This window comes from Rissa tridactyla, chromosome 6 (assembly GCF_028500815.1).
Source record: "Rissa tridactyla isolate bRisTri1 chromosome 6, bRisTri1.patW.cur.20221130, whole genome shotgun sequence".
Taxonomy (NCBI): Eukaryota; Metazoa; Chordata; class Aves; order Charadriiformes; family Laridae; genus Rissa; species Rissa tridactyla.
In genome coordinates this window covers 54,110,771-54,254,949 of record NC_071471.1, presented here as the reverse complement: position 1 = coordinate 54,254,949, position 144,179 = coordinate 54,110,771, and the positions used below count along the sequence as shown (strand labels likewise).

General features: G+C 39.4%; 2 protein-coding genes across 7 annotated transcripts; one reads left to right on the top strand and one right to left on the bottom strand.

The window, feature by feature from the left end:
- Positions 1–46,590: 46,590 nt before the first annotated feature.
- KIF20B (kinesin family member 20B) lies at positions 46,591–88,773 on the bottom strand. 3 transcript variants are annotated; one of them, XM_054207464.1, is made up of 34 exons: positions 88,658–88,746; positions 87,681–87,750; positions 86,143–86,299; positions 85,526–85,612; positions 85,296–85,412; positions 84,983–85,121; positions 82,868–83,052; positions 81,672–81,720; positions 80,806–81,000; positions 79,219–79,330; positions 78,683–78,754; positions 78,052–78,198; positions 76,080–76,242; positions 74,802–75,053; positions 73,898–74,037; positions 73,132–73,282; positions 71,914–72,181; positions 71,265–71,326; positions 70,954–71,073; positions 69,187–69,352; positions 64,202–65,414; positions 62,703–62,841; positions 61,583–61,705; positions 61,027–61,087; positions 60,283–60,408; positions 59,879–60,015; positions 58,726–58,881; positions 57,549–57,725; positions 56,827–56,982; positions 53,147–53,350; positions 50,878–50,955; positions 49,994–50,141; positions 48,058–48,200; positions 46,591–46,769 (listed from the first exon to the last, which is right to left on the bottom strand). In XM_054207464.1, exons 3-34 carry the CDS (start codon positions 86,296–86,298, stop codon positions 46,692–46,694), a joined length of 5,520 nt encoding a protein of 1,839 aa, XP_054063439.1. In that variant the 5' UTR covers position 86,299; positions 87,681–87,750; positions 88,658–88,746; the 3' UTR covers positions 46,591–46,691. The 3 variants fall into 3 exon arrangements, with proteins under 3 accessions (XP_054063439.1, XP_054063441.1, XP_054063438.1); XM_054207466.1 differs by lacking the exon at positions 87,681–87,750 and having other exon boundaries at positions 88,658–88,773; XM_054207463.1 differs by lacking the exons at positions 87,681–87,750; positions 88,658–88,746 and adding an exon at positions 88,285–88,342.
- A 116-nt stretch (positions 88,774–88,889) lies between these two features.
- Positions 88,890–137,067, top strand: PANK1 (pantothenate kinase 1). Of its 4 annotated transcripts, XM_054206776.1 has the most exons (10): positions 89,003–89,123; positions 93,649–93,826; positions 97,695–97,790; positions 102,810–102,922; positions 117,471–117,823; positions 126,771–127,024; positions 129,313–129,489; positions 129,892–130,015; positions 134,754–134,879; positions 135,517–137,067. In XM_054206776.1, exons 3-10 carry the CDS (start codon positions 97,786–97,788, stop codon positions 135,574–135,576), a joined length of 1,212 nt encoding a protein of 403 aa, XP_054062751.1. In that variant the 5' UTR covers positions 89,003–89,123; positions 93,649–93,826; positions 97,695–97,785; the 3' UTR covers positions 135,577–137,067. The 4 variants fall into 4 exon arrangements, with proteins under 4 accessions (XP_054062749.1, XP_054062751.1, XP_054062750.1 ...); XM_054206774.1 differs by lacking the exons at positions 93,649–93,826; positions 97,695–97,790 and having other exon boundaries at positions 88,890–89,123; XM_054206775.1 differs by lacking the exons at positions 89,003–89,123; positions 93,649–93,826; positions 97,695–97,790; positions 102,810–102,922 and adding an exon at positions 108,501–108,868.
- The last annotated feature ends 7,112 nt before the right edge of the window (positions 137,068–144,179 follow it).

Here is a 144,179-nt window from a genome sequence, read left to right as displayed (position 1 = left end):
TGTAAGGAAAAGCTAATTAAGTAAAAGCTGAGAAAAATAACAAAAGGTTCTATTCTCAGCAATTTGAAATAACACAAGTGACACTGAACAAATTAGTCACAGAAGCAAGAGATGACCGGTTTTCGTTGCAAGAGAGCTTTTAAAAACCACTCTCAAACATCTGCTGTCATTATATGATCACTAAAGCTGGAGAAAAATCTTTCCTTCCAGAACCATTTTGCTACATGGTAGTTAAATTACAGATGTTTCTTTAATTTTTTTTACAGCATACCTGGATTCTAAAAGGAATGAAGTTGTCATTGAGCTATTTTGTGTTTGGGTTCTTTGTTTGTTTTTAGTTTCACTATTAAGATTTAAGTCTTTTTCCTTCAAAAAATTGATGAAAGTTTTCATAACCTTTGCCTGGCAGCTCTCCTCAAGGCCATGGCAAATTAAGTACAAAAAACCTTTTTAGATGACACCAGTAACGACACGTGGAACCAAGCCAGCCGAGAAGGCAAACAGAACGCTAATTGTGGAAGTGTAAATTGTGTGAACAAAATGACAGACTTGTGTTTATTAACACTTGTCTACACTTGGAATTTTATCAGAATAGTTATCCCAGAATAACTGTTTTAGTTGAAATTAAAATAACTATTTCAGAATAATTACTGAGAAGGTTCTTTTGGCATATTTCAAAATATAAGAAAAACCTCAGCTCTTTGAATCAGTTTATTATGATAGAAGATAAACAATTATTATTTTTTAATTCAATGTGTTTGCACATCTTCCAGTACAAGATTACCATTCTATTACAGCCTTTATTCATCCACTGATATAACAACTAGCGAGACTTTCTGTAAGGGCTTACTAAAACGCACAAGCCAAAAATATAAAATAATTTCAACAGTAGAAAAAAGGCTGAAGAAAGCTTAATAAGAGTTCAAAAATATTTTATTTTACAATTGAGCTACTGAAAAAACCATGTGCATCTGGCATGTCTTCTCTCCCACCAGATCAGGTGCAACTAAAATAGTCTAATAAAATGGAATTGTTCGCAATATCTACAGAAAAAAAAAATTGCTCCAGTAACAGCAGGTGTTTCCCCCAAATTGGGCACTGCAGCACTGTTGAAACAAAAAAGGAAGGAAAGTTTTGGCCATTCTTAGAATTTTCCTGTGTTTTACCACAGCAACAACAAGATCTACCACTGTGAAAGAGTTTTTGTGTCTTTATAAAACAACTGTAATAAAAAGCGTACACAATGATGCTTTGGCTTATGTTTGGGGTGGGGGTGGAGAAAGGAAATCAGTGCTACAATAGTCCTTTTCAAGAGCAATAGCTTCCAACTGGCCCCCAGCAGAAGTCTTAACACCTCAGTCCCATTTCTACTTATATTTTCCCCACCAGCTTTGAATATTCTCTGAAGATAATCTATTGAACAACAGAAGCTGTGTTAATGCAGTCACCTCTGAAAAGCAAGACTTACCAACAATTGGCAACCCCTTTGTGTTTATTCTACAGTCCAAAGGAGTGCCCACTTTATAGAGAGAAAATTAGTCTGATCGTTGTTAAAACGAGATGCCTTGAAAGACACTAAGATGAGAAATTCTGTCTTGTAATTCTGACCTAAAAATGCAGTATAGCCAGTGGTACGTACTCTGCTCAGCACAGGGTCAAAGTATTGCTGCCAATGAGGTAGGAACAATGCACCTTCTGCACCATAACCTCTGTATCCTAACAATTTATGGTACAGTCTCCAAATGGAAAACAAGAGATGGACCAAGCAAGTAGAGGTCCCACAGTGAAGTAGTCTGACCCTTGAAAAGACAGGGGAAAAGGCAAAAGTAGAAGAAAATTGGGGTTCAACTGACTAGTCTGAAAAAGCTTAACTTGTGTCACACTGATGAGTCAAATGCGAAGCGTGTTGAAATGGCCCTTGAGGAAAATCACATGCATGAGGAGAGTTTAGCTCTGTCGTAACTTGTCTGCAACTCATACGTCTGTTCCCCAGGAGATGGCTGCACGATGATCTGGGATTCCATAATTGATAGCAGAAACAATAAAAGCAGCAAGGTAAAAAGATTCAATCAACGAATCTCAGAATATCAATACATGATTAAGAGTTTCAAAATTACTTGAGCAGAATTATAAGCCTGTTCAATAGATTTGCAGAACCAGAAGAGCTACTCTCTTTTGTCTTCACTGTGGTCTTGACCTACTTTTGATATAAACATGCACATTTGAGTTCCAGTCTAATGGTAATAAGCAGGTTACTTCAGGCTTCAAAGCCAGGCTGAACTTGTCTGGGGCAGTGGTGAAGGCTAGCTGGCTGTCTTCCTTGCCTATTGTTGTGCTTCCCTTTGCAGTTCCCCCTTTACGGGGGGGGATAAAAAAGGAAAAAAAAAAAATATTAAAATGTATATTCATTGTCTAATCAACTATTCCCCCCTCTGCTTCCCTCCAAAGCAGTGAATTATAAAAGAATCAGAATCGATGCCACTGGAACAGATCAACACTGACACTCAGCAAGTGATGCCCTGAACAACTGAGGCCGCTGCCATTTAAAACAGAAAATGACATTGGCAAAGTGTATGTACACCCGTGAGCATCTCTTCTCTTATTTTGTGCGCCCATTGGCTTTGCTCACACCTGAGGCTGCCTTTGCTTTTAGCAGATTTTCTCCAGGTTGAACATACACATTACAGAGATGCAACCTTGAAGATATGTGCAGCACTGCACAGCTGGCGTAGAATAGAAACAAGCTTCCACCACAAAAAGCACAAATAACCTGCAGTTACACCAGGCCTAAGTCCAAAACTGAAAAGCAGTAACCAATTGGGAGATTTTATTTTTGTAGTTTCAATTAAAAACTTTGTACATTACTACACAAGTTTAAATAAAAAAAAAGTTGCCAGAAAAACAATAAAAAATGTTATTAAAGAACTAGAAAGCTCATCAGAAAATATTTCTCTGATAAAGCATAGCTACGTGAAGTAGTTTAAAAATTTTATAACTAAGAGAGAGACAAGGGAAAAATATTTTGGAAGAGTTCAGTGTAGTCTGTTTAAAGGGAGAGGGGATGATCAAAGTCAGCAGGGTAAACCTATACATTTTAACACATTTTTCCCCCTCTCACATCACCTTAACCACACAGTCTCTACAGTTCTTTAAGGTGCTCTTCTCCTCAAGGGAGACTACTTTTTTTGCTGCCCCTTTACTATTAGTCTTCATTTCTATTCTAACCATGGCTAGACATCAACTCCAAACGGGACTCTCTCGTGCTCGGCATCACAGACAGAACAGCAGATAACCTAAGTGCTCCCAGCGCAAGCATATGGGAGGAATCGGATGGGAGGGAAGAAAGGAAGGCAGAGTAACAAACGCAATGAAAAAGTGACACACACAAAACTAGAGTTTGCTGAGGGCCAGACGTGGCTAAGAAGGCATAATAGAGCCACGGGAAGTGGATGCAACTGAGTGGGAACAGAAGGAAAAAGAAAAAAAAAAAAGAAGAGGGAAACGCAAAGCAAAGACGAGGTGAAAGGTTCAATTCTTGGCAATTCTCCAGCTCATAAACATGTGGGCTATAAAACTACAAACCGTGAGTATAAACACCGTCTGCACACAGAAGCTAAGCCTCAGTTCCTATTAATCTCACCTTTTTCCATATCTACGGGACCCTACCTCTGCACAACTGCTGCTCAGACAATCCACTAATAAGTCATATTCACAGTATCCGGTTGCTTGATAAGTTTGGTTTCAAACATTTCTAGTTTAATCGATCTGAAAACCGTTCTAGCAATTATTGTTGCTAGAGTTTTCCCAAGTTCTTCCCTCATGCAGACTGTTTTCTTATCAGAAATGGACTGCCTGCCTCTCACCGTTACAGCTGTAGAGCTGTTCTAAGCAGGTTAGAGCATATAGTCCTAAAAACAGAGAAAGAGTTTTTTGCACCTGAATTCTGAAGCCCAGAACATTGTGTTACTGTCTGTGCGGAAGTGGGGGCACCCAATTAAATAAGTTTAAAAAATATAATTTAAAAGCCATACACGCACATGAGAGCTAGAGAATGGAAACAGTGATTATAGTCTTTTCCATGCCAATTTTAAAGCTTGAATGAGAATGGTACAAAATTCTTCCTGCAATCAACCTGCTATTCTACAGCTCCCTGTGAAGGGACTGGAATAATCCAACTAGTTTCACATCTGTGAGCAAGACCTGCTTGCCTGCATTAGCCTTTCCTCGGAAACAACGCCGTCGCCAGACTAGTCAGGAGAAAGTCATCTGAGGACATAAGACTTGTTCTGCCTACCTGGTACATTGGTTATTCTTTACGTTTGATGTTTCTTTTTTTCAATGGGATACCGTCTACACAAAGTTATGATCTACATCTGCCTTTTCAAGGGAGGGAAGTTTTGTAACTTAACTGGGGTTAAATGCTCTTCACACGCACGCACAAAACCAAGTAAGGGGCAAAGGCCAGATCATTCTCAAGCAGAAAACATTGAAGCTGGAATATAAATAAAGTAAGCAAAACAGAAAAACCTCACATAACAGACTACATTTTCAAGCAAAGAAATAATTTGAAAGATAAGATTTACAAAAGCTAACTCTAAAGTTTGCCTCTCTCGCTTTTAATAAACCAAACTCTCCCAGGATTACCTTACCAAGGTGCGCAAAATCTGCTCAAACTTTCAGAGTTTATTGTTTTGCTGTTTGGTTTGGTATTGGGTTATTTTGTTTGATTGGCTTGGGTTTTATTGCTGTTATTTTTAATACATGCATTTATGCATCCTTAAAATGCCAAAGAAATACATCCACATTGAAATCCTCTAAGACTACAACTACAAAAAGCCAATTTCTTCACAATCAAAATTGTAAGGAATAAATGGTCTTTTAAATGCCTCAGCTACACCTGACTTAATTGAAAAAGTCACTTGGTAATAGCCCTATATAACAGGGTTTTTGGTTATCAATTAAGTTTCACAGTGAGACACAGTACAAAAAAGAAAAAAAAAGGACATTTGAACCAGAAAAGGAAGAATAGTTTTCCAGTGAGTTGCATGGAATAGTGCATATCCAGACCAGACATCCAAACGCATATCCAGGCATAAGAGTGAGTGATATTTGCTGATATTATAGTCCTATCTCCTTAGACAAAATCCCAACAGAGCAGAAAAATCACTTAGAATAAATTCATCTTATTTAGGCAACACAGGTTAACTTTAATTATGAATTAATCCCCCAACATCCTTCCTTCTTCTGGTCCATTAACAGATAATCCACGATTCTTCACTTGAATAAATGAAAGCCTTATTACAAACCGGGGTGAAATATGTCAGATTTTTTCCAGTACTGTATGACTGAAGAGATGGATTCTGAAGTTAAAACAGTTCATTCTATTTTTCATTTATGAAATATTTTTTCAAGTGACTTCTAATAATTTTATATAAGTTTAATGTCAGCCATTTTACAGTTCGTCATCCTCTTCCCTTGTCATAAACCAATTACTTGGAAAGTGTTTAAAACTTGAAAAGCCTCTAAAATTATAAGTTAAACTATACAATATTATAGTTGATTACATGTGAACTGATTTTTTTTGTTTGTTTTTAAGCAGTATTACTACTGGTTATATCTATTCTAAATGCTATGGTGTTTGAGTTAAAGCTATTCCTTAAAGGCATTTTATCTTGATGGAAGCCCGATATAACCTTTTCATATTTTCGTTTTCTGAACTACAAAGAGCATAACAGACATGGGCATCCTTTCTCCTCAAACAGGGAAAGAGCAGAGGCCACATCCAGCCCCATTTAAGTCCACCTTTTCCTTGACATCAATAGGCATTATTGTAGGGGGTTTTTAATTAAAAAAAACAAAAACACCACCCAACCAAACAAAAAAAAAAAAAAACACACAAGAAACACCCAAATCAAAAGAAAAACAACAAACCCAAACCCCACACTCCATACCCCACAGCCATATTAGTCTTCACATCCAAAGGTGGAAAACGCACCACTGCATAGAACTAAGCTTTCTGGGCATCAGCGAGTCAAGCCTCAGAAAAAAGTCTGTAGGCTATAATCCTGTTTGTTTCAAATTCTTTATATAGATTTGACTCATTTTCCCAATATGTTTCCAAAGCAGATTTTTCTGCATGGTTGGAAGGGATACAATTACCGAACCATTTGTTTGGCTCAGCTGTGCAAATCTATTGTATTTCACTGGTTATTTTCAGCAACAGAAATATTCTCTGTTTGTCTTCATAACTCCAGATAGGAAGCAGAGAAGTGTTTGGCAAGGAATATTTGTCAAGACAATGACAAGCATAGCATGATCTTTTTCCATCTCCCAACTCTTGAGCATTAACACTCTCATCCGATGTCATAGTTAATGAAAGTCCTAAGTGCCTTTCCCATGCCCTTCTGAAGCAATAGCTTCATTTGCTAAAACATTCTGAGCCATCAAGTTTAACTAATCAGAGGGCGCATCCTGACATGCAGTGAGCTGACACTTTAAGATATCTGAGGTGGCAAATGTGGCATTGTATTTCAGCATCAATTGTTTTAAAAAATTCAGAGTCAAAGGCAAAACAATCAAAAAAGATTCCTGTGTCAAAACAGCTATTCAGAGCGGGATAACATCATAGGTAGTTTGAAAACCATTTCAGGAGACAATAGGTTACAGCTTTATATATACACCTACAAAGCTGCAAGCTTTTCCCTTATCAACAGCCACAGGTTCAGCTGCGAAAGAGAAGCAACTTAGAGAGAGAAGGCCTTTACCTCAGCCATCGATAGCAGCGCACACTTGCATTTACAGACTCGGCAGGGCTCAAACCAGCTGACACCTCACTTGTAGCACGTGCACTATAGACATTGTCCTCTACTGACGGCAGGGCCAGTTTCCTACACCCCATAGAATACTGATAGCATCACCTTTTATTCATGAAGGACTGAGGGAAAAGAAAGCCAACAATAAACAACAGATAGAAAGGTGTCTTTCAAGAACAAAGAGGAAAGTACAAGTACGTTGCAGGGAGCCTACAACAGCAGCCACAACCCTATCAGTAGCTTCTTCAGAAAACTTTGGTCCCTTCTTACACGGATCACAAAGGGCGAAGGCAGAAAGAGTTTTAAGGCAAGGCTTAAAGTTTCAGGGTTTGACACTCACTTTTAGTAGGTTCTTCAGGGGACTCTCCAGTTATTAGGCTATTAATTAATACAGTCAACCAAAACCAGGAGTAAAAGCAGCAAAGGATCAGAGCAGAAATAATTTTCATTTCAATGCCTCCTGAAAAGATGCATTTCCAGGCCTACTTTAGATAAAAATCTGAGAAGGTCAAATTATGAAGTTTGTCGCATTCTCCTGAGTTTTCAACTATTGTTTCCAAGGAAGCATAAACCTAAACATCCAGGTAAATAATCCCTAGCTCAGAGCCACCAGAGCGCAGCAAGAGAGCTCTGGCAATGGCAAAAATAGCTGCAGCTTGTTTTGTCCCATGTAGCACAAGACCAGCTCCACCAAGAGACAGAGGAAGGAGAACAGGAAGCAACAGGTGAAAGAAGGGAAGATTGAACCCAACAACTGAGAAGGCAGAGGAAGAGATTTAACATGTAAAGTGCTACATGAGATCTACATGATCTCATGTAGAGGTCGACATCTTTCAGATAGGCAAGAAAGCAGACAGGTGAAAATCAGAGGAGACGCAAAGAGCTGGCTGTGGTACAGATGAGAAGTGACCACAATCAGAGTATGTTTGGGAGTATTAATAAGGGATTATAGCAAGGTATCAGAGATGAAGACACGCTTTACATATTAGTTCATTTCTACATTACTTCTACTACAGCCTGGGCTAAACTCACCATGGCTCATTAACCCTTGAGAGAAGCAAGCATATGATGTTGCGTTGTGATAATGCAGACCTTTGCAACAGTAAGTCAAGTCACAGATACCATCTTTATCACACTCCGCATGAACTCAGCTATTAGACTGTACAATGACTTTTAATCATAGACCAACCCAATGAGACAGGAGTGATGTTGAGAGGAAAGGGTTAAAAAAAGCAACAGCTAGCCAATTAGGACTTTTTTTTTTTTAAATAGACAGTAGGTACAAGGTAGTTCTCTTCCAAGTAATCGCTCATAACACAAGTCATACCTCTAGTGTTTAAAAGTTAGAGGTGGAATGGCTACTTACCCCCTCTCTCAGTGCTGCTCCCAGATGGCAATCATGTGACCATTTCCACCTTGCAGCAAATTTAGTATTTGTAAAAACTCTTGAAGGCAGACAGGCAAATAAGGTGAATTGTATTAGCAAGCCCTTTATTTAAAGATGAAGTGCTGAGACATACAACAGTACTTGTTGTATATGGAAGTACCTTGATGGAACGTTTCCTTTTTCATGTTTAACTTTCCTACCCATCAAGTGATAAATATTTTTTTTTAAACTACCTCTGGAACTAAAAAAGTTAATAAAACACTTTGCCCTAATACCTGTGTCGTGTGCTAGGAAAAGTTTATCCATTTCCCTCCCTGACCCCGCTTCAGAAACATTATTCCCTCGCCCCAAGTAGCACACAGAAGTATACCGTTCCCCTTTCATTTCTTAGGGGAGTTAGATCTAGAAGTTTGACCATTACACCAGAAAGATATTTTTTTTCTTATTACTAATATACTGGCTCATACCTGTTTACATTACAGTTCTACCAGACTGAGAGCCAGCTGGCTCTGGACTTGTCTGCACCGGAAAAAATTTCCATAATAACCTCCTATTATCTCAGTGTAACTACTTATCAAGTCTTAGTACTAGTACTTTACTCATCTTTGATAGTATTTTTCTACCAAGTCATTTTGCAGTCATTTTCCAATTTGCAGTCTATTTTTCCTTGAGCTGACAGAGTCATATCAAAGAGTTAACTCTTATTGCGAGGATTTAAGATTTAAATTAATGAGATGTGTAGGAGGGAGCTGAAAAGAAAGGGAGTCTGGACCAGCAATATGACAAATGCCTTAGAAGACCTCATTGCAACTGATAAATTATAACTTATTAAAAATAAGTACCAGACAACAACTTATTTTTAATTCTGCTTCTTATATATATGTAGAAACGTGGAAGTTTCTGCATTGTGGTGTTTTTATGGCTTACTTATTGAGTCATAGAGCCCCTTTAACAAGTACTTTAGAATAAGTTAAAAGAACAAAATAAAAGAGTACTCACATACGATAACAATCATTATGCAAGTTGGCTCTTCGTGCTATTATCTCCTACACAAAAGTGAAGCAGAGGTGGTGAAAATTTCTGGTAAGGTTAAGAACGGAAAACATTGACAAAGTGGCAAATTGCTGAAATTTCTGCCCGCCAAGTGCCACATTCTGGTGCCAACAGCATCATATCACCCTCGTCTCCTCAAAGTGCTTTACCAGCATGGGATAACATTCCAGTGGGGCATTGTGGTGGACAGAATTACTCTGAGGCAAGGAAGATTTGAGGAGGAAATTTTTGTTTCATTCTTTCTCATATAAGCTGAAAACAAAGCTGAGCAAGAAACATACAAACCTACAGACCTGCTCAAAATGGACATGAAGCCACAGGCTACCAGCTGAGTCAGAACCATGTTTGCAGCGTTACGTTCTCAGCTCGTGGCTCTTGCAGAGTAAAGTGAACAACAATAATCCTTTTCTATGATAAAGGCACAAGTCCTTACAGAAGGAGAGGGAGAAGGTCCTCGGTGTTCCATCTCGCCATGGTACAAGGTGTTTTAAATAGCACAAAATTTACATAAAGTACTAATAACTCATCATTTACATAGGAGGAATGGAAAATGGCTTGTGAGAGACCTCAGGAAGGCCAAAGCTAATCTTGGGAAAGTTTATAACAAAGCACCTTCTCGCTGCAAGGAGAGCACCCATAATAAAGAACAGCTTGCAGAGCTTCCAGCGACATCTGAAAGGACCAGAGCCCTGCTTTCACCCAGCTTTCTTCGTTGACTGGAGTCAACCAAGACTTAAGACAGACCAATAAGTAACTGCTGTCTCCTCACGGGGACTAACAGTCCCATCCCTTCTCATGGCAATGAAGCAATGGATTTTAAAGGTTAGTTTCAGACTGATTAAACACAGGATTGTGAATAATGTGCAATACAGCAAAGACTGGGTATAAATTGGAGAAGACAGAATAGAAATTCCAGGCCAAGAGAAAATGGAACCATCATGGTATAAATAGATATTACTTGGCTGAGGGAGATGCACTTACTCAACAGGGCTAAAATCCAGAGTTATGATAGTAAGTCTTTAATTGGCACATGAGCCAAGCTAATATGTTATACAATTACACAGAGCACCCTCCACAGGAAAGGAAGATGGATATCACTGCAGAGTTCTCTGATACGAGATGTCTAGAGCCCAAAGCCTTGTAAAACTACACCTTGTGCCTGCTGCTGGCAGGCAAAGAAGCCTTTCCTCATACCTACAGGGGTCCCAGCCTTAAGAATATCAAGGCAAGTTACTGGGGAGAGGGACATCCAAGAAAGTGAACTTTGGACACCAATAGGTGCCATGAGGTTGTCATTTTACCTAGAGCTGTACAGTCCCAGCCCTTCAACTCCTTCACTCTTTACCATCTCATTACTTTCTCTGATGTACAGGAAATCTCAAGCAGAGGACTCTGAGGATACAGGGGCGGAGCTATTTTAGGCATGAAAGAAAAAGGAAGGATCTTATTTCCTCACTCATTTTAATAACGCCAAAATTCCACGTAGTTTGCAACTGGAAAAAGAATGGCTTCCCAAACACAACCCCCAGTTGAAGTTCTTCGATGATTAACATTAGAGAAGTCATTTCCTAAGCTACTCTTGTGCAAAACTGCCAACTGTTACAGCCATGCTCCCAGCTCCATTAGAACTTTTAAAATATTTTTTTTTTACTTTAGCAGTTTTCATGAAACACTCCAAATTATGATTTTTTCATAATTGGTTAAATTGAGATATTATATACTGAATACAGTGGTAGGTTTAATTTTATTTTATTGCATTATACTAACATAAATGAGGTACAAAAAAAATGACACAAAATTCATCAGGCACCATAACACTTCTTAGGATGAAGTGAGCACAAGGCAAAACTGAAGTTTTTGCCTGACCTGAGGACCAGGAACATGCAGAGCTAATAGAAACTCTGATCTGTCATTTTTGAGAGTTTAATTTTAGGAGAGAGATCGAAGCTTAGCGAGAAAGTTTTCAGGGGCATTACAGAGCTATCACACCTCAAAAGATAGCAGCCCTAGTCTCTTGGCAGAAAGGCACAGTGCTGCTGCAGGAGGGGAGGAATCGTGTTGGTGGATCCTCTACCATTTTGTAGCTATTGAAATCTCATAGTTCATAGAGGCATATGACTGCAATAGATGACAGACTTCCCCCCTCCGCCCCTGCCCCAGTATTAGCTGTGACATACATGGACATAACATAGGTGATGGGAAGCTCTTTAGACAGTGACAGAGCAGAGCTGAATGGTTCTAAATAGGCAATTTACTTACAGGATATAATCAGAGGAATCACACAGAAAAATTAATGCACTTCAGTCAGCAATATCCAGAGAACACGCATTATAGAAACATGTATTACCAACATTTCGAGCCCAAATATAACAGCTTCTGCTGAATGATTTACACATTCAAATTATAGAACTTGAGCACTTGATTGGTTATAAAAATATAGATACACGCACTCTATATTAGCAGGCTGTCCTACTATTTGCATTTGAGCAGTGACAATGCTATGAAGCACAGCAGCAATTATTTACGTTCACCTCAGAGAAACTCTCCCTCAGACTTGTTTGCTTGCTTACTTTCAATATGAAATTTTTGCCGAGGACAAAGTTCAGCTGAAATAACTCAAGTAAACAAAGCCTCAGGAGCAGCAGCTCCAGCAGAGCTTTTCCCCCGCGCCCCAGACCAGCAGCCCCGTGGCACCTACAGAGCAGACTGGAGCACCGAGCCCTTCCCAGGAGCACTGACTGCTCTTGCCTCGTACTCCTACAAATCTTCAACAGGCTCGTGCACGTATGCCATCTTCCGTAGTGGGGCAGAGGACCAGGAAATACTGACAAGACACAGACAGGAGAAACAAGGCTGAATCTCTATGCCCCAGTGGCTGCGCAGTGGGTGTTCTTCCTCATTCGGGAAGTTGCAGATTTGCTCCATTTCAGATCTTTGCTGCCTGGCCATGACCAACCACTCAGCTTTCCTCCAGCTCCCTGTACCTCACACAGCTGATAAACTTTATAGCTTTTTCTCCAGCTGCATTGCAAACGGTGCTGTACTTGAGATGAAAAATGAATGCTCTTATGTAGTACTGATTTGCAGACAGAAAGAGTCAAGAAAGGGGTTACTGATACAGATCCAAGCAACTTCATCCCAAGAGGAAACGCAATCACTATAATTCCCTTTCCTAAACTTAATTAGATTAATTCTGTGTTTAGTAAGAATATTTTTAAAAAGCACCTGCTTAATTCTCTCACTAACAATCCCCAGCAAAACCATATGTATATTAAAAACATACATTGGTATGTGATAACCAGAAAGTTAAAATGTTGATGTGTCTACTTCCACCTCACGCCAGCACACTTGAAGACGCCTTTCGTTAGCCCATCAGTTATATTAGCACTCCTGTCATGCAAAGTCAGATGCCTAGAGGCATCCAGGTGAAAATAAGAGAAAAGGACATAGACAGAGAAATGAGGCCAATTCTAACATTTAAAAAAAACCGAGAGACATAAATGCTAATTTTAAGAGTCAATTAGAAGTATAAATAAATAAATATGTAGCAACAGTAAGGTCAAGTATCATTTAGAATCAGAGCTGTGAATACTGCAGTTACCTAGACAACATCTGCTTCTTTTTCTATTTAGGATTTCCCCCATGTAAAGTGACATAAAAAGTAACTGAGGTTTTCAAAAGTTATTCGGGTCTCTTTAATGGAAGCCATTATAAATATATATATATACACACACATATATATATATATAAGTATTGTCTTAAGGGGAAAATGTCAGTTTTCACACACAAAAATGTGCATTTAAAAAACCCCAAAGTACCACTTCACTAATTGAGAACGACAAAAACCCCACAACTTTAACACACCTGAAGTTAATGCCTAGTCCAAACTAGTCACCAAAATCATTTCAATAGAGTGATTAACATTTGAATGATTTATGTCCTGGATAACTAAAGGCAATTCATGAATGAGTTTTATTCATCTTGGCATTTCAGATTTCTCTGAAAACAAAGAAAAGCCAAACCAAGAAATAAGGTTGCTGCATCATGAAAATCTGTTAGGAGCATCCAAGAGCATGTCAGATTGGCAGGACCCATTCAGTTTCAAAATCCATCAGGGTCTGCGCCGAAATATTCCAGAGTTAATGGAACGGTCAAACGAACGCCCGCTTGTAACTTGCATAACGGAGCACTGTAGGCAGAGAAATGGTATGCTTAAATTCAGCTTCCTTCAACAGTAATATTTACTACTGTTAAAATCTTTCAGCTTAAAAAGAAAGTGCTCAAAGGCAAATTTGTATCCGGGAAGACAGATTACTGCATTAATTGAAATTCACTAATTTACTCTTGCTGCAAAATGAAAAGAATAGTTATCAGATTGGAGCAAAGAACAAAATGACATTTCTGAGACATTAATCTTTACAAGATGTTAAATTACTTGTAAAACCTCAAGAAAAGACAGAGGAGTTAGTCAGACTATCATTTTCTCAATAAACGAGAGTGACTGATCTAATTGGATCATGTAACATACTGAGGACATAATTCTTCAGTAAGTTTGGTGAATGAGTCAGTGAGGTTCCATAAGGACAGCTGTCTTGTCATAGACAAGCAATAAAAAGAAAAAAAAATACTATTTTTCTCTGTCACCTGTTAGTTCTGCCTATTTCATTTCCAACCTGGTCTTGAGCAATATCTTGCAGTGGTGAAGAGCGTATGAACAGGACAGTGCGTGGGCTTTTGGAGCAAGGTGATAGAAAGGATTTGACTGCAGAAGTTTATAGAAAAGTCTCCCTAATTATGTGGAAAATAGAAGCAGCTATTTCCATATTGATATTAAAAATGAATAAAAACTTGGCTTATAACTATATCGGTGATCTCAGCCCATCTGGATAATCACTGTATATATCCTAAATCCAGAATAATCAAATTTCATTGCCTGGCTGTACTTCTAAATCTCAATTATTCATACCATTCAAATCAGAGACTATTAAAATCTTCACTATGAGCTAGTTTTATTTTGCCATTATGAAGAGAAAACACACCTGTCCTTTTTATCTCTTTGAAAAGATACCTTGCTTTGTGTTACTTAAGTGCAAATTATGGGTTAGAAATTGGCTCGTAATCATTTTCCGGTAGTCCTGTTCCATGATTTGTTGGTTGTTGACCAATGACTTTCCTAGATTTTCATTTTTTTTTTTTAAATATTAAGAGTTTAGGAAGCCTTTCCTCACCGCATCTGTTTATTTTCTTGAGACCTTTCATTAAGGATTTTTGCCTCATAGCGGTGTCAACTGTTAAAACCCCACTAGCCACAAGAGCAAGAGTTCCATTTGGGGAGAAAATGGTGGCTTTAACATTTGTTTTCATAGTCTGTCAGAGGGAAAAGGACACTTGAGGAGGAGCAACTTTCCCCACTTCTATGCCCAAAAGTATAAAGGCAAGGAAGTGGGAGCCAGGTGAAGGTGCCCATCTCCCTTTTCCCCCCACCCTGCTCTGCAACAACAGGTGCACCACATCAGCTGATGGCACATCAAAACTACCTCAGCAACATCTGAAGACAGACACTTAGTGCCTTTCCTAGTCTTCATTTGCTCAGCTACTCAGCTTCATCCCCAGCCTAAAGCTAAGCCATGGCTGCCTCAAAGGGTTCTGTCAAACCACCAGGCTCCATGGTTACTTCCAAAGAAAACTCAGTGCTTCAATTTGGGCAATCTTCTAACATTTCAGAGATGCAAGTTATGTCTATGCAGACCAAACTTCCAGCTCCTGAATTGCAGCTGCACCTAAAATGCTTTGTACTTGCATAGAAAATTCTTCAGCCCTTGAGAGCTAGCAGGAGGCACCCAGGACCAGCCAGGCATAGCCAAGACAGTTACAGTGCAGCATAGCCATCATATAAGACTAGATTATTGTCAAAACACAGAGGTGAGATCATGTCAGCAGCTTCTTTTACGTGTGGGAGCATGCATGAGCATGGTGGGATATTTAAGGATCACAAAAATCACAACATTGTCACAGTTGCATTTTAACCTCATACATAGCAATGATTTACTGGGTGTATTTTCTCCATACAAGGCTTTTCCTTTAAAAGCACTGCCACAGAACCCTAACCAATCTGGCGGTGCAGTTACAGCCAATGCAAAGAGAACCCCCCGCACGCGCCACCAGCTTCAGAGGGTGCAGAGAGAGAGTTGGGCCAGTCCCCGCAAGCTTCAGGATTTTCAAATGTTTGGTTCTTGTGGAAACTAATATCATAAATAAGTACAAGCTTTTACCAAAAACCTTTAATACATTTAATGACAGAGCTAGGGCAGATATAGTCAAAGAGCAAAGCATTTTGCACGCACATGTAGAGAGAAACAACCTGCAGGCAAAGGCATCCTTCTGTCAGATCCAGCTCCATTCCTCCACAGGGAGGCAGGTATTTTGGGAAACACACGCTACAGCTCTTAGCTGTATTTCTTTCATTTTGCATTACACACATCTCAGACAGGTTTTGCTTTAGCCATCTGCTGAGGGTACCATCCACAGGTGTCATGATGGAAACACAGCTGATGAAGTCCAAAGTCTGAACAGAAACACCTGATTTTGTATTGGCAGGGCTCATACTGACAGAAGCCAGATCTACAGAAAGCAGTTGTGGCTTGTTGAGTGTAGCTGGCTTACAGGCAGAGCTTTCCTACCTGCCCAAAGGTTTAATTCCAGCTCTTAGCTGTTAGTACTTCTGCAAGTTCTTATGACACAAGTGCCACAGGAATCACACCCTTCACGCAAAGCTCATGTGTTTCAACTAACAAATTGGGATTTCAGACTGCCACATTTCAAGGAAGACTGTTACTTCCCTCTCTCAGCATGCTTGCAGTAAGAGTCAAAGGAATTACAAAATTAAACAGGTTCAACTCAAATCTCAGCAGAAAACCACACTCAAAGTCACCTATGCATCCTCCAGTTCCTCAAGTCATTTACACTTCATGCAATTGTTTCAAGCACATTTCTCCCAGAGCAAAGCATTTGTGTCAAGCATGTCCTTACATTTTATTGTTCTAAAGCAAAAACATTTTGTATCTATACAAACACAAAAAGTCATTTGTCTGCTCAAACTCTCCACAAGGAGCTTCAGCTAACCTCAAGGTCACCTTTGATGTAGGCAGCCCATCGCTTGGCCTCATCTTGTCCACCTGTGTGACATCAGGCCAACCTGCCAGCCCCTACCCTCTCCTTCTAGCTTCTGCATTTGAGCCCTTAGGGAGCATGAGCACAACAATACATATATATATATATTAAAAAAAAGTAATTATTTCTTGCCACCTTCACCAGCAATATTAGATATGAAAGCAAAAACCTGTGCACTATGCCAAAAAAAATAACGGGCACCACACCTACATCAAACCCACCATCACACAAAGAGAGGGACCTCGCAGCCCCGAGAATCAATCTGGTCATGGCTGAAGCTCACAGTTTTACAGAGAGCTTTGCTATGCTAGAAACCACCTTTGATTGTTTGTGTTTCAAGACTGAAGTTCAAAACGTTTGGTAGTCACTTGAAGCTGTAGGGCTTGATTTTTGCCTATATTGTCAAGGCTTTGAGATTCCGAGTAACATAGAATTAATCCTTTAAGTCACCTAGTGTTCTGATTAGAAATACTGCAGAGTTATCCATGGAGGGATGGGAACGACTGTACAACTTGAGACTGATGCTGCAAAAACATTACATTTTTCACATTAAAATAGAAAATGCCTGAATTTTATTTGGAGCAACCACACAATTGGTTTTCATTTGCGGTTATGTGAGAAAAGGCAAAAAAGACATTCTTCTTAATATTTGGTTAAATTCCTATCCTTTTATGTCTTAACAGCCCCATAACATTTACCTACGCACTTATTTAAAAATCTGCTTGCTGAAATACAGACAAAAACAACATATTGCACTTGTGAAAGCCCAGAGATTAACACAAACTTCATGAAATTCTTAGTCAAGTATTCACTTCTACAGCACTGAACACGCAGACCGATGGGCCAGGAAAAGCACTAGGTCTTTTCATCTGTTGCAGAAATAACTGTTCTTTAAAACCGCTCACTTCAGTTCTTATGTAAGCAGAGGACTCTTTGAAGTGAAATAAAGTTTTACAAAACGTAGGCTAAATAAAGATCAGAGAACCTGAAAACTCTCTAGTATTTTTATCTCTTTCTGCACTACAGAAGATAAAGCCTACATCAGAAGCCACTTCAATAACCTCCCAGACAAGCAGCAGAAACGCTTTGCCATTGAGGAAAAATATTAACCTCTTGAGAAAAAGAAGATTTCATAGAAGATGCAAAGAAGAAAACAAGCACACAACTCTTACCTGACAAAGGGCTGAAGCTGCACTGGTTTGTTCAACGCCTTCAGCAGACAGAGCCCCAAAGTTGTGCTCAGCAACGCAGACCTCCACCAGCTCCTCAAAGTCTCCCCCCCACTCACCATAGCACAGACCAAACACCACACATCCCTTCTCTCTGACCCTCGAAGATATGGCTAGCTAACAACTTCAGCTGCAATTAATGAGCAACTTCTCAGGCATCAGATTACCCCTGCAGAGACACCTGTGAACCCTCACACCTTTCATGAATTTACCTCAGTAAATAACTCTGCTGCGAGTCCCTAAGTAGTAGCAGAGCCTAGCTCGCTCCCCATGTGCTAGAAGACCTTATATTTACCTCCAGAAATTTGTGAGGAGAGTCTGCTTTTGTCTAGAGGTGGAAGAAAGGGACTTTTTCAACTTTTATATGGTTTTCCACTTTCAAACGTGTAAACAGAAAGACTCCAAAGTCATACCTTAATCTCTAAATAAGCTGCACTTTAAGGCAGTTGAGCCGTTTGTTTTGTCAAGGCTAAATGTTTTGAACCAGCATCTTATTGAAGAAATTAAAGAAAAAGAATTTTTGAAATAAAAAACCCCAAACCCCAACTATTTCTTCACTGAAAGATCAGTTGAACAAATCACAGCTACCAACAGTTTTCCATCTCCTCATCTGGTTCCATGTGTGAAGAAAAAACTATCAGTGTCTTGGGATCGGTTTAAATGCAAACCCTCAGTCAGCTGTAACTCACACCTATAGAGGTTCAGCACTTGGTCCTAAAGAAAATGGCCCACTGAATTTCTGTTAAACATTGCTAATTCTAATGTACTTCAGACTTTGGTGTGTCACTCAGTTTTTATTCCTTAGTGCAAAAGTCAGATTTTATTTCTTCCGTTTTGATTAAAAAAAAAAACCACAAGATCCTGTAAACTCTAAGTAGTTGTTTTGAACTGAAGGTTTTTCATTGTCAGTCTTCAGCAGAAGGCTGGTACTTAAAATAAAAAAGTGCTTCATCTGTGTCTAATTGCCATTACATTACATCTTGCCCACATGAACTCCTCGGTGAGAAAGACTGACAGGTAACCGCTTGGAAAAGCAAGCTCTGAACATGGCACATCAGCAGCTCTGAGAAGGAAAAATATCGAGCCTGGGACTAAGGAAGGGAGTCTTACCTTCAGCTGTGGTAAAACCACATCTTGCTTTCCCGAATGAAATCATCTTTAAATGTTCCCACAAACTTGCTGAAGCATTTAATTCCTGATGGCAAGATTACAGTATAGATATGTATAGCAAGGTTTTGTAGTTGCTTTTCATGTCATTATTTCTAATGTAAGCCATTATTTTAGCTAACATACAGTCTAATGGGTTTGAAGCCCACTTATTGCATTAAAAAAAAAAGCTGTATAGCTATCTTATTACCAAGATAGGGTTTCTTCAATGTATTATCAATTGCAGTGATAAGATTCGTATGATTTACTGCATGGGGACTTTCATCTGTGCGGATTAGCTGGTAAGGAATGAGATCATCCTGCAGTCTTTTACTCTCTCCCCTGCCTGGCCGCCTACTTTCATGAAACCAATGAAGATGTAATAATTTTGACATGTCTGCCTATGGATTAAACAGTTAAGGTGCGGACACACACACACAGTACGGGCGTGTAAAGTCTTCTCTCTTCAGGAAACCAAGAACAAAGCCCCCACCATCTGCTGTATCAGGTTGCAGACATCATAACTTACCTACAGCTGATCTTTGCCATGACTGCATCCCAGCAGAGCTGCAGGTAACTCCTGCAGGACCAGAGCAACGCATCTTGTCGAAAGGCAGATGTGTAAATCGACTCCCCAGGCGAATGGACGCGACTGCCACAGTCACCCCACAGCCATCCGCTGAACATTGGGCTGTTGGGCTGCCCTCCAAGCCACCAGGCACACGTTTGTGAATTTTGAGCCTAAAGAAAGTCCAGGAGTGGTCCCTGACAAGGTGCTGTACGATGTACTGCCAGGGTTTTTTAGGTGTCACAAGAAACGCACAGATCTAGATACATTGAATCGCAAATATGGGATCTTTCCACACTGCAGCTTACTTTGCCTACTGAAGAAAACAAGAAGGGTTTTATTATTTCTTAGGCAGGCAGCAACATATTTTATGCTGTTTCTTCCTTCTGATGAAAATATATTTTAAATAGTTTTTATTCAAAAGTCAAACTAGGCTTTCAGTCTAAGGCAGAGAGAAAGAACTTAAAAAGAAGTATAAATTGTGATTACGTTTCACGCTCAGGAAATTTCCGCAGTTTGAGACATCTCTAGCGTTGTCTGGACTGACTTGCTGGAAGCTTTGCTTTTCTCTCTGTCAGTGTAACCGGGTGCTGCCCCGCAGCACTCCCCACTCACAACCCCACTACCTCCTGCAAGCAGATATTCAGGCACGAATCACATCGTAAGGAGCATCAGCACAGAGCCTGAAACGTTTTCTTTTGGCATCTAATTCACCCCAGAGGTGAGAGGCTGTTGAATAAACTCACAACAACTGCACACCCAATTTTTAAAAAAACTTACTTCCCCGTCAATGAAAGCAACCTGCCAGTGGCAATTAATAATTATTGATATATATAGGTAGTAAATAAGGGATAGCCTAACCATAATATGCAAAAACATGTCTTTTCCCTATCCTTGGTGGCACTTCTATAATGAAACTCCCCTCAGGACATTTTTTTCCTTCCTCTCTGTACCTTTGTACAAAAACAAGCCAAAAAAAAAACTAAACCCAAAGAAAAAACTTTGGGTTTAGTCTTGCAGTTTCTTTAGGGAGAGGTAGAAAGACATAGGATGTCTCAGTGCAGTCCTCTTGTAATTTGGCAACCTCTGCAAGCAGCACTGACCCAATTCAGCCCTTTCAAGAACAGACAGCATTTTGTGAAGCTTTACAATCCATTACATGTGTTTTAGATAAACACGTAACAAAGAAAAAATAAAAAAAAAGAAAAGTCTCGGGTGGCACCTGAGGCCAAAGAAAGAAGCACTAAATGAAAGCGGAAAATTTACTAGAACCTCGTCAAAAAGTCTCAGCTCTTTTTCTCTTTATGGAAGAGAATCATCCCCATATATTGTACTCAATTAAACTGTTTTTCAGCCAGCGTGAAAGCTCAGCCTCTTACTTAAAAAAAACCCTTTCATAGCTGCTCAGAAACTTCTCAAAGGAAGCCAGGATCAGCTGAGATAAGGAAATGTGAACATTTCCACCTGTGTTTTTCACCATTTCCCAGCATACTAAAGCCTGGTTCTCCTTTGGATTACCTAGTAAAATAGTTCTGGACTGGTCTGATTTGCCCTTGCTCAACCCAAGAGGCTGTCAGGGCACTCCACCAGTCCCTACAGCCCTGCCCAGCCTCCCCCGGGACCTGCTCCCAACCGTGACATGGGATAGGCCCTGTCCCGGCGTCCCCGGGATCCTACTCGGCTCCCGGTTTTTGCTACACCCCGGCAGAGCCAGCGGGGAGAGAAGAGCAAACCATTGCACTGTTCTGAGAAAGAAAATGCTAATAAAAGCGGAAGGGCCCATAAACTTATTACCAAGTCTTCCCTTGCGCCAGGCACAACACAAATCAAGGGGCTTTCATTCTGCAGAAGCACAGCTGGTTCTGCATCTGCAGTTTAATTTGCATCAAGTCGCTGTAGGTGTCTCACCAGAGGATGTGCCCATAGTGACCTCAAAGAGAGCAGCAAAACTGCAAGGACAGCTGGCACTGCTTTTCTAACTGTACCGTACCCATCCCCATCCCTCCTTTAGGCACCTTTTCCCACTGGTTTTAGATATTTTTAATGACATATAGGTCCTACTCTAACAACATCATGAAGTGATAGGGCATCTGCCCCCAGGTTCACAGCTGCCAGAAGAACAGCAATGATGATTTAAATGGGAAAAGACACAAACTGATAGAAAAAGGTTAGTGGGTGCTGAAATTTGTAAATCTTACTGTCAAGGAACTGGTAAGTCACCCGGTGAGTGAAAAGAACCGGGAGTATCTCTAACCCTGACAATTTCATGCCAGAAGTGGAAAGCAATGTTAAAAAGGGGCCCTTCAAAAAGCAGAATTTTGACAAAAGAGCATCACTGGATACCTGCACGTTGTCCTCTGTTGTGGACATTTCAAACCATTGAACATATGCAACCACTATGCTTGGAAGGTAACTTTTCTTGTGATTCACAGCAACGATCTACATGAAGATCTGGAGGTGGCCTGCATGACCTGCGCGCTACCCTTCCCCCCACCCGCGGCTGGCTGTCCGTCTGCTGTTCCTTCTCACCCCACCCCTCCCAGGGAGCGTTTGAACCATCCTTGCAAAGAGGAAAAAAAGTCAATAGGACAAACTGAGAAGGGGATGGTAATTAGGTCTGGGTTGTTTTCAAATGCAGAAAACTAGTGAACCCATAACCACCAGTAAAGTATTAACTAAGGTGATCTGAGATGGGAAACCTCCACTGGTGCCTCTTGATTTTGTAATGCTAGCCTTCTGTTTCCTTGGCTTTATTACAAATGCTCCCAAATCAAGATGTTTTGTTCTGTGTCAAGCAAAATATATTCTTCTATGCAGAACAGTATATGTGCTTGTTCATTCCAGAATCAATAAACTCAAAACTGATCTTAGCTGATCTTATTATATTGATCTTCAAGGCGTTTTCACCCATTTGGCCCTCACATTATCATCACATTAATAGCCATATTATTCTTGCAACCTTAGTGCAGATTCACCAAGATATACTCCGTGAGTGTCCAGCTCAGTTAAAAATCACTCTGCATGTTCATTTTCTTAACCTCAAGCAAGCACCTGACTGGGTCAAGGCCTAAATTGAAAAACAGGGTGATCTTCAGCGCTGGTTTAAGGATAACACAGTGAAGCTATACGAAAAAGGAGGGAGGAAGAGAATTATGTCTTCTTCCTTTTACTAAAAAACGTAAAGCTATTTATAATTAAGAGCCACAAAAGCTCTTGAAATACATGTATTTAAAAAGACAGTTATTCTAATTGCAGCTTTCCTTAAATAGGGAAGACTTTATATAGACAGTTTATAATATAGTCATTGACACAGAGAAAAATTGATTTACATGATAAAGAATTTATTTTAGTAGCACTTGCCAAAACTGTTTGGCTTTATTATGAAATTAAGTCCCTGTGAATGTTATACTTGGTTATACCTTGACCACAGCAGGGAACAGATGCCTGCTGTCTTTCTGGTTGCGAGAATACAAACCTCTGAAAGCATTTTTATCTACCACAGAATAGCTGGTAATTTCAGACACATCCTTAATTCAAACTCCAGTTCAGAGAATTCTTAATATAAAATGATGCCTCTCAGGAGAACCTTTCCACCCAATGTTTAATGTACTTGCTAACGCAGTTAAACTTGTGTTTTCTAGACAAAATAATATATACAAATAATAGCTGTATACCATGGCGATTTAAACCAGTTTCTGATTTGTATGAGAAAGATCCAAAAGCAGAGAGCAGAAACTTGAATGAGGCGGTGAAGACATGCATGGAAAGTGTTGCTGCTTAGAAGCTGTGAAGAGTTCAGGACAGATGGATGATGAATAATTATAGAATTGTAGGATTAAAAGAGTTAGAACTTCAATACTGCTCGTACATCTGCCTGCTAATTCAGACTATCTCTCCACATACAGGTAGCCATCTCAAATGCAGACTTGAAAGGAAGGTCAAGGCCCTTTACAAGAAGACATACAGGCTAGAAACAGCAGAGTGATAGAAATGGCTATAATTCTTCTTTATACAGTATGCTCCTGTTCCAGTAAACCAAGTAGCTTGGTTTTCTTAATCATTTATTCCCAGCTCTCATGTTTCTTGTGTTGCCTTTTCCACCTTTCATGGTTGTAGAAGACAAGTTCTTTGAGTGGCTTAAACTGATTTCAGCTCTTTGGAACTAGCCACTGATAGTCAATGCCGTGTCCAAACCTGGTCACTCCAGAGCTAACTTAAGCTATGCTTTTCTGGGTGTTGATGAGGCTCCTTTTCCAACTGCGCTGCAAATGCCACTTGCCCTTCTTACTCCCACCCAGGTATTGCTGAGTAGGATCATTTCTAAATATTATCATGTCACAGAATATCTTCTGTGGGCTTCTATTTCTTCTAGTGGACTACTTGAGATGGCACCATGTGATGCTCTGTGGTGACATTGCAGATAAAAGGAACACAGTTACAACAGCCTTTGCTTAAAGGTCTTTTGCCATTTACCTGCTTCAGGTGTGCAGGGAGCCAAGGCCAGAGGGATCCATACGGAGATCAGACTGACCAGTCCCTTCTCAGTCCCAGGTTTCTTTGAAACTGTTTAGAAGAGGCCAAAGCATTTAACTGAACCCACTAAGTTGCGTTTGGCTAAAACATCTTTTCCAGAAAGGCCTGAGGACATCAAACAGTGAGTTTACCTGTTCCTGGAGCAATATGCTGCTTAAGCCTTCTGAGTCTAAAAAGTGATGCCTAGTTTCCCATTTGAATCACCTTGATCTCTGCACTCCTTATTGCTGATGCAGGTCTTGCATTTTTCATTAAACACAACATATTGGTGTCTGATACGCAACCCCGCAAAGCTACTCAGACACGGTATATTCCAGAAGCATTCCTCCCTTCCGTAAGTGTGACCTCGCACGCCTTGCTGCTAGATGCTGAACTTCACAATTTTCTGGTGTTTAAAACACATTTCAGCTGAATGGGCTCAGCTTAGCTCTGTGATTTACCTCTCCACAAAACTTAAGAACCAGAAACTTAGTAACAGATTTCATATACCCTTCTCTGTTGTTTATAAAAAACACTGAGTTGTATCAGACCTAGTACTAGTTTTCACAGTTCCATTGGAAATACTGCAGTTCAGTGATGATATTCCACTAACAACGACTTTTGGGGATCCGCCAGTCCGTAGACCATTTCTCCTAGGCTTTGCTACTATAGTGATATTTCTTTTTATTTGGTTGGTTCGGTTTGGGTTTTGGTTTTGTTTGTGTGGGGTTTTTTTTGTTAAGTGACACAGTAAAGTCCCTGAATACTTAGAAATTACTGGGATGCCTTTGAGAAATATTACTGAATAGCATCTCTAGCTCTGTTTACAGTCCGTAACAGAAAGGCTCCTTCTCAGGATGTTCTCTCATATAAAAGTGTGTGGGTGTATTACGATGTAGCAAAATGCATGAACGAGGGGCATCTATAAAATCCCTCATTAAAACATTCAGCATCTAAGTGCTGCTACCACTTGAACTGCCGCTTCGGACTGAAATTATCCTGCGAGTCCTACAGGCACTTTAACAGAGGACTTTTTACCTGATGATGATTTTGGTTTCGTGACAAAGGAAAACTAGACAGTGCACAAGGACACAGTTGAATTTCTGTGCCTAACATACTGGCACAAAAATGAGAAGTTAACCACCCCGGCTAGTGAAAATGACCCAAGCGTGGCGAGATCAGGCTGCCCCGGGAGAGGTGAGACTTTGGCACGACGAGATATCGAGTGTGGGAACCCAGTGCTGGAGCGTCGGCTACAGGAGCGACACCACGCTGCTCCATACTGCTCCACCTGGTACAACAATGTGCTCTGGCACCCGTGTCGGAGAGGCAGATTGGGAGACTGTCTCTCAACTGTACAGGGAAACTGCCAGGCTGATCAGAAACTGAATCGAGATGCAATTTTTTCTCTACTAGGAGAATCTTGCTTTGCAATTGTATATCCAGTGATGTCAGATATAAGCTCCAGACTGGTTCTGTAAATTGCCGTGTTTCCCCCGTATTTAATAGATTATACTATTAAAAAGTATAACGCTAATTGGTTTACGTTACAGACACTCCCCCAGAAAAGTTGATAATTCTTTGGTGTTTGGGATGAAGCCAGAATGTAACAGCTTCCTGCACCCTCAGCCCCGCTCAGGGCTACAGTGGAAGAAGGCACGTCCCCTCCCGCGTGGAAACGCGTGAGCAGCACGCAGCACAACAGCCATTCCGGACATTTCCTCACTGGCAGGAGTCATCCTGCAGACTCTCTGTGCCCTTCAGAGAAAGATGCGCAGCAACGGGCTAAAATCCTCGAGGGATCAGTGCGGAAAATACAGAACAAAACCAATAGTGTGTGTTTTCTGCAAATCCAAAAGCACCCAAGGGACTGGTTGAAGAAGAGGCAACAGAACTAATTTCACACCATGAAGAAAACTCATGCACTGTTTGTGTCTTCCAACAGCCACTCTTTTTCATAAAAAAAAATCTGTCTACCGTTCCTTGCATTTGTGTTTGGTTTGAATTGTACTTTGCCTGTTTAAAATGCGCGTGTGGAAAATTTCACTTGATTTTCTGATCCCCATTTCCAGCAGCACTAAGACCCTGTCAGAGCTAGAGAAAACACTGACAGGAAAAAGTACAATTGGCAATAGGGCACCTTGGAGTCAATGAAAGGTTTTTTCCTTTCCCTGCACATGTATCACACTGACAAGATGTTCCAGACTCCTTTGTAGCCAGCTTTGGCCAAACACTCCATAGGACAGTGTCCATAGTTCTGACACTGAGGCCAGCAGAAGTCTGCATGAGGAATATCATACCAACACCCACCTTCTCTCTCCCATAGGGGACTCACTTCTGTGGCAGGTTCAAATCTAATTATTTTCCAGAAAAAAAATAGTTGTACCTGGAATTGTTGGTCCAGGATTCTCAAATTCACTAGCAAACAGTGAAATACCATAAAATGGGAATTCTAGATGTTACCAAAAAAGAAAAAAAGAGGTGCATTAAATTTGGAAAGAATTTATGATTTTCAGACAAAGTAAATTATAACACATAGTTACAGCCCCTTTCTAATTGTTTACACCTGATTTTGAGTTCAGGCTGCTTCCTCCTCCATGACATAGAGGGAAATTCTCCTGAAGATCCAATTATACCATATAGTGTAGCAGCTATAATTAAATGAGAGGAAGCCTGATCTGTGCTCTGTGACACTTGCTCGTATAAAAGATTTGTCAGTAATTGGCTTAACTGAGAACAGCTGTAAAATTATGCTAACAAATCAGACAGCAAAGATTCAGCTACCAAAATAGAATTTGGAGTTTAAAAGTCTTTTTCTTCCCCAAATGCACACAAACACACACTTTAATTGATTTACCTTTTTTTAAATGCTGAAACATCCTGAAACATAAAAAGGAGTAATTTAAAGAAAATTCCAATAAATCTTGCCCGTGAACTGCCTCATACTTTTGACAAATCAACATTTTCCAAGAATCCTTTCTTCCACTCATTAATGGAGATCTGAATCTCGTAATGGAGATTGAACTCTGTGGAGCAGAAAGCGTATCTGAGACTTGGGACTCTCCTAGATTTTTCAAAGGTAGCCTCATGTAGTTTTCCTAGGAGTTTTAGTTAAATTGAAATAAATCCAATTACTGCCAAAGGTAACAAATGATGCTATACCACACCACACTTTTTATCTATTTTTTGGCTCAAAGATAGACTTTCTCCTATGTTTTTTGTAAGCTTTCTAAAAGAAAGATATTCACCAAGGTGCACACCTCAGCACACAACAGATTGTAAGGGAGCTGGAGCCAAAAAAATGCTTTGTACATAAATTGTGTGAAGACAGAGACAAAGTAAGCCCCAAATCCTTTACTGGTCCAGGGGTTTGCATTATAATTTTATTTGTATACCACTTAATGCAAGCTTCTAAAAGGGAGATCAAACAGGGCAAGATGAAGGTGGAGCCATATGATCTCTTTTGGAGTATTTTTGCTTGCAGAGTGAAGATAAGATATTAGGAAAAATTACTTTACTGGAAGAGTGGTCAGGCACTGGAACAGCCTGCCCAGGGAGGTGGTGGAGTCACCATCCCTGGAGGTATTTAAGAAACGTGTAGACATGGCTCTTCAGGGCATGCTCTAGTGCCCAAGATTATTGGTTTGTGGTGGGGTGTTGTGTGTGGGGTTGTGGGTGTGGAGTTTAGTTGGTGGGTGCTTTTTTTTTTTGTGTGGTTTTTTTTTTTTATGTGGTTGGACTCGATGATCTCAAAGGTCCCTTCCAACCACTAAGATTCTGTGATTCTGTGATAAGTGACCAGGGTCCACATTAGGGACAGTTGTTAGATCCACGTGAGCCCTTAATTTAGCGTTGTTCCATGGGCACTAATATATTTGCCTTTTAAGTCCTCAGCTCAAGTAAACCAGCGACCATCAGTAGCTGGATAGAATGGACAGTCCTTGGCTTAACCTCGGTATAAGGCCGCAGTAAGGCCCTTCAGCTGTCCTTTCCACCGCTCCACCTACCTGTTGGTACAACCAAGGAGAAGCAAAGCCTGTAACCAGGTAGAAACAGGGGTAGACGTATCCCACCCCCAGACACTATAATAGGGCAACCACTCAGCCAAGTGTTATCAGGCAACATCAGCCTTGCTTTGTGTGCACTTTCAAAATACTTAAAGTAAAGCAAAAACTGCATTTGAAGTAAAGGATTTTCTTTGCAGAGTTTAACGCACTTTCTCCCTCCTTCTGCATGTTTGTATAGAAGGTAGCTCAGGAGACAGCTCTTGATTTATGGCCAGTATAAATCAAAGAAGGGGCCACTGATGGGCTGCACACAACCTAATTTGTCTGGGAACCCCAAAAGGGTTTGCCAAACACTAGAAGATTAGCAGTTCTCACTTACCCTAGTGACAAGAATATGCCTTCAGCACTGATAAATATTCAGAGACTACCCGCTGCTGACCGCTGCTTCTGCAGAACTGCCCGGATTAACTCCGCAGGGGGTCTGAGAGGGACACAGCCTTAAGGGATATAAAGTCTGAGATTTCAGCATGCTGCAGGGACCGAGCAAGCCACAAGTTTAAGAATTCAGGGAGACTTCTCCCCGAAACAGTCGTGAAGGGCAGTACAAACGCTGCACTCACAATAAACTGCCTGAAGAACATTCAGAGGTATCCTTCACCACAAATCTACAGTTTTCATTTGTTCATAGCTGCATTTCTCTGTATATAATGTTTCTACAGACCTATCAATATATCACTGCTTACCTGAAGAACGTAAGAACAGATGCTGGTGTCTGCCTCCACCTCAGAAACAGTGTCACAGGGTATCAGCTGTTCCAAGCCAGGAGCACATTAGCTCTCCAGAAACAGTAACTTTATTAACCATTTCAGCACTGAGCACTTTTTTAGAGTTCTTGTCCGTAATTCCAACCCGCTCCCCATAACTCCTGACACAGCAAGGGCACAACTAGTCATCCACCACCAGGAAATCAGCAGGGAAAATTTTTGTTGCCTTTTTTTGCATGAAGCTGTAACTGAAATTCTAGTATGAGTCAATTCAGCTATCTAGAGAGAGACATACAGACAGGAAAATAAAACCAGAGCTGAAAATTAAGTTTAGCCTGGCAAAAAGGGAAAGGGTATGAGCATTAGGCAGATCACATGATAACTTTCCAGGGCAAGGTTATTTCCACTGTCTTTCAATATAGTCAGCACACGCCAAGAAAAGGCTGGTAACACTGCAGAGGGGAGCGTTAGTTTTCACAGAAAACATGACTGATATGGGGTAATCCCCACATTACTCCACTCTGGCTTTTTCATCCTCTTTATATTTTATACCATTTGCTCCCTTGCCAGACTAGACAAATTTGGCTAGATGTGCCTTTGCTGTTGACTGTAATTGTCTTTGTGTTGACTGTAATTGTCTTTGTGAAGCTCCAGCCTCAATTCAGAGGCAGAGCTCAGGACTGATGGACAGAAGAATGCACCTCAGCTTTGTCCCCCTACACTCCTGGCTGCCCCTCTGTTCTCTTATATCACCTGTGGGGACCCATCACCAGCTGATCCTGCTCACTGAATCAGCAGAAACCCGCATCTCACGCAAGGGCACCCACAGCAGGCTATCAGCCCAAACGTCTGGCATCTCAGGTGTGACAAATCAGGATTTGCTTTGTAGGAGCACACTACAGCTGCCCAGAAAGATCCATAGCAGGGCTGCTATGTGTTCTGTGTCTGAAAGCAGAGACATGCAGTTTCTAATGCTGCTCCATCATTCATCTTCAGCTGAAGATGATCATTGAGGTGGAATCTTGTGGACCAAGACTTTGACATTAGTAAGACAAGTAACCGGAGCTATAATTAATAGGCTAACCTTGCCCTGTCCTAGAAGAGTCTGGTGACAGCATTTGCTGAGAACCGAATTTTTTTTCTAATGAAAAGATTTACCTCAAGTTTTATCTGCTAATATTGGAAAACTATGGCTGAAGCACATCTTGCAACTGTTCTTTTTTATTCTTTCTGCAGAGTGAAATTATACTCTGGTTTACACAAAGTAAAAATTCACCTCTTGATCAAGAGAATTTTTATGTTCACTTACAGATTTTATTTACTGTTATGTGTCCCTGGAGAGCCTGGAATCTCATAGTTAAAAACAAATGAAAATTACTTTCTTGGCTTTTTCTTAGAAGCACATAAATTTCATTCCACGTAGCAAATATTTGTCTCCAGAGAAAACACATTTAAACCTCCCCTGAGATTACAAAAGCTCCATTAAAGCAAGGAGCTATTCTGTCACATCCAAAATGACATCTGAGCCCATCCCAGTCCCCTGTGAAGTGGCCAATGCTTCTCACGCCCTCTGAGTTTGACCAGTGGCCCTGTTACACCACAGGGCAAGACATTGCCTTGGAGCAGAGAGCTCTGGCCCTACTCACCCTTTCTATCCCACAGTGTCAGGCAAGGGATTACAGTACACTGGGAAGAAAGATGCTGGCAGCACCTCCAAATCAATGACCAGCATGCCTGGTCTCCAGCAAGAGCCAGAAACAAGTTGCTGACAGCCACCACTGTTAAATATTTATGTCAGCTATGCTGACACAAACATTTAACAGCTATATTTAACTCAGCTATGCTGAGGTCCGGGCTGAAAGAGAGCACAGGGTACTGTTCCTCAGCGGAGCTGAGCTGATGGACGGGCTCAAGGCCCCATGGACCACTGCTCCTTCTCCCCACGGGCCCTGCACCCAGCCGCATCCTCCCACACCTCTCTGCTCCCGCCACAGCTGTGGTAGTTTGTCCACCCCCTTGCCCAGACGATCCCCCTTCCTCAAGCCACAGAAAGATCCATTTGCTTTGTTGCCGGGGCAGTTGTCTGTGGCTCCCCAAATAGTCTGTTGGGTGCCGGCATCGGCACTGGAAGTGGGAGCGAGAGAGGGACAGCAGGGGCACGGGACTTCTGTGTCTGACAGCAACAGGCCACTAGATCAGCTCGCCTTCATCACTGGGTCCTGTCCTCCGGCAGGGTCTAGCAGAGTGGCCGTGAAGCGTGCATTGGGTCAGCAGAGGAGTTGTGCCCATTTCTCACCCAAGGACTTGTTGTTCAGCTGTTAAAGAATGAGAGATGACACCTGGCCAGCAAAGAGGCATTCACACCTCTGAGAAAAGCAGCATTGCTTAGTCCAAGAACAGCCAAAGCATCCTAGGTAAGGAAAAAACCAAAACAAGTCACAAGTAGGAGACAAGGCCCCCCACAACACTTCAAAAGGGGAAAGGTTGATATATTCTACCAGAACAAGGTTATTTATAACAAATACAAAAAAAAACAAAAAACAAAAAACAAACAACCAAAACATACCAGGCAAAAGCCTGGCAGAATCATCACATCAGGGAAAAGTCTCCAACCGGTTCATGAAGTGATGGAGATTCAGCAACTTCTGATTTACTTATGATTAGATCAGGCCTGTCCTTTCTATTTTAGATGTTTTATTTGTATTTTACCTTATCTTTGCTTGAGTTAAGAGTAATTTCAATGTAACTGAATAACAAGAAGCCCTTCCCCAACCATGGATCTTAACTGGCCACAATAAGGCATAAAAGCTCTAAATTCTCATGCAGAACAAGGATTACAGAGAAAATGTCACTTGTTAGACTAGTACAGAGGGAAAAAGTAGACAAGCCTTCAGACATGTAAGCCCTTCTTGATGTTATAAAGACAGTTATATCCTTAGACATCATGGCTACTGCAAATCCAGTATATTGGATGGTATATGTGCTCTTTCTATATACCTCCATATGGCATAGAAAATAAAAAAAAATTCTGTACAAAGCTGTAGGTAAAAAGCGGGGCCTGAGTCTGTGTGGGCATAAGATTTTCTGATCTTTCCAGAAATATCTGTCAGCCTAAAAAATATCTGAAAGGTATTACTTCTATTTACAGAATCTTGTTCTGCCTGTGTCTTTGGTCCTTCATAGGGACAGAAAAATATCACAAGATTTAGCACAGGCTCCAGATCCCCCAGAACATACCAGGCCGTGAAGACCTGAAGCAAGTGGAGCTGGTGCACGATGGTGACCAGGAGAGACCGATCCCTCTTCCCCAAAATGGGGAAAACCAAAGGAGGGAGCACACAGAATGAGCAGAGATCAAGAAAACATGATCTTTCAAGAAAGGCTGAAAACGAAAGAACATGAGAGGCCATCTTCAAATATGTAGAAGTAGTTATAAAGGGGTTAATATCCTATGAGGACAGAACGAGGAATAATGAACGGATATTGCAGCAGGGGCATTTACAGGGCAGCGAAATCTAAGGGTAAAGAGGATGAGCTCTGGGACTAGATTTCCAGAAGGGTCTGGACTCCCACTCTGGAGGACTTTGATACTGGATGGAGCTTTGGTCTGTCATGGATGCAGCAGAGAAACCTGATTCTTGGAAAACTCATCCAGTCCAACCCTCTTCCAGTTCCTTATTCCTACAGCTTTTTCTTTTATCTTTCTTCTAGTTCTACACGCTGCCATTCTTTGGGCCGTTTTGTATCCACTCAGTAATCCTTTCCCTAACTTTTCATGGAGATAATCCACCCTGGTTTTCCCTTAGTTTTCAGTTGTTAAGTTTACTGAAACAATCAAAATACAAAAAACACATGAAAGGCAGTTGAAGTCAGCAAGATCAAAACAAATGTGAAACGTTTATACCTAGACATTTTCTGAAGTTTGTGTTGTTTAAAAGGGAAAAAATAAATTTCAGTGATATGCAATGTAGGACATTTTCTGAAGATATTTAAAGTGTTCAAGGCCAGGCTGGATGAGGCTTTGAGCAGCCTGGTCTGGTGGGAGGTGTCCCTGCCCATGGCAGGATGTTGGAACTAGATGGTCTTTAAGTTCCCTTCCAACCCGAACCATTCTGTGATATTTTCCTGCAAAGGTTGACTGCAGCTACTGTTGAGGTTAAAAATTAGCTTTATCCTATCCAGAGGTGTGCTGTTCTTTTGTGCTTGTGATGTAGCCCTCCAAGAGAGATCACAGCTGAATAGCCTGCAGACACTGCTAAGCTCTATTATAGGAAAACTACCTCGTTGACTGAGAAAGCCTGATGGGCAACAGGCAGTATCACTTCAGATTTTTAGCCTCAAGTTCCTACCTTTCCTAAGCTCATGGGTAAATTAACAGCTTTCAGGTAATATCTTTGACAGAATACACATCAGACTGGGGAGAAGCAGGAATTCAGCTTTCTGCCACGCTGGTTTTTGTTCTCACTGGCCACTCATGGAGCTCCATGAGGTTTCTCCGATCCTGTTAGTGCTGACACCATAACTGTGAGCAAGGGAATGCTGATGCTGAATTGTGGAGACAGGCCCGTAGAACTGCATTTTTATCAAAAAGTTTGTGGTATTCACTAAGGGCAGGATGCTAGAAGTGTGGCAGTTTCATTTAATTAATTTGTTTTTCATCCCCTCATTGTTTGGAGTGCTACAAAGTGCTGCAGAGACTAAGCACCTGTTGATGAAAAACCTATTAAAAACACTTGTGGTAGTACAACATTTATGTTTCTGCTAGCTTTGAGGCTATGCACTTAGTAGCAGCTGCTAACAGCTTCTGCAGTCCTCCTTTACACAAAATCAGCTTGGCAGCATTTGCCTGTCAATGAATCCCTGATAACCCCAGCAAGTAATTCAGTGCTTTAGGAGCTTTTCTTTGATCAGTGTCCACAATAAGGTAACTTTTTTATTGTTTTGGCAGACTCTAAGCCACCGTTTTCTTACTTTTCACTCAGAGGCTATACCTCCTCAAGTATTTGCTTCTCAATACAATCCCTCATGAAGCCACAGGGCTAAATTCTGCTAGCAGGCAAATTTCCATGCAAGCCAACACAGTCGCATACAATTGCATTTAAGGTCAGATTTTGGCACACTGTAGTTAACATAGAAGTCAGTCAGGACAGCTTGAGTAATGTAGCAGCTCATACAGACATTGTATCTATCACACAGGCAATTTGTTCCAATCCAATTTATAAATTAAATTACCTTCTAAACTGGGATAGGACACACTAACAAAAAGGTACGTACATTCCCAACATAATGATGTAGTCTCCTCTTTCTGCTTTTGCTCTTAGTGTGCAGATCCTTGCGTCACAAAGTTGGAAAGCAAAGCTGTGAGCTATGAAAAAACATTTCCATTATCTAAAATTTTTAAATTGGTACATTCTCATATCAGCATTCTCTGCAATTCCCGTGGGCTAGTTTGTTATCCAAGGACCCAATGCTCTGCAGTGTGTCAGGTCTGAATGTATTTTTGGGGTTTTGTTGATCACTGCATCTATCATGCGCTCTTCCAAATCATCTGCAATTAGTCTTCCTGTTACATGGGCTCATGTTTCAAGTGTCTTTAGTTAACGCAAGAAAAAGTGACAGCAAGCAAGAAAAAAATTATGTCGAAAGAAAGTAAAAGGTAGCTTTCAAATCCTCTGTCCACGGTTTTAATTTAATTCACTGCTGTCCATGTGGTAATAAATTAATTCCTTTTCAGTCATTTGAATGTTGACATTAAAAAAAAAATTCAATTTAATGACTCATTGCACCTGTGACCCAGTTTTTGATTTAAACAATAAGATTTTGTTAATTAATAGAGTTTACAAAATCTGAAAATTATATGTTAAAAAGATGTGAGAAGTGTTACTGTGCTTTTCTCTAGCAATAAGATCTCTGCCAGAGAAGTTAAAAAGAAAATCAAAATTGATATTTTGATTCCCCATGTGGGCTGGAAGAAAGAGCGAAGTGGATTAACGTTACATAAAAGGGGAACTGAGAGTCACCAGCCCTTTCCAACTGTAATAAACAGGACCCTCAAGTGCTGCAGTCGATGTTTTATTGAACTACAAAACCAAAATACTAACGAAGAGCATAAATCTTTATAAGAGAACAGAATGATCTGTGGAATGACACTGCCTCTATTTTGAAAGCGGTGGCATATTAGGGGGAAAAAAAAAAAAAAAAAAAAAGAGGGGGGAGAAGGAAGGGTAGAGAAGATACCTACCAAGAAACTTGTTTCCTCTCAAGATAGCATGACTTCAGTACTTTATAGGCACCTTCCCTTCTCCCTGTCTACAAGGGCAGAACAGCCTCAACACTGTGGGGTTAGTTTGCCTCCCTGCAGCAATTAAAAGTGCTAGTCAAAAAACATTAGCCCTGTCCGGGAGCTACGTTTGGCGAGATGACTACTCCTTAAGGCACAGGACAGAGGTAAAGAGGGGAGGCTCCATGAATGCAGTTGTTCGGACCGGGCAAGCACAGGGGTCTGGGGGCACCGCTGCAGCTCTGAGCAGGGAGTAGGTACCGCTTAGTGGCACAAGTTCATCAGTACAGCTATAACCCCTCTGGTGGTCCAAAACAAGTCCTGGGATCTTATGAACCAAACGTCCAAGCTGGCAAAAATTCAGGTACTGACCATGCTGTAGCTACTTGAGTTTATGTAAGTTGAAGTCCCATGCCCAGGAAAAAAGTATAAGCAAAAAGCTGAGATTCAAGCCAAATTCAGGACATTCTTTCTAGTAGCTTAAAAGATAAATGTCTAAATGCAAAACCCCTATACCTGGGGTTTACATACACCGAAATAATCTTCTCCAAGTCAGTGTTGTCACTGAGCGGCACACGCAGTTTGTAGTTTAGTTACTTAAGCAGCTCATAGCACCCCTCTCCCTAAAGCTTTCTCTCTCCATCTCTGCAAGTCATTTGGACTCCTCTTCCTTTTTACTGTCCTCCTCCCTGCCCCTCTGAGTTCCTGGTTTAACAGGACTCATGTTTGATTGACTTCTGCCACAAGATCCTGGGGTGCATCAAGAAGAGTGTGGCCAGCAGGTTGAGGGAGGTCATCCTCCCCCTCTACTCTGCCTTGGTGAGGCCGCACCTGGAGTACTGTGTCCAGTTGTGGGCTCCCCAGTTCAAGAGGGACAGGGAACTGCTGGAGAGGGTGCAGCAAAGGGCTACCAAGATGATTAGGGGACTGGAACACCTCTCTTGTGAAGAAAGGATTTGGGTCTCTTCAGTCTGGAAAAAAGACAGCTGAGGGGGGATCTCATCAACACTTATAAATACTTAAAGGGTGGGTGTCAGGAGGATGGGGCCAGGCTCTTTTCAGTGGTGCCCGAGGACAGGACAAGAGGTAATGGGCACAAACTTGAGCATAGGAAGTTCCACCTAAACATGAGGAGGAACTTCTTTACTTTGAGGGTGGCAGAGCACTGAACAGGCTGCCCAGAGAGGTGGTGGAGTGTCCAGCTCTGGAGACATTCAAAACCCGCCTGGACGTGTTCCTGTGCAACCTGCTCTGGCAGGGGGGTTGGACTAGATGATCTCCAGAGGTCCCTTCCAACCCTATGATTCTATGACACTGTTTTGGTCTCTTCACTGTGGAGAGATAGGTCTAGTGCTTCCTTTGCTATGTAATTTACTGAGGAAGGCAGAAGAGTAGGTCAGATCATCTTCAGCTTTAGATACTTGGGATCAGCTTTCCCACCTTTGAAGAGAGTTCTTTGTCCGTTCCCATAGAGGCAGCCTCCCACGCTGACTCCAAAGGACTGGGAGCCAGCACAGGTGATTTCTTGAAGCCTCATCCTAAACCATCGCAGCTCTCCAGTGTTAGTGGAAAAACTAACATTAGAGGGCCGCTATTTAAACCACAGGAGGCTGTAAACTCTTAACAGTTTAGGAGCATTTACCAGATCATTCAGCTGCCCCTGCTGCCAGGGAAGCGGGCAAGGGTGCACAACCAGAACTGGTTTCTGTGTCACCTGTCCTAGCTTAATTTGCCAAGGACTAATTTTTTGGCAGTCGAACGAGTGGTGTCCCTGTGGGAAAACCCTGGCATGAGAAGAAACATCCCAGTCTCTTCCGCTAATAGTTCATATGAGCTTGGTGATACTTTTGTTCATAAAAACCTGTCAGTCAGCGAAGGTGAATGCAGCACAACCCTGGTACCAGGTCTCAATCCAAGACTGATCCAGGTGAGCAATCTGCAGACAGCGCATACAGGAATGCTGTCAGACAAATTGGTCCATATATGAAACGGGCTGCTTAAAGCTGTTCCATCAGCTCTTTGGAAATCTCTATTTTATGAATTTCCTCAAATAACACCACTACTATGCATTTCCTTAAAATCTTATTGCAAGAAATGGGCCCTTATTGACAGCACTAAGATAAAGTAACATTCAATAGGAAAAGCTGTCTGAAGATACAGCTTCTGCTCCCAGTATCAGGGCGGCAGACAGGCTTCAATCTCACTTCAAATTCTTGCTGATAGAAGCACAATTACTGAACAAACTCAAGAGTTCTAGTCGAAACCATAAGTAGTCGCATGCTCCCATCAAGCCGTAAAGCAGCACAAAACATCAGGCTTGGGACTAAAACAGACACCATATCCTCGAATTCTACATAGAAGTTACTCAAGGATTATGAGGAGGAATATGAGAGTAAAAGCGTGCAAAAACAGTGTACAGCACAGCACTTAATCTCTAGGAAAGAGAAACCAAATGGAATGATGGAAATTAAAAAAATATGCGTAACATCAAGGCTGAACAGGTAACTGTAAAAGTGACATGAGAGACAAAACAAAAAGGTCAGAAGAATGAAAGGCAGTGAGACAGGTAGATATCAATACTTCTGAAAGGCATTCAAAAAGAGATATATGTAGATAGCATTTGATGCAAAATACAATCTTTAATATAACATTCTTGGCTAGGTTGGAATAGCCTATGATTAAAGAGCCCTCTTTCTTCCCCTAACTTCATTGTATTTGCTGGAGAGGTTAGGGAGCCCATAACCATACCAGTTAGTGTCCACCTTGCTTTTTATCTGTAGAGCATTGACCTATAAACAAAATATTTTCCCTAGTGGCTATAGCATTAAAGCAATGCAGTGATGAGAAAGGTCATTCTACACAGGATTTTGAGCTGTTTTTCCTAAAGTAAAAAATGAAATTTCAAAATTCTTTGGGAATGAAATATTATCAATGTGTTTCGGTCAAGCAGAAAATTTCATCTCTGTAAATCACAAATAATAAGCAAACACATCTTGCATTTGTCTCTCTCTCTCTATCTATCTTGTACTGGAACATAGATTTCTGTTTCCCAGAACACTGAAATGTTTAAGATATGAAGTACTTAGCATTTTGGCAATATCTGCACAACAGAAATTTCCGCTTTCATCAGCTACGTTTATTGCATTAGCAAACAGGAGTCACTCTTTAAATGAAATTCAACTTCAGGATTTTTCTTTGAAAAGCTGTCATGAGAGATGAGGAGACTGACTGTACTTGCTATTTCATTTTTTATTACTCATTTGCATCACGAGAGTCTGACTACGTTTATGAAGTTTAATTTACAAGGAAGAGAAAATTTTCTTTGTGTGAGATTGTCCAAGAGATTTCCTGCTGGGAACTTGGTGTTCCAGCTTTACTTAAGCAGCATCCGCAGGAGCAAGCACTTCACCAGGCCTTTTTCCATAAGCAAAAAGTTTAACAGTCAATATTAGTGTTGAGAGTATCTATCTAATCATCTTAACATTATTAACAGACTCTAGAGGAAATTAATGCCATATGGCATTTCACACTTTGACATCATACGCTTAAAAAGATGACATAAATTAACCTCAAAGCACTTTCTCCAGAATTTGTTTCAAAATATTGGAAGTCCTTTTTTAAAAAAACAAGGATTATTGACATTTATTATTTGGACAACAGGTTTTAGCTGGCTAAACTGCTCAGAAAGACATCCAGAGCATCTTGCGCGCAGACTTCCCACAAAGCAATCCCTTCCCTAATTTCAGAATTAGTCATCAAACCACAGACAGCAAACCAACCAAGACTGTTTCTTAGTGACTGTGGGGCGCTTAGTGCTCCAGAAGCTGCATACCAGGAGATTTACGCTTCATAAGGGGAAGACTTCAACAGGAGATTGGAAAGTAAAAAAGTCTGCTTTTTTCCTCACCTCCCACCACACTTAAGGAAAGACAGAAACACTTTAACGAGAGGGAAGCTGGTATGTGTCAGAGTAAAGCATTTCCTGGGATGTTCCTGTTGAGTTTTTTCCCCCCCAAGAGGAACGTGTCTTATTTAAGTACCCACACGAGCCTCACATTTAGTGATATCAGATCAGGGCTAGTGACATTACTCCCTGCCAAGAGAGGACTAAGTGACTTCTTCAAACACCTGTGAGCCTAGAGGTGTCCCTGTAAAAATGCTTTCCTCAGGAACTCAGTCATTGCCTTCACTTCAACACACAGCTACGCTCAAAGCATGAGCTAGATTGCTTCACAGCCACTTTTCAAAGACTTCCCTGCCACAGAAGCAGCCTGCTCCTTCTGTGGGGACCAAATGCACGGGCTTTTTCATCTTTTCTCCAAATGCCTCTTCCTCCTCAACATTTTAAATCCCAAATACAAAGATACAGATAAAACACATCCGAATCATCACAGGTGATAAAGCCAGAGTTTCTTGTGGGAGAAAGGGAGGATGTCAACCAGTGCAGCAGCATCTCAGCTGTGACTGAAACCTGTCTGTTCTCACAGATGATCACAAAGCTTTCTTCCAATAAGGAAACCCTTGGATCTGTCATCATAACATCCATTTCACAGGAGGAGGTTGCAACCTCACATGTGTGGAGCAAAGCCTGAGACCTCCGAACACCTCTCGCATTTAGAAGTCAAATCCCAGTTCCACTGAAGTCAGTGACACAGTTTAAATAATTAACCAAAAATGTGAAAAGTAACATCATGTTAAATGCTGAGAGGCTGGCGTAGCTGGGAGTAAGTGCAGGTAACTTCATTCCACTTACAACTTGGCAATAGGGAGCTCGGAGGCAATGCAGAAATGACAAGCCAGGGTGTTTAACCCTTCCTCAGCTGATTGCTATGTGGTACCCATGGCCTGGCTCTGGATGACAACACCGTAGCATCCCGGAGGGTTGCAGAGAGGAGCCAGCACTGACTAGTTTGCTAGGAAAACCTAGTAGTAAGCGAGCAGTACCGAAAAATAGTTGTGTAGTAATAAACGACTCTCTCGCCCTCATCACCTCGCAAAGCCTCAGCTCAGATGGAACCCACTGACGACACAGTGTCTTAGAATATTTTCAATAGCTTTGAAAGATAACCCAGTAAGTCACAGCAATTAAATGTCAGAGGTTCTCAAACTGACAAAACTGCTATGTTAAATGTTTCAATTAAAAGAAAAAAATGAAGCAACTTATTTTCCCTGCTTGTTGTGCATTATGAAAATGCACACAAATAATTGAGACTTATGAAACACAAAGTGACATTTTATAAAATGTAAATTTTGTAGCAATAAAGCACAAGATCAGTGTAGTAAATGCACTGCTGCCTTTTTTTTTTTTTTTTTTTTTTTACACAGTGGAGGCTAGTGAATTAGGCCATTCTCATGATAAAAATGCTATTTTTTTAAGAAAATGTTATTTTTTTAAGAAATAGTGCTTCTGTGATGTAATTGTGTATTACAAAGCATTGATAGAGATGAAGGCTCTTAGCTTCCTGTGTTCCAAGTTGTTCATTCTCACCCCGACGATGCCTTTGCCTCTAATGTCAGACGGTCAGTAACTCGCAGATTTCTGTAATGGAAATATTTGCTCAAGTAATTTGCAGATTGCAGTTAATCAGAATCAGCATCAATGGCCTCACCAGTCATTTCAAGATATAGTGTTTCATTTTGCAATCTAGTCCTGAGGCATTCTGCTGTCTTCTGGAAGCATTTGCCCAGGTCTCATTAATACTGGAAGGAGAAAACAGTTTTTATCTGATTGGATTCCTTTTTTTCTAGGGGGGTTGGAACTAGGTGACCTTTAAGGTCCCTTCCAACTCTAACCATCCTATGATTCTGGATCATTCTATTACCAGCTGCTTTTAAAGCAATTCACTCCTGTCAAACACTCAAGTACTCACTTGTGTCAGCTTCCTTGGAGCAATTGAAGCCGTAGAAGATTGCATGGGGACATAGTGCCAGCCAAGAACATTTCAACTGGCTCATCTGACTACGCCCAAAGTCTTAAAAGGTCACCGAGGGGAAGATTAGTATTTGGGGTTTTGCACAGAACCTGTGCAATCATTTTTACTGTTGCTTTGAGGTATTAACACATGTGAAAGCAAAGATACTATTTAAGGGCTATTGACCACAGATGACAAGGACAGGACATCTAAATCTTCCTTGATGAGTCATGCACACACAAGCATAGCTAGTTAGCTTTCTCCAAACACAGAGTCAGAATTACACACTTTATATGAGGTCTCCAAGATGAAGTATACCTGCCCATAAGTTACACTACTTTAAGGGGATCTAAAGTAGACACGCTGTTTAGTGTTCTAAGGTATGTTATCCACACATCCCCTCCCTTATCCACAGAGGTTTTTTTTTCGCCAGAATTTTCTATTCTCTCCAATCTGACATGAAGCAGTACTGATGTATCGCATTAGCAATTCATCTACAATTAAAAGGACTCCCTTTTATAAGCCAAACACACTTTAAACAGTTGGAAGTGAACTGAAAGAGGCGCAGGCTCATTTTACCCAATTTTTCTAGCTAATTAATGAATTGAAAAAGCTGGTCTTTCAGTTAAACTCTAAAAAAAAAAAAACCGTCCCCAGATAAGCGTTTCAGAACTCATCTTTCAGCAGCAATTTGAGGACACATGGAGTCTTCAATCATTTTTATGTTATAAAATAAGGCAAAACTTGCTTTTCAGAATATTCCTAATTCCCATAGATCATTCAAAAAACAAAACAATGTTTAGCACGACTATATAGTACAACTTTATCCATCAATACAAAGATCTATAAATATTAAATCCAGCAACTTTGGAAGCAAATTCTTCCTTAATGAATCTGATCTCTTACTTTCTCTTAAGCCTTGGAGGACCTCTAATTCTGTCTAATTAATTTTTCAATGGAAATATCCTTTTTATCTTGTTAGAAGTATATAAGCTCCCGTGAAATATTAGTGTGCAGCAATGCATGAACAGGTTACAGTAGACATCAGTGCATATAAACCAATACTTCACCACAGAATCCTGACCCAAGAAACAAAATCCTGTATGACAGGGCTGTATGCTGATTCCTTCTGCACATAGGTACGTCATTGTAACAGGGGAAAAAAAAAAAAGATCTGGAGGACTAAGATTTTGAGAAGAGAGTCCAGCAAGGCCCCATTCTGAACTTTTTATGAAGCTTGGCTAAACGGGATGAAAAGGAGGTTAGTTTAAGACAAAAGTAAAACATTTCTGCCCCCTGTACCTGAAGCCGAAATTCTCACAGCGGAGTTTCGAGATCTCAAGCGGTGTCTCAGCGCCACCTCCTGGGGATTTTGCTGTCATACACGAGACACGTTAACCGGCTCTGTAGAGACCTAAATAGGCACGTTTTATTAAAGTATTTTTATTTTTCTTCTCTTACAAGTTTGATCAAGTTTTAGGAACGTTCGAGTACTTGAATGATCTACAGGAAGCTACCCCGTCACTGAAAAAAATATCACCCAAAAATATTCTGCTCCCTTTTCTCACTTAAACTCCAGAATCACCTTCAACTTCATGAACAGTCTGATCAAATGGTGCTGCTCTTCCTCCTTGTTTGTTTTTTTTTTTTTTTTGGCGAAGAGAAAAGCTTAACCTATATGAAGGAGGGTCCTCATATTTTCCTTCCAGAAGCCTTCATTATGTCTGTAATTGGAGTACCATGAGGACAGCAAGAGAAAAAAAAATGTTCAAAGGAGCCGAAGTTGAACAAGAAATAGTCTTTTCAAGACGAAGCTTAACAAAAGTTAGGGCAGCTTGATATTAGTATTGCATCGGCTATTTTCTAAGAATTCTGTCTCACAGCATGACATGCTCAAAAGGAACTACTCAAATCCAATAGTGTTGCTGTTCAAGGCACTTAGCAGAATTCAGATGTTACACCAGAAATAGAACTGTCTCCTACTATGGAAGAGTTTCCTTCCTTGTATGGGAAAACAAAGCACCAAAGAAGTGAGGACAAGCCTTAAGAGTCTGTTATTAAAGTTATAAGGATCTAAGCTTATTCTCTTGGTAAAAGGAAGCTTCATTTTAAGTATCATAAGTTTTCAATGCATAGAAGAGATTGATTCTGAAATAGGTTGTCCTATTTCAGACAGTTTCAGAAACTAGCTTTACTCAAATTTGGGAAGGGGAGCAAAACAGTGGAAGTCATTGTTGCTACCCCAGGAGATTTATTTTTTTTTTTGTCAGATTTGGGTTCTCTTTACATATCAGCGCTGCTTGACCTAATTTCATATACAGAAGCTCCTATTCCCCTCTTCAGTCAATGATGCACAGCGACACATGCATCACACATCATTGTTGGCGTACAACTTTCCTACAGCCAAGAAAGTTCTGAAGAGAACAAGGAAAATTTAAGTATTATGAGATGTCTTCTCTGTGTTAAAATATAGGCCAAATTTCTATTAAATGGTGCTTATCTTAGTCCTGGCTAGATAAAGAATTGAGCTCTCCTCCATTAATGGACCGAAACTATTCTCTTTGCTCTCCAAGCAAATTGGTGAACCGTACACTAACGCAAAAATAAAATAGAGGAAGCATATTCATCCTCAGCTTTTAATTAGCTACAGTACTTACCAGGGAGAGTCAGAAGGCAAACTGTCCTGAAACACTTTTTGCTTTGTTCTCCAGAGGAGCTGCAAGAAGGACAACACCAAGCTAGCCTCAGCCTTGACCAGGAAAAAAGTATTTCCCATTACTTCCAGAGAACTGAAAGTGAACACCTTTATACGCGATAGTATCAAAACACCCCTGCTTTTTTGGATTCGTTTTTTTCCCTTTCATATCACACTCATGTTGTTCCTCCTCAGGAAGTAATTGATAATTCCTGACCTAGACACAGAGTACGACTCATTTTCTAGGCTACCAACATATAGGCTCAAACTCCAAGAGCTGTGGGAAGTACAGATATCACAATCCCTTAACCAAAGCAAAGGGAGCATGCTTTATTTCTGTATATATTAAAAGTCTAACAATGGAGTTTGATAAACAAGCTTACACCTATGAAGGAATTTAACTCAGTGCAGTTCTTGCAATTGCAAAGGCTATTCTAGGGGCAAAAGACTAGAATAAGCAAAATAGACAAAGTTTTTGTGCATGTATATGGAGCTACTCTAATTCTCAGATTATGTTGAAAACACCCATTCAAATGGCTTCTAGAAAAAAAAAAAAAAACAGGTTTTCATATAGCCTCAGATAGCTCAGCAACACTGATAAAGTTTTCATACATATAAGAACTTAGAAAAGTTGGCAATAGAGATAGAATTATGTTAGCATTCCTGAGTATCACAGTGGCTTGACTAAGTTGAGATACTGTACTTCCTAGTTAGTTGCAGAGATAAATAAATTGCAATTTACCAGAGTAATTGAAATGAACTCTGTTAAGTGTTTCATCACTTGTTATTTACCCATGAAATCAGAAAGAAGCATAACTTATTTGAAACTACGAAGTTTTATATTTGATAGAGAGAAGAACAAACACTATCAACCAGCAATTTCAGAGACATCAAATGGCTGAAGATATTTCTATTACTTTCCACACACTTGAATCAATAAAATCATACATGCGACAATCAAGTAATTCAGCATTCTTCCAATCCTGCATTTACCTTGCAAATGTTTTTTGGTTAAATAAGAGCTATAAGGCCATTTGATGATTTAATGATAAGCAATCAAACTGTCATTCAAGGCAACGCAGTGGCATACGAAATTCACTGCAGGCAAGCGCAAGGTTATACACAGTGGAAGGAACAATCCAGCTAAACAGGCACATGCTGATGGGTTCTAAAATTAACTCAAACTATTCAGAAAAAACAAGTTAAGGGTCAAGATGAACAGCTGAGAACATCTGCTAAAAATGGAAAAAACCAAAAATGTTAAGAGAAAGACAAAGAATAAATATTCTAAGTACTGTCCCATTGTTTAAGGCTTAATGTGACTTCATCTTATTTACTGCCTCCAGCTATGAGATTTCTGTAAAATGAGCAATTTCCACCTCCATGAGATAAGAATCTTCACTGCCATGCTCTTCTATAGCCCTGAAAGAGATCAATCCAGGTATCTGGACCACAGATAGCAGAAAACAGAAGATCTGGGGAAGGACAAAGGGGCTCAAAGTATAAAATCTTACTTGTGAAGAGATATGAAGCGGCGTTACATTTATTATTGTTTAGAATTATCAGATCACCACCTGTGTTTTACATTTTTGTACTAAAATAAAAAGAGGGAAGAAAGAAGATGGTAATACCAGGCATGAGCTAACGAAAAGAAAGCCTAAATTCTCATTCACACAGACAGAAACTGAAGACACAAAGTTGAAGCAATGGAAGAGCTGAATGATTTCTGGATCAGACGCACTTTGTGACTTTCAAGTTAGAAAGAACAAACATCAATCTTTCTTTGTTAAGGACAAGATATGAAAGAGCTGGGTATAGGAAATGGGTACAACTCCACTTTACAGTCATGAAACTAGAGAAGCAACTTAGTGCGAGAATCTGATCTTACAAGTCGGGATCTACAGAACTGAACTATGCATTATCCTTCTGAAGGGACATGTCATGCTCTGATAATCTACTGAAGAACAATAGAGAAAACCATATCAGAGTTTGTTGCCGCTAAACTGACTCACAGCATTGTTGTCCACATTTAAGCTATAGTCACATAAAAATTAAAGGAAAGCTACTTCTACTAAGGAAGCAACTAACGACCCATTTTGACACTGATTTGCATTTTTAAAGGTATCATATTTGTTATTAATGCTAAACTGCAACAGCCATTTAAAGTCACTTTTTTCTTTCAAGAAAAGCAATTTTAGTCTCAGTAATAATCAGTATAATCTGATAGTCCAAGCAAAAACAATGTTGTATGGTTGGCACTAATTCAAGAAAATAAAAATAAGAAAGCTGCATGAGCACTGAATTCGAGTAAATGATCACTTACTGGGATTGTCTTGCTTCGTCCAGAGCAAGAGCAGGTCATTGTCAAAGTAATCTCAGCTCTTTCTGAAAGATGACCCGTACTGTTCTTCGGACAATACAAAATCCTATGAAATGCAATCACTGACTAAGTGACCTAAGTAAATGCTACATTGATGAAACCAAAAGTGTTTTACATGCTTACTCAGTCACTGATTATAAGCTGAAGCCTTACTATCTAAAAACTAGCTGTTCTAGTTGAGCAGAACTGGATGGTTTGAATAAAATGTCAAATTTCTATCTGAGAGCGGGTCACTTCTAATAGCAGATTAGAATTATTTGTGGGTATTATAATCCCCAAAGAATATTATGTTTAGAAATTACTTTATTTAGAAGAGTAAATAGAAGACAGTTAAAACCACCCAAGTGACAAAAAAACATTTCTTCACACAGTGCCAATTCCTTAATTTTGTCCCTTCACAGAATTTTTTTTGACTCTTTTAAAAGAATTTAAGGATATACAAATTTTGATAGACACTAATTTTTTTTCCCCACTCAAAGTTATGGTAGGTGTACTGGCCACCTGAAAAAAGCAACTTAAATCATTCCACACAAGCATAGTTCTTACTGCACAATGGATAAATTATTAACACCTCTGAAGACACTACTCCTAAAAAAAAAAAGATTCAGAGACAAGCTTTCTTGAACAGTATTTCAGCTTTAATGGAGTCAGAACTGGAAACCATCAGAACAATTCTATACGTCTACATATAGACTTTGGACCATGACTAAGTATCTGTTGCCTCCTGTAATACAACAGAAATATGCCCTAAGAAATAAAAACAAGCTTTTGCAAGATTATTTAGCTAGTTTTGATCGTAGCCGTCGCTTGATGATTAGATGATCACTTTCCTTCTCTTTTTGTTCTATAAAGATCTGAAAAAGACAGTATTTCAAGAGTTATTCAGCATTTCTTCAGAGACAAGTGACAGGTACTTCTAGACCCACGTACCCAACATGTTTTTTCCCAGAAGCTGTTTTCAGAATGAAATTTGACTATTATCTTTTAGTCAGAGGTCTCCAGGGTAGAGAGACCGTTTTAGTGCAACATTATTAGCAACAAATACTGGGAACACAGAAAAACCTGGTTTTGCTGAAAAAACCAAAGTCCAAAGAAAAACATGATCTGAAAGCAGCTCTCACTTCTAATCTCTAATACTCATTTTGTGAAACAAAGTGTTCAGAAGACATATTTTTAGGTTAAATTGCTTCAGTTTTCTCTGACTTTCCAGGGATTCAGTCTTTCACTTTTCCTTTCACTTCCCAAGCTTCTCAGCTTCTTTTGGTCTCCTATGGACAGCATTTTAGTTTCTGCTGCATCTATTTATAGAATTTACAGAATACCCAGTAGGATATCTCAGTATGGACACAAACACTCACCACAGCAAAGGGAAGAAAGGGTTGAACAGAGTGAAGAGAGGTGCTGCCAACAGAGCAAGCATATGGTCAGCACTAGATAGGATAATTGTCAAAACCGTAACGTTGATTTCAGAAACAATATCTGGCCTATAAGACTTTATAGGCTGGCTTAGGGCAACACAATTTGCCCACCCAGAAGGCTAGATAACCTGTGCTTTGGAAAAGCATGGATGTATCCACATCCTAAAGTAACCCAAATATCAGCTGAGCATAAATGGAATCGGAAACTACCTTAGGCGCTTACTTGCCCTGCAAAGTTAATTGTACATGAAGACCTTTACCTTTAGTGTTTCAATCACACTGTTCCAAATCTATGGATCCCTCAATGGTCTCTATTTCTATATTCCTTTTATACTACACTTAAATGAACACCATTTCCATACTGGAAAAAACAAATTAAGACTCAACTGCTGTAGTAGAGGAAAAAAGTAATCCTCCACATACAACTAAGATATCTATGATTCCAAATGTAAAGATCTCTCTGTGATTGCTGTATCACCTATACAGTAAGACAGCAGTCAAGTACAGAGAAGACAGGTGAGAAAACAGAGAAAAATTAAGTAAAACAGCAGGAAGAAAAGAACAAAAGGAATGGTTAGGTAGAATCGAGAAATAAGTCAGTACTTTCAAACCTCTTCTGCAACTTGATCATATCTTTAGGTTTGTTCTGTCCCCCTAATAGTTTATTTTAAGCCAAGATTATAGAAATGCAGTACAGTGGACAGAACAGTAACTTATGACTTACTGAAGAAGCGGGGATATCTAGAGGGCAAGAAATATCAGTTGAATACAGTTTTCTCTTAGCTCGCTTTGGCTTGAGATCGGTTTCTTTCACACCTTCTGGTTCTGCAGACTTGGGAGAGCTTATTGTCGCAATCAGCTTCTTTGCTAGAAGAAAAAAGTTATTGTAAATCAACGTCTTACTGGTTTTGTGAGCCTCAAAATTAATGCATAAAGCAAACTGTATTAAAAACAATTTAAAGATAAACAGATGCAGCCTGAAGTTTAAATATAAAAATTCAGAAGCGGTATTTGACTGCCACAGTTTTCTGTAGCTTCAGTTGCCAAAAAAAAAATAATCAGTTAACATTCAGATTTCACTGGAAGTTTAGCACTTCAACAGGAGTTGAACAACAGGCTTAACTTCTTTGTGCTGACAGAAGCACAGTGTAGAGTCAGTTTTCTCCTTATACTTGGAAGGTTTTATCAAACTAGTACTAGCACTAGGTCTATAAAGAGATGAGCATATGCATATTATGAGATAGAGGAAAGAAGAAATCCCAAACAACTCAAATTGGTTGGATGGCTGCATCCAGAGGGTAGTGGTTAACAGCTCAATATCCAGATGGAGATAGGTAACAAGTGGTGTCCCTCATGGGTCCATACTGGGACCAGTACTGTTCAATATCTGCATCAATGACATAGACAGTGGGACCAAGTGCACCCTCAGCAAGTTTGAGGATGACACCAAGCTGACTGGTACAATTGACACACCTGAGGGAAAGAATGACATCCACAGGGACTTGGACATGTTTGGGAAGCGTGAAGAGGTTCAACAAGGCCAAGTACAGGGTCTTGCACCTGGGGTCAGGGCAACCCCTGATATCAATACAGGCTGGGGGATGAAGGGATTGAGAGTAGCCCTGCTGAGAAGGATTTGGGGGTATTGGTGGATGAAAAGCTGGAGGCCAGCCATATTCTGGGCCACATCAAAAAAAAACATGGCCAGCAGGTCAAGGGAGGTGATTCTGCCCCTTCACTCAACTCTGCCAAGACCACACCTGGAGTACTGCATCCAGCTCTGGAATCCTCAGCACAGGAAAGACCTGTTGGAGCTGATCCAGGAGGGCCACAAAAATCAAAGGGCTGGAGCACCTCTCCTGTGAGGTCAGGCTGAGAGAGTTGGGGCTGTTTAGCCTGGAGAAGAGAAGGCTCTAGGGAGACATTATTGTGTCCTTTTAGGACTTAAAGGAGGCCTACAGGAAAGATGGGGACAAACTTTTGAGCAGGGCCTGTTGCGATAAGACAAGGGGAAATGGCTTTAAGCTAAAAAAGGGAAGATATAGCACTGGAACAGGTTGCCCAGAGAGGTGGTAGATCCCCCCCATCCCTTGAAACATTGAAGGTCAGGTTGGACGGGGCTCTGAGCAACTTGATCTATTTAAAAATGTCCCTGGTCATTGCAGGGAGGTTGGACTAGATGACTTTTAAAGGTTCCTTCCAACCCAAACTATTCCATGATTTTAAGGTAAGATTTGGAGTTTGGATTCAGCTCTTGATATTTTAGAGAGCAGTAGGGCAAGTTTCTGAAATTGCCTTTAACTGTTTTATTGTAAGGAAGAACAATGTAACTTGGACATTTTGAGCTTAACAGTTGTCATTGCTTTTATGATAAACTTATATGCACATATTCCATGCTGTGTCCTTTCATTCCACCTGGTTTACTTTTCACACTTAACCTAAACTTCAAAACTGTGTTGTCCTTGCAGTCAAGGCAGCCTTTTCTACTCTGCAAGATTCAATATAGCAGGCCTCAATTCAGACTCCATTATTTTATAAATGAAGGAACAACTTAATGCAGCAGACATGTCCTTATACAACATACACATTAATAGATTACAGTAGGAAAAAGCCATTCTACAATGTGAATGTGAAATAAGCCTTAGTTATTCTGTACAAACCTTTAGAGTGAATAATAGTAGGAGAACTTTGGAAAAAATCTCCAATTTTTTGTAGTGTTCCATCTTTCTTTTTAGCTGACGTTTTACTTGAAGTAGATTCTTGCTTTCTTAAGGAGTATTCTTTTCTGAATGACTGTGTAGTAGACATCTGTACAGAAATACAGGATCATTGCATAAGTTGAAAATTGACTTAACTTCAAGTTTAATTCCATTTTATTTGGCTTTCAAGCTGACACTGAGCTTTGCTACTGACACCTCTGTTCGTTATACTAACAATACTACCACCGCAAGCAATGCAGACAATCTCATTTTATACCCAGAAGAAAAAAAAACGTCAGTTTCACAGAATACATTTAAAGGCATAAGTAATATAGGAAAAAAATAGTTTCTTTAAAAAAAGTAAATTCAAAGTTGTGGAGTATTTCATTAGACAAGCTGTTCTAGTTATAAATAAACAGGACAAGACTGATGGGGAAAATAAATCTACTACCCACCCTCTGAACTTGCCCAGATTATTACTAAGGCCTAAAATCATCTTTTTACAGTTGTCATGACTATACATGATGACATGAACCTTAGTTTTACTTTAAAGACATTGCCTATAAAATCATATATACTATGTTCAAACTAGTCTTCATAACTATTCAACATACAACATCCTTCCCTTTGAATCATTGTGTGCTGCAGCTAGTACACGTTCTCAGCAAATACAGACTTACTCTCTTTGGTTAGCTTATAGAGTTTAGTAGGAAACAATATAAGTGTTTAAGAATCCTATTCAATTACATAGATAAGATACTGCTGCATAAGAATGTTTGCTCCTTTTACAAGTCCACTTTTACAGAAAAGGCCAAATTAACTTCAAAAATAGAACAAAACCAAACCATTTTCTTGTTGCTTGTAGAAGGCGAATTACTCATAGCGGGTTTTGCATTTTTCTTGTTCTCACTTTTCACAAAATCCTAAGAAAATAAATATGACAAATTTTAACTAGGTTTCTTCTGGAAAGAACAACAATTATTTATATTCTAGAAGCAGTCACTGTTTAAATGCTATGACTAACAGTAGGGAGGCATTGGCTAATACTGGATGGGGTAACTATTCAAGTGTGAATTAAATGCCAAAAAAACTTGTAGAAGGGAACTAGAAACACTTGTAGTTAAACCATTCTGACATTTACTATTTTCTTCTCTCCATTATTTCCAGTACTTTTGGCTTTAAGATATTTTGCAAGTGAACACACAAATTTAAATTAAGTCAATAAATCTAAATGTAAATTCAGATCTATGGTGACAACTATAAAAACAGGTTCGTCGTTAGCATAGTACCATTGTTAAACCGTCATTGTGAAGTGGTGCGTGCCCAGAGTTTTCAGATAACTAATAGCCACACCAACTGATAACAGTCAAAAAAAAAAAGAGAAAGAGGATTTGGTTTTGTTTGTTTCTAAAAATACAAGGATTTTTTTGTTTTACTTTTTAAAGATTTCGATGAGTAGTACGTGGTTATTTTAGCACCACAGGTTTCCCCTCAGTCCTTAATTTTAGTGATGAAAAGTGTGTTTTCCAGTTTTAGGAAATTTAAGAAAAAAATTGTGTCTTCAGTAGACTTGTGACAGTTGAAGTTACTGAATCATTTTATAATCTATTTCTGTTTAACAGAAGTAACATGAAAATAGCATTTATGAGCAACACTCAGGTGAATAAACAAGCAAAAGCAATAAGATACTTTTAGATTTAGTTCCATGTTATTGAAAAGTTACTTAGATAAATGTTATCCCATAAGGGTAGGAACATGGACTACTACACTATGAAAGGATTTAAGTGGTTTGGTAAAAAAAGTCTTCTCTAAAAACTTGGGTAACTACATTAGATGGAAAACATTGATCTCTAAGTAAGGTTCGGTACTTTTTCAGTGCCTTCAGAAGGGTAGTTATTTTTACACCTACATTTCCAGCAGCCTGGGAGAATATGACTCTTGAAGAAAATTGGTCCAAGACACAAGTAGTTTAAATGAACTCTGGATGTTATTCCAGAATGAAGTGTTGAATGCCAGTTGAATTAACTTACACAGTTTTTAACATTACTGTTGCAATCCAGGTTTAACAAAATGAGTTTATTGAAGTACTGTTGATGTACCAAAGATATTATTTTCCTCAACTATTTTACTAAGAAATTAAAAGAAAATATCACTTGGGAATGACAGAATGAGAAATGCTAGAAAAGCATAAGATGGTTCATTCCCCAGCTGAGAGAAGATCACACTCTGAAAGACATCAGTTACCACCTGTGACAGTATCACCTGTCAGCTTCAAAAGTCCTTAGAAGTAGAGAGATTCATAAGCCCTCCGAAGTAGGATTACAAGTATGTAAGTACCACCACAAGGTGGTCCTAGGGTTTCATAGCCTTTTTAAGTGTCTTAGAGATAGCTATGTTGGTGCTAATGCAGAGAAATGCAGAGAAAAGGAACATACAGTTCAGGTAGGAGCAGTGAAGATTCTTACCAACTTGAACTGCTGTGGAGCTTTAGTCTTACATGTAAACACTACTGCACATTAAGAAGGCTGGAGCAAATAATGAGCACAACTGAAGGAATTAAATAGGAATCATGGTTTATGGAAAACAAGAAAGCTCAGGTGCTGGTACAATTACTCCCTTTACGTACAAAAAGATCAAAGAAAACACAGGCTGTAGACAAAGTCAAAGGAAGTGGTCTTGAAACTCTGAAATGCATTGAATAAACCCAGGGGCTTAACTTGTAATTGCCTATTAGAAGAGATTATAATTGATACCAATGATTGCCTAAAACAAAAGGAGCAATTCTATAGAACTGGTCCATAATCCCACAGATCAAGGCCAGAGACAGGAATAAATCGTACCAGGAGGGAGAGAGAAATGTATAGGGTAAAGAGAAACTGCGAATAAGGGACAAGGGGCTAAAGTCTGGATAAATTGAAGTCTATGACCTTATTCAGCACAGGCCAGAGATCTACCACAGGGCTGGGGGCAGGCAGGGAGATGTTTCAGTATGCCCTAGATATATCCTTAGGATCTCAGTGAGAATCAGAAGATAAGGATAGGATTTCAACAAATGATCAGAGTAATACATCACAAAACTGCACAACATATTTTATCAGTTGGTCTAGAACATACCTCATCCATCTCTTCACTCTTCCGTTTCTTTCTTGGCTTGAGCATTTTAACTGTAACTGGTAAGGTGCTGCCCTGGTGTTTCACCTCTATCTTATTGGGTTGCAGAGGTGTGAACTGGATTTCCATCTCTGGTTTTGGGAACCGACTAGTTTTTCCATTTTCTGTGGACACTTCCAGAGAGTCAAGGACAACTTCTGAATGGTCCTGCAAGCATATGGAAATTTTTAGAAAACAAGTTTTAAAATAACTATGAGTTAAAAAACTATAATGCATATTCCTCGCCAGTGGATTGCAAAGCAAGCATTCTATTTTCTAGTTGTTAGCTTTCAGGACACTTGTAATAGAAGTGAAGAAATCTACTTCAACTACAGCAGAGCTTAACTTTTGTTTTCTAAAACTTTTTTGTTAAATTTAAAAAAAAAATTAACATTTCTATCTATGATCACAGAACTTAGATTTCCTTGCTGAACTCAGCCTGGTACTTTGTTTCCAAGTCATTTTCCTCAGGAGCAGAGACAGCTAGTCACAGTATTCACAGCTAGCAGTAGTAGAATTGACACCATTTTCTTCATCTTAACTCTGCTGCTCCTTAGGAACTAGGCAGTAATAGGAGCTTTTGACAGGGAAGTATAGTCTTTCTCTAGCTTATCTTTAGGGAGATTTCTTTTCCCCTCCTACACTAGCCAAGTTACTTGTATAAGTAACAAGGTCCAACTGGCAAGCTACAAGCCAAATTCAACCTATGAGAGACTTCTACATCACTATCTGTTCTCTGGAGGAAGAGCAGGCATTCAGGCAGCACTGTTGCCTGCAAGCTGAAGACCTTGTCACAGCCAAACTGCAAGAACTGTGCAGCAAGGGTGGGATGGAAAGGTCAGTTTGCACAACTCTTCTTGCCCAGCAGCACTTACCTTCCACCATCCACCCAACCGCTGTTTTTCCTTAGCAAAACCAGCAAGAAAGTCAAAGCTGCAGCCTCCCTGGCTCCCACACCTCTATGGCAGCAGTTCAGCTGCTGGCTGGCACACAAAAATGAATTCAGCAGCTGTTTGAGTGAAACCTGGAAGACAGGCTGCTGGGGTTGTTGGTGGTGAGAAATGGCAGGTGGCTGCTACTACTGCTGGTAGTAGGGTCCCAAACAGACTAGGGGCTGTTGCTTCTCACGCTGGTTCACCCTGCAGGGTAACTTCCTCCTCTCAAAAAGGAAAATGATCAAAGCTCACGGAAAGCCAAAAGGTAGTCACCTTCTTCAACGGGCTTTGCTGGGATTCTGAGTAGGAATACCAACAAAACTGCATTCCCAAATATAGACTTGGCTAATAAAAAGTTTTCTTTATAACTGCTACTTCATGAGAGTTAGCAATCAGAAAGTTACATAGGAATGGTTAGTGTCATTAGCTAAATAAAGCTACACACAGGAATCCTGCAGTGGAAGAAAGCAAATCCAATTTCCCCTTCCATTGCTCATCCATTTAAAAGGGTTTATATTTTTTTTATTTCAGGTGACTTATCTAATCATCAGCCATTTCATAAGCATTGGTGAGAGGTAAGTTTTCAAGAGCACACAGTTGAAGTCAGATATAATTATTCACATTGTTAAGTTATACAGCTTTTATTTCCACCAAAAGTCACTAAATCAGGTGTTCTGATCATCAAGAAAGGGATTTGCAGAATAAAACTTTAGAATTATTCAGGCAACAGGACACATTTTCTTTCTTATTCTGCATTTAGCAAAATCCATACAACTGCATAAGATTTTCAAATTTAAAGTTTTATACCAACCTCACTTAATGAAGAGACACTGCTAGGACATAGAGATAATAAATAATTCTCTTTAACTTCATATCTTACTGGAATACTTTGTCCAGCTATAGTATTAGTTTTGCTTTGTTTTTCCATAAACTGTAAATATTTAGAATGAGTAAAGATTATGCTAGACTGTAAACCTCAAAATATTTTGAATTTTCTATAAAAGCTGAAGTGTAGACAGCTGATGAACACCTGGGCTGAAAGACAACACAAGATTAAGCCAGTAACATCTATTCACAATGTGATCATTAAGTGTGCCCTACTGGGTCTCACCAGCAGTCCAATATTCTGCCTTCAAGACTAGCAAGGGAGATGCTATTTAGGGATAACACGTGTGATCCTGTGGCTGCCTTGTTGTCTGTTACCTCCATAGTCTCCCAGCACTGTCAGTTGTTGCATCAGAAGTGTCAGAGGGTACACTTCTGCCTAATCCTCAGAGTACCCATTTATGAATGCATTTATAGGTTTCTACTACAAATTTTTCTAATCCCTGCTGGTAGTACTGGTTTCCACCACTTCCAGAAGAACACTAGCTGCTTCATGTAGGAATACGCTGTTTTAACTGTCTTAAAATTATCTCCCAGTAGTTTCATCAAGCGCTGCCCAGTTCTTGCAGGATCTTAGGAAGGACTGTTTTACGTTCTCTTTACCCACCACAACCATGATTTTGTAAGCCTCAGCCCCATAACCCTCTGGTTGCCTTAACCTCTCCTATTCAGAGTGCCAGTTTCTTAACCTCTCCTCACAAGGCAGGAGACACATATCACCTTGATCACTTTACCCCATTCACTTCACCACCATAACAGTTTCCTCACACGATAATCCTGTTAGCAGCCTCTCCTTATTCATAACATCAAATATTGTTGCTACTGGCTTGAGGCAAATACTTCATCACCAATTGTTCACGATGATTCTTCTCTATAACTAATTTTATAGCAAAAACCTAATTTTATGGTGCTTTCTTAGCTGTTATTACAAAGCTGTATAAAGCAGTAGCCCTTCTGAGCACTATTCTGTCCTCCCTCATACATCACAAGCTTTATCTATAAGGCACTAGCTGAATTGATGAAGTAGCAAGAAACTAGCCAGACAGTCTTATTTAGCAGTAGACAGGAAAGAGATAGAGATGCATTTTGGCATTCAGTCCAGTTCTGCAACAAGAGCAGAATTGTGTCTTCTAGCAGCCAGGGAAGGGACTCTTAGGAAATCCATGTTCAGCCCTGTTCACTGTTAATTAGAAATGGAGCCACATATCATTAATTCAGTTTAGCAGGAGAACTACCTCACTAAATACTGTTCATGTAGCACACAAGGGTTTGGTCAGAATCAGGAGTGTCACTATGGTTGCAAGCCTTTTAGTTTTTGTTCAGGAAATATATAAAGTTGTGTAAGCTTCAAATATTACTTTGCTTTGGTTCTAAGTTGGATGCAAGATACTGTTTTGTTCTTGTGAACCCCATATAGGCTGGCAGCTGTAATTACAGAATTGTCTCTATTACCACACTATAGATGATATCATGAAAATTGTCTGAGCTGAAATTCCCTTAACAATGACATAACCCAACTGAGATCGCACTACAAATATTATGTCTCCAAATCTCTAGAATCTGGATTAGTTAACTAGCTTTTCCCTCAGGTATGTAGTTTCTATAGTGTATAGAGAGGTGGTATTCCATTAACTAAAGTACTTTTTTTCCTGAGAGTGAGTGTGAGAGAGGGAACAAGAACTCAGAACTGAAGATCTAGTTAAGTATGAAGAACTATGAAAAGAAACTCTTGTGATATTCCCATTGTTGCTGAAACACATACTGAGAAAACAAGAAAAGTTATTAACAACAGGTGAGTACATGCTTTCTATACAACAAACATACCTCTTTGTTTACAGACTGATCTATTTTATCCTGTCCATCAGGTACTTCTACCGAAGATTGAAGACTTTCACTGTTAATGAGTTGTTTCAATTCCTTTATAAAGTCATCTTTCTCAGCCAGCTGTTTTCTTAGTTCTTCTATAAGACTTTCCTTATCCTAATAAACATAGCAAAAATTGCCACAGATTGCAGGATTGGCAAAAGACATTAACGTGCACAAACGTCATTACGATCACTTGGTCACATCATTTTTAGAACTGCAGACTAAAACAGTCAGCTATTCAACAAAAAACCAATAGTTTCATGTATGAGTGGCCACTATTTAAAGTAAAGAAAAGTCATATAACAGCCTGGGAAGATTTAATGCAAAGTTTTTAATTTTACTCTATTTATGTAGGAGTTATAAGAAGTTCACCTCCCATTTGTTCATGAAGGCTATGGTGCTGTGAAAGATGCAGCAAATGTGACAGTTTTTTCAGATTTCCAGTCCAACTTTGCAATTAAAGGATCAAATACGCTTGAGTGTTTATTTGAACTACTAAATATTTTGAAGCTTCAGTTGCTGTTAGAAATAAAGTTTTTTTAAGTTAGCTAAAAATGGTTTCAATATGACAGGGTTTAAGAATGAAAAAATAAAGCCAAAATGCAAAGAGCAATATAGTGTTTTAGAGCATTAATGGATAACAAAAAAAAAATCACAATAGACTGAGAAAGAGAGATGACCTTTTCAGAATCCTTTAGTGCAGCCTGTTTCAGTTCTGCTATTTCTTTATCTTTTTGTGTGTTGTTAGAAGCCAAAGTCTTGAGCTGTACTTCCAAAGCTTCTACTAATTTATCTCTTTCTTCACGCCACTTTTGAAGATTGCTGTCCTTTTCTACCAGCTGTGCAGTGAGTCTCTCCTAAATGGGGAAAAAATAGGTTAGAATTGAACACCACTTCTACACGCTATCTAAACTGTTCCGATAGTTTGGTTTCACATAGCTAGTACTATTTTATGCCCTTAGTAAACTTGAGAGTCAATGTAGATCTTAAAAAGCTCACATAGGACTAGCTTCACTACAAATATGCAAAGGCAAACCATGCTTCAATTAGAAAACCTGTGTCTATATTCATATGCTTTGTGAAGAGAATTTTTGGTAAGAACCACCATTCCTGTTTGCTCACTCTGTGATTTTATTACTAACAAGTCTCAGGCAAGCAAAGTAACAAAGTGAAAGTAGTCCTAAGTTCCTAAAATCCTCCTGCACTGATTGCAGATCCAGAAAGTCATTGCTAACTACTTCTAGATGCAAATGTACTTTTAGATTTTGTAGATTCGTGTAAAAATTTAATATGCTTAAGAAATTACAACCTTGACGCAGTACAGTGAACAGGCAAGGTATCCACTTTGTTATTTACTATCAGTCACTCTACTTTGAAAGCGATAAGGGAGCAAAACCACCAGCATTTAGACCAAGTATTTTTACTCTACACCTGGAAAGAAGCTTGTTTCTGTCAACTTCTGCTTGCTTTTAGCAAAGCCAAGCAACAAATCTTGTTTTTCAAAGTACGTTTTCTTAGCTTCATGAAGTAGCGATTCATTTAAGTGTAGGTTGCTTATTGGTGTTTTACACACAATATGAAGTTTGAAGAATTCATACTGAGGTAGTGGTGGGGATAGGATAGAAAAGAATAGGCAGGTTAACTTCCATTACATACTAACTTTTTTCATTTTGCGACCCTCCCATTCTTCCTTTTTCATATTGAGATCTCATCTAGGCTTTGCCATGTGATAAAGTGAGGGGACTTTAATAAAGGCCAGCTACCCTCAAGCGCCCACACTGTTAACACTTGACATGAAATTTGCTCTGTACTAAAGACTTACACTAGAGGACTCTGCTGAGGCCTCCAGTCACTTACAATTTCTGCTTGTTGCTTTACATGACGTTCTCTGTCCTCTGCAAATTTTCTCATTTCTCTGTTGCGATGGCTCTCAGCTTCTTTTGCTTGACTTATAAGTGCCATTTTTTCCTCCAGCCACTTCTTTCTCTCAGTTTGATACTTTGCCTCATTTTCCTATTTTCATAAAATCAGAAATAAAACCACAGGCAGAGATTAAACAACAACAAAATCTTAAAAACCATATTACCATTAAATGGACTTGTTTCAAAAAGATAACAGAAATACCAGCATGGTTTTTACTCCAGCATATGCCCAAGTGCAAGTATTACATTTTCATTTGTTCTCCTCTATTGAAAAAAAAAAGTAACAATTTTCAGCACTTCTTATTCAGACTGGCATGTCTTCATGGAACAGATTTTTTTTTTCCCTCTCAAAAATGCTCTGGGTAAGTCACAAACACTATAAAAGTTACACCAAAAGTAATACTAAAGAGAACCTTTTAATTTACAAATTCCCGATCTTTTATGCTGCCTTACAGGACACACTAGAAAACTTACTTCTACCTCAAGACTGAAAGGCAAAGAATGCAGTAATGTTTGAATAGCAGGCAGAGATAGTAACTATGTAAGAACATCAATCCACAGCAACTTTACCTCCTGTTCTATCACAATCACACCTCTTGTCAGACTTTTTCCCACATAAGACAGAAGGCACATGAAAAACTGCTTGGAAAAAGAAGGCTACTTTCTAACCCAAGGAGAATTAGAGGTAAATCCTCAGCCTAAGAGAAAGGACTTACAGGTCAACCAGCAAACACAAGATCTTGAAAGAGTTTGATTTAGTTGCCCAAGCAACTGACTGGAAAGAATTTCAGAATGGGTATTAGGAGTTGGACCGGTTAAGATAACTGTAAGAGGAGTCCAGCTACAGAAGCACCACCCATGGTAGCACTCCATTATGGGGCATCAGTGACGCCATATATTACAAACACACTGCATCCAGACTTTGCTGCGCTGCTGCAATGCAGTTTTTGGAGGAGGCTTCCTTTACCAGTGCAAGAACTTACCATATCATGGCCTAGCTCTTGAAGATAGTGACAGAAAAAAATTTGAACTTCTAAATAAAAGTTACGGCTTTAACATAAAGTATAAGTTACATGACCATATTTTACCTTCAGTTCTTTTTGCAGCTTTATTAATTCCTTATTTTCATTTATGTTTTTCTCCTCATTTTTGCTCATCTTTTGCTGCAAATCACCGTCACTCTGCTTATTCAGCTCTCCACACTTCTGCTTCCATGCTTCCAGTTCTAGTCATTACACAAAATGAGGTTACATAAAGTGCAGTTTCAATGCATATTTGACCGCATTCACATCCTTCTACTAAAGTTACTTGGAGTTATCAGCTATGACCACAAATGGACAACAGAAGCCTTTAACTATTAGAAGTTTGTTACATACTACATAAAATCAACGTCTAAATCCCAGTCAACAAATAAAAACAGACATTTAAAGCAGCTATCACAAGACACCCAGAACAATTTTGCCCCCCCGCTCCCTTTCCATGGAGAGATTACCCAAAACTAATCTGTTGGTCTCTTCTAATTTGGCTTCAAGCACTTGTTCTTGTTCAATCTGAGTCTGTTCTTGTTCTTCTAGTGTCATCCGCATATCTTCAATTATTTTTTCCTTTGCACACAGATCTGAAGATTTGAAAATAAATTTACAGATGAGACCCCTCCTAGTTCCCACCGTCCTCTCCTAAAATGCCTTCATTACAAGTTGTTTCCCCATTCCCTGAGATCAAAAGCTCTATCAGAAAGAAATAGGGCATCTCTACTGAACTGTCCAAATCCAAAATTCTTAAGTGATTCTCATCAGCTTGATTTAGGCAAGTGTTCCAGTTTTAACGTCAGTCAGATTATGGCTTGTATGATATGAGAAACTAACCATTGTTCAACTGCTCAATGTTTATTAAACCTACAGAAACTAGCACTATTATGCTAGGTCATGTTCCAGTGTTTGATTTCATTAAAACAGCCAACTAAAATGGCAAATACCAACATTTAATAAATTAACACAGCAAATACACACTTTCTCTTTTTCCTATTCTGAGACTGTTTCTTTGCTTTCAAATATACCTACTAACAATGATTCAATAAAAAATATTTCCTGACTGTAACATTTTAATGTCTGGGTTGGAGCTTCTCAGTATTTTAAAATATAAATATACAAGACTCTCCAAATTCGCTAATAACATGACAACTCATGATGTTGCTGTTTCACACCAAAAAAATTGAACAATACTGGATTTTGCTGACCTTTACATGTTTTCTCATACTGTTTGGAGATTTCTTCCAGCTTCTCATTATTCACCTGCTCCTAAATATTACATTGAAAGCAAATTAAAGAAAATATTAAAAGAAAAATATACATGCTAGAAATTTGTAGCTTTTCATTCTGAGTTTTAATATGTAATGAATAAAGTATTTTAGACAAACAGTCCAGAATAATTCTTTTTCATAGAACGTAAATAAATATTCAAGCTGATTCAAAAAAAGTTTAGAGGAAGATATTACTACTAACATATCAAAGTGTTATATATAATATATACTTATATACACACATATCAGAATATCTGCAGGTATTAAAGTATGTATTTACTAGGCAGATTACTCTATTTAAAAGAATTTGACAATGTCCTGCACTGAGAAGTTCTTTAAACATCTTTCATTCATCCATTAAAACTTATTTCAGCTGGCTATTCTTATTTTTACCTCAATTTCTGTAAGCTTTTTTCTGGTTGCTTGGAAAGCTTGCCTCTAATGGATTAGTTAAAATAACTAAGAGCAAGTAAAATTTTAAAAAGTTAAATACCTTTTTAAGTTGCAGGATTGTGCGCTGTTTGATCTCTAATTCTTCACTAAACTGGTTCTTAATTTTCTGGAGTTCATTAATTTTGTTCCTCAGGGATTTCTCCTCAGACCGCATCGTACAAACCTGTCACCATGGACAAATACAGCAAGCAAAGCTATCATTTAGCAATAAGCCTTTTACACTCTCTGCAAGCTATCAAAATAACCAAATACTTTTAACTAAGAGTCAAGTTTTTGCGAGAACCTTAGACAAATTTCAGGGGCAGCATTCTGTACATCCTTCCTGGAAGGATTTCCAACATAGAGTATTACATTTGGCCAGGGAAAGAGGGGACCCACAAACCACCAAGAAATAGTCTAATCAAACTACAAAAAAAAAGTTTTCTGACATGTGATCCCATCCAGTCCTTGCTACTTCTCAAACAGAGGATTATACACTGAGTGTCAAGTAGGAAAAGGTCCTCAAATGTTAGGCGACTGGGGAAGAGAATAATACTTTTTTTAAGGCTTAACTTTCAAGCACAAATTTTTGCAATAGTTTTTTGGATTTTAAGTTCTCGTGATATCACATGAGGTTCTAAAAAATCCTACTACTTGTAACTAAATACCAACAGTTGACATTAATAAAAGCTATTCCATTATTTCATTTCTTCTCCCCGAGCTTAATAGAAAACACAGCTCAGATTTTAAAAAGTCTCTAGAAGTTATTTTCCTTTTCTGATTAATCCATCTTTTCCTCCCAGAGAGATCAGCATTTTCCACAAGTCTGAGGCTTTGAAGTCAGCACAAATAGCAACGTAATGCTACTGCTGTTATAAAGTCTTCTCCATAACCAGGTCAGCCATGTTTTTCACAAATCCTTTTCAAGTATATTAATAAAACTTACATCCCCCTTTCAGTATCTGTCCTAATCAGTGTTTTGACCTCTGGTCTTATTTTCAGCTTAGAGCTTCAATGGCAATACAACGTAAAATTCACTGTTACTCTAAATACATCACTCGAAATAACCTTATTATGAATCACTTTTAGTGTTTGTAGCTTGAGATTTGTGAAAAGAGGTTTTAATAACAGAACCCCAAGCGTAAACTCACAGAAGAAACATTTGTCCTATGGTTACCAACCTCGTTTTGTACTTGCTGAATTTGTTTCTTGGCATCAGAAAATTTCTCTTTCAAATCTGTATATTCTTCCTCTTTCCTCTGCAAATCTTTTTTCAAACTCTGTACAAGGGCAGAGCTCTCAGACAGATCTTTACGTAGCCTTGTATTAGAAATTAAGAGACATAAATAACATTAATGTTACACATTTCAAAGAAACTGCTTTTACACATTAACTCAGGCACTCTGACTGCTAGTTTTATTTGTTAGTAGAATCTCAGATCCATCAGATCAATGACAAGCTTAATAATTTTACTTGTAGATTTCAGCTTCTTATTATGTGATCCTGAAGTAACAAACCACTCAGATTCACTTTTGAACACTGTAACTTTTTTTGTGTTATTTTAGTAGAGCAACCATTTTTATCATTATGTGACAAAGTAACAAAAGGAACAAAGTTAATATCAATAAGTTTAAACTTGGTATCTACATCCCAGACCTTGTAAGGATCAAAATAAACAAAAATCAAAAGAAAATTAAAAAGACTAATAACATTGCAACATGTACTACTGTTGTAAGAGCTACAAAGAAATTAAGAAGTTTGATGGGTTTATTTTTAAGTGGTCATATTTATTTAAGAAAAGTTTACTGTAAGACATCTTGGATTTTTACTTTAACTAATAAGAAGTTTTTTAGATTCTATACTTGACAATACAAAACAAGGCCACACAAAAGGAAAACCTTTCAAAGCTTTACAAGCACAGGGTCAGGGATCCGCAGACCTTCATGCCGAACTTAAAAGAGTATATGCAGGTACCCACAAATAGGGCACTAAAAAAAATCCCAGATCAGGAGAAGGGCTACATAGCATCTTAAAGCTATTTTTACACGATTGCTCTTTCCTTATGACATGGGAAATATAATCTCTCAGATATATTTAATCTTTTGTTTTTTAAAGATTTAAAAATTAGAGGGGGGTGGGGTAAGTTCTAGCCTCCTACACCAATTATTCCTTCAAGTTCTTACAGTAGACTGTGTTCACCTAGAACAGCTATTACCAAAATCAGCTGTTTACTCCCTAAGCTTTTTTTTCCCCCTTTCTTCTTTTCCTTTTTATTATTCAGTCCTTTCCAAAGAAAACGTTGCCTGCTTTTATGCAAGATACAGGATATAACATTAAACTGTATGTTATTTCCTCCAGAAAGGTTATGCAACACAAAACTATTAGAAATCCCCAAATAATTCTTCATTTCTTTGTTGCTCCCGTTTCCCCCTACAACAGTTCCACATGATTTAGATACATATTTTTGAAAGAATATGCAAACAGGCAAGGAAAATAGAGCCAACAGAATATGCAAATATAAAATTCAAGTATGTACTAAAACTTCTTAAAGAAGCAGTTTGGTTAATAAAGCTGATAAACATACAAATGTGTTATGTCATAATAAACTGATGTTCACATAAGGTAGTTTTAACTTGAGTCCGTTCTCAGAGGGCTATGAGTTATCTCATTATTTACTTACAATTCTATCGATTGTATTTGCTCATCCTCATTTTTCTCCTTTTCCTGAAGGGAGTGTTTCATGTTCTCCAAGCTACTCATCAACTGCACAACTTCCTCCTTCAGATTTGCTTCTTGATCATTTAATTCTTTCAGTTTTTTGTCTGAATTGGCACATTTCTCTTGCAGAGCTACTGTATTACTTTCTAGATTTAAAATAATAGATTCTTTTTCTTTAAGTACTTCTTCTAACTTGGTTATGCTCTCATCTTTAGCTCTAAAAGCCTCCAATCGGCATTCAAGCTCTCTTATTTTTCCCTTGTAGTTAGTAACTTCTTCCTCAAACCGTGAAATTACTCTCTGATCTCCTGCAGCCTGTTTTTCAAAATCCTGGGTTTTCTTCTGGATTTGCTCTTGTAACTGATTTATGAGATCTTTTTCCTTTACGGACTGATGATCTTGATTAGCAATCTCATTTAATTTTATTTTTAGTTGATTATTATAATTCTCAGTGTCATAAAGTGCCTTCTTTAAGTCTTCAACTTGTTGAAGTAGTTCTTGAATCCGCTGACTTTTTTGTGAAGAAGCCTTAATAATATTTTTGCATTCTTCCCAAAGGCTTTCAACACTGCAGTGAAAGGACCTCTCCTGTCTCAGATCTTCTATAGAAGCAATTTGGGACTGCATGCAGACAGGACTCATTTGAGCTCTCTCTGGTTCATCTTTTCGAGAGTTTAAGGAATCCTTTAGATTAACTACATCAATATCCATAGCATAAGACTCTAAGTGACATTCATAAAACTCATCTACTTTGGACTGCATTGCTTTGATTTGTGACACTTTATCAATTATATTTTGTTTGGCACCTTCTACTTCGTTATTTAGCTGAATAATCTTTTTTTCTTGTTCCCTATTTATAGTTTTCTGTTTGTCCAATTCAGAAACAATCTTCTGATAGTCAACTTGACACTGCTGAAGTTCTTCGCTTAAGCCAGAAGCCCTTCCCTCAGAAGCAGAGAGCTTGAGTTGTAACTCTGCTATCTGCCCGCTGAACTCTTCTTTTTTGTTTTTTTCTCCTTTGCATTGTTCTTCAAGTGCAGCGAGCTGACCTTCCAAGGTTTCAATTCTTTCCTTCAACCCTATTATTTCTTCACAGTTCTCAGAAGTATTTGTTTTCACGTATTCAGTTGTCTTTTGCTTTAGACAATCGTCTTCCCAATTCTCCTTCACATATCCTAAAAAAACACCACAACAAAACATACAGCTCAGGTTGATTAAAATCAATAACACAAGTCACTGGCAATACCAAATAGTAGTTACAATAAGAAAAACAGTCACCATCTGAAAGCCACATGCTCATATCATATGGCATTTTGAAGTCTTGAAATAGTTAAAGTCCTCTGAATGGTTTAACATGCAATAGATGCCTCTTAGGCTTTTAGACATAGTTTGCAGCAAGAGGTGTTCACAAGCCTTGAAGAACACTTTGCCGCTGCTCTATTCCAGCCTTCTACACTGCACCACCAGTGGAAAAATCTAGCTAGTTTTACTAATATGTAGTAATACTCATGAGCTAGATAACATCCACGGCTATATCTAGTTTCCATCTTCACTGGTTCAACGATCCCTTTAATACAGCCAGCAATCACCCATTCTACATTTAGAAGAGCAATGGTATTGTATACTTTCCTGAGAAGTTTAATTGATACTCAATATCCCTTTAGTTTAAAAATGAAGCTAAAAATCCAGCACAAGCTTTTCGCTTAGTGTTTTGGACCTTCCTCTCTTCTTTTTTCAACTGGTTTCTAAACTAGATATAAGGATAATTATTTATGCTCACACCTAGAGTGTTGCATGTAAATTTCTCCCACAGAGACGTTCAACATTCCATCACAACCCCAAATTTCCATAAATATTTTATTAGCTTAAGGCTGTTTTTTCCCTAAGTAGTGAGCAATTCTAACTAAAGTCACATGTATTTCACCACCTTCCAAACTGACTCCAGCCGTATTTCACACAAGTGTTTTAGAATCCAGCTGTGTCCATTTAGTAGTATGCATGCTATGATTTAGTATTAAAAGTAAGCCTGACTAAGGATTAGCTCATCACAACTATGTACTCCAGGCAGATGCTACAGATTCTTATGAGTACTGCAACTACACTAAGGTGGAGTTTGGCACTCATCTCACTTTGGGAGCATTAAGTGCATGGGTACACTTGTACAGCACAGAAACATCCTCTGAACAGATCCAACAAGTTTTGTAGAGTCACTAACTACCACCAATAGTGTTTTCCATCTCAATTCAGATTTTGACTTTTGATTATTTTTAGAGTGATCAGATTCCACAGGACACTTTTTCCCTCCTGCTTTTTTTTTTCCTGTTCTAATTAGACATATCAGTTGCTCCTGCTAGGTCAGACACAACAGCAGCTTTACTTTGTCCTGTAAAGCCATGCTTCTAAATCCTACAAGATTGACAATTTTGGATTGGGAGATGGTTTTCTCTGAAGCCCAGTTGTGTAGTCACAAGAAAACATATCAGACAAAGTACTACATAGTTCTCACACTGGACATGAAGTTTACATACTTCACTAGAAGGGAGAGGTGCTGGGGTATCTTAAGACATATTTTGTGATCTAAGGTGTCAAGATGAAAAAAGTAGCAGAGTTTAGCCCAACACCTATAGTGAGAAGGGTATGATCATTCACAAGAGGATTTAGAAGTGATCTAGATGCTTTGTACTGACGGCCACAATCATGCAGCAAAGCAGGATGAATATTAGGGCAAGACGACACGTGATATTCAGTCCAGACGCTTTCTAGTACTAAGATTTCTATGTACTAAGAAAGAAAAAGCCCCACCCCAGAAAATGGGATACAAGTCCTAGAGAAGAGAACAAAAACTTGAACCTCAAAACAAGATAACTTATCTTCTCCCAAAATAAACTTTGGTCATAGGCCACTAGCATGTCTAAATTCTACAAGAAAGCCATCACAGTGTAGCTGTGCTCATTATTCTATTGTGCCAGGTACATTTAATGAAAATGGTTAAATGTAAGTATATATATTAATATATATCATCATTATGAAACATCTAACAACTCGGTTATTAAAATCAGATGCCTTACATTCTCAACACCCACAAAAGAAACATTTTTATCATGACTGAAGAGCCTATTCTTCCCAAGAGAAATCTCTCAATGTTGACATTAATTGGCACTGTTAGTGATCCGCTTTAATTTATTTGAGAAGAGCTGTCGCTTTTCTATTTTTTGTTTGTTCAGACAAGCTTCAGTCAGTCGATAACAAACCTACTACAAGGAGTCTACTTCAGCTTAATTTCACACCCTTTTCCTGTAACATTTATATAGGGGGCACCAAACGGTCATGCTAGGATCCAATATTCATCCCAATCAAAGACAGTAGAGGTAAATCAGAAATGCACCTGGTACAGACAGAAGCTTCCTTTAAAGACCTCAAATGACACTTATTTGAACAAACATCAGAAATGCCCTACTGGATCACACATCGGTTGACATAGCTTAATATTTTACCTCCTTTTGCTACTGTTGGTAGGCCCAGCCACTTCTTACAGACCTTTCCTGACACAGGACAATTGGGAATGATGGAGGAATACAAGACAATACATCCTTGCTTAACCCTTTCAGTATCTACATATGAACCCGTTGGCTGTTATCTTGTCCAACCACTCCTGGAATCGGAGAATTATCTGCCTCTCTCACCTTATGGGACAGCAAATATTAGAAGTTCACTACCCACTGCATGAAGTGCTTTGTTCCATAAGCTTAAACTGTTCTTCTACTAGACTGAGTGTTCCCTTGTTCTTTCACTGCAGAGTGTGATGAATGACAGTCCAGCATTCAGTTTATTCACTGTCTGTATCCTCAGCTTTCTGTGATCACATGAATTTGACAAGCCTCTTTTTAACCTATTTTATCCCTCTTTATGGGGATAGATATTTTCTACTTCCAATTTTTAATCTTTTTTCTACCCCATCCTCACCCAAACAACGTCTGGAAGATTTTCTTACTTGCACCTATTCTGCAGGAGGAAGGCAAGAAAGTAAGGGACACGAAGAGAAGACCTTTCATTCTCTTTTCATATATGGTTTCCATAGTTCTACAAGAAACTGAAGCCCAGCTGTGTCCTGAAATCAGGTTAGAGGCAGGCAGATCTCACAATTACCATTTTGCACAAGTGTGTCCTGTATTAGTCTCACTGATCAATCAACTTTAGTGAAATGGATAACATAAGTAGTGGTGTCCTTTTAAGTTTCACCCTTATCCATGAAGGTATTTAACTGCAGCTAGTTTAATTCACCTCATTCTAAAGGACTGTAAGCTCACAGATAAAGCAAGGAAAGCAAAAAGATTGGAAGTAAATATGTGAGAGCTGCACAAAATATGCTATCTGTAGACTTAAAATAATTTTACTTCCACTCAAGTGGAAAGCTTTTCTCCTTTGCCAGCACTGTCACCTTGACCAGAGTTGGTGTATTCACTGCATACATACAGAATGAAACATCATGTTTCACAGCATATATTGTATGTCCAAACAATCAGTAAGCCATTGACACCTTTGATCTTGCTTAGACAGTTTTTTAAAAAAAAAAAAAAAAAGGCAACCTTGAGCAGGAGATGCTACTTCCCCAGAAGTTCAGCAACAGCAAGTTTAGTGCAAGAACAACTGTTAAGAAATTGCTTAAGAACTACAACTGAGTCTGCAAGTACAGTAACAGATGAGAAAAAGCAGCAGAAAGGAAAGAGTCTAAAAACTAACTTTTATTTTAAGCATTTAGGAGTGAACAGTATAGGACATTCTGCAACACAGATGATATTTACATAAGTTACTTCCATTTACAGTTTAATATAGTAGATTTTCTCCTCATAACATAATGTTTACGCTTCACAACTTTTTGCTTTTGTTGCGGAATAATAATCAAGTTTCTTTGAAAGACCCCCTGCTGAGTGATGGTAGAAATTGTACCTTTCTTTGTAGGTGGCTCTTCTTCCACAGTAGGCTTACTTTCAAAACAACGTTTTCTTCCCACTTCCAATACAGTTTCCTCACGATCCTTGAATTGCCTGCTTTCAATCACTTTGCTAGAGTCTTTTTCTGACAATTTCCTTTTAATGGTAGTTACAGTCTTGTCCTGTGTTAAAATAAGATCAATTACTTTGAAGTTTTACAAAGTGAGCACATAAGAGGCTTAGTAATTTTTTATACACAAACATTTTTACAAAACTATCTGGGTAACATGTATAGGGGTTGTCAGAGGAACAAGTCAGTTACATATCAATTACTTGCAGGTACATCTTCAGACAGTAATAAGCACAATGCTTTGCACTGTACAGAAAGCAGAGCAAGAGATTAGGAATCTACAAAATGCAAGAGCAAAATGCAATTGCATGTAAGAGGAGTTTGTTTACCACCTGAAAATAATTTCCAGTGTCAAAAGAGTTGATGAAATTCCTGCTTTGTTCAAAGCACAAATGGTCAGCTCTACAAGTTTGTCACTTTGTCATAGTTAGAGTTGGGAGTTTTAACTGCCTTCAGCAAAGCTGGAGATCATTTTTGTCATGACAGATCCGATACGATCTGAAAGCCTAGTCGGTTCTGTCATACATACTTTAGACTATATATTTGACTAAGAATAAAGTTTCTTTACTTGCAAGATGACAAGTGGCAAGCCATGCCGGTTGCCAATGAGCAAAAAAAAAATAAAAATCTATAGAACAGACTTGAGGTTTATGGTCATGTTTTAAGCTTCATGCCACACAGCCTCATAGAAACACTGGACAGAGTTGGAGCCTTGCTCTTAGAAGGCACAGTAATAGGAAGCAGTCATCACAACCCTTACTGCTTTCAGAGCACTCATACTATTGAAAAGCTAAGTTGCTGTAGGGCAGATGAAGGGACTCGAAGGTTAAGTAAGGCTTTGACCATAAATTTACAGTGGAAGAGAGAAACAGCTTAAAGCTGTGACTAAGTTTAATTTAAAACGTTCTCAGAACTACTTCAGGTTACTGGACATCAGGCTCAAAAAAAGAAAACTTAACTGCATATTTGATTTTTTTTTTTAACCTGTATACATTTAGCCAAGCTAGTCTTTCAGCATTCAGCAGCTAGCAGAAGACTAGCCAGTTGCAACTTTTATTAGCCACATCAAAAGCAGAGATAGCCTGGTCATCCATTCCTAGTTCAATTTCTGCTCAATATATTCATATTATTGCTCTTCCTTTGAAAGTGTGTGTGCATGGTGGCGGTGGGTGGAACACACTTATCTTTGTTGCCCACCTACACAATCACTGTCCTCACATTATTAACTTCTAACTTCAATTAAATTTGACCTTTTGCTGCAGCAAAACCTCCTTTCCTTTCTTTTCCATTCAGGCAAAAATAAAGAGACAGTGATGTAAGCCCTCTATTCCCACTGCTTAAGTCTTCCCAGTTTGAGGTGTTTTTTGTTTTGGGGTTTTTTTGTGTTTTTTTTTTTTTTTCTTTAGAGTGGCTCTTCAGAGTCTCATCTCTAGTCCTCCAATAATAACTGGAGATCACTGCTTCTGAAAGTCACATTTTCCACACACGCCCATGTGCTATAACTTTAGTTTCAATCCTGACTTCACCTGCTATCATTTCAAGCAACTAGCAGTTACTTACAGAAAATTCCATTTTTCCAAAATAGTTAAGTCCATTATAAGCATAGATTTAGACTTTTTTTGTATAAAGAAAATTGATATATCTAAGACTTACATAGTCTTTTACAGTTTCTTCTAAATGGGATATCAAATCCTGTAGTCTTGTAATGGCATCATCTTTTTGCTCTACAATGTCCATTAGTTCTTGAATCCTTTTATTCTGTGTATTCATTTTCTTGGAAAGAAAGAATAGTAGTTCATCAGTGTTAAATTGTTGGACTATACCATGAATTTAGAAGCAAGATCAGTTAAGCTAAGCTTGACATAAAAAAAAAGCTAGAAGCATGCTATAACAGCATTTTAAGCTACTAGAATTTTTTATTAAAAGCAAATCATTTTGCAGAAGTTTTTACTTGAGAAAGTTACCTCAGTTGCTTCTTTAAGCTGCTCAGCAGACTCATCCAGTTTAATCATCTGCATTTCAAAGTCTGTAACAGGAAAAGAAGTCTGCATCAAGTAAGCAGCCATTACATAGTTTACTCAGTAATCCATTTTTCCAGATCTTTTGGTACCTCAGTAGCTTTTGAATAGAATAATTTCATGTTAACTTCTATTAATAGGACACATTTCAAAAGTTGTTTAGGTTTTTTGAATAGGAGAATTGGGCCTTGCAACCCATAAAAAATATAGATCGCATTAAGAGACATCTGCCAAAATTGTATTATGAGGTATTGCTACTTTTTCCCCCTTTTATGAATACTCCACAGGACACCTGAAAACACTGCATCAGCAAAATGTAGAGTGCAGGGATTACAATATAACCATGAAACCAAGAATCAATAGTGTTGACATTTTACCCCACAATTCAGAAGTCTACAATTGACAGTTTTGTCTTAAAAACCAAATAACCAAGGCCTGTGGAAATGTTCAACCTGGACGTATAACAAAACAATTGGTTACCACCTCTATACATATGATTTGGTTCCAAAATCCTGCTCAACTGGATTGTTTCTGTTTTACAGTAGTGGGTAATTTCTTTTTTCTGCCTTTCACATCACACTTACACCCAGCTCACCTTTGGTTTTCTGTGTCAGCTCTTCTTCAGTTTTGGTTAGTTCATTGGTTTTCTTTGTCAGGTCTTGTTTGGTCTTGGTTAGTTCAGTGGTAATTTTTCCCAGTTGTTTTTCAAGCCAACCTATAGCTTCTTGGGGGTCCTCCAGGGACACGATGTATCTGTGTGCTTCTTCTGCCTGCTTTTTGATATCACTGACATCATTCTGCAGAGAATCAATAATGCCCTCAAAATTGATGTTGGTGCCTGGCCCTATGCTATATTCTTCATCCTGAAAGATAATTTATATCCATTTAGAAATAGCAAATAATTACACAATAACCATTATTTCTACAGAAAATTTGGAAGACTGTTTGAATTTAAACATACAAATACAGTTAATTCTAGCTTCAAAGCCATCTTGTGGTTTCATATGCAATTTGATTACCAGCTTCTGACTACCTTCACACACAAGTCTCCAGTATAGCTACTCTATATTTATAGCTTTTAATGACCCACCATCACATTCCCTTTTATATCACCAGAAAGGCATCGCTTCCAAATTTAATATGAAGTAATTGTTTTGTTGTTTGTTTTTTTTTTTTTTTTTACCAGATGAGAACATTGAATTAATACAGCAAGAGAACAGTTTTAGAAGGAATACATCTGAAATTTTCATATATCAATAAGTTCATAAGGTGAAATAAGTTTGTGGTAACTTATTAAGTTGTACTCAAAACATTAACTTTTTATCTTTCCTCTTTGTTTTTAAAAAACAAAGGGTTCCAAACTCACAAAAGCCAGCCTCAAGTTAAGAGTCTAGTTATGGCTTAAGTGTATATACAATTGTCATTGCTTCAGTTGTAGCAACAATAGCTTTAATAGGGGAAAAAGTCTCTGGGACAACTCCAGTACAGTCCCTATATGGGGCCTAGAGAAGTCTGCTTCAAATAGGCACTTAACGCAATAGAGTTCATACCATAATTGCAGCTTTTTCCCCTCAATTTCTTTATATACAATAATTTTCACTTTGTGTTGCAGAAATGCAGAAAACCCCGAAGACTCCTAAATGCATGCCTAAGGCTTAGCAACTATGTCTATTAAGTGTGATAAACATATCTTGCAGAGATACAGGTACACAGCATGCAACTCCTTGAAACCACCCTTCTAATCCTTGAGACATACAATCACCATAACAGGTAGTTAGTAAAAGGGATGTTATTGGGGGAAGGACAAAAATACCAGAGGTCTAGCTTGTTCACTGCAAGGCTCATCCTTTGATTTATTTTCTTCATCTGTGTTTTTAGTATAATCATTTACAAGCTCCTTGAATATTTCCAGGCGTCTTTCAGCATTTTCTTCGAGCTGTTGTCGTTCGTGAGAAAGGCACTCTCTATAGCAGGGAAAATAAATCAGCTAAAAGCCAGCCAGTATGAGCTACTAAGACATTATTAGTACAGCTGCCTATAAACAAAGATGTTTATTTTGGCCCAAGAGAAAGATACACAAAAAGGTGCTGCTGCACCAAAATAGAAGTATATTTCACCCCCCCATACCCCTGAAGAATGAGGGGGAGACAAATATATACACAGGTTACAGATAGCACTTAACTACAAGCATTTTTTCTAAGCTTCTTGAGCCAGAATACCAGTTTGGAATATCACTAAGACTGCAGTAACTAAAGAATTTGCAAGTGTCACTCTTTCCATAGACATCCTACCGACAATGCTCTTCTCTTAAGGACAGCTCTACAGGAACAAACAGTGCTTACAGATGCTACACACACACCCCTACCCACTTCCCAAAAACCAAAGCCTTTCCTACACAGTATTTTCCTGAAATCAGTCCAAACAGAAACTGATCTATTAACAGAAGCAGTAAGTCTAGCAGAAGAGTGTGGTCTCTTATGGCCAAGAGACAGATTTAAGAAGTAAGCTGATTTATTTCAGGTTGGTTTTTTTTTTTTTTTTAAAACTAGTAACTGTAAAACCACTTAAAGCTAACTTACTTGAAATCAATTTCCCGCTCAGCAAAATAGTGGGTCATTTCTTGTACCACTTCTTCACGGATTTTTAGTTCCAGCATTAACTTATTCTTCCTTTCAGTAATAAGTTTGTTCTTCAACTCTTCTACGAGACTCAGCAGCATCTAGAATTACCGTTAGTATTAAGTTTTTCATAAAGAAGTAGTTTCCCAGAAGTGAGATTTTTTCGCATTCCTCAAACACTACTTCAACACTTCCAGCTGGCAAAAGTTCCTCCAGTTCTTTTATTAGCTTATTCATAAACAGGAAGATTCATGAGTGGATCAAAGTATCTGTTTTGTACTAGCACAGCAATTTATAAGTCTGCACAGAGCAGCCATTTAGAAAGAACATGAAGTTTGTTACAAGAATTCTTGAAGCTGGCCTAAAAAACATGCTTAAGCTCCACAGGATTTAGCTCCTATTTTCCAGGTGCTCATTTTTGGGGAATACTAACGAAACCCACACTAAACAGTCTCTAGTCCCTCTGTTCCCTCACCCTTGTCTTCCTTCAAAGAGACTAAAATTGCTGTTCCTTAAAGAATGGTTTTCAGAGTTTCCTTGTGCATAGAATGCAAAGGAACAGTCTTCCACATCACTGAAAAACGCAGGCAATACTTGCTGAGCATTGACCATTTGTTACCAAAAGGAGAGGAAGATAGATCTGCAATTCTTACTGCTCATTCTGTATTCAGACACATTTCATGGAGTTTTCCCACAATAGGCCCTAAGTCATGAGTAATCCCACTTTCAGTTCTTGACACTAGAGTTAGATAGAGTAAAGGTGATCAGGAAAAAGAGAAAAGTGAGAGATGGGGGAAACTGGGACAAGAATACCTTGCTTCAAGACTCCATGTTACATAATTCTTAGAGTAGCCCTGGCACATACCATATATTCTTCTTTTCCAACAAGAACTTTATTTTCTTCATATTTCTGCACTGATTCTTCTCTTGACATATTACTCTGTTCTTCCATCTCAGCATCATCTTCAATCACATCTTCTAAGCTACTGTCCCATAGGATAGTAGGTCTTTTGTTTGGGATTGGCATTTTAGAGACACAGAGTAGTGATGATTCTCTTGCTGATTTCTGGCTAAGTGACTGATCTTGGGGAAGAACAGACACGTCCATAACTACAACCTACCCAGAAAATAAAGAGCAGAGTCATCAGTATTTTTCAAACCTCTGCTGGCACTTCCAAGACATACCTGTTGCATTTTCCTATAGGTCTCCTGAGCACAGTACTCCCCCAGTCTATCCTCTGTTTAGAGTCACTACTTAGACCAGTTTCCAGCTAGAGTACAAAGAAGTCACTTTATAGTCTAACCCTTCTTTTGATCCCAAGAACACTAAGTTTCACTGCCTCAACAACCTACAAGAGGGTCGATACCTCATGCACCATCAGGTTTCTGTACTTCCTATACTTTGAGTTTCTAGTTGCATTACACAAATGTCATCCTGCAGATTCTATTTTTCGAACAGCTTTATCACCCTTACAATCTGCTCCTTCTAGTGTTGTACTTAAGCTGCTTAGATAAGCCCACATTCCAAAGGCCTAGATCTATTCTTTTGAACATATCTAACTGTCAACACAAGTTTTCCACGGCTTCCAGCACTGATCCCCAATAATTCTGTCTTCCAACTTTGCCAAGGTTATATCACTACGCTTACTTTTACACATTCTGCTTAACCTCCTCCTTCCCACCAAGGCCTCTATGGACGTAAAAATGACCTTTCAAACCCTCTTTGGTGCTCAACCTATTTTATCAATATTTCAGGTAAGCAATATTCCAAATTAATATACTAGTAGTATATGGGGCAGCTAGAATTGCTCCTAGGTGAAAGCATGTTATGAGTACAGAAGAAAAGCTTACCTAGATCTCAGGAAATTTCTTCCCAATATAGCAAGTGTCTTGTTAGGCTGGGCATTTTATAGGAATCATGGATTTTCAGTAGGACATGCTCCCACCCCCACACTCCAAAGCCTTTTTAAAAGCTTTACAAGGAAAGAAAGCCTGACTAGGAGTAATTAGAAAATATGATTGCTACATGACACAGGAAGAAAAACCAACACTAACTAAATTCATATTCTTAGAAGTGAGAGAACCTTCTCTTGTAATGCAAGTCACAAGTACTGGTCAACAAGATAAACTACAACATACTTACTTTTTGTGCAATGGCCGAGAACTTTAGCACATTGAGTGTTTCATCATATGCTGAAGCACATTGGCTTATGTTTACTATCATGTATACCTTCCCCTTTCCACTGAAGAATGCTTGAAGGAAATGAGTTAACTTACTTTCCCGAAAGGGTATGTGCAGCTGCAACCTTTAAAAGACAAAAGAACAAGTGACCAGAAGTTCAATAATTTACAGTCAGTGTAAGAGCTATCCAGCCTGAAGACTTAAAAATATTTATAAAAGCAGTAGTCTTTAAACCAATTAAAATTGTTTTGGACTAGATACAGCTGTTTGTGAAGAGATTGCATGGCTGTTGTGACTGCTGCTTTAGCCATTATCTCAGATAGGCTACAGCAATAGTCAGCAGGAGCACTTAAACCAAAAGCATGTTCAACATCTTGCCTAAGGTAGGTCACATACCCTTATGCTATACCCCATCTCTCTCTCATGGAAAAGACATATACCCCACCTCTTATATACCCCACCTCTTTCCACACTCATGGAAAGGACATATCTAGTTCTAGGCATGCAGTATCCAACATTATCAGGGCTCTCTCACTCAGTGTCCTGCCTCTGAGAATGGACAGTAGCAAGCATCTAGACAAGAAAATGAGTATACAGCAAACATATGGAGATACTTCTCACATCTTTTTTTCCTAATCCCCCAGCAGTTTAGCATTTTCTAAACCAGAAGTTGTGCCCTTTAATTTAACAGCTGGTGATGTATGTTTTGATGCTTATAGGAAATTTTATGAGAATTCCTAAAACATGACTAAACACACTGAATAAGTTGCCTGTGTTTTGGACACATGACAGCTATTCAGTTATATGAATAGTGCTACAGAACTCAGCAAGATAGTGACAGTCCTGCCAGAATACATATACAGCTCATAAGTAGCTTTGCTGCAGGACGGATAAACAAGAATCATTTTAAGAAAGTTATTGCTTCCTATTCAAGTTATGCTTCAGAATGTTTCTTCTATATTGTTAAGATCAGAAAAAGACATTCCGAATACACTAACAGCCCTCTAAGCAGCTACTAGCTTTAATGCATCCTTCCTACCTGAAAATAACAGGAAGATAAGAAAAACCGTAAATTCACAAAATGTAGGGCTAATTAGGAACAAACACTAGCCAAGCTTTTTCATCTTAAAGTGTGATAGACTCTGAATAGCCTCTCAAGAACAGTGTTATGGGGTAAGTGAATTTGGCAAAGCACATCCAGGCATATCAATCAGCAGACTGAGAGTTCATATAATTTCTGAGACAGAAATAGATCTTCAAATGAGAACCTGTGGAGAAAGCAGTTCCTGGATGGTTACATCTAGCTGTGATTGTATATTGTACTTTTTTTGGACAGCTAACATTTTGTATTATTTTACTCTTATTCAGATCCTCAAGCCAGGGCATAAATAGGGGGAAGGCTTTCTTTTGTCTGCATATGGTTAGCTAGATCAGGAGGAGAGAGTTAAAGTTATGTCAAGACTTAGACAAAACAGACAAGTTTTCTCAAGGAGTGCACAGTTATGATAGCACTGCAATATCCTGCTGATGAAAAACGTTACACTAGAAGTATATAGAAAATGGAGTTAGTTCGGAGGAGTAACAAAAGGTTGAAAATTTGACTCTTACTATGATACTAGTAAAAAAAAAAAACACACACTTATTCCAAAGTTTGTTTGATAAGCCAAGCTCAGAAGAAGAAAGTTAAACTGCTAAAGTCTACGGTAGTACCTTTAAAGGATGTTAGAATTTAAATTATTTAAATAGAGAGCAAAAAAAAAGCAAGTTTAAGATAACTTTGGTAGATCAACAAGACTTTACAGTATAGACTTTACAAGTCTATACATCTACCAAAAACTTAGTGTTAGCATTGTGTATTTTAAAAAACAGCTTTTAAACATTGTAGGCAATACCTAAAAACCACAACCAGTTTGCAATTCATGAAAGGACTTACTTTGACTGTTGACTGTTCCTGAGTGTGCTAATACACTTGCCTAGAGCCAGGAGAGAGGTGTTTATATTTCCACTCTCTTTCAATCTATCACCTTCATTGCGGGTCTTGGTATATCTTTCTGAACCAGCAAGATCACACATTGACAATCTGAAAGCAGATAAGGAAAACTCACTTTATTTACCTCAGAACATGCACAAATTATTCACTTTTAAAAACCATCACTTTCCTTAGAAGAAGAATTTATTGATCTTCATCTGCATGAATGGTTCCATCCTTTTCAATGTTGCTTCCCCATAAGATTTCACACTACTTCCTGCCAAATCCTTTCCCACACATTTCCTATTTCCCCCCCACGTTGTCTTCCTTCTGAGGACTTACGTGAGTTCCCGAGCATAGCAGGCTCACAGAACCTTGGGCTGAACAGAGGAGACAAGATACAGAACAGCATTGCAACCTGATTGCTTGAAGGCAGAGGGCCAAGTACTGCACAAGTGTAGGAAGTGGGAAAACCACTATACATGCCTGAGGCTCTACCAGAAAGCACTGGGTGTGTAGTGCAGTACCAGTACACCAACATGGAAGATAATTGACAACTTCACAAAAGAAGAGCAGGACTCTTCTCTGAACTTACTCATTGACTCGGGTCACTCGTGGTGCTCCTGAATCTTCAATTTTCAGTACCTTAATGGTGAATATGCTGTGACTAAAAGGAGAAGTTTAAATCAGCAGAGAAGTGACAAAGTAGACCAATATCTTCAAAATATTTTTAGCCTACTATTTTTGAACATCCGTTCAAAACACTGTTGAATCTGTCAACATATCTAAGCATATACTCCATCAGATACAAAAACTTTTTATTAAAGAGATATTTATGTAGCAGTTATTTTGCTTTTTCCCTCAGACATTTATGTGGAACAAAACCAAGTGCTTTTGGTTGTAGGAGAGTATTTGATAAAATGCTGTTAGCTTCTGTACACCTTATTGAAGGATTGATTCCTTTTGGCTTAAAGCATTAGGTCAAGTACTTCTAAAGAATGCCAAACTGAAACCTAGATACCTAGACCTTGTTAAAGCTTCTTCACCTCCTAAAAGCCACAAGCCGTATTTTAGTTTCTCCTTCCTCCCACACCCCATCCAATGCCCAATGTTATTCAAGATCTTTCTCACCTTCTGCTGGAGCAAGTATTTAGTTTCGTGCTTGCAATACTCTGGTTTTTCAACCCCAGTTTTAGAAGTCTAAAAGCTTCTTTAGAATCAGAAATCTGAACCCACTGCAGATCTTAAGAAGAAAAAAATATTATAATCTTCTAAGTATCATAATCAAAAAGAAAGATGGGATTAGGGGGTAATGTATGCACACCAAGAATAATACATTTACTTGAGACATACAAACATTTTACTAAGCCTGCTTCACATAGAAATTATATGATGACAAATAAGATCAAGATTCCTCCTTCCATGGGAACGGAAGTATATCACATCATTTCATTCTATTTGGCACTGCAAAGCCAAAAGGTAGGGCCTAATATGAAAGCCCCATGTTCACATTCATCAAGGCAGAATTTTACCTGGACAGCTTCTCTGTTTTAGCCTATGATACTGGGGGGTGGGGGGGGGATTTAAAAAAAAAAATAAATAAACCATCTGGATATCTTTCAGAGCCATCAACCGAAAAACAGCAGTGAAGAATGCAATACAATGGCTGTATGTCATCTTGGTATGTGCTAGAGCAAAAACCTACAACCCTACTAACAGAATTTATAATATGAACATTATAGCCTCTGTTAAATTAGAGGTTACCAAAATTATACTAGCAAAGATACCAGCTGTGACCAAGAAAAAAACAAGAAAATCATTAACTGGTTTTCCTCAATGACGTCACAAACAGCCTTACACTTTCAAGCTTTATAGGAAAAGATTATACTGAAGCATAACTCAAAGCAGACTATTTCCTACTTCACATATTTTCTAGTCTTTGAAGAAATGAAGGAGTTGGGTTTATTGTCCAATTCAGCTTTTTGAGTCTATAGTTTGGCATATGAAAGAAAAGCAGCAGGTCAAACACCTACAAAAAAGCCTTTCATCTAGAACTGGTGTCATTATTGCTTAAAGAACCTGTAACAAATCAAACAGCTTTCAAACCCTATTTTTTCCATGTCCAGAAACAAACATTGAACTGATGAGTTCTGTTAACTCCCTGCGCCCCCAGCCCCAAACAAATTACATCACTTCTATGATTCTAAGAGAATACAATTCTATGATTCTATGATTGATTAGAATACTGCAAAGCATAATTTGTAGTCAGACTGAACTTTCTCACGTATTCTCTCAAGCCTGTTTATCTACAGAAAAAAAAAACAAACAAAAAACCAAAAAACCCGAAAAACTGTTGAGCCAATTATAGCTATAATTAAAAATATTTGTAGTCTTTTTTTTTTTTTTCAAGAAAATGGAAAAACCCGAAACCTAACAAATTTGGCAATTGTTTTCAACATTTCTCCTATTTCAAAAAAATATCGAGGTAGTGGAGCGCATGCAGGCTTTTAAGAGGTACAGTCAAGACTGAAGAGAAAACACTATTAAAGGTACAAGTACTTCTATCTATGCAGATTGTTGCCTTTCATAGTCAAGGTAGACATTTCTAGTGGCACAGTGAATACAGTTAGGAGATTTCTAATCTAGAAGGAAACATTATTACAGGAAGACCAATTTTTCAAGTTACACATTTGGCAATTTGCAATCTATTCTAATCACCTTTTACATAAGAACATCCCTTGATGTCTTGAGCAAGGCGTAGTGTTTTTCTTTTCTTGTCATTTGATATAGGAATCAGTAAGTCATAAAAACATTCATTGTAAATCTCAAAAAATGAAACCCAAACAGAAAACTTCACGTAATTTTTCACTGTCGTGCTAGATTGTTCTGAGTCTTTTAAGAGTTCTTCCAAATCTGCCAAGTACAAAATATTACAAGTCAATATAGGTCTCGTAAAGTAAATTTCATTTAAAAAAATTAGTAAATGAAAGTTGATAGTACAGCAGCCTTCTAAAAAACACTTACCCCAGAGAAAAATCCACTGATATTCTCCCCCCTTTCTTAAGTATCTGGAAGTCGCATGCTTACCCTACATACTTGCAAAGAGACACCTACTCTACTACTTCCTTTACCATTCGCAAATTCTATCAAACATGTACAGCTTGGTTGGAATTATTCACGTCTTTTCAATATCTTTAGAAGACAGAGAATTAAACTGACAAGTACACTTCATTCTGACTTTTTAAAGCAAAACTAGTATTTAGGTAGTTTTTAAATACTAGAATTAGTTTTATCTAATTACATACAGGTACTCTAAAAGCCTGTGAGGATACCACTAGGGCTCATAGCATAAGTAGTACTATTTTTCCTTGCTTTAGTTTTATCTCATGTAATGCCTGTTCAGGTATCCTTCTAACCATTTTATCCTTGTGTTTTCTGCCCAGATAACTTGCTCACTATCCAATTCACAACCCATAAAAACACCAAGTAGTCATTTTATTATTAACATAGGCCAGAAGTCAGTTATTGGCCTTAAGAAAGCTTCTTTGCCAGCTTTAATTGCTGTTATTTAACATAAAACATACCCTTAGAATCAACTGGTGCTTTGTTGCGAGTGCTTTTTTGATGGTCTACCTACAAAAGAAAACAAAGACTTTAAGATATATTGTTGACAGTATATCACCAGTACACGACCAGCTACTTTTCTAACAGTTCTATTGTCCTACTAGATAGGAATACAGCCTAGTTGCAATATGCCAATACAAAGATTCTGGCTACACATCATGCCTAGTTCAATGTACCTGCACACTCCTATTAAAAGGGTTGCTCTTACATTAATACTCGTTCCCAACACTTCCCTTACATCCGGCCCTATCACAGTATACGGCATTTCAGCTTGCTGAAACAGAAGAAAAATAGCCACCGGAAAATAGAGGTGGGAGCCCACAGAGAAACAAGGTGATTTAACAGGATGATTTGCTGGAGTCTAGTTGCAGTTCACACATTACTCTTAACCCAGTGAATATAGAGAGTCCTGAATTTTTTTGTTATTAGTATTTTGCTAATTCAGCATTCCTTATCTTACAGCTTACTAGGTCAACCCTCAGAAACAGGGGTAAGCATAGAACACTTGTTTATTTAAGAAATCGAGCAGCTTATTGCTTTATGACACAGGCTGTAGAATCATTTCACACTTGAAATAAAGTTTAGGTTTCAGAAAGAAAATTTTCTTCTGCAGAGCTCTTTCAAAGAAAAAAAGTAAGAGAAAAATTCTACAGCTAGAGCTTATGAGGTTCACACACATACACTCTGTTCCCAGTCTTAGTTTTGGTTGGGGTTTTTTTGTTTGTTTGTTTCTTTAATGTTTTCTCAAGACTATATTTCATATAAAGCTGGAATTCCATAAAAATGATTCCTGAAATAGTTAAATATTTGTGTAATCAAAACTTTGGTCTCTGCATGCAAACATTGCTACCCAATTTATAAGCTGAAGTATTGTTCTTATAACCACAGATTTAGAAATTGGAGGGGACATATATGTGTATTCAAACACACATATGTGACCAGGTTTTTCTGAGGTCCTTAAAGACTGCTAAAGCCAGATTTAAGATATGCCTGTACTTTCAAAGTGCAGTCTTGAAGAATTTTGCTGCCACCTACCTCCCACAATTGAGAAGTCCAGTTACTTAACTCACAGATAAAAATCAAGTTAACAGGTATTGAAGATTGAGCTATCTAAATATGTGTGTACTTGTCAGTATAGAAAGAAGCACTACTCTACCTCTTTTGTTAAACGAAGTATTGAATTTTTAATAGCAATTTCTTCTCTCACTTGGTCTTTAGTCAGCTTTATATAATCTCTACATCGTTGGGGTTTGATATCCATTGCTGTGTATAACTTTCCCTGAATACTTTTAAACAACATATCCATGGTCCTTGGCAGAATACCAACATCATCTTCTGTCCCTGAAAGCAATATACAAAAGAAAAATCCTAATTACTACTGTGAACAAGTTATATGAATAAATGAACACAGAAAGATAAGCAATTCTTATCTCAAGGCATACATGAGGAATTTGGAAGTCACTTACAGGATGAAGCAGTATTTTTTTGTATTTTCAAGGTAAGAGAAGTGTCATTAGAGTGTTTAGGAAGGTATTTGGCTTTCAGCAACAGCTCATGCTCTACCCCTTAGACAGTAAGGGGCATAACATAAAACAAAAACTATTGGGGTATTCTGCATAAGCTTAGCCTTAAAGAAAAAAAATAACTAACAAACCATAACCAACAGACATTTAATAGAGTTTTGCAGTTTTTCAAATGCATTTCATAGGCTGCCTTCACTCTCTCTCTGAAGGAAGAGATCTTGAAATACAGCTGATGACTGATCTCTCAGCTCCAGTCCTGTACTATTTCTACAGACCCTACCAAAAAAGTTCTAGAAATCCTGTGAAGACTCACTCCTTTCCCTGTCCCAGACCCTTTTCTCAGGGCATACAACTTTTGCACTTGAAAGGCAGAAAGGAGTCAAATAAAAGCCTCAGTTCACGCTTGATCTTTCCAAATCCAGATGCAAGTTTAAAAAGGGGTTGCTTAACTTTAATTTCTAAACCAGAGAGAAGAAGGGAAGAGTGGGGAGAATGCAAGAGAAACTACTGTCCTTTCTCAGACTCCGACAGCATCATCTTCCAACCTCTGATAATTTCTCCTACTCCTGAGACAGAAGGAAAGGCTATATTGACAATACTGGAGATAACAGAAGAGAAAATCTGAGCACCCAGCAGGCAACATTCTGCCCTGCCAATTTGTACAACAAATCGATGGTTTAGTCCTAAAACTATAATATCATGAGTCTCGAGAGTCTGAAAAGATGAGAATCAAAAATTCTTGAAGAACCACACAATATACCCCAAACTAGTCAAGCATGGGGGACTGTACGCCTTAGAAATTTTGGGTTTTGTTATTTACCTATTATTTATTAGGACAGAAAAGAGCATCCCATTGTCTCAGATTAATGATAACTGAAAGTACTGTCAGTAGTCTGTAGCTATAATCTGCCTAACAAAAGATCACTTAGAGGACAACGTCACATCAATAAAGCTCAATTTCATAGGGCATAAAGCTCATTGTCCTTCTACTACTTCTGTGTATAAAATAAGCAATTGAGCTTCTAGAACTGCTATTTCATTATAGGAGAAGTTGTTTCCATCAACTCTTTTGTTAAAATGCTTTGAAAAATAATTAATGAATGACATCATCTGATCAGAAAGGATATTTAGCTTTAACAGTACAGAAACAGTGCATCAGGAGACAAGGTCTCCTAGGATATTATTGATAAACTCAGAAACTTGAGACAAGACAGAAATACTTGGAAGTAATGAAACATGTTTCAAAAATTTTTTTCTCTGCCTATAATAATTGAAACAGACTGAAACACTATGCTTTATTTGAAGATAGCGCAGGTAAGATGCATATGACCTTTATAATAATAAAAACGCTAGTCTGGTGTAGAGTGACTTACACTTTTCACATCCTGATACATATATATAGAAGATGTATCTTCCTAACTCCCACTCCTCCCTGGGGGAGGATACTTGGAGGAAACTTGGAGGAAAAGAGAAAAGTCACACACAACTGGTCAGCATTATTACAGCCTTACAAAGTAACTATATGTTTATGTGAACTCTGGCAGTGACTCTGTCTGTTGGCAGTTTAGGGATATTTGTTATGGAAGAGACTTTAAGAGACTTACAAAGGCTATTTATTAATATTCAAGAGAAGCCAGTGTATAGGGCCTAAAGTTTAAATAAAGAAAAAAGTTACAATATTTCTGCTATAATTAATCCTCACTTAAAAAAAGGAAGTTAATTTAAGGAGAACATGTTTCTACTTATACCTTGGAATGTGTAGGTTTTCCCAGCATTTGTAACACCGTATGTAAAAATAAGACGATTATATCCATCTAAGAAATCTTGCACTGGTTCCTTCATGGTACCCTCAAAGAATTCTTCTTGAGTTGTTTCAGGTCCAAACACCTGAGCATTACCAAGAAACATCTTTATTTTTTAAAGAATATTTTAAATTCTGTATGTTTATAATCTTAAAGGCTATTGACAACTTAAAAAATATCATTTAATACCAAGCAAACCAGAAAGTTAAATAACTTTTTCCAGGAATAAATTAAAAACTTCTAAAGACAATTCATTTACTTGTGAGAAAGTGAACTTCTGCATCATCTGTCCAGCAGTTTTTTCACTTAGTCGACTCAAAGATGTTTTGGGGGCCTTCAGTATGATGCTTGTTGAATCTTCAAGTGAAACGCAGCCCTATTAAAAGGAAATACAAGCAATGCAGGCGTAAAGAGAATATAAAGAGCTCAGCTTACAGGAAAAGAAACCCCATACATTGGAAGTATTTTTAAACTAAATAAATTTCACACCTGCAATTCATTTTCTCTTTCCAACGGTGTAAATGGCCTAACACGCAGGCAAACTTGTATGTGTCCCTTAGGCTCCAAACTGCTCCTCTTAAATTAAAAAAAAAGGATAAGGAAGTTAGAAATTTGACTAGATTCTTTCTTTGATTACTAGCACGTTAAGGCATTTTTCTTTTCATTGGGATACTTTTAACAGACTTATTTGATGACATTGCAAGCTAAGGTAATTCACTACATCAGTTTTTACAAGTACTTAGGTCCCTGCAGAAGTTTTCTGTGACTTAGAGTTAGTAACTTAGAGTTAATAATATTGCAGCACATATATATACACAATACATTCAGAGATCTGAACAACTAGAGATCAAGAATGAAACCCACAGAAACATCCAATGATTAAGCTGCTTTGAACAGGCAATTAGCCTCATTCACAGAAGACTAACGCACCCCATAAAGTATCAATGCAGTGCCACACAACTTAATCTAATCCCAAGTATCTCCTCCAAATTAAAAACATACTAAAGATGATTTTCATCTTCTCTGTAAAATTCTGATTAGTTTTATCAATGAAAGGACTAAGCTTACTTAAAAAAAAAAAAATATGTAAACATAAACTTTCTTACCCGGCTTGTGTCTGAGCTTGAAGAAACTGAAGAAAAATCAGCAGAGAGATTTGCCTTAATATCGTCTACATTTACTGGTCCTGTTCTTTGAGGCAGCTCAACACTATCAATATAGGACGGTCTAGAAAATTTCTCATTGTCTGAAGTCGGTTCCATCCTGCAAGATAAGACAAAACTATTTTTTGCTCTCTGATCACATAATGTAGGGCTTCTGAAGTCCCTTAAAAGGCAAGTCAATTTGAGACCAATAGCTGGAGTTTCTTTAAGGAGAAAGATTTCTTTATCCTTTTCATAGTTTACATAGCAAGTTTCTGATAGCTGGGGAGACGGTCCGCAAAGGGGTTCATATCATGATGAGACAAGAACAGCCATTCTTCTTTCAATGAAGAGCAACTGTTTACCAGGGAAAAGGCTTACACATATACTGCAACCCTGCTAAAAACCACATCTGACAAGGAAGATACAATTTATAATATAAAAAAAGCCACAAACGTATTGTTCCACAGCCCCTTCTCCATCATTCCATTTTAGTGTCCAATTAGAGTAAAAGCTCATTGCAAGAGTCACGCAAACTTCATGGTTATCTCTGCAAGACCTGATAAATGGTTGGTATTACAAAGATAACACAATGTAGCTTAATATAAGACAGAGTTCAGAAACATTTCAAAGACTAATAGATCATTTTAGCTATTAAAGAAGACATTAGAAAATTAGAAGACCTTGTGTTATAGTACAAGTTAAAGTATTGCTTTTTAGTCATTTTGCTGATCAGCAATTCATTTATTAAACCATAATTTAATAATTTTTGTGCATCTCAGAATCTGGACAGTGAAAGTTTGCTACAAAAAATGAAAGCAAATCAATTCAGTGTTTATTTTAAAATATTAGTATATTTTGTCTGCACTTTACTCTCCTATTGCCTTTTCCTGTGATATTACAGATGTGATTTGGCAGTTTCTGTTACAGATTAAAAAAACTCATGGGCAATTACCCATAGACTACGTCAGCAAGCTCTCTAGCAATTAGATACCTACATTTTTGAAGCTTTGGACACAGTGATTCAATGGTCTCCTAACACTACATTCCTGCATCTATGCTACAGCAACACATATGCATTGTCTCTCTAAATACTAGTGGAGAACACAGGGTTCATTAAAAGAATGGACACACCAGGGCTGGTTCAAAGTGCCTTTGCTCAGGAAGAGTGTTGCCTATTAAGCAGTCATAACATTTTTATTCCCCCAGCATAAAAACTGAAACATGTTCAGAAGTGTCAAAACACCTAACAGCTCAGTCTTCCTATCTAGCCTGTAAAAGACAGACACAGAACTTTATGAAGCTAGACAAACACCACCAAGCTGCAAATGAGGTAAAGCTGAGGTAAACTAAGCAGCAATGTTTATTTTGTTTCTTCTAATCCACGAGTTTTATTTTTATCAGGCAACTGTATGAAAAACAGGAAAAACTTGGCCTGAAATATTATCACCGCTTAAACAAACACTGACCTGTGAATAAGCTACTATTGGAAAGAAACATACCTGTGCTGTCATGACCTAGAAGTCTTTCTCATCAGCTATGCAAAGTCACACTGCAAAACTCCTATCAGGCCTTAACAGGAAACATAGTTGTTAGATAACTGACATTTTAGTTACTTTAAACATAAGCTTATTTTAAAGTGTGATTTGTCAAGATTATGCTCTCAGTCTGTATCATTTTACTTAAGAAAGAAAAAGCATACATTAAGCTATGTATGCAAAGCCAGAACTGAATGTGTTATATGAGCCCAGCACTCAGACCCACTGACTGCATGCAAAATCCAAGATGCAGACAGTCCATCTGTCTCCATGTTGTGTCATGCTCCATTATAATTACCTTAGAGACTCTAGTTTAAATGGCTATTTTGCTCAGTTGCAGCCACTAAAAGGTAGCTGTATACTGGGATATGTTATTGTAACTCTGCTTATCATGACAACAGAGGTTAGAGCTGCAGACACCCTAAGAGAAGGGGAACCAGAGTGGCACACGCAGCAAAGCACGGTCACAGTAGACACACAGCCTGTAGCACTGTCAGGCAGCACAAGATAGGGTAGAAAAGGCACCAAACTTGGGAGCTTATATAAAACACAAAGCAGCAGCTCTTACACTTCAAAGTTTTTAAAAGGAAAGTTTTCCATCTGCAAATAACAATCTTTCACTTCAAGCCTTTACACTGCTTTCCCGTTCTTACGGGACACTGCTTTGCCAGCATCACGGCCCTGGGCCGGGCGTTACCCACGGCTTGCGCGGCCCCGCAGCGGTACCGAAAAGTTTTCACAGAGCCCCTCGCGACTCTTCACCCGCCGTAAGGCCAGTAACCGCGACCGCAGCAGGGGGCAGCGAGGGGAGGAGGCCTCAACACCTCCCCCACGAAGGCCGCCAGCGCCGCTTCCCGGCTCCACGACCCCCAGGCAGCCACCACCGCCTCCTTCCCACCCCAAGCGACAGCCCAGCGGCCCCACAAGCCGCGAGGGCTTACCCGAGAGCTCAGCCCACGCCCAGCGCCGGGCGAAGGCCGCGTCGCTCCCCTCACTCCTCCGGGCAACCGGTACCGGGCAACCAACAACGCACAAGCGGCACTGCCGCGGCTTCTTTTCAAATCCGACCAATGGCAGTGCGCGGCGCCGCGCGGCCTTCTGGGAGGGCGGGCGCTTTTGCGGCGAAAGGCCTGACGGGAAGTGTAGTCCCGTTGGGGGAGGTAAGAGCGGGGCTTAGCCGGGGGAGGTTTCCTCTCAGGGCTTTGCAATGGGAGTGGGGTATGGGGGTTGGTGTTTACTGAGACCTGAGACATTGGGGCCTGCCCCCTCAACGGCAGCAGCACCTCGGCTGCCATGGGAAGGCGCCCTGTCCCCGCCGGGTCGGCCCCGCGGCCCGCCCTCACCCGCCTGCCTTGCCGTCTGCAGGGCCCGGGCTTTGCCTCCCGCAGGCCTGGCAGCAGGATGCATGTAAGTTCAACCTCGTCCATACTCCGGGTGGTTACAGTGATGCTAATTCCACAGGCGTTTTGCAGGCCGAGAGGCCTTGCAGCCTGTGTATATAAACAGGATAATCACTGTTTGCAGGCAGTGGAAGGGAAGAAGCCCGGTGACCCGCTCAAGATGCAGGTGCCCTATGTCGGAACAGGGATCGGCAGAATTGGGAAACTCCGGTTTTAAGTTCAGGCTGTGCCTATTCCTCATGCTGGGTTACAATGCTGACAGAGTGACAGCTGTGGAAAACGCTTAGTAAAGTATATTTGCTTAAAACCTTGCCCAGGTGTAAATTATTGTTTGGTACCAGGTTTGCGTGATAGGAATTGAATTTCTTAAACAGCAATGAGAAAAATCCTTTGGCTTTATTTTCAAAACAGTGTCATAATGCCAAACACATTATCCTCTGTCTAAAACTTCGGGGTATAGAAATGTACAGGTTTTGGTAACAAAAGTCACCATAAGTTTCTCTTTAGATGCAGACAGGAATTCTTTGAACCTTAATAAGGAACGTCTGACTGTTTTAAATTGAAATAAAAGGAAAAGTAACTTGAAAGTAGTCAGTAACTACCAAAACCAAATGTTTTTATTTTATTTGAAGAAAAGAATGCCAGATTGTGCAAGCAATTCTGTAAAAGAATAATTCTACATGGATCCTGTATCAGCTGCTTTGATCAGGTTGTCCTTAAGATTAAATCCTATCTTTCTTTAAACAGGGGCTATGTCATATCAATAAAAGATGTGTACTTGATTTCAGTTTGGATGCAGGCCACGTTGCAAGAGTTGGTCTGTTTTAACAACAGAAAGTGGTGCAACCTTGAATTTGAAATTGTTTGCCAAACAAAACTGAAAAGCTCTTGTAGGCATTCTTTAGGACTAAGGCTAACTTTTTGAAAAGTATCTTGGTTTCTATCCTGAAAAGAACAGTGAATTCAAACTGCTGAACTAACCTAATGCCAAACCAGCCACATTTTTCATACCGGGGGGGACTGATAGTGGCTCTCAAAGAAAGGGAAAAATTAGCTTCTGGGACCAAACCTAAAAGTTGCTCTCTTCCGCTTGTTGGAAAGGAAAACTGAATATCTTCTCAGAATATTTTGCAAGGTATATTCCTAAAAAGGTTGGGGGCTATTTCCTGCAGAAAATTGTTCTTGCTAAGTCGGGGCATAACAAAGCTCATGGTACAAGCAATATTTTGGTTTTGTTTGAATATTAGATTTCTGAAACTGTTTTTATAATACTGCATATGCTGCATAATTTAAACTAGTATCTCAAAGGACTACCATCAGCATACTAGAAGAGCAAACTAAAACACAATCTAACATGCCCTCCTAGCCTCACACAAACCATGATAAAGAAAACATTATATCAGCGTAACCAACCCAGCCTGTTTTGGAGTGGGAGATGATGAAACTCCATCTATGTAAATAACCTTTATGGCTTTCCACCAGTATATTCTCCTTAAAGTGGTTTGTGCAAGGACAGCCAGTTGCAACAAAAATATCTGCTGCCAAAACTGTTAAATCATTCGCCCATGAAATTTGATAATGTTTCTTTTCAAATTCTCTATAACTTTTGGAGCAAGGTTGCCACTTCCCAAGGGGAAAAAAAATTTTTATAAATGACTTGCTAGAAACTCTCACCATTACCCTTAGAAACTTATGCTCCTTGTCTGAATGATGAGATGATGCCCTGTGAGACAGCATATCTCAGCTAGCTTTTACATTGCTGTCAGAAGTAATTAGAGACGCAGTCAAGACTGCTGGGACTCAGCCCAGCATCCTTCAGCACATCTGAGCAGCAGCCAAACCAGGACTGGTTTCAGCTTCTTTGTACTCAACTCACCTTCCCCAGGGAATTAACAAAGTACTTCAGTTTCCCCCTCAGCCCTCCTGGTTCTGCTATGCTTCCCCATGCCCTGACAGCTCTGCCTTCCCGACCTGGTTGGAGGCAAAGCCCTTCTTCTGCAGGGTTCATTTGGAGCCGACTGGCACAGAAAGCTCTTGTTTCTTGTCACACAGGTGTCTTGGAGGAAAATGGTGCGTTGCATTATCTTCTTGTTAGTCTGCCATGTCAGCCCCTTTTCACCCCTATCTTTCAGGGCAGTGCTTGACATTTATCTTGTTATTTGCACAGTCATGTGGATGCATTTCACACTTCCTTTAATTTGAACCTGTATAGTGGTACCCTCACTGTCCTGCTCCCATCAGTTACCTTCAGGTGACATTATTTCTAATGTATATTCAACTGATTTCATGAACTCGTGACTTTGCAGGCTGTTCATTTGCTTATTTTTCTTTAGGTATGTTTTCATTTATAATCTCTTTTAAGCAATGAGCTACTTCTTCAGTTTCACATTTCCCAGTTCATTCAATATCATTTTTCTGTGGCTGACTTTTGGTTCTTTACCTATTTGCTTGTTTCCTGCTCATCCCTCCTAAAACATCTCCTTTTGGTTTTCTGTAAAAATTGGTGTTGTGTTATCTGAAAAATGAAGACTAGCTTTAAGGTCACAAACATAAGAGAAAAATAGCTTGGATTCATCAGTCTAATTTTTGTGCTTTAGCGTTTAAGCTTTCCCTTGAACTGAGCAGCCCAGAGGTGGTCACCTGAAGGCAAACAAATGTTCACGTTGCCGTCCTGTGTAAGTTGACTGGCACAGCGTTTCTTCCTTCAAACAGACATGAACAGACGTCATATTGATTACGGGAGACAAGGTGACATGGCCCAGAGCATGAGGCTTGCAGTAATGTCCAGAGTTAGCACCACCACAAAGGCCCTCCCGGCCCCACTCACCCTGCAGCGCTGGTGAAAGCCACCCCAGCAGTGAACGGTGGCTGGCCAAGATGTCAGGGCCCTTTTCCTGGTGGGGCAGGGGCTTTCTGCCAGCCCCACCTGCAAATGCTACGCTGTTTTGTGGCTAATTTGGTTAATTGAGTAATTGAGGCATTTGGGGCAGAGTGGGAGGAAACCATGATGGTCATGAGGCTGCTCCCTTGAGGTGCTCTGGGAGTATAAAATACAGTCTGGAAAATGAATCATAGACCCACTGGCAAAGAGGGGGCTTAAGGAGCATATGCCAGTGTGAGAGAGCCAGCCAGGAGCCTGGGGAGGAAGGAGGGGATAGCTGATGGCAGCTGGAGGCAAGCTGTAGTGCCTGGTGCTGGACTTGGGCCTGCTTGTCAGGGCTAGGGCTGGCTGCTCTGGCAAGTAAGGTGTTCGGATTGCCTGTGCTCTGTGGTCATGGTTGCTTAAGAAGCTATTCACTGAGGAGAGAAGTGACAGGGACCTCATAGCTGGAGACATGGTTGTGTTAAGACAGCTTGTTTAGGTACTGCCATGTGTGTGTTTCTCATAGATGCTGTGAGGCCACATGGTCCTATGCCAGTGTTGTGTGTAATGAAAATGTGCTACATGTGCTCAGCATGTTGTTTTTAAATCTTCATAGCTTCATTTGAAAACCTGTGTGTGGCAAACAGTGTGCTGAGCAGCAGCTGTATTGTCTTACGTAGGAGAAGATTTAAAATACATTTGCTGAGATGTATTTTGATCAGTTTGCATAACTCAAGATTTAGTCTTTGGAAAGAGTGTAGTTGAGACAAAAAAACCTATTGCTGTTTCTCGCTGCTTCTCCCTCAACCTTCTGGTTATTCCTTCTTTGAGTTATTGCATAATTCTCTGATGAGCTAAAGGAATCTTTTCAGCTGTAACCAGCGTTTTAATCTTGTAATTAAACCAAAAAGTTTCAAAATCGATTGTTCCCTGTAATACAGTGACATAAATAATCACCCTTTTGAAGGCTGGATCTAGGATTTTGAAATCAGAACCTTCTACCTCTCATCACCAGGATTAAAACATACCTGAAGACATAATTGTGTGTCTAGATCACTATGCTTACCAAGTGTATGAGTGTTCTTAGGTTCCCATGTTATTTTAATTTGAACAGCTCTTTAATAAGCATGTGTAATCGAGAGCCTCATAATGGTAGTGTTCTATGCTGTCTCTAGCAACTAAAGCAAGTGAATGGCTTGGATATTCTGAGCAATTAGAAATGCAGTTTGGTTTTGTGGGTTTCTTTTTTCAGCATTAGCGTGCTGTATATTTTCTTCACCCACCCATCCATATTTAAATCTTTTGTTACTATGAACAAGAAGCTTTTCAAAGCAGGAGCATTAGGGCAGTTGTATTCATGTTTTTCTAATATAGTGGGATTCTTAACCTTGCAGGGGCTTTTTAACATCATCACAGCATAGGTGATGATTAAAATATTTTTCTTAAATATTTTTCTTCAATGTTTCTATGATATACCCTGCTCAATAGAACTGCCGGTTTGGAGTAAAATTTAGTAGGCTCTCAAGATGAATAATAATTGAGAAATATTTTGTGTATGCGTGTGTGTATATATATATATTTATATATGTTTTCCTACCAAAGGAAACTGAAGCTTTACTAACTGGAGGGCAAAAAACAATCTACTTTTTTTTTTTTCTGCCTTTTCTAGGGTCTTTCTGTAACTCTGGCAACAGATGCTATAAGACCACCAGTGATGACTAAGTATTTTGCTTCTTTATTGCTGAAAGGGGCTGAAGCATTTAAACATGAATCAGCTGATGAGGCCAAACAACACAGTATCATATTAGTCAATATAACAGCAAAAGTGGCCTCTGTTGGAGAAAATGGTAAGAACTGTTTTCACATTGTGATACAAGTATTTATCCTATAAATCAGCTGCTTTGTCTGACTGATTCACAGACATGTAGGAAATAGTGTAGTTAGTTATCAAGTGTTTAAGATATATGTTGTGAATAGTAAAACAATTGTTGAAAAAAAAAATACGGTCAAAGTTGTGTTTTTTTTTTCTGAAAGTGTATTTATACAAGAAAAGATGACCACTCTTAAATTGTGTGCTGTCTTACTATTTTTAAAAACAAATCTGTATGGATGGCTTTTCCATAGAACTGGTTGCTAAATATAGTTTCTGGGGCATTTGTGATGTACCCCAGAAAACTAACTCCATCCCAACCATACACAGTATCCTGTCTCACTTTGGGTTGTGATCTTGCTGAATCATGTAAAGCTGGCATTTTTGAGCTACTGGTAATCACATAATTGGAAACCTTGACAGAGAATCCACAGGCAGGAAGACTGACATTGACTAGGTGTCTAATACTCTTCCCTCCTAGTCAATGTTATACTGATGTCTCGGGACATACACTAGAAATGGTTCTACAGCTGGAATAATGAATTGAATCATGTACTTAGAGCTCTGTCAGTATGAGTTTTGCCACTGTTTCATATACCCAGAATCTTGCATCTTCATTTTCCTGTGGATTTCAAGTCCCTGTATCCTTTGGACATAAAAACGGAGTAGTATTGTTGATGCAGAAGGACAGATGCAGTCCAGGAATGCTGGCTACTTCAGAAAATGTTTTTTATACATGCTCCTTGTATTTCATGAGGTATATTTGAACTGTGTATCCAAATTTCGTTTGGTTCCCTGTAATGCCCCTTGGTTGTGTGGTTTTTTGTTGTTGTTGGTGGGTTTTTTTTGGGTTTTTTTTGTTTGCTTTGTTTTTTTGTTTTTGGCTTTTTATTTCTAGACCTGTGCCTAAGTTCTGCAAATATTTGCATAATGTCTTTTTAACTTCAAGTCTGGCACTAGGCCTGTTGCCACTTTTTGCCATACATGATGTTAATTATTCTCTTTGCAGACAGTGTGTTAGCTTGTAACCTCCAGGTTAAGGGCTGGGGATAAATTCCAAATCTTATTAGTAAAACTCTATTTCTCTCCATGTGTTGCTGATTCTTTTTCAATCATCCACAGAACTGTATAAATGCCAACGTGGGTAACCATAACTTAAAAGTAAAATCTCAGGACTGATTTTCCTAAAATGAAACATATGTTTGAGATTTATTTCAATTGAGGTTTCAGAAGTTTTATTTCAGTTCCAGGCTGCTTTTGCAAATTCTTCATGGTATAAGAAATTCAAGCTTTAATGCTTAGGATTGAGAATACTTCTTTGAGAATACTGTTTCTTCTTTTTAGAGTTACGTAAAATACAGGCTGTAAATAGTTGTGTAATGGTCCCAGAGCCCTCAGAAGAGCCCCAGAAAATTTTACCAAAGACATTCTGTTGATAGTTATATTCTCAACTGTTACTCTGTCATCTTACTAGAAACTTAACAAGATAGATACATTGGAACACGAAGTCAATACATATCTAGAGTAATGCAATTCTGAAATAAGGAAAATGGCCGAGATATATCTAAATATCTATCAGATATATAGCTGATAGCTGAAGGAACTGAGAGCTTTCCAATAAAGTGGGGTGGGGTGTACATATACATATCTAAGTTCTGTGTAGAAGCCAGAAGACTGGACATTTCTGTCTCTCAAAAATATAAGGTGCCTCAAAAAGATGTGATTCAAGAGCAAGAAGCTTACTGCTTATGGAACATGGGCTAAATCCAAGGAGCAGGATACGTTACAGAGTAGCCATTATGGTATTTCAGTGTAGTGTTACTCATCTTTCTGGCTCTGGCACCCAGGACAGAACTTCTTTTATTCTTGGCAAGTGTCAACTGTCTGTCTTGACCTCAGAAACTAGTGCCATTCTCTGACATTATGTACTGTTCCTCGGAATGTCGTCATGGCTTTGGGCACTCAGGGCTTCTCCTTGAACTCATGTGAAGATGTGATTTGAGTGGGACCACGCCACTGACCTTCAGATGTTTAACTTGGACTTCTGGTAGAGCCAGTGGAGAGAAATGCTCAAAATGCTTTCAGGCTTAAGTTAAATTCTTGTTCTGGAAGTGCTGTTATGCTACATGGTACAGCTAAGCAATACAACCAGAGTTGGAATTGCCCTCTGGAGGAACCTTGGTTTGTTCACTAGCCTTTTAATTTAGGGATCAAAATTAATGTCTAGTATGGGTGACACAGTTATCCTACAGCATGATAAAAGGGCAAGGAAGGAACATTTAGGAAACAAATTTCTTAACTAGTTACTTACCTTAAAAGGACTTGAAAATAATGGCTCTCTGTTAATAGCAAATGGCCCAGGACATTTCCTGTTTTGGTCTGAGCTCCTCTTTTGTTTTGTTTTGGTTTGGTTTTTGTTAAAGTTTACATTTTATTAGTATTTCAGGTGGGCATTGCCTGTACTGTAGGAAAAACCAGAAGGCAGGGACCTTAACATGTGCTAGACGTCTGCCCTGCATAGAATGAAGTCATATTCCTAAAAAGAAGAGCCTGTATTTGTGCCATGCAACCAGAGTACAGTGCTCTTTGCAGTCCTTGAAGAAAAACACAGTTTCCTTACCTGAAAGTGAACCAGCAGATGAAAGATGAAGAAAACTCTTGAAGTCTCAGTTGCTTCTCAAAGGGTGGATTAATAAGCAGCTTATTTTTCTAATACATTCTTATACCATTATTTCCAGCTGAATCAGCAGATAGATCTATGTGGCCAAACAGGTGCTGGGACAGCAGAAGAGCAGGCAGAAATGCTGGTGGGATGAAAGGGCAGGGCAGTTTCTCTGTCAGGCAGTCTTAGATTGGCTAAATTGCTTGTGCGGTTGCATCTTTGGCAATTCTTCAGCAAGGAGTCAAATATACATGTGGCTTGCTGGATTGCAGCCTTTTGGGCATATCCAGACATGCAGGGTTGAGATAGAGAGGATTTCCAAACGTAGTTCAAAATATAGTTCTTAATTTGATGCTGCCCTGCCTGATGTTGTCACAACATACTGCAGCCAAGGATAAGCAGAGTTTTGAAACAGGTCAGGCTTCCCTACTGAAAGTCTGCTCACAGCTAAAATCTGAAGAAACTGAAAGGTTTCCACTGAAATGATGAGTGTTACCAAGCACTGGCTGATCTGACCCTCTGTAGTCAGAATAAACACCATTTTGCAAAAAATGAGATGTAAATGGCGAAATTCCATTGTTAGTTATTCGGTTTTGTGCACCTGAATTTCCCTTTGCTGTTTCAACTGATTATAGGATCTGACTGCAGTTCCAGTCAGGTGCTTTTGTATAGTGTTGCCAAGTACTGTCATGCTGTCACGCTTCATCATATATGTGGGTGCACTGAAGAATACACACACATTTATAAAGCACCGTAAGATCTTCCTGGGTGAATGGCATTATGAAATGAAGATAGCTATTCCAACAGTTAATCCAAATATTCTCTATAAAGCAGATTTTGGTATTGTGAAAAGAACCAAAACGTGCAACAACTTAGGGGTAAGGGAGGTATCCTTTTATTTTAAGGATAATTCTAGTATAAAGTTAGAAATTAGTCATTCTCTAGCTCATTTCTAACTGGGTGACTCATGCTCTTGGCAAATTAATTATCCAAGAAAAGTGACTCAGAAATAGATGCTATAGTTTTATTATTGTTTTAGTCAGATGGCTGTTGCTGTTACAAATAAACGTGAGGCTTCATTTCAGGTATAACAAATGTAGCTGTACCCTGCAAATTTTGCCACAGTGCTGCTTAAGGATGTGGTACACATGCCAGATTTCTTTATGTGATTTTTCATTTTCAGTTTTAGCTGGATGGTGTAGTAAGCTACTGGGTTTCTAAAGGAGCCATGGCCCCCAAGAATCTCAGCAGTGAACTTGGGCAAGGAAAATCTAATGTGGTATGTATTTCCTTCTGTCCATGAACTGTGATTTATTAAAGCCTCATCACAGGAATGTCCCTATAAATAAACTTTTCACCTCAGAATTCTTAATAAATTGGTTGATGAATATTACTGAGAACATTGATATGGGGATGATGGGAAGATCCATGCCATCTTTGCTTCGGATGGATATAGTACCATATTGTTGTCTGTAACCCCCTCTGTCTTCTGTTTCTTTTTCTCTCCCTGCCCTCCCCCCTTCCTCCTTGCATGCAGTTTGTAAGGTGGTATCACAATGCAGGTCTGAACTGATGAAACCACAACTAATGCCAATGCCTGCCCATGGTGGGAAGAGAACACAGACAACAAATTTGGGATTGCTGGCCTCTTATTAAGCAAGTTCGTTGCCCATCTTCCTCTTTCCCCCAGTTACCTTTGTTCCTGTCCTTTGTATTATTAACTCGTATCAAAGTTCGGTGTCGCTGGTGGCTGGGAACCCAGTTTCATTTGGCTGTACATACACTCTTCCCTAAAGAAGTCAGATGTTGCCTCCACGTTGGGCCTTCATCGTGCAATGAAAATATGGAACACAATTTTATTGTAATAGCTCTGAATGATTTTCAGCTGAAGTAATGAAGAGCAAAGTCTGGTACATTTTAGTGAGATGTTCATTTTTCTCAACTATGATTCTTAAATTGGGAAACTACTAAGTTTCAAAAAAAAACATTAGAAATCATTCATGTTCATTGCAGGTACCTATACATCCTTATTCTTAAAAAGTAAGCTATTTGCTAGTATAGTTGAAATTATTCCTGTACTGAGAAAGGAGAATGTCTTAAGAAAACCGCATTGAGTAGTACTTTCTATTTCTTTATTTTCTTCAGTTGTAAATAGAGTAGACAACAAATCAGAGAACTATTGACGTAGAGAATAGCATAAGTTATTTCAAACAAGGACTTCAACCAGCATGATTTGAGGTCAGTAACCTGTGTGCCTAGAACTCTGATCACGCTGGTAACAGCCCAATGACATAAATTATGTGGATGTACATGCTTTTCACTGAATTTTACAAGCAGAACAGCAAAATGTCAGTGAAGTGAAAATGTATGTTTCTAATAGGTTTAAGGAGCTTCAACAAAGGAAGCTAATACTGATGAGTTAATTTGCTGAAACTGCAAGCAGGGGTGGGTTTTTTTGTTTGTTTTTTAAACCTAAATGAATCCTATTTTCAATAAGCAGCATGAAGGAGGAGTCTTTCTAGGGCCCTGCCATATCAAATGGAAGACAGCATGTTCTGTCCGATGAAATCTTAAGTTTGACTGCTAATTGGCCAACCCAAAGTATTGCTAGATTACTAGCCAATTTTGATGAGATTACAGCTTCTGGGGAACTGAAACTTTTTCTTGAATCTATGATTGGCTGAGAAAAATGAGGATTCCTTTTAAGAAAATTAAGATATTCTGATGTTTTTCAAACAGAAGTCTTTCAGATTTCCAATACAGCACTGACCCTGACTAGGCAAATGAGTTAAAAATCTGAAAATGACTCTGCAACTAAATTTTCCAGTTGGGGGGCATGGTTATTTTAATTTCCATTTTGTGTCAAACTGATCCGAATATGGAGGTGAGACCTGCCTGCAAGTCCTTTCTCAGCTCTGTCACTACTTTTTGGTTTAGCATTATTGCTTTTATTTCTTTAAATGGAAGGTGAGAAGAGCAGTTATTCACAGTTTCTGAAGTATCTGAAGATCTGTGGGTACAGAGTACTACATAAGTGCAAAGTATTTAAATTCAGAACTATGTTAATGTCTTCTTCCTTTTTCCTTATGCCAGTCTGTGCTGTGACTGAAGTCAGTCTGCTTATAATCAAATTTAAACTTGTTTGGTTAATGGGGGGGAAGAGTCATACACGGAAGACAGTACACGGAAACTAGGGTTCCACTCTGATTTCTCTCTGCAGGAAAGAGATCTCTCTTCTCTTTTTTTTTCTTTTTTTTTTTTATGTTTTCATTGATTAGGCAGTCTTTGCTAACCCTATGAAAACAGTAATGATGTGTCAATCCAGTGCTGTTTGCATTTGCCTCAAAATGTGGGAAATAATCTGCTCTGAAAATGACTTGGTTTGTGTAGGCATTGTTTAGTTTGTATGTTTTGGGAGGTTCTAGGGTCTGAAAACTGGCAATAATGAGGAGGTCATAAATCAGAAAACTTCTATTGGTTTAGGATTTTTAGGTCAGGCATATAAATTCCAGTTTTTACTAGATTTCAGTTGTGCCTGTGAATGGAGACTAGACCATGTCATGTAATTTGTGAGAAACCCCTTGTTTGCAGTCCTTGACTGCTGACGCCTTGTAACCACTGCAGCAGTATTTTCCTCATACCTTCATCTGATGGGGTAGCAGTACCTTTCTTTTGGGCTTATGTTTTTGTTCTCTTTTCTCTTTCTTTTCCTTTCCTTCTAAGAGGAAATGGAATGAAGATAAGGTACATGTCTCCTTTGGTATTTAAAGTAACTTTTATAAATGGAGGAAAGGCAAATCAATTGGTGCTTGTTACTTTTAGAGCAGTCAGGCAAAAAATATGAGAGATTGATGTCTTAGCCCTATGAGTTTTGTTTTCAGTGGATATACAGAGGTTTTGTAAACAAAAAAAAAGGTATCTCTGTCTCCTGTTGTACAGGAGATACACAATGCTTTTGTTTTCTCTTCCCATGTATGAAATGCTGGTGGCACCAAAAGTAGCTCTGTAGCTTCATCTGACTTCCATGTCAAAATTAAAGATAAATACAACAAATTTGGTTATCAGTGTTGATGAGATCAAGGAGTCTGATTTACTAAAAAAGAACAATAAATGTGTATAATTAGGACTTTGTATGTGAGTGTCAAAATAATGCTTTGGTCCCAAGGTGTTCAGTCATATGTTACGAAATAATAGAAAATCTTTTGTGCTCCGTGGTACTTGGCGTGTATGTTTCTTAGACCCTTTCAGGTTAATCATTGATTCAAAGAACTTTTTTTGATGACCCAGATGGTCTCTTTGAGTCTTAAATTCCCGTTAGACCAAGTTTGTGTTCATACTAGTTATGTTGTATTACAAGAAAATAAATATTGGAGACACTAAGGTTCCTGCAGTGAAATGCAAGTTGCCTTCTATGCAGGAGAGACCCTGGAAGTTACTTTATATTGTTTTTTTTTCACAGTGTATCAAATGAGAAGACAGAAGTCTATGATTATAGTTCTGGTTTGCTTTTTTGTGTGTGTACATAGTTTGTATTGACCTTGTGAAAACCTGAAAGCTCTAAATTGGCCTCTTGAACAAAACAAAATGCATTGCACAGGACAGACTATTCACTGTAATATTTACTCTGAAAGGTCACCAATCCCAGAAATATCAGAGGATGTAACTATGGCAAACCAACCCAATGTTAGCATAACGTTTGGTTGTTTCCCTTCTTTGTTACTAGGTAGTTGGAGCCTTTAGGAACAAATTTGTCTTTTATAGCACAGCCACTTCCTACACAAGACTCTCATTCTTTGCAAAAATGGATAAAAAAGATATTTATAAAAAGATTAGCATTTGAGTTTTATTGTCTGTGGTTTCAGCTTAATCTCACAAGGACATATTAAATGTTTATTCATCAAAAACCTAAACAAATCTTTGCCTTATCTATCCGAAAGCAAAGTCATATTGTTCAAGTACAAAAGTTTAAAATCGAGATTATTTGTGATATTTGAGCTTAACCCTGTGCATAAATGCTCATTCAGACACACGCTTCCCTGCTACTGAAGGTGGTTGAGAAGTACCAAAGCTGTGGTGTATTTCTATTTTATGTGGATTCCCATCTGTGGACTAGTTTGGAAGAAGGAAAATAAAAGCTCTGTGTCCTTTCTACCCTATGGTGGACACATCCTGGGTTAGAGGAGTTACCCAGTTTTGTCTGATTGGAGGTATGTGCGTCTAGCTAGAATAGTTCAGAGAGATGCCTTTATTTCCTCTTTCACATATAGGCATAGAAAGTCCGTCTCCCTGTTGTCACCTAATTTGTAATCATTAATATCCATGGGAATTTCATGTCAGCACTTAAGCTCTGGGAATACAGATCACTGCAAGTGAAAAATGTCCACACAGCTGAGTATTGATAGGAGAACCAGCTTCTCCTCCTCTGTAGAGTGGCAGTGCTGCATGAGGAAGAGAGCGCCTTTTGTAATTGTCAGTCATTCTGTTGTCTTTCAAAGTGCTTGCTTTGAAACTGTCACTTTCCTCCTGATGGCACTATGAAGGACCATATAAAAATGCTGAATGGGAAGGAAAGTGAAGACATTTAGCCAAGCAAAATGAGTATGTATACACACGTGAGGGTAATTATCTATGGGGAAGCAGTCAGGAGCAAAGGCCATTGTTTTCTCTACCAAATGCTCTGCTACTTGTTGCAATAATTTATGGTTTTTTATGATGATGAACAGTATTTCTCAATCAGTGGGTTGAGAACTTGCATGTTTTCCAATTACATTTTGTATATTTAAGTTTAATAGTTAAAGATAAGCAGTAGTACACTGAGACAAATACTTAGGTATGAGATAGAGTGGAGGGGGGCAAAGGGGAGTGTATTTAAAACAAGAATTTTAGCTTTTTTACATACCTAACAGTTTGAATCCATTACCTGGCTTTTCCTTTTTTACAACCTCTGTGCAAAATAGAGACTGTGGCATGGAAAAAAAGATGATTCACCTCCAACACGTACTTTATATGCACTGGCTTGTACTCCTAAGCAATAATCAAGGACTAGATTTTAAATGTTTATTAATTTGGGGACTTTATTTGAAATGTTTGAAGTAGGGCACTGAAGGTTTTTGTTTCCTATAAAAGAAGGGCACTAACATCTCTGCCAGGGATCAGTTAAAGTTGTGGAGAGTAAATGCACCTGCAAATTGAGTTGTAAGTTGTCTAGTTGAACATAGAGAACCAGAGGTATTGGCAGGGAAGGCTTCAGAAGGAAAAGGTTCTCACTGTTTTGTGACTGCTGCATGCTTTTTTTCAGTTGGGATGAAAAACGGCAACCACAATCTCCAACCTCATCTCAGAACTGCCAGAGAATAACTGTAGAAACCACTTGGACCGCTGCAAAGAGTGACCACAGGGATGGGCAGGCTGGTAAGACCAGACTACGCTTACTTACTCTTCTGACTGTTATTCCCTAGTCCAGGCTGTTGTTGTTAGATATTTAAGTCATGTCCCAGTCCAGACAACTTATTCCAGGTAGCATTCATACTGTCTGGCCTGGACACTCAGGCTGGCGCTTGGGCCAGGAAATCTATCTATGCCCTATTTGTCATCAATGAAGTGAAAAAACGTTCTTCCTGAGGACTGTTCAGACCACCAAAGCTCAGTTCCTGCTCCAAGTGCCTTTCTCCATCTTTCTCTCCCATGATGAAAGTGAAGGGGAGATGAACTTCAATTCTGTGCAGGAGAACAGGGCTTTTCTTCATTAAATCAACAGGTTTTATTTAAGTGTCACAGAAGGTATAATTGAAAGGAGCCTGCACCAGGAGGTGGGTAGGGAGGGACGGAACTGATGGTCTCAATATAATCTTTCTTGGCCTCAATCTGGTAAAGATTTTGGTATATGACTGAACTTATGCCCTTCACTTCCTCTGTCATCTGCAATCGGTTTCCCCTCTCAGATGTGTTAGTATTTGGGGAAAGCAGAATTCTTGTGCTAGCTAGCTGTTGTCAGCAGCTGTAAGCTGCTTAGCTTTCCTGTGGTCGCACTGATAATACTAGAGCCCTTCGGGTCCCTCTTTAAACACTCTGCCATTGCATTTTCCAGATAAGAATTGTACACAGTTTTAGAGCGGTTTTGTCACATTTCATTTACACATCTGTCATTTGTCATTATATGGTTATGTTTGACTGTTGGTCTCTTAGCCCTACAATTTAAAGTAAGGGAAAAAGAGCATTAAAATATATTTTAAATGTGCCTACTGAAGGTCCTGCATGTGCCAAAAAAGTATGGTTTTTTTCCCAGTTCTGAAAAGAAATTAGGAAGAAATACTGAACTCCTAGACTTGGCACTTTTCATATGTGTGATACATCAATATGCCTAAAACAAATCAACAGTATCTGATTTTTTGCAAGAAGTGCATAGTATTTTTATGTTAATTAAGTTGTACTGTATTTGCTTTATTTTCAAAGGGATAAAATTGAATAAGAAATAGTGTGACCTTTCCTGTAATATAGGAACAGGATAAACATAGAAGTAACCTGCATGGAAATACAAACAGGAATGGCAGGGCGCCAGCAACCCCTTGAGCATAAATCCACAGGCAACTATGCCAGAAGTCTGTTTCATTACACTCTTTGCATCGCATAATACAGTTCGTGTCGTTTGAAAAAGATGTGTACATGCTCCTCATTACCACTTCTCTCTAAAATATGACCAAAGCTTTGTAGCTGGCTGGCTTTGAATTAGAATAACACCACTGGTGCTTTGTGAGTTGGTGGGGTTTTTTTGGGGTTTTTTTTCAGTTCTTGGGTAATGGATTTACATGTGGACTGCACCTGTTTGGTGCTTGTTTTAGCTTAGCCTTGACCAGGGATATGGGAGCCCCACAGAATGAGGGAGGAGGAACTAATCCTCATAGGTTCCTAAAAATTTCAGGCCAGGTTGCCTGATAACATACCTGAAAGGGTGGGGTTTTGTGTGTTGTGTTTTTTGTGGTGTGTGGGGGTTTTTTTGTTTGTTTGTTTGTTTTGTTTTTTTTTTTTAGTTCCATTGGTTTTGAAACTGGAAGGGCTGGAGCACAGCACTTTTGATCCTGTGGCAGAGTATCTTAACCACAAGGTAGTCATTAGTTTGCTGAAGCTGACTCACAGAGTTAGAGAATTGCAGCCTTGCTCTCTGTGTTTATAAACACATAAATAGAGGTGATAAAAAGCTGGGTATCTGCAGTGCAGGCAAGTACGGAATAATCCATGAAGTGTTTGCCATGCAAATGTGTAATAAGCAGTGAGTCAGTATAGCAGACTTGTTCACTGTTCTGAGTCCATTTGTGTTCTGGATTCTTCAGCACACTCTGTGTTTGTAGTCCTTTTCCCACCAGATTGCTGGTTTACAGTGAAATATATAGGAAAATATTTAAAAATAAAAAAGTAGTTTCCACCTACTCCTGTTCAGAAAGGAAGACAGAAATACTGAGTAAACGTTAATACTGGAAGAACTGGAAGCATCCTCGATTTTGTTTATCAGTATTGCACCTCTGCCTGGATTGTTGTCTTGCAAGTTAGACTGAAAACTGAATTGGCTCACAGGGTTTATTTAGAAAGTTATGATAAAAGGAAGAGGAAAAACTTACTTTGGTTGCACCGAAGTGTTAGGAACCGAACCTGTAACGCATGCCATGACTTCATTGATGAATATTGTATGTTCCACCCAGTTCTTGATTTGCAACAACTTAAATATGTAGAAAATATACAGAAATTAATATAAAGGGATGTAGAGTAGGCAGTAACATACCAAATGTGTATATATGGCATGAATGCAAGAGAGTGGAGTACCTCTTAAAAATAATACCTGCTTTCAGCCCATTGTGCTGTGATGCATTGTCTCATAAATAACATGGATAAAAAAACCGGCAGACAGCAGGTCTTGAGCCAACTGCTCAACTGTGAGAGTAGCAGGACACTTAAGTTCTACTTTTTGCCCTGTTTTGAGGAGGTGACATTATCACTTCTGTCATATTTCTTCTGGACTGTCTTTTCTATGACATTCCAGATTTTCAAATACTAAGTATAATGTAAGACCGATTTAGCCCCTGCAGAATATGAGAAGAGCGCAGGCTGTCTACATCACTGCATCAGGCAGGGAGTTCAGGAAATGTGATGCTGTTGTTCTACCTGATGCAGACTAGGATGAACAGTTTGTCTGCTCCCAGTTTCAATTTTATTAGCGCAAAAGGCTCAGGTCTTTGTCGCCTGAATGCCAAGTGGATTGCACTGTAGTTTGCTTGTGCCCAAAATAAGCAATGCTATACACATCTGAAGACGTGAGATTCCTTCATTTTAAACTCCTACAGATAATCACATAATACATTAAATATACTTTAATTTTATTCCCTTTGTCTTAATTTACATTGCAGAAGAGCTGAAGAATTCTGAAATCAAACATGAAGGGGGTATGTAAAACCTTTCTAAGAGCTCATTCCAAAATTAAACAAATGTAAACAAAAATAATATGAAAAAGGTGGTATTTTGCAGTGCAGAAATCAGTTCATGTGATGTTAATCAGTACAAGATTCTGAAATTGTTTTGATAAAGCAGCACATTGGTTTGAAACTTGATCTTTACACAACACAAAAAGTTTGGAAAGTGTTTTTATCCATTCCTGCTGGAGAGCTTACAAGATCAGGGAAACTACACACTTGGAAGTGAGTCTGTCCCTGTATATAAAACCTGTCAATAGATTTGGACAGTCTTTAACATTTCTCCATCTTTATATTTTCTCCAGCATTATTTGAGGTGACGTTTGTGGTTGTTATGTGCCATTGGTCTACACTGAACCTGAACTTGTCAGTGATTTGGATCATATCCTAACAGTATTTTCCTGACCTACTTCTTTTCAGCATAGTCTAGTCCACTTCTATCCTGGGAATAATTGTACAATATTTACAGCAAAATATTAGGGAATCATTTAATTAGAAATAAAAGATTGTTAAGAACCTCAGAAAGATATCTAGGCCATGCCTAATCTTTGCTCTAAGTCAGGATCAGCTCTACCTAGACTGTTCCTCACAGATATTTACCTTTTCCTAAAAATTTGCAGCAATGGCGAGTTGAGTCTTCTGGTGCAGTCTAATGCTTGCCTAACTTCATTCTAGGAAATGTCTGCCTGGAGTCTAAAGTGCCGTTATCCCTTACGGATTCTTTCTTCTTTCTTGGCAACTGTAATGTTATTTCCTTTGCTGTTACCTGTCCCAAAATTGAATATCCCTTCAAATCTTTAATTTCCTAGGCTAAAACTTGATGTTTTCGTTTAATCCTTTGTTAGTTATTCCAGAAATTTAGTGCCTAAAATTGGTTATGGTACTTGAAACAGGTACTCTATCCCATTGCAGAGTCAGTGGACAGGCTGCTATCCTACCACAAGGAAATGTGAGCATGCAATTAAAGGTGGTCTTGCTTTTGTTGAAGTTTAAGAAGTTGACACCCTTCAGCTGAGGTACAGTAACTGCCCATGTGTTTGTTCCCAGTTACGCTGCAATTGCAGAGAAAAACAGGTTTGCAGGGATGACCCCCTGTTCTGCATCGGGCTGGTTATATGTTCAGTCAATTTTTGTGGCAGGGATGGAGAAGGGGACAATCATTGTAAGCTGGGGACAGTAGCAGCAAGGATTCACAAGGAGAGCTCGTAAAGCGTAACCAGCCGCCTACAACTGCCAACAAGTGGTATGAAGGTCCCAGCCAGCCCAGGCAGCAGCCTTCTGGTTTTTAATTTGTACGTAATGCAGTAAGTTAGGGAGTTCTCAAAGAATTTCACAGTTCTGGAATCACTACAGCTCCTTCTAGCAGTAAATGTATATAGCCTTCCTGCCCTCTTCAGGGACATCGCTTTTGGGCTGGTAATTATAGCAGTTGCTTCTGCATTAGGATACGAGGAAAATTCAGAATGTTTTTATCAACTTGAGAACACTGGTTACTGGGTTTTAGGAGGAAAATTTTACATGTTCTTTGTTCTCAAAAGTTCGTCCTTCATTTCCCCAACTTCATGCATGTGTTTTTTCTGTGGCTTGCTCCCAGTTACCTAAATGCAATGTTCTGGTCCCACCCAAGAAGTGGAGAGAATGTCATGTTACCTCTCATGAAGCATTTTCTTAATACAGTATCCCTTTCTGGAGGCAGTTAGAATAGCTCTTCATTCTTTGTGGGTGTTTTAAAGTGGAGGGCCTGTGTCCTGTACTAATTTTAGGTGTAAGGAGGAGCCATTATGTGACCTGTTTTTACTTTAAGGACGATCATCCATGCAGCGACTGCCAGTTTGTATAAAGAAATGACCTTCATGTGCAGAGCAAAATTCAATTAGTGTTTCTTTTCAAGTATACATATGACACTGCAGCGCAGTTCACCCAGTTTTATTTTATGTCTGCTTGATATTGAATGTGTTTTTATGCTTGGATGTGTCAGTGGTCAGGGAGTAAATCACAGTCACAAGATTATCAGTGCTGCGCAGGGAAAGCCAAGATACTAAAAAAGCACGAGGTCAAACGCATTCAAGGTCACACCGGACCCTCTAAGCTGGTGAGGAGAGGCGTGATAATGTGACAAAAACTTGAATGTTGATGGTGACGCACGAATAACTTTGTGTGGGGTCCAGGGCACACCCGCGATCACACGCACGGAGGTGCCCGAGTCACGCGTGGACAGGCTGAAGCGGCAATGACGGGGCGGCCGGTGCGCGCCAGCCAGCGGGGTCACGGCAGCCGAGTCACGCTGAAATCGCACGGGCTGTCACCTTCCAGCGTGACTGTGCCCGGGCCAGCCCGCACCGGCCCAGCGGGGACGCGCCCCCCGCGCTGCCGGGGCGGCTGCCGGAGCCCCGCAGGTGCCGGGCGCGGCGGTCGGGAACGCGCACGTTAGCGGGGGCGGGGAGGGGGGATCGCCGCGTCCCCGGCGGAGGGCGGTGGCCGCCCCTCTGCAGCGCGCTGCGGACAGGACGCCTGCGTCGTGCGGCGCCGCCGCCGGCGGGGGGGCGGGCGCCGCATCCCCAGCTCACGGAGCTGCGGGCGCCGGCATGAGCGGAGGCTCCGCCGCGCCCAGCCGGAGCTGAGCCGGGAGACAAAGGGGAGGGAGAGGCTGCCGCCATGGGGGAGCAGCTCCGCGCCCCGGCGGGGCCGCCGCCGCCCACCGCCGCTTCCTGCTCGCTGCTCGGCGGGCTGCTGCAGAACGGCTTCCACCCCTCGAGCCAGCCGCTGAGCAACGGCGGCTGCGGGGAGGCGCCGCACCCGCTGCTGCTCCGCCCGGAGCTGCCGCCGCTCAGCCACGGCTCGCCGGCTAAGAAATGCAGGCTGCGCCGGAGGATGGACTCGGGCCGGCGGCACAGGCCACGTAAGTGATGCACCGCGGGATGGTCGCCTCCGCGCGGCGTTGCCGCAGCCCGGCGGGCTCGGGGTCGGGCGGCCGCGGGTCCTGCGCCGCCTCCCCCGCAGAGTGGAGCGCCGCCCGGATCCCGCGTCCATCCCCCCCACACCCCCCCCACCCCGCCGCCCCATCCCTCCCGCCGCCGCCGGCCTGGCGGGCGGAGCGAGGGCCGCCGGTGCCGGCCAATGCGGCGGCGGCGGCCGGGCACGGCCCCGTTGCCGCGTGGGCCGGGCCCGCCCTGCGCCAATGGGGCGGCGGCGGGCGGGGAGCGGCGGCCCGGCACAAACGCCGGCGGGCGGCAGCTTCGCGCCGCGCCGTGCACCGCGTTCGGGCGGCCCCAGGGTCCTGCCGGCATCCCCCGCGCCCGGACGCGCCCATGAAGCTGATCGTGCCCAAGCAGCACTGTGAGTAACCACCGGGACGGGGGCGGCCGTGCCTCGGGGGCTCGGCCGTCTTGGTGCGTGCTCTTTCTTCCCCAAACGCTGTTAGAATTAAGGAAAAAACAGACTTTCGGAGCTGAAATTATTGGGGGGGGGGGAAAACAAAAAATTATCTTGCAAATACGATAAATTAGTAATATCCTCCTTAGGAGCTATATTGCCTGTGGCTTTTGCTTAGTTGGTTTGGGAGGTGTTAGTGAGCTGGCTGCCTACTTTGTGTTTTGTTTTAAGGCTATGAGTCTCAGACATCCATATTTGTAATGTACCTCATTGTATGAGGCTTGTTGATTAATAGTACGTTTTAATTGATCGTAGGTGACTTCTTATATGTAGGTACGGAGCTATGGAATAATTCCACGGTAAACTCTGCAAGTAAAACGATCCAATGGGAAAAAGTACTCTGTTTCTTTGCACTCTCACTTCACTAGTCCTTCAAATAATGCCAACAAATGTTTGCTTCTTTGTTAAAAGTTCAGCATGTTCCGAAAGGGTAATCAGGGATAGTCAGAATCACAGCTACCCACTGCCAAAACTTAAAGATGTTTCTACTCAGTAGGAAGTAGTGTGCATTCATCTACTCTGTTTTTTGGTTTTTTTTTTTCTTTCTTTTGAAACGAAAGCTTAAAAAACTTTTCTGTCTAAGCAGAACAAAATAGAAACAGCTTTGAAGAGCTGCAGCTTTCACAGGGCTACTTATTAGCCAGCGCCTTCTCTTTTTAAATGTTTTTGCTGAGCTACACATACCAATTTCCCTTAGAATGTTCTCTGTATTGATTAATCATGTCATGTATCTACTGATAGTTAATTTAGTCTTCTACCTAATTAAACATATTGATGACCAAATGATTCTCTGTCACCATCTGATTGTGTAGTCTTTGTCCAGTTTCACACTTTCATTCAGGAACAAAAGCTGCAGAACTTGGACTAACTTACATTTTGATGTGGTGTAACTAAGAAGAGTCAGCACTTGCATATCAAATTCTTCTTCATAGTAAAAACTACTTTGAAGCAAAGAGTAAGGCTTTTAGGGATACATGTAATCAGTTGAATAAGAAGAATGAGGGATTTGGAACCTCTCCCCCATCTTGAGGGGAAAAAGAGCCCATCAGAGTAAAGAGCGTAGGTGACTGGCTGTATTGCCCAAGGTGTATGACAACAGTCTTCAGCTGTGGGGGTTTAATTAAATGAGGCTTTAATGAAAACAGCAGGTGAGGGAAGTGCTTTGTAGAACTATTTGTGGGCAATTTCTCTGCTGAGTAAAATAAGTGAACTCTTGCTGATCTTAGACTTTTTAATTTATATGGTTTATTCTGTACAAGAATAAATTTGCAATTTGGTATTAGTCCTGCAGGAAAATATGATAGCACATTGTCACTAGCTTAAAAAACTAATTAAATTATACTCAAATTCTCCTGGTATTGCATAGCTTTCCACTGTATCCATCTCTAGTGAATACTACCCGTTTTACTGGTTTTTTGTATTTAGTCCTGGCCTTTGTAGATGTTTGTTCTATGCTTAAGGACATGTTGCAAAATGAAGTGCAGTTACCACATGGCATGTAAGACTTTAGTATTGATTGTGGGGTTTGCTCTGCGTGGTGGAAAAGATAATGAGATAATTGTCATTTCCCAATATTTCAACAAATGAAACCTATCTCTCTGCAGCAATTATTCCTTTAAATCCTTATAAGTTATATGTTTTCAGATTGTTTTTACTTTCTGCCAAAGTGAGGTAGAATTCTATATTCCCAGGTCTTTTTCCCCTGTGAGAAGGGAAGATTTGCTGTGTAACCAGTGTGCTTTGCTGATTAGCCTGCGATGAGAGAGGGTCTTGGGACTAACTTAGGTCCTTTTGACTCACCTCCTGCTTTTTCTGCTGAGAAGCTGGTCTTTGCTTTGCTTTTTTTCATGAGTTGGACTAGATGAGTTGTCAGGGATATTAGGTTTAAGTCAGTTTTCTGGTTTCAACCATTAGTGCAGACCTTTTGTAAGACCAGGGTTTACGGTCCCTTTCTGTATCACAGCACTGCGTAATGAATACAAAAAAGTATCTGTTATGATGCCTTGCGCTTTGAAGCGCTCCAGAAGAGAATAAAATACTGAATCGGTGTGAATTCTGATAATTTCAAAAGCCTGCTAGAGTGTCCTGTTGTTCAGTTTAAATGTGATCTTTGAACAGAAGAAAAGGAGCAGTTAAGGGCCTTCATTGATCCCTGTGAAACAGCGTTGTAGCCAAGTAGGGACAAAGATTTCAGCAGGGCGGTTAACTAGACCGGTGCTTCACAGCATTATTCTACATCAGACATAGGGAGTAAGCCAGCTGGACATCTTCATTCTATTGCTTTTCTTAATTTAAGATAAAGCCTTGGGGTCTCTATTCCAATCAGCATCCTATGTCTTGCTTCAAGTCAGCTGGTAGTTGTTAAGGGTGAAAGAATGTGTAGTGTTGAGGCAGCATGACTGTTTACAAGTAATATGCGTTATAATTGCCATGGTTAATTTCTAAATGCTTCAAGCTGTAGCTTCACAGTAAAGAATGCTTCTGGTCAATATTTAGATTGTTACACCTGTGGTGTTTGGCTGCAGCATGATTATGTAGTACTACTTAAGGCCAGGTGGAAACTGTGGGAAATCTAGGGTTTTTTTCTTGATGTTAAATACGGAATGCCATGATTATATAGTATATTTTAGTGAAGAATACAGGAGTGAAAATGATTTTGGTCTTGCTATTGATACAGTGAGTAAATATGTTCTCATCAGTTACTGAAATTTTGTCCTAGGCATTGGAATGTCCCACGATCTTTTAATCTTAAAAGTTTCTTCAGGTGATATGCTGTGTAAAGTTAATCTCCAGCTGCTTTTAATGTAGGTGGAAGTGAGGGTTGCCTAATAAATAGGACTGGTCCTAACAAACTGAACTAGCTTGTGTGTTGTGATCTGGCATCTTGGGAGCTAAAACGGCTTACCTGCCTCACCAAGGTAACACGTGCCCAACAGGAAAGGGAAACTTGCGCAAATCACTTCCGTCAGGCTGGGTGCTGCTACATCCAAGAATGAGATTCTCGATAGCTACTCGTTGCTTCTTGTAGCTTTGTAATTTTGGGTTTTATTTGTTCGGGTTTTTTAATGATGCTATACAGGCTACGTAATGACCTGGTCTCCCAGTGCTATCTTAAGAAATCAGTTTGTGGTAATATGACCATGTATGTGTGAATGGTCACAACTGTTTAACAAACAGCTAAGTGCTTTCAGCTTGAAGCTTTTTGGTTTGGGTTGTGGCATTGTTTGGGTTTGCTTTCATTTTCTCACGTGGAGGTAGATATTCAATAAGCCCTTGCTGCTGAAAATGAACTGGAAGACTTCACCTGATGTATGTGCATGAATTATTTACTCTAGCTTTGTAAAGTTTCAAGAACTTCTATTAATGACTAAGCAGATACAATTTTTTTTTAAGCTATCTATTCTATTTTTGTTCAAAGGAAAACAAATGCTTCCATTTTGCAACACGTTTGGATTGCTCAAAATAACTCTGTAAAATAGGAAGAAATAATTGGAAAATATATGCAAGCTCTTATCAAGCTTCTTTTCTAATAGAAAGCAGCTTTCAGAAGCAGTGAGAATACTATCCTGTCTCATGTGTGACTCTCTTGTTTTGATTTCTTTTTTCTGTTCTTATGTTTGGCTTGCTCTCCCCTCTTCCAGTCCCAATTAAAACAGGAAGTTCTTAGGTTATGAAAGCATCAAGCAATGCAAATTAAATGCAAATGAAAAATGTAAATGAAGTAATAGGATTTCATCATATGTGTGTCCAGGAAGAAAAGCAGCTGAACCTAAGATATTTCATCTGAGGTATTTATGACTAAGATATCAGAGTATTGATACCACTATTCAAAGTATTGATAAAAAACTGAAATACTCTACCTGTGTTCAAGGAAATACAGATCTTGTGAGAGATGTGTAAGCTGAAACAGTTTTGGCAAAAGAAGAAACGGCTGCAAATTGGTCATGGAAAAATCTAGGGTCCAGGTAGAGAGAAGAAAGTTCTAACCAGCAGGATTCAGGCACAATCTCTTTCGAAGAGTTGAGGAGTAAAAAGATTCAGCTAAGCTTATGTGGTGGTTGTTTAAATAAACGCAAAGGATTACCCTTGGTTGCCCTCGTTAATGGGGGGAAATGTTACTTAGTGACCTATGGGTTCCCTTTCATTCTTGCTTCCCCTGATCTTGTCCGTGTTGTGATTATATATTTACCCTCCACACCCCCTCCTTATATTCTATGTTAAGCACAGGATGTTTTTAAAATCAAGCATGTTCAATTCTGAATGTAAAATGCCTTATAGGAATAGCCTTATAGGTTCATACTTTTCAAAGTCTGTGCAGAAACTAGGTAAAATGTGTTGTGGAATTTCTCATGAGTGAACCTTTCCCCCAGATAGCACAGCTGTTGGAGTGCATCAGATTACCTAAGTATGCAATGCTGTAGATACCTTCTGTTTGCATTGTCACATGCTTCTGCAGCTAAATTTTGAGTAATGGAGATTTTTATCTCAAGATAACAAACCGGTAGGTGGTTGGTGCAGTTTAACATAAAGAGAGTTAATTTTCTTAAGAAGATAAGCAGAATCTTCTGATTTATGCTAGGCTTTTAAGAATGCGTGATTCATCTTGATGCTTTCTGTGTCGGCTCTAGGGGACCTAGAACTAGATTTTGTGTTGTTATTTTTTATGACTTATTGCAGTGTAGCAATACAGTAGAATAGTTTTATTTTCTCCATGATAATAGATTGCATTGATCCAATAGGTATATTGCATACTGACTTTGCTGAGAAGAGAGAAATGGGCTCATAAGTCTTATCAGACCATTTTAGTTAAGAAGTGTATTTTTTATGCTGTGAAAGCATTTCTGCAACATATCCAGTTTCTTCATTTTTCATAGTAAATCACACAGAAAAAGAAACCAGACATTTATTTAGGTTATCAGTGAAATGCTGGACTTCCAGTTTAGAACAAAACAAACAAAAAACCATATAACCCGAAACAAAACAGAAAAAAACCCACAATTACCCCCCATTTTCGCTCAAGTCTATGGAGACTGTATCTACACAAATAACCTTTCTTTCTTCATACCCCCTGGTTGTAGCAGTGAAGACCCTAATAATTTTGATGGCCTCTGAATGGTCTTACTGTCTGTATTTGGGGAGGAAGCGAAACCCAGGAGCACCTCGCAGTCTGTGTGCACGTTCCCATTAGCACTGTATTGCCTGGCTTCGGGAAAGTTGGAGCGTATAGGTACCAGCTAAGTTGGGTTATCTAAAGATACTGAAAAGATCTGCTGGTGCTTCAGTGGTGCATTTTGTTTTGGGATGTATTGATAGTAACAAAAGATACAATGAATAAATTTCTAAAATAATCACTGGAATACAGAAATGTTTCTACTGTTGCTGCAGCTGTATGGAACTTACATGAATTTCAGGGGGACTTGTCAGGAACTTAGAGACTTGTTTTTTGTCTTAATTGGTCAACCAGTTAAAATAGTTGTCTTCATTGCAAGTGATTCCAGCAGATAGCTGCCTTTAGCAGCTGTGAAGAAAACTGAGCTGCTGCTCTGCGTAGCTGAAATATCAGTTATTGTGGACTGATCTTGTGTACTTTATTTGTGCTGAAGAAAACTGCTGCTGTTCTGGGAGCAAAGTTCTTTTCTTTCTGCAGCTCTCCATTTGGCTCACAACAAAATGAAAGGAGCTTGAATTCAGAGAGAGAAACTAAAAAATATCTGTTATTTCTGCTTGCTTTTTAAATGTGAACATTATGTGTACCTATCCCAAGAACTATACAAACTTGAAATAACTTCATGGTTGTTTTCTATGGTACTTATTCTTTGTTAATGATTTAGTTATGAGTCCTCAAAATATTAAGTAGTAAATGTCTTGGCAGTCATTTATGAGTAACTCTCAGCTGTTAGCACTTAACACTTTTATTGCTGGGCTTGTGTTTGATAGGAGGATGGAATGCTTCTTTCCTCTCTTAAAGATTAAATCTACGCTATAGCTTTAAAGCAACTATTGGTGCAGGTAGATTGTAGCAGATTTTACGCCCTTAATGTAGAATACTGGAAGTTGGCTTACACTTAGATACAGGCTGGTTCTGTATCACACGGTCCAACCATGCTGCTTTTAAAATTAAACTTCCTGCTTGCATAGTTAAGATACATCTGAGGAGGAGACTCACTGTTCCAGTGAGGTAATTAAAGTTCTCGGTAGTTTAAATAAAGATTTGTGTGAATCGCTAATGGGATTGGTGTCCTGAGCTCCACTGCGTTGTAGTGTTGTACAGCGTTGACCAGACCACTTTTGCTTAAATATTTACTGTGTACTTCCAAAACTGTTTGTGACACAGGTTAGCGTATGGTAGCATATTTTTCTTCTTTAAGATAAAGCCTGTTTTGAAAACACTCCCATTTCAGGGAGCTTTCATGCATCTGCATAGGATTTATCTTCCCAAACCTCAAATTAGACTTCATTTCAGTGTCTTTGTGTCTTGCAGCTTGTAGGGCATGGAAAAAGAAATTAGATTTTGCAACAGGTAACAGTAGGTAGTCTTAGAAAAACTGAACTGTAAGCAAGCTACTTCATGGGAGTTTATGCATTATGCCTGCCTTGTCCTTAGGGAAAGTGGGGAGAAACTGGTGATTCCATTATTTGGCATACAGCAATGGAGCAAAACAACTGTGTTAAACATCTGACATTTAAGGATTGGTTGCCGGGGGGTGTGTATTAATAACTATGAAATTTAGACTTTTGAATTATTTAGCCAGACAAGAATAATGCTGAGGCCCTTGTGGTAAGAAGTAAAAGACACTAAGCTCCTTTCAACCTGAAGTTGGGTAACTTAGTACTCAGCTGCGATTACCTGTGGAAGAACAGTGCAATCAGTAGCTCCTATGCTGATTAAAATCTTTGTCCCAAGTTGTTTACATTTAGATTCACTGGCAGAAATATTAATAATGCATATGGTGTCCATGGTTTGGAGTTTGTATCAGTGCTAAGTTGGGATGCCATAGATGGTAGAATCACATTTCTAGTCTGCCCAATTCTTCCTAAGAGCAGAGAGGTGACTGCTATTTTAGAAATTGATCTTAGACGTTAGCCACATATTCAGTTCATTTAATTTAATTTCTCTAAGAAACACTACTACCTGTCTCCTCCTGCAGTACCTGTGTATAGATATTGTGTTCTCACTTCTTATTGCTTCATAAAGTTAACTGGATTACTGTTTAAAATGTGTGCATGTGTATATAAGCAGAGCAGGCAGACAAACCTGTTTCAGGTAGTGTCTTCTGGCTGTGTGCTCTGTAGTGATTTTCTCTTGCTATTAACAGAACAAAAGCTTTGGTAGACCTAGGCCAGCCGTGGCAAATATATATATGCTGAGAAGCAAATAGTGACATTTCTTGTATAGTTGTGTGATAGGCTAACACATCTACCGGCAAAGGGAGTCAGTAGGGAGACAGTCAAAGGACTGTCAGTAGTAAATACTGAACTTAAACCAGCATGTTTCTGCTAATATATGCAGGTGGTGTAGTTCCAACAGAACTGCTAGTTCTGGTGGGTTGAAGTCTGGGGACTTCCAGCATAATGGGAGAGTTATGTATTGCTGCTTCTCAAACAGAGCCTTGTGACTATGGAAATTCTGCCTGGTTTTGGAAAGGCAGTTGTAGCTGTTACACAGTGGGAATGTGACTTGAGAAATCCTGTTCTCCTGTTTGGTTGTTTCTTCCTCCTCCCCTCCTTAGTCTATTTTAAGAATTGGTGTCAGGAGTCAGACTGGGTGAAATGCAGTAAATGTGCTCTGTCAAGTGGGTGCTGACTGAAGAGTAAAATGTTTTCCTGGGAAAAAATATTTTCACTTTATTAAAACCTGCTTGTCCAGGGAAGAGTATTTTGAGATTATTCTTTTTCTTAACTGAGGCTTTATGAAGTCTTTACTTCAGGAGGTGGTTAGTACATGTGAATTGGACACGTAAGTGACCACCATCTTTCAGGAGCAGATGCTGCAACTGCAGTGAATTGTTATTCACCTGTATATTTATAGTGACTTTCTCTTTCTTCCTCTCCAACCCCCTTGTCTTTAGCGTTTCCATGGTTTGGAATGGATATCGGTGGAACATTGGTTAAACTGGTCTACTTTGAACCTAAGGACATTACTGCAGAAGAAGAACAGGAAGAGGTGGAAAACCTGAAGAGCATTAGGAAATACTTGACCTCCAATACAGCCTATGGTAAAACTGGCATTCGTGATGTCCATCTTGAACTGAAAAATTTGACTATGTGTGGACGCAAAGGAAACCTGCACTTCATCCGCTTTCCCAGCTGTGCCATGCATAGGTTCATACAGATGGGTAGTGAAAAGAACTTCTCCAGTTTGCACACTACGCTCTGTGCCACAGGAGGTGGAGCTTACAAGTTTGAGGAGGACTTCAGAATGGTACGTGAACAGTTCATAAGGGTTCAGTGTGAAGTATGTTGGGAAAACATTGTGGGAGTCCTTCTATTAAAACTTGCAGAGAAAATAGTACTTTTTTTTTTTTGTCCATCCTAATGGGTTAAGATGAACAGAATCAATTCACATTTATTACTTAGAGGAATTGCTGAGAACACAGAGGGGACAGGTGAAGGGTGTTTTACTGAAGTATTACAGTGCAGAATGTCTTCAGTAAATGATTTTTTTTTTTTTTTTAGAGTGCGGCTGTGATGACCAGATGCCTGATAGTCAGTTGAGGGTGTGTTATGAAAACTAGAGACTAGGTACTCATCTTGCAAATTGGGTATTTATTAGAAAACCAGAAATGAAACCATTCAGGCTAGAGATTAGATTCAGGTTCCCTTCCCCTTGTATTAGTCTTCAAGCAGACTTGAGTCAAGAGTCTGGAAGACCAAGCATGGAGCAGGGGGTGAAACAGTGTGTGGAAGCATGACAACAGCAGCTAGCTTTTCTTTTCAATTCTGGGAGCATGTCATGTGAAGAAAGGCAGTTTATGTGGTGACTATGTCCCAGATCCCCTAGAATTTAAAAATAATCTCTGCAGGGAGCTCCAGAAGCTGATGTAAATCTGAAGTATTGGGATGCTGCTGTTTGTATAAACTTCAGCAATAGTCCTAGCTCCCGAACGAGTGCACTAGAGTGCACTGCAGAAATTGATTGTGGCAACGGAGGCATATAGAGCCATTGTACAAACTGCATTAGAGAGAAATAGTCATTTGGGAGCCAGTTGTCTGTTGTGTATGTGTCTCTACGGGGGCATACCTCCATTTATTTTCTGTAAAAGAATGACAAGTCTGTCTGTACCAGAGCAGTCTCACTAAGATTAATGTGAATTATTTACTTAGCTTGCAGGTCTGACACTTCTGTCCCTAGCTTTTGACCTGATCTTGAAGGTGAGGGGTGGCTGCTGGGTATGACAGGTTACATCAGTTGCTTTTCTGTCTCTGCTTCAGTCTAGGGAGCTGATTTACCAACTGCCGTTGACTGCAGTCCTTGGCTTTGTATACTTCATTTTTAACTCCAGGCATCCATTCCTGCAGCACAAGAGGCTTTTTCTTTGTCAATACCCATCCCCTACCAGATGACCAAGATCCTAAGGGAGAAAGAGAATGCTGTATGAGATCAACACGAATTCCAGCTGTTCTACTGTCGTGCAACCTTTTTCAGTAAATGTTGGACATGGAAGCAGCTAGTCTAATGAAGGACTATCAAGTTTCTGAATTGCTCTAGTAGTCCATTACTCATGCTGGATTTCTTGTCCATTAGTCTGTCTGCAAGTCCCTTACGTGTTAGGGTCTACTGATGGTTTTTGAGTCCTCAAAAGTTTTAGTTTGTCTTGGGTTGCATAAGGATGTTGGCACCACAATACAAGGCGAGTTCTGGCAGTAGTTAGCTTGGCCTCAGTTCAGGTTTTTGAGCGTCCTTCCATGTGTACAGGGGATGATTCAGGTCATGTTCTCTAGTGACAATGGGAGGTCACTTTGGGACTTTCTGAAGAGGCTGACTATCCCTTTGCAATGGTCAGTCTTCCCAAATTCGTCTCTCCTGTATCATGTAATAGCAGCTAGAGTTGCTTGCTTAATAAGGAAATTTACGTCCCTCGTTCCCACAGCTGTGGAATTGGACTGGAAGTTACCTGGTGGCTATCACAGCTAGGCATTTCTCTCCATGGCTTTGACTTTATCTGTCGTAAACGTGCAATTTACAGTGAGGGACCAGTCTGTCCTGTCAGCTGCAATGTAGTCAATGTTGCACTGGAAGCCATAGTTGAAGCTGGGGCTGTCTTGCAGCTGTATTACAAATGTATGAGGTCACATAGCAAATTACTGGTAGATTTAGGCATGAATTCCCACATCTTTGCAGTGTTAGTTAACATTTTGTGTGCTGTAACACTTGTAGACAGTTTGAGAAAAACACTATAAAAACTGCCTGGAGTGTTTTGTATGACAGAGCAATCAGTGAAGTGCCCTCACACCTGAATGAGTGCTTTGGACACCACTTCTTGCAGCTATCCAGTTCCACACCTGCCTTTATAGCAAGTATTTCTTGGCTCAAACTGTAATATCCATAGAGTATTACAGAAGCAAAATACTATCCATTACATGAAGGTTTGCTTGCCTAATCTCTCTCAAAGGGCTGAGTGTCCTGGGTACTGGCACTTAAATTGTCACACTTCATTAGCCATTGTAACAGCAGCTGGCTATTTCAGTGTCTTCTGCTGACTGTAAATTGACGTTGGGCAACAGCTTCAGGATTGTGCCCTCAGAAGCATTGAAATGTCTGTTTCAAATATTTGATCATTCTAATGCACCTGTAGAAGTAGAGAACGTGTGCCAAGTCTAATATCCTGCTGTTGCAGGATTCAGTATTGTATAATGCCTTATATGGAGCAGGCTTTAAACTTTACTGTTTCTGTTACTTAGAAGCAAAGTGGAAAAACTAAAGTATGTTTGTGAATGTTGTTAATTTCATCAAAAAAATCTGGCTAGATGCTAGGAAACTCATGAAACTGATACAGGTAACATGCTTTTGTTCTGGCCCTCTATTTCCCTGTGTACGTGCTTTTAAGTTATTTTGTCCTTCATGGTATTTCTAAATGCTTATGGGACTTTCAGGATTGCATAGATTTAGGACAAAAGATCTAACATATTGCAAAACAGCATTCAAATCCCAAAGAAGGAATACTTCTGAGATTACAGCAGCTTTTTCTCCTTAAAATAGACAAGCAAACGTCCTGTTGTTACTTGCCTGTTTCAGTGTCTAATTCTGAATCCCTAAATGAGTTAAATAAGTTTGATCTAGACATTTCTGTTGCTTTTGTGGATTAAAAAAATAAAACAAAATTGGGAGGCATCTTCTGTCTGTCTTCTGTGCCTTAGAAAGGCGACTAAATCTGCAATGTTAGCGAGGTTTAGCTATCTGACCTCCCTCTCACGTGATCCACAGTGTTGGATAGCAAGAGACCTGGAGAAATCTCCGTGGGCTGCTTGGTGACTGCCAGCAGTAACGATCAGTAGCCTGGCAAATCATTTGATTAATTCTTAAGATTTGACTGCTTCCCCTAAAGTAGGAAAACTGACTCTATTCATTAAACTAGACCACAGAAATAATTTTACTGACCATATGGTTATACTTAATGTTCATTGAAGAGCATCAGTAAGTAATTCACTAAAAGGACTGTTTCTAGCTTAGGGTGTTTTTTCTTGGTTTTGTGTTTTGTTCTTGTTCTCTTCCCCCCGCCCCCTGTTTCTGAATGATTGATCTTTATGGCTGGCTGACTTTATTTTCAGGTTAACAGTGGTGCTAAGGCATGGAAGAACCTGTTGCCTAATTCTGATAATCCTCCCTCCTTTCCCCAACTACGTACTGTCACCTCGCATATTCTGTAAATGCTCAAGTAACATCACTTCTGTGAAAGTAAGGAGTGCACAGACTTATTTGCTTGTGTACCTGTAATATAAATCTCTTTATACTCTGTGTCCTCCACAATAGCACACACACATTACTTGCACAAAAGTATGTGGTTAATGTAATGAGGAATAAATTCCTGGACTGTCACTCAGTTTTGTGAAGTAACTCAATGTAAAGGAAACGTGGGGGGTGAGGGAAGAAAGGAATGTTCAGACTTTTGTCTAAAGCCTGCTCTATTACAAAACTGTCAATTGCAGTGGCTCAAAGGTGGGATCTTTGTTTTCCTTTCCTGAACAAACACCTACAGACCTATCTTGACAGAAATTTTACTGTTGGCTTCAGTGAAAGCCTGGGCCAAAACCCAATCACTTATTAAAGAACATTCAGGGCAGGGGAGGAAGGAAGTTTGTTACCAACGCAAATTTAAACTTGGGCCGTGACCTTCCCCATAACCTGTAAGAAAAATTCTTTAAGCTTCGCTGTCGGAGAATGACTTCCTTGTGCCAGTTATTAGCTGATTCTAAGGTTTGGCTTTGTGGTATGAACTGAATGCCTGTGGATGACTTGTAGACTGTATTTAGCTCAAAACAAAAAAAACTCACAGTCCTGTGTTGTAGGATGAGTAAGCTGCATGACGCCTTGCTTGAGGAGTCTGGACACCGCTGCTCAGGCCTGTAAGGTGTAAACTCGGCTGGAGTTGAAACTGGCACCCAGAGAACAGATGAAGTAACCACGATACCTTCTGTTACCACCACCACAAGAAGCTAGGAAACTCTTCGGGGGAATGGGGAGAAGCAATGTGCATCTTTTCCCTGTCAAGAAAGGAAGGAGATCTTTACAGCTAGCTGTGTGAGAGGGCACCTTCTCTTCTGCCTCAGTGAATGTTGGGCTTACCCTTTATTTGCATTAGACTTTGTCTTGTTTGAATGTGAGTGGGTGTTTCTCAGCCTCAGGATGGATGTGGAACGAGCTGGGGGGAATACCTCATCTGAGCTCAGAAAGAAGCAGAGTTGAGGTTTGAGGTGAAGACAATCGAGATATAAAGGAAGCAAAGTATATCTTTATAAAAGTGGAGGAGAGGTAATGGGAGGGAGGTGGAAGGAAAAGCTAGACTGTAAGCTATTACAAGAAATAAAAACTGGAGCAATGCCCAGAAGGCGTATAAAAGCCAGAGTGGTATAGTAAATGAGGCTGTTTTAATTGATAATTAAAAACATGGAAGAAGTTATAGCCCTAACAGTTTCTTACAGAAAAAATTCGTATTTCTGATTGAAAGCCCAAGAGGCAGATGAACTTGTAACTGCGCCTAGGTTTGGACACTTCTGCACTGTGCTCACCAGAACTTGGTATCAGTGGGAAAATTCAAACTGGGTGAAATCTTTCCTGAGCTGGAGCTTCATTGAAAAGGCGTCTGCACAGCAATATTGATCCATTACGCTTCAGCCCTGCTGCACATATACCATGGCTGCCCTCAGCTCACTTCTAGAGGTCTGGGCTGTTTAACATTTCCCCTGTTGAGGTGGAAATATTTACTCACCCATAAAGAAACAAATGTGACCCAAGTCTGACTTCTGTGCTTCCATACTTCAAAGCAGCAGCAAGTTGATACCATGTTTTTTTCCTTTCATACTGTCTGGTACTTGAATACAGCTAAAAATTGTTTGATGTTATGCATATTATTTAAAAAAAAAAAAAAAAAAAACTAACCATCAGAAACCTTGAAATAAAAAACCTAAACTTGGACAGACGGTACCGTTTTCCAGCACTTCTTGCAAGTGTACAAGAGGGGTGCTTTCATTCTCCTTAAAATAGCATCTGTACACAGCAACAACAGACCTTTTGTGTATCCTTGAAATCAGGTGGGTTTCAGGATTTTGTTGCTAAAGTGTGAACTGTCATGGGGAAATGTTCGCTAATTCCTTGCTGTGTTGCACCTGCTTATAAACATGGTAAAAGTCCCAAGCCCCTCCTTTTGATGGTCGTGAAGAGTTCCTCAAGGCCCAAAGTGTTTTCTTCTGTCCCCTCTCTGTTATTTAAAAAGAACAGTCTAAAATAAAGAGGAATTTCTACAGTCTGGCTATAATGCAGAAAAATGGTTCTTTTAAAAAATGTACATATGGTTTCCCTGTAACCATCATAAATTTTCCCTCCAGGGTCCTGTATACTTCGTTGTTCTGCAGTTCTTCCTCTTATAGCACAACTTTCTGACATAAAACTTTTCTAGAGAGGCACAGCGCTGAATATAGTTACGGGAGTGCAGAGCAGGCTAAGTTGACCATTATGCTGTCTGCCCTCACGATAGGGATTGTAAAGGGCTGGAAAACATCTGCAAATGCATTTTGTAAAACGTTGCAGGAAAAAGTCCAATTAAAGCATGCTTCTACACACGGCTCCCATTTTTGGTTTGCATTTCTGCGCATAAACTTTGATTCCTGCAAGGAGAAGTGGTTTGAACAACTGGAAGATGAGGACAAGTAGAGTGTGGTAGGTCAGGTGATGGCACCAGAAAAAAAAAACCACGTTTGCCTACTCATACATTAGTTACGGTGTTTACAGACACATCTATTTTGTGATGCAGTTTTGCTGCTTGAGTCATTGTGAGCAAAGAAACTAATAGAGAAAATGCAGTTCTATATGCAGGCAAAGGGACTAGGAATTGTGACCCTGGCTCTATCATGGCTTCTTGCACAAGTCTGGGTTACTACATTTCTTGCAACTGTGCCCTAATTTGTGTTTAGAAACAAGAAGAGTGGTGGCTCACTGTTCTGAGCCTCAGAGGGTTGGTGGCTGCAGAGCTCGCAGTTCTCTGAATGAAGGCGGATTGATGTGGAATACTGATGCCAGTCTTGCTCCTTCCAAAAATGAAAACCAGACTGCTGCAACAACGCAGAAAAATAGTTTTTCAGTCTGCTATGAATATCATACATGAAAGAGAGCAGTAATAGAGCTTTTCTGCTTACAGTATATCAGCTGTTAAATATAGCACAGAGCTATAAAAAGCAGAGCAAATTCTAGTGTGCCTTTTATATGTGGAGGGCTGGACCTAATAAAACTCCCATGCTTAGTGCTTGAAAAAGAACCTTTGATTAGTTTCTTTTGTTCTGCCCTTACAAAATTGTTGGGCTGACTGGAGAGTTTGTAGAAACAAGGATTTTGTCTGTGTTTTTGCACTGATGCCAGAAATGTTTTGCTCTTAGATTTGTATTGGTTGCTCGTTTCTTGCAAGGTCTCTTACTGATGTTTCCCTATTTACAAAAGGGTAACATGGATGAGACAAAAGCAGCTTGTGGCTGGGTATTTGGCTTATGGGAGAATCGAGGTTTTGACAGTAGGGGCCATAAATCTCCTAATGACTTGTCTTTGTATAGCAGGCTTCTGGTTCATAGTGTCTGTGCGTGCTGTACCTGTGTGAGATGGTGTTTGGTCATGCTGCATCTAGCTTATACAGTAAGATGAGGAAACTGAGACTGTACAGCACATAACTTAAAGAAAGATCATGGTTAGTATAGAACGTTTCCTTATTTTGACTAGCTATGTGCAACATGAGTTGGGCTTTAACAAAATAAATAAATCCTGTAATGAGTGATGACTTAGTGGGCTCCATACAATGTCCATTGTGAGAAAGAGTGCATGAAGCATTTATTATGTTAATGCCTTTTATTATATATCTCTTGACTGGAGATTCTCCCCTCAGTCTAATAGCAAGAAATTGCTGAAATCCAAGATATTTGCAAAATAGCTTTAAGATTTTTGCAACAATTTTTTAAAAGCCTTTTCTCCTAATTTGTTTTTATTCTTTCTATTTGCTGGCTAAATGGTTCAAGTCTTGTATGCTGCATTTCTGTAATTGTAATTTGTGTAGCCATGTGGTAACCAAGACAAAAATATGAAGGGATTGCAAAATACTGGAATATACTCGTTTTGGGAAATACTGAAATGAGAAGAAATTATCTCCACCTGTTTCTATTGTCCTATGAATATCTGTATCTATATTGAGGTCTTAGAGACTGCTGGTTTGGGATTTTTTGGGTCTTATTTCTATTCTCCGATTCCAGGATTTGAGGAGTAGCAAGTATAACAAAAGGGCAGATCCAAAGAATAGAATGGCTTTCAGTTAAGGCAAGTTAGAGCTACGCACAGGTAGAGGAAAAAAACTTAGGGGAGAGATTTAAATAGCTCAAAAGAATGTAACCTATTGGCCATGCCCGTTCCACAGAAATATCTTTCCTCTTTATAGTGACTTAATATAGCTTCCAGAATTAAAAATAGGAGGTAGTTAACCTCGTATATCTTCTCCAATAGCTGTTATAAAAACATCCTGCAACATGCAAATGCTTGAGAACCAGCTCTGTGCTGTGCCACTCCCCTTTGTTCCTAATACCCTGTTGCTTTTTCTGCTGGAAAGTGGAGTTAGGTTAGACCTACTTTGCAGGTGCGAGGATGCAGATGACCTCAGGATCTGGACGAGCATGTTTACTATTTTTTCCTCCCTCTCCTCTCCCTAACACAAGTCTAAGCTCAATGTCATTTGGAAAGGAGACTTTCTACAGACTGTCACTGTATTCTATTTCGAGAAAGGGTTGTGATTTTTATTCTAGTAAACAGAGTGTTATGGCAAGTAGACATGTCTGTTTAAGTACAGTTATGGGTGACCTGTGAGATCTCAGAGGGAATGTTCTTTTTAAGCTCATATAATTGTTATTCTGCCTTCTGTTACAGTTATATTTTTTTATGAACAGTTTGCTAGGGGCATGGGCTTTACAATATTCGTCTTTGGGTTTTTTTATATTGTTTTTCACCAAACATCGGGAATACCCTGTTTTTCATGAGGCATTTTAAAGTGCTTATCACAATTTAAAGGAATAGATCTCTCAGATTACTGGTGACATATACTAAAAAAAATTGCAGATCTTTTAAGCATAATCCGCTGCATATTTAATGCATATTAACATAAGCATGTGCGCTTTGTAAGGCTATCTTTTCTTTAATTGAAGTTTCTTGATATTAATGCTTTTATTAAAAATTTCATTGAATTGCTGGGAAGTGTAGTGGGATGATGAGTTAAAGCACTTTGCATCCTGAGGAATGCTGCTGTGCAGGCATGTGTCAGATACTGTCCAAAAGCTGCAGAATGCAGCTCCCCTTGGAGTGGGGGTGAGCGGAAAAAAAATTTATTGCTTCAGAATACTGAGGGGGAGAAATATTTCCTGCTTGCAGGGCAGGGAATATCTCAAAGGCAAAGGAACTAAACAACGTTACTGCGCAGCGCATCATTGTTTCGGGAGGTACCCCTGGTCAGGCAGATAGTGAGCTCCTTTTATTTCGGACTTCATGCTCAGACAGATCTTTGTACTGTTTAAATAGCATAATGTGTTACTATTAAAGTGATCAAAGTGCTTCAGCGGAGCCTTTTGTCCTTCTCGGTGTTGTATTATACTAGGAAATGTTTGTTTATTAATTTCTTGTTATTCTTTTCCAGATTGCTGATCTGCAGCTCCATAAACTGGATGAATTGGACTGTTTGATCCAAGGCCTCCTTTACGTTGACTCTGTTGGTTTCAATGGCCAACCAGAGTGCTATTATTTCGAAAATCCTACAGATCCTGAACAGTGCCAGAAAAAGCCTTACTGCCTTGATAATCCGTATCCTATGCTGCTGGTTAACATAGGCTCAGGGGTCAGCATCCTAGCTGTGTATTCTAAGGACAATTATAAGAGAGTTACAGGATCCAGGTAAACTTAATTCTATGTTCTTTTAGTTCTAGTTTGTTTTTTTTTTTCGTATTGAACAGATAGATAGAGTAATTGAACAGATAGAACTAGACAGAGTGACTAGTACGTGCAGCCCCAAACTGTGCTTGTCTTCCCATTTCTCTTAAAAGCCTACAAGTGGCAAGGCTGGAAATATCCTAGGATTTCTTCGGAGGGGGGAGTCTACATCAGAGAAATCATGGATCCATTCAGCTTTAGAACTGCCTTAGTCTATTCTTGGTCTTCGTACCTATTTCTTATTTCTTGCTGCAAATGACCAAAATCAAACTGACTCAGTAAATGAATCTCCCTCCACTGCTTTGATTCCCCAGAACAGTCAGAGCAGTGAAATAAAAATGTCTGGGCTAAATAAAAACCTCTTGCCTTCTTAGTTAGGATGTATCCAGGTTTCATAGAATAACCTGCTGCTACTGGATTTTGTCAGAGGCATGTTACTAGATCTCCTGTTCCCTTACAGATTGCACTGGTCTTTGGATCATGCTGGTAAATTAAGGAATGCCATTGTGTGTAAAGACTAGAATCTGATTGTCTGTGTTCTTACTTTGTCCTCAGCCTGGGTCAGCTAGTGCTGTCTGGAATGATTTGTAGGGTACAGCTGAGTTGAAATGGTCTCTGGCCTATGTTCAGTAAGAGATTTAGATGCGACTGCTCCGTTTAGGGGTTCAGGAGTTCGGAATTTTGCTCGTAACACCAGCAAAACAGCCTGAGTTATGTTTAAGCTTACTCTATAGACGTGGCAACAGTGCTTGCTTCCAGGAAATGACTTTATTTACAAATGTATCCATCCAGACTAGTAGTAAAAATACCAATAAATCTATTCCACTTTTTCCTCGTACGTGCAAACTAAATTGATATAGTTCATTTTTAGTAATCTTGTCATCTTAAAAACAAGAAACCCACCAAAACAGAAACATTAAAAAAAAAAAAATCCCCTTCCAAAACAACAACCAAAGAAGCTTTTTGGATTTGCTATAGTTCCTTACAAACCTGCATTCTGTTCTTCAGTGCATGTACATATTAATAAAGTTTCTCCTGTATAGTGCAGGTGGCTGCACATCTGCCTTATCTAGGGCACATCTTTGCCACAGTGGTAGCCATGAGCCATTTTCTGTATAAAGTACAAATGAACAAAAGCTGAATGGAAGAGGTATTGGTTTTCTTGCAATTCTGGTTGTTTTTCAAGCATAGCCCTTTTGATATCTGTAAACGTGCTTCTGATCCTTTCCACTAGGAAAGGAAAAACATGACTGCAGTGGGTTGCTGACTTGTTATAGGGGATGAAATCAATACTGTCTTGTGACTGGTGTGTGGAATTTCCTACTGTTCAGTTACTGAATATATTATATTACAGTGCTTCTAGATGTGTTCTGAAAAACTTGCCCAATAATCGAAGAGCACTGACTGAATGGTGTTCCTGTCAGACCTCCTGTGCTTTTTCATGAAGTGGAGGTGTGGTGTCTCACTGATCCTCTTGTTTACAGTGGCGCCAATCAGTGCGGCTGCAATCAGTGCAAATAAGTTTACTTTCTCAAGGGTTAAGAAAGAATGAGGAAGGATGTAGAGGTTAGTAAGTTGAAGTTCATGTCTGTTAAAACTGAAGAGTCCAAAGTAGTAGAATTTTAATGAGATGAGTTAGCAACCTGTTATGCACAGTCAAACAGCCCCTGCTAAATTTACATAGTAAATATTGTACATGAGCCTGTGCAAGATATTAAAGTGACTGTTCCTTGCTCAGATTTCTTTGGAGGGCTGAGATATCTTGGGCTGATGCTAGCCTTGCTTTGAACAGGAACCAACCAGCCTGCTTCCTGCCACTAGCTTGGCGGACAAGATATCTCTTGGCTACCTGCCTCTGCATAGATATTTAGCTTTGATCACTGTTCCTTCTTTCATCACTGACTTCAGTGATCTGCTGGCTAATTATTCTTGCACAAGGAAAACTTGCTGGAGTGCTACAAATAGCAAACTGAAGTCTGCAGGGTTAGGTTGGACCTTAATCTCGGGACCCTTTATTTAGCATCATTTCTCCTATTTAATGTTAAGGACCTAAGAGTAGCTCAGTTAAAATCACGCTGGATGACATTTGTCTTAAATAGGAAGTCAATTTAGGGTGTCTGTTTTCACTTCTATGAGGGAGGAGATGCAAGATACAGTTGGTAGCTGTGTGGACCATGTTGAAAACAGGAGCGTGAGGAGCTGTAGTAAAAGCTGGTTCAAGGTGTTGGTCTGAAGGAACTCTGCTTTTCTAGTCTTGGAGGAGGAACGTTCCTGGGCCTGTGCTGTCTGCTGACTGGCTGTGAGACGTTTGAAGAAGCACTAGAAATGGCTGCAAAAGGTGACAGCACCAATGTGGATAAGCTGGTGAAAGATATTTATGGAGGAGACTATGAGCGGTTTGGCCTTCAAGGGTCTGCTGTAGCCTCAAGGTATGTGTTAATTGCGCTGTTTTTAAGGACTTCCTTGGGAAACTTACTGCGCATGCTGAACTGAGTGTGTAATCCCTGGACTATGCACTATGTCCATGTGTAAATGTCACTCAGAATGTATCATGTGGTTTGTCCTTAGATCTCTCACCTACTTTTTGCTTTTTTTTTTTTAAACAGGTGTAAGCAATGCTTGATGCAGTTTGCTTCCATTTAAATTAGTTATTTTAAAAGTGTCTTTGCGCATTGTTCTGCCTTTCCAATGCCATCCCTTTTCACATGTTCAAATCTTTCTCAAATCGATGGATATTAAATCCAAGCAAAGCTTATTAAATTATAAAATTTCTAAGGGCTTTTAGCACTCTGAGATAACTTATAATAAAAGGAATAATCTTCCTCACACAGCTTTGGCCATATGATGAGTAAAGAAAAGAGAGATTCCATCAGTAAAGAGGACTTGGCCAGGGCTACTTTGGTCACCATCACCAACAACATAGGTTCTATTGCTCGCATGTGTGCACTGAATGAGGTAAGATAGCATATTTACTACAAGCTTAAAACCTATAGAAACAACATAGTAAGGTTAACAGACTACAAAAATGCAAATTGCCGGTATAGTAGTTGTGTGGTAAACGTGTATATTTAATGCGGGGTCCTAACTTACGTGATTTGTGTTATGTGTATGCTTTGAGCTTCAAAGGTAGGGAAGAAGGAAGAAAAGTTGGGTCTAAAAGATCTCCTTGAACCATTGATGCCTAGAGCTGTTCAGTTGCTCCCAAGCTGTAGTACATGGATATTAACACCTTTGTAATCCAAATTAACATTCTGAATTACCTTGTAGATACTAACAGATCTTACTATACTATGGCAGACTTTTTAAATAGTGTTTTGTGTGGCTTGTTTCCATAGCGTGGTGGGTTTGAATTGTGTATTGTGTTAAATGTTTTGAATAGATGCAAGATCTATTGTATTGGGACAGAGAGAAGAAAAGCATCGTTCATTATTCTGCCTCAAACTCCTATCAGATGCTTGTTACATTCTTTTCTTTAGGCATGATAACTATGGATGGATTGTTCCATTCATACACCTTTCCTGCTTCTGGCAGTTTAAAAAAAGAAAAAGAAAAACCCAAACACAAACATTTAGGCACTTGTTTCGAGCTGCAAATTGCATCCTTTACTGTTATGTGGTAATTCATCTGTTCTGTCTGCTCTCAACGAATTTACCTAATCTTCTTTTTAAATACAGTGACATTTTTAGCTCCACTGCTTTCTTCTAACCACAGAATGCTCCTCTTCTTTGTTTTTTTTAATCAACGACACACCCACACCCCCCAAGAAAAACCCCAACAAAGCAAAACCAAAAAACTCACCGAACTGCCATCTCATTACTTTATTGGGTCCTATCTAGCTATTACCTTTATGAGAAACACCAAATAATTTATCACTAGTGCTTTTGGTGGGTTTTGGTTTTTTTAATAAACCTTTACCCCATCTCCCCGTTGGTCATTCCAAGACAGAAAATTCTAATACTTGGTCTCCTCTCCTACAGAAGACACGCTGTGTCTCTTTTTCACTGTTTCATTTTGTCTTTTTAATCTTTTTATGGTTATAATTTTGAGATCAAATGATCAGATCTTCATGCAGTATTCAGAGTGTAGTTGCACAATGAATTTGTGATGGCATGTTGATAAACTTTGTGTTCCAAGTTCCTTTGCTTACAGTTCTTAATATTTTATTTTTGTGAGAATGGAGCTAATGTTTTTCAGAAACCATCCACAGTCTGTCTTGAGTGGTAGTGGCTAATTTGGAGCCTATTATTGTGTCTGAATACTAAAGTCTTCTCTGCCTCTTCCCCCTTCCATTTGTCATTTCACTTTTTTAATTTAAAATTCATCTGCCACTTTATTCCTCAGTTACTGGGTGTAAGTCCCTTCAGCATTGCTATGCTGTTCATTTTTTATTCTGACCCTCCTGAATAACTTTGTATGCCAATAAATGTTATGTGTGTTGCTAATATCTCTTGAGCACTTCTAAAATATGTTGAACAGCACAAGTCTCAGTGTATGCCCCTGTCAATTGCTCTGATAACCTCCCTTCATTGTGAAAAGTGGCTACAGATTTTTTTGGTTTTGGGGGGTTTTTTTGTCAATTTGACTTTTTCAGTCAGGATGACTCTCCGGTGTTCTCTTTGCTTTCAGCTTCTTTACAGTGTTGCCTTGTGGCATGGAGTTCAAGCAGCATTGTACAGGGCTATCAAAGCATGGAGAGTTGCAGCAGGGAACCACATGCGATGTGTTCGGAGGAGGAAATAGGCTACTAGTGAAACTAATGCTTCTGAGTCATTGTGAAAAACTTCCTAACATCTTTGTTCAGTGGGCAGGCTTACTTAAAAACTGAGCACGATCCATAGAATTTTGTGGAGGAATGTGGATTGATGTGTAAAGTATGCTTCATTTCCCAGACAGTGTCAAAGTAGAATTTCTCCAACACTTGAACTAAATTATTCTGTAACTTTAGAGAATTAAAACTTAATTTAGTAGCCTTACATGCCATTATAAAAAATTCAAACACGCTATATCATTGCAAGTAAGCTGATCTCCAGATAGCTTGCTCTCAGGGGAGAAAAAAAATAATGCTGTCATTCTGCTAAATAATCTAGACACCTAAATTGCCTTTGGGAGATATGGCTCTGACTCACCAAGCTTGATGAATGAAATGGCCAAATAAGAGCTTAAAAAACAGTTGAATATGATAATATTCTTTTGTGGAGTTTGTGTGTATTAGCTTAGAGTTCTGGTGAAGCTCACTCCTAGGTTCTTCGACAAAATCAATTTGTGCCCTGAAGCATGAGTTTTGATAAGTTGTTGGGTTTTTTTTTTGTTTTTCAATGATTGCAGTTTTAATATTGTGTTGAAAATTACTTGCATATGTGCAGGAAAAAAATGAGGCTGGGGAGTAAATGAAATATTCTGTCTGCAGAACTTCAAAGCAAAGTTTGCTTGCACAAAGTTGGCAGTGGGGTAGAAAAATTCCATAGTCTGGAACCATTTGGCTACACATCATTTGAAACGGTCTGTCCTAGGCAAAGCAGGACTGCATAAAGGAAACCGATCTCCCTGCTTTATCTTTACTAGCGGAACGTGTAAATTGCATCTGAATGAGTCTTCTTGCAAAAATATGCACAGGTTTTTTTATGGCATCTTTGATATAGATTCCCCTATTCTATTATATGGGTAAATATGTGTATATAATATATTGAAGCTATACTATAGCTTTCTACTGCAGGGTAGTTGAACAATTTAGCAAGACCCCAGAGAGCGAAAGAGTGCATGTCTTTTTCAGGCTGTTGTAATTTGGTTAGCTTAAGTAAGCATTTCATCACGATCCCTTCATCAGCTTAAGACGTCTGTCTTTCAACGTTGAATATATTTCAGCAGTGAACAATTTAAAAGTAGATTGGCAGGAGTCCCTTAAGAGATGAAAGTAGCATTTCTTCGTTTTCCGACTGCTGAAAAATGCTAAAGCTGTTCAGTTCAAAAATCTAGAAAACTGTACATCTTTAACAAAACTTTTAACCTTGTCAAGTCAAGGAATGTTGGAAAATAAAATGATACGAAATTTGCATGTTGATATACACTCTGCTATTCTAGTAGATACAACTAGTATTTTTACATTTAAAATTTTCAGTAGTTTTTGTACTTGGTGTTAGGTACTGTGTGCTTGAATTTCTGGTAACAGTAGCTTTGTGTGTATATTCAGAAAAAAAAAATCATGAAAATGAAATGCAAATGTAGATTCTAATCAATTTGATGGTATTACATTACAGGAAATTAGTTACATGTTTGTCCCTCCTTTGTCAGAAATGACTTCAGAAACAAAACTGCCTTGTCAAGAGGATGCAAAGTGCTCTTAGCCATGTTTAATAGCAGCCTCTTGAGAAGTTCTTATTTTCAGCCATATACGCCATATATCCCCATATCTAAGGGGGTAGGAGACTATAAAGCTGAATTATTTAAATAAAATTTCTGTTGATGTGTTTGGTTTGGGGACAGTCAGACATGTAACTCAGTCATCGTAGACTGAATAAATGAATTACTGGATCTGGGTATTGGCACTCTTCAATCCTGCGTATTCAAGTGAGGATGTTCTCTGTGGTATGTCACGTGCACAGTACCAGACATGCCAAAACTGTGGTCTGTAGCAAAGTAATTGCTGCAGAACCAAGTGTTTGGCTTTATAGTGCTATGTGAAAGTAGAGAGGTCACATTGGTAGTTCTGGCCTCTATGCAGATTGTTGCTGGTAATTTTCAGCAGATGACTCCTTGGAGATACAGGAGTCTTGAAGGAGCCCTAGAAATGTAAAAGCTTATATCTCCAGGATTTGGCCTTCTACTGAATCTTCTAGACCAATTCTACTGTATGGTGGGCATCGTATGGTACACTGGTTCAAAATGCAAGTGCATTTTTGTGCCTAACAGCCAAAACTGGGCTTGGTGAGATAGTTTTGGGCGTTGTTTAAGCACCAGAACTTTTGCTTGCATGCACTGGTGTGCACACAAGTAAGGATAGCATGTGACTCTCTCACTGACAGCATAGTGCTGATTGTTCAAAAATCTTTAGGTTCTTTGTGAAAACTGGGTTCAAGTGAGCTTTGAAACAAAGGAGCGCAATACATCCCAAGTATCACGTTGGCCACGTATCGCTTGCTTTCTGAAAATGGAGCCGCAGTCCAGAGAATAGATAATGAAAGATGCTTCTTCCCATCTCTAACATAGTCCTTCTCAGATACTCTTCAGAGGTTCTTCATCTGGAATTAATAATCATAGTGATCTCTGGAAAGTTGCTTCATTTAACAAGCGGGGGGGAAAGATGTCTTCATTGCATCCACGTCATCTACAATTAAAAAATAAAAAAAAAAAACAACAAAACAGTCGTAATCCTGTTTGTGTTGGGAAGGTCTGGGCCTTTAAGCAAATATTCACCATCTGTGGTATCAGCCTCTCACTTTCTTTGGAATAGAAGTTCTCTCTCTTTTTTTTTTTTTTTTTTTTTTTTTTTTCTTTTTCCTTGCAGCATCTCTACTTAGTGGTCAGTAACTGCAATTTTTTTTTTTTTTTTTTTTTTTTTTTTACTTTTCAGTCTGGAAAATTTAAATGTAATCCCAAATTCCCATTTAACTTCATAGTGGAGGCAGAAGTACATTTTGAATGAGGCAAATAATGTAGCTGAATATAATTTTTGCTGGTCTGCCTTTCAATTTTGCAGAACATCGACAAGGTGGTATTTGTTGGCAACTTTCTCAGAATTAATATGATTTCGATGAAGGTACTAGCATATGCTATGGATTATTGGTCCAAGGGACAGCTGAAAGCTCTGTTTTTGGAACATGAGGTAAGGAAATACGTGTTGAACTTACTTTTATTTGTAAGTACAAAAATCTTGTGGTTCTTGACTTGGTGAAGTTAAAAGGGAGAATTTCAGTGCCACTGCTTTGAAGTGAATCCACAAACTAAGTTCTGCATAAATACAATTTAATTGCAAATTCATTTGAAAATTCCCCTTGTTAACTCCCTGGCTTGACCCCTAATCTTGTGGTATTTGTTGCTAAACGCTGCATGTCTCTCACTTTTGTTTTCTGACCCTAGTACCAGCAATGTTTGTTTGTGTGGTCTGGTACATAAACCTCAACTAGAATTAATTTTTGTACGCATAATTTTGAGGTGACTTTCAGATGGATATGTTCATAGCGGAAACTGCCCTGCCTCAATACAGCATCATTATAGTGGTTCTGTAGTTTCTTATTTTTTGACAATTTTGGAGAACTGTGTAAGACTTCTCCCAGTATAAAGACCTTTTTTGGACCTAAACAAGATCATATTAAATCATAATTCAGATATAGTAAATACTTGGCACAGCAGGGCTGATCTTCTAAGAAAGGTCTTTTAATTGCCTTAACAGAACTGAAGATTTCACATGCTCATGCTTGTGTCTTATTTTGGAATTTGTTTTACTTTTGCCTCGTTTAAAGGGTTATTTTGGAGCTGTTGGGGCTCTTCTAGAATTGCTGAAAATGACAGATGATCAGTGATGAAGCTGTCTGAAGAGACTCCTACTGCAGATGCTGCTGGATAAGAGCGAAAACCACTACAAGGATGGAAATGAAGCCATTATGGTAGTTCTACCTGCTGGATTTGTAAATAATTTAAAATCCTTTTAGCTGATCTTTACCTTCTGGGTTTTGAGCTTATACTTCAGAATTCATACTGGGAATAACAAGATTTTGTTTTCTGTACACTGTATTTTTTAGGGGAAAAAAGTGCAAAGTGGCCAAACATACAGATTTTATGGATTTATTTTAAAAAGCGAATACTGTTTAATGTAGGACCTGTAATATGAGGCATCTGCTTTTCTTCTGGGGTTTACTGATTAGTGTGGTAATTTTAACTTCATTTAGTAATCACTCTAGGAGATTTTTTTATCTTATTTTCATGACGTTTCATGATTTGTTCTTGGTTTCAAATGAAACTGCAAAGCTGATGCATTTTACTGTGAAAACTAGTCATTGATTATTTTTTTTTGCCTTTCCTTTCCAGATTAGATGAGACACTTTTTTATTTAACATCCCCCTACCCCTCCAAAAATAAATTTACAAGCCTTCTGTGACTCCATGGGTTTCTTGGCAAGACTGCCAGAAAACTTGGTGGGGGTAGGAGGTTTAAGACTGTAATTTTTCATTAGTCATGAATTGCAACAGGAACAGACTGCCAACGGGTTTTGCAGGACTAATTCTCCTCTACATTAAAAAATTTTAAACAAGATGTGAACTAAAATTTTAATGATTGGCTTGACACTAAAATGAAATCCTGTTTCTGTTGAAAATCTCTGATCCACATTAAGAGTTCTGTAGTACAGATGTTATTTATATGGTACATACTTGGCATTAGATGACAAAGGGAGGAGGTTTGTTTTCATTTATTTGAAGACTTTTCTGTAGTCTGCAATTTTTAACTTTATCTTGATCAAAAACAACTGATAACTGCATTATTTCAAAGCCAAGTTTCTAAAATTAGAAAAAAAAACCCAAACCTGACTAATGTATTATCTGGTTTTAAGCTAGTATTAATTTTCCCTCCAGGTCACTAGGATTTGAGTGTTTATTCCAATACAGTATTTCCAACCTTTTTTTGATTTGTGGACCTCTCTAGATTTTACTTCGTTTTCCAGTTGAATTGAGGCCCCTTTGAAATCTATGTACTTGGGTTGCTGCATAGCATGTATAAACTTGCTTTTCTTAGACACCTTGAGGGCTCACAAATCGGAGGCAGAAAAACAGTTCATAAATTCTTTTGTCTTGCAAAACTGTATGTGATGTCACATAAAGTGTAAAGGGCTCATCACGGAGAAACAGTACAAATTTCAGACACGTGTATTATCCAGTATATTTTTGGAAGGGGGTTTATTTCACTTTTTTAATAGTCATTAATTTCCGTATCTCCTAAATCTTGAAATAAATTCATATTAACCGATGTGTTAACTTGTCTAATGGAAATAAAGACCACTACTGTTTTGACGGTTTTAATGTATCTGTGGAGTTCATTTCTTGAAATCAATGATGTGAAATGCATCACGCTGTTTAGTAACACATATGACTAGTTATTTCTATGATAATTCTTTGGTTCTTGATAGGTTTTTTTACTTTGTTATATTGTTTTGGTCTTCGAAGGGTTTTGCCTGCTTGAAGTTGACTTTTTGGTAGGCTGTAAACTGCAACATGAACAATTAGCATGTTGTAGTTGATATTTCATGTAATACTGAGCTTGAGGTAAGTGGGGATAGTTCTGTTCAGTGCCTCTAATTTTTCATGAACGAAAAAAAACTTTAATTGAGCTTATTTGCGAAGTTTTGCCTGCAACTAAAGATTGGTTTCTACATTGGGTTGGTATTTTAAGGCAGCCTTCAGAACGTTAAGAGGTAACTGCACTTCTTACAGTGAACAGTAGAGGGAAGCATAACATCAGCAGTATAAACACACTTTGCTAAAGCAGTGGAGCTCGGGGCAATTTGTGGGATGGGTTGGTTTGTTTCAGAGAAAGCTTCCATCTTTTTCTCCCTGGCCGGTTTTCGAAGGGAATTTGATATGGGAATATCAGTCACATAAGTGTTCTTGCATTCTTGGCATTTATAGTTATGTGAACTGAAAGGGTTATGAAGCATTGGAACAGGCTGTCCAGGGAAGCGGTTGAGGCACCATCCCTGGAGGTATTTAAAAGATGGGTAGACTGGTAGATTAATAATGGTTTTTGTCAGAGTTAGGTTGATGGTTGGACTAGCTGATCTGAACGGTCCCTTCCAACCTAGGCAATTCTATGATTCTTTTAAGATTAAAATCCTCTAGTCCTCAAGAAAAACAAAAAGAAACCAAACAAAAAAAACCCCTGAAATTCTAGCAAGTCATTCAGGAAAATATATGTGGGCTATGCAAGATGCTGTGTCGTTGAAGAAGGAAAGCACAATTTTGGTAGCCCTAATGTTAGCCCTAAGATTGTAGGGACTGCCAGGTAAGTTGATCACAACAGTTCTAAGAGAAGCATAAAATAAAACTTTAACTTCAAAATGTTGATTTGAAATTTAAAATGTTTAATAGGTAAGTTGCTGTAGCTAAGACTGGCAAAATAATACTCTGGTGTGTATACTACACACAAAACCTACTACATTTGGTTGGGAAAATATTAGCAAACTAAATTAACAGGATGGAGAGCTATGACAAGTCACTAAGTAGAAGAAATTAGAGGAGCCTGGTGTGAGAGGAAGATAACGTAAGCTAAATTCTTCCTTTGCTGAGGGAGAAAAGCCTCCTGCAAAAGTATATTTCTTTGTCACCTTGAAATCTACAGTTGACTTTTTTTCTCCCCTCCTTCCCCACTGGCACCATCATATGAATATGCTGGAACTGTAATTTGCTACTTTACCTTCAGGCTTTGCCTGCCTTCACGAGTCCCAACTTTTGGTTTCCTCCCATGTACCTCCTCCACAATTAAAGTAATGGACAAATGACAGTCTGGTTGATTTTCAGCACCACTCCAATATTTTTACCATAGGGAAGCACTTTGAGGTGGTTCTAAGAGCATCACTGTTGTCTTGAATTTTTCTGATCGTGTTTTGTATCCAGTTGCTGCCTATAGCTGTCTGATGGGAGGGTTCTTTGCCCTGCTTCATCATCCAGAGGTATCTAAAGAGTCTGAAGACAGTCCTGCTCGACTACATAGATGAACCTCTAACTGGTACAAACTGGAAATTTGAGCAAGCAAAGCTCTGTTGCACCACTATCAAAGAGTTGTATTGAGAACCTAGAAACACCCAGATCTGTGGATCTTCTTGTTTTGGGAATGGTGAGGGTGAAGGAGCAGACTTCCGTAAGGAAGATCAGTGAGGTTGCAGATTTAGTATATATTCAAAGCACTTGTTTCAGTATAAATTGATGAGATCTCTTAACAAGCTAGGCTGTGTTAGTCCAGCTTCTCTTTCTGAAACATGTTAATAATTAAGGTGAGTTGGAGCAGAATGAATGGGATTCCTTGTGATGGCTTGTGCCAAGCTCTGCTTCTTTTGGACTCAAACATTCGTTGTTGTTGAAACACATGCTGCTCTCCTCATTCTCTCCCCCCCTGCAGAAAAAAACCAGTTTTTAATGGTTTTGACAAAAAAGCCTAATTATGTCCTGTAGGAAGAAGGGTCTGTGTTTTAAAGTTTTTAGACTAAATTACTGTGAAAAGGTGCTAATAGTGGCTGAAGAGTAAGAGTATTCACTTGATCAGATTTGGTAGAGAAGACCAGCATGGGGTGTGGGGGGACAGTACAAGAATCCTAGGACAAGCAGGGTGTTTGCAGTGCATTCCAACCTCAGCAAAGCTGTCCTGGTGTTTCACTGTTATCAGCACTTATGTTCCCGCTAAGACTGTCACAAGATACTTGCAAGTGATTTTTGGCAGGACACAGCAGAATTTTGGAGATGGGAAAAACATATGGGGTTGAACGGGTGACAAAATAAACATACATGATTGTTTCCAGTCGGATGAGTTCTTCTACTGGGATCTGTTTTTAAAGCACAAGGTGTCTTTGAATTTGGGATTAAATGTAATACAGGCTATGAAAAAGACCACCGCCTGGTTTATGTCTTGCTACCTCTCAGTGCCTGGGAGGCTGAGGACATCTGGTTTCTAGAGGACATCTGGTTTCTGGTCCTGGAAAATAAATGCTTGTTTAAACCTAAAAACTGAATCCAGTTTCTGATTCTTTAAGTATTTCTGGTGCTGATGGGAACTTACTGGTTGCATGATTATTAGTGTGTTTGGAGAAAGCGATATAGGGACTGTGCAATAAGAGTCTTTTCTTCAAACCTTCCCCTATCACCTCTCTCCCAAAAATCCCAACAAAAAGAGGTAAAAAAAACTTTGGTTCTAATTGTAAAAGTTAGGGCAACCTGTCAACTGCCTGAGGAATTGAGGTTCACTGAGGTGTTGACACTTGGAGAGATGGAAGAGAAATAAGTAAGAAAAGCTGAGGTTTACAAGAGGGGAAGTTACTGAGCCTGGGAAAGGGACACGGTAGCAGCATCTTTAGAGGTTTCTGCAAGGTGGGGTGAGCAGTAAACTGGCTCTTTGTGAGCGCAGGCGGTGGGAGATGGGGAGGGCAGGTTGTTTGACAGAAGCGTGTTGTCCCAGTTCGGAGGTGAAGGGAGGGTGCGGCTGCTCGGTGGTGAGCTCATGCAGTTAATAGTTACTATGTGGGTCGAACACCCCTGTGTAAAGCACCTAGCGACCTTCAGCGACCTGTGCTGAAGCATTAGGTTTCTATCCAGCTGGAGATGTGCTCTCTAGTGCAGGCAATAGCCTGGTCTCAAAAGCTGCTTGTCTCAGTACGTGAAACACACAGTAGGGGATGTACTGGCCTTCCAATGATTATTTTTTTTTTTTTTACATCAAAACCAATTCTATTGTATTGGCAGGAAGACGGCTCTCTTCTGCTGGCCTGCAGCAGTTCGTGCTGCTGCGTGCAGCTGTGCAAAGCAGCTGGTTGCAGCAAAGGCTTGGCAGCCTCCTGCAGCCTCCCCCCAGCTAGAGCCCGGGCTGCTGACAAACGGCAGGGAGATGCAGGCAGCAGAGACCCAGAGCAGGGTGCTTCGGGCTCGCGTGTTTTATTTCTACATGCTGTAGATGCACCAAGGTAAAGGTATGATTTACGGCAATGAAGGAGGGCCAACAGCCTGAAATGGGCATCACATTGTACTTAACAGCAATGTGTCACTCCCTGTTCTTAAGTGGTTTTGCTTATTTTGCTGTGAAGACCAGGGCACTTCCAGCTTCTGAAGTGTCTTTCCAAGCTGACAGCTTCACTGTTTTCCAGCTTTTTGGGTGGATGACCCGTCCATCTCTCCGCAAACTTAAAAGTTTGAGCAAATCTGAACATTGTGTCTAGTACAAAGCAGAAGTTACCCTTTTACTAAGATCTCCATTTGTGCCCGTCCATGAGGATGTGGCCTCGACTAACCGTCTTACCACTTTCTCACATAATGTTAGAATTAATTTTTTTTTTTTCCAAGCGGCATACTCTTTGCGTTTATAATCTTTTGTGAGAGGAACTTTCCCTTGCAAGGGAACACATGTTCTCAGCTGCCTTGAAAGCATTGAGGAAAAATGCTTAGAGCAAGATGGAGCCTCATTAAAACCAGCCACTGGTTTGATAACGCAGAAGAGTGTCGCTACAGAGACATCAGTGCTTCAAGCAACGGGATGGTGTGGCTGCTGGTATGTCGAGACTTGGTTGCTTTTTTTGTTGCTGCTGTTTGGGGAACTTTTTTGCGTTCATATGTGTTAGCCAATTGCACAAAATAAATAGCTGGTCCCAGCTTTTAGGAGTTGAGTTCCCAGTGCTAGGCTGGGTGGAAGCGGGGATGTGTGTGCCAGTAAAGGATGAGGAAGTTAGTGCCTCAAGCCTGTAGGAAAAATGTGCCGATCAAAATGTGCTTTCCTACAAGCTTTTATAACAGTTGCATTAGTTGGGGGACGGCAATTGAAGTACTCTTGTGTAAATCAGTAAATCATTACCAATGGGCAGATGTAATACTGTGTTGAGATTGTAGTATTTTTTTATCTACTCTACTGGATCTGCCCCCTCTGTCCTCCCACTGGCATTACCCCATGGATACCCCGGTTGCCACCATGCCCTCAGCCCAGGGTGCCCCTGAGGCAGCACAGTGCGTGTGGCCTGTGATCACCCGCTGTGTGAAAGGCAGGCAGTAGTACGATGTGGGCAAGGCAAATGAGGCTGTGAGAAGCTTCTCCTCTGAGCAGGTTGCGGAGGCTTCACCTGGAGATTGAAATAAAAAATATATTACTGGAATCCATTTGAATAGTGAGGATGCTCTCTGGTACTTGAAAATTATTTTTACCCTTTTGATATTTTTTGAAATGAACTGTAAAATAATACTTATTAATTCCAATAAACTAAAAGAACAAATGATTTTTCCATTCTCAAAGCTGGCTGGCCAAATGAATCATAAAATGCTGAATGTACTTAAAAGAAACCTTGGTTCCTTTTAGCAGAATTGTTTTGTTTTTTGAGCAAGCTCACCCCTAGTGTTATTTGAATAAGTAAACAAATACATGCTGTTCCTATGTCCTAAGCATGGCGCATGCTGTTACCCAGCTAGCGTTCAGCATGTTGCACTTGGCTACAAAAGGCTGTGCACAAAAAAAAATCCAGAAATATTTACAAGATAAGCCGAAAACACTCCTAAATTACACAGCGTTTTAGTAATTTCTTTTTTTAGCTTAGGAAGTAAGTTATCTCTTCAGATACAGGAGGTTTGAAGTCTTCTCTCCAGCAGGTTTGCCTGTGCAGTGCGGCAGCTCCCTGTGCATCACTGGTTTTGCTCCTCTTTGAAGGGGGAAGAGCAGTGCAAGGGAAACCAAAGCTGCTTGGTGATGATGGCTGCGGGCTGTCCCATAGCCCATCTCACGCTACAGATGTTCTTTCACAGGTAGGGCAAGAAATATTCAGGCACTGAACTTTCATGAGAGTCTTCTCTCCCCTCTGCCCCTTGCTCTAATCACACAAGATATTGCATTAAAAAAAAAAAAAATTAAGCAGAAGAAAAGAGGCACCAACCCCTGAAAATGAATTCATCTTCTATTCATGGGAAGAATCATCAAGCTCAGCTTAGCTTCTGTCAGGAAGACTTCTTTTTTTTTTCAATTTCTGATATTTTTCTCCGCTATTAAGAACTTGATTTTTAACCTGCCATACAGCGTATCTCCCTGTTCTGTCTCTCTTAGCTGAAAGGGTTATAAAATCTTTCTTTGTCAGGTTTCCATGAACACCTGCTTCACAGCATTTTGAGAATTTTTTTTGTTTCATTTTATACACATTACTATAAAGTTCTCAGATACCAACCCTGGAATTTTAAGCGCCTTTATCAGTATAGGAGCAAAAGAGCTGTTACTAATTTCACTCTGTGGAGTCCACTGACTACTGATATGAAGACATTATAGAAGTCTGTCTTTCCTATGTATGGAAATCATTAGGCTTGGCAATTGAAATCTCTTTATTCACAAGAATAAGAGAAGAACTGTCTTTTCCTTTTCTAACCTAGTTGCCTTGCATACCTGTTCAAGGAAAGAAATTAATTTAGAGACAGTTCCCTTCCAGTCCCTGACCTTTCCACCTACCCTGCTGGGAGGAAGGTGATGGTGTATGACTGGCAATGCAGTGATGGGAGCTTCTGTCCACAAAAAAAAAAAAAAAAAGCAAAATACTTTAATTAGTAAAATATTACTCGGACTTGAGTCAGAAATCTATCAATGGAGAGACAAGTTTCTGTCACCAGTCATAAGATTAGCAGCGTTAGCCTTAGAGCAATTAAATGGTAGATAATATTGTTCCATGTCTCTCTACTGTTTTAAATTTCAAGTCTTGAGCAGGTATTAGGCTCCCAGCCTGTATGCAGACAAGTATTCGTCACCCAGGAGCAGTGAAGGATGCCCCTACCCAGCCCTACCCGAAAGCATGTTTGTGCACGTACAGAAGATGGCAGCCCCTTTGGCCTCAGAGGCCCACGGCCCCGGACCCCAGACCTCGTACAGCGTCTGGCTGGTTTTGCAGCAGGAAAAGGTGGGTTGGTTTGTGCTGGGGAAGCCTGGCTCACAAATGTACTGCTCATCTCAGGGGGGCTACTGGATTTCCATACCGAAAATACCTGTCTGAGAAGCCATGAGGCACTTTGCTTCGTCACTGCTGTGTGTGGGCCAGAGGGAGCCGAGCCGCCTCAGAGTCAAAATGGCGGCGGTCCATCCAGCTTTGCAGCCACAAAGGCAATCCCGATGTGCAAGGCTGCGGAGAGTCAACATCGTAATATTTACCAAAATATCTTACTACACAGAACAGATAGTTTCTGATGTACTTTTAGCTGGCTCTGGCTTAGGTCTTTGTCCACGCATGAGAGAAAAAAGCAAGTAAATGGGGGAAAAACCACCTTGCACATTCACAGAGTAAAAAAAAAAAAAAAAAACAAAACACAATTATTAAAAAATTGGCTGTAAGGTTGTGTGTTGCATAAGTGCCCCTGGAAGTAATCTGGTACATCTCCAAATAAAACAGAAATCTTTGATGCTTGTAAGTTTCTCTCTGGGTGGA

Bases quoted from the DNA above. Each gene is read 5' to 3' on its own strand.
- KIF20B (XM_054207463.1), bottom strand. From the start codon at position 88,316: ATGGAAAACTTTCCTTTTAAAAACTTTGAAGT. The intron at 65,415-69,186 runs GTACAATTTCTA...GTGTTTTTTTAG, and splicing joins AGAGCCACCTACAAAGAAAG to GATATGTGAAGGAGAATTGG. The intron at 50,956-53,146 runs GTATGTTCTAGA...TTATTTTCTTAG, and splicing joins AGAGTGAAGAGATGGATGAG to GATTTTGTGAAAAGTGAGAA.
- PANK1 (XM_054206774.1), top strand. From the start codon at position 88,924: ATGGGAGTGGGGTATGGGGGTTGGTGTTTACTGAGACCTGAGACATTG. The intron at 129,490-129,891 runs GTATGTGTTAAT...TTCCTCACACAG, and splicing joins GGGTCTGCTGTAGCCTCAAG to CTTTGGCCATATGATGAGTA. The intron at 130,016-134,753 runs GTAAGATAGCAT...TCAATTTTGCAG, and splicing joins GCATGTGTGCACTGAATGAG to AACATCGACAAGGTGGTATT.